Source organism: Anopheles moucheti, chromosome 2 (assembly GCF_943734755.1).
Source record: "Anopheles moucheti chromosome 2, idAnoMoucSN_F20_07, whole genome shotgun sequence".
NCBI lineage: Eukaryota > Metazoa > Arthropoda > Insecta > Diptera > Culicidae > Anopheles > Anopheles moucheti.
The window spans coordinates 14,770,743-14,889,889 of record NC_069140.1 but is presented as its reverse complement, the minus strand read 5'-3'; the positions used below and the strand labels follow the sequence as shown (position 1 = coordinate 14,889,889).

The window sequence follows — 119,147 nt, the reverse complement described above, 5'->3', positions numbered from 1 at the left end:
GATACACTTTGGACAGCAACTGTTATTAAGGTGCACAGGTATTATTTCGCTCACAGGCTTTGCTTAAAGACACCAAGTTTTACACACTCCACGAAATACCCGACGCGAATACCGAGCCAGTACCGAGTACTGGAACGCACAAAGATAATCTGCACAACAACACACTGCTCGCGTACATAGCACTTGCCGTATGGTCACTGCCGAGCTATTCGATCACCGAAATCAAAGGCAACAAAACAACACTTGCTGGCGCACGCACGAGAACGCGCAATGCTGCACAACGCCAAACCCCACACGCACCGAATATCACCCCCCGCAGAAAAAGAAAAATACAGCAAAGTGTGTATGGATGGTACGATGACGGTGACGATGATAATGCAGCTATCAGCACTCGAAACTGTCGAAGATCACTACTTGATCGCACACGCTACGGGGACTCCCGGGATCACGCGACTCACGCGGCTTCGCTGTGGACACCTATTGCGAGCACGGACGTTGGCAGCATTCTGAGTAGCGATGTTCGCTCCGAGCTGCAACCAGGGTTCCGACTCCGAGACAGAAGGGTAGCGCACATCTCGCTTTACAGGCCGAACTTATGCTTCGTTTATGCTTTGGTTGTGCAGTGGAAACGGTATGCTGCGACTGTCACGCCCCATCGCTGCCGGTTTCGTCCTCGAGGGAGTGGCTATAGGGAGAAAATGGGTTGCTGTCTCTTACCCTCACGGGTGCCGTCTTTGTTGCGCTCGTGCTTTGAATTTTGTACTCGTTTGTTTGGAAGTTTACACGAAATTTGTACATTTTTAACGATTCTCTAAAATCGTTGGAACAACTTCAAAAGGAGACGAGTTTTGCCATATTTTGTAGGAATCATTAAACTATTTTTAAGGTAAATAATACAAGGTAAAAGTATGGTAACTTGTGTGAATTTCTTCAACTCACAACAATTCAACTTACCTAAATTAGTAAGGTTTACTAAATGTTCATATTGATATTGATAGAGTTGATATGAACTTACAAAACATTGCATTTTCGATTAATTTCGATTAACATTTCAAATATTGATAAACGTGTAACGTGTAAATGCGCACTAAGCATAAAGTTGAAGAGCGAGAGCCATTTTGCTCTTTCTCTCTCACGTTACAGTTTGCTTCTCTCGTTCGTTGCTGCAGCACACGAACGAACGAGAACGAACGGACCTTTTAATATTGATTCGACCAAAAATTGTTATTGTTAAAATATTTGTCAAATTTGTCAACCTTAGTCAAATACGCACGGTCGGGGGGAATTGCACGACCGAAGGACCACAGACCCGAAGGAGTCCACACCCCGCATTACCGATTGCTTCTTCCACACCGAGCGGTTGCGTTGACAGTCGTTCCCGAACGCATCCCTAAATTTCCCCCGGGGCCGAACGATTTCGTGTCATTTTTCTCGTTTGGTGCGCGTAAATTTGATAATTGAGTGGTAACATTTTTCGGACCAACACCACCAAACCGTCACCACCGGTCGCCGAGGTGATCATCCCGGATCACGCAGATTGTTGATCCGTTCGGGATCCGTCACGAAAAGCAAATGGCGACAATCATCGCTTTTTTCCCCCCGGGACGATTTAAACGAACCGTACCGAGCGAGCAAAACGGTATCAAGTTTCAGCGCATTTAATTGGTATTGCACTTTTACGACTCTTGCGGCACACACAACCGGGGCGAAACTACTCTCCGTGGAGCAATTAAAAACAGGCCACTTAATGATCCCAAATAAGGGACCCGTGCCGCACCCGCTGCAATCGTTGGGCCATCGATCCCCCCAGCGAGAGACGTTCTTTCCTTTTGCGATTTGTGCACCATAAACGATACCGATCCTGCGCACCTGATTCACCGGGCCCGTCCCGAGTGGAGGCAACGGATCAAACGGACTCGCGCGCTTTTCACTGCTCTCGCTAACCATTTTTTTATCATTTATGGACGGTGATCGCAAAAGGAATCATTCAACGTACCGGATCGGGCCGTAGTGACTGCAGCACAGCGTTCCGCAACCACGAACGGTCGGAAAACGATCAACAATCATTACAGATGTTAATTAAAAATATGATAAATGTCGCTTCCGAGATGGTCGATAAGCAACCGGGACCTCGGGCTGGTCCAAACGCCAAGATTGGCCAAGGTGATGACTTTCTACCACACAAACCCCGTTGTTGATATGCTTTTTTTCAAACCGAGAGAATGTGAGAGAAGAAAAAAAGAATGACAGCAGACGAGCAGTTCCGCTAATTTATAGCAGCGATTTGTATCTGACTGATGGATGCCATTTGTTTTGTTTATGAACAGGAAGTCGTTCCACCGCTGCCTAGTGTAGGGTTTCTTTTTTTTTGTCTAGAAAATGATGGAATTTGCAAATTTATTCTAAGATCCACTTCTGAATGGCCAGAAGATTAGATCGGGATCTCAGCAGGACAAGAACGCAGAGGATATTAAAAATTCTGTAAGCATTTCAACTAGCAGAGCTGAATGATTGTCAAGAATTCGTCTCATCCTTGCAGCACGTGCTAAACGGACAAGGGTAGAACATTAGTAAAACTAGTTTTGATATCTTATGTTGACTAAATACAAATGTTGGAGAATTAATAGGCAATCAGGCTTTTTATGCCTTATTAATATGTGATCTCTAGAAAAAGTCTTCGGAACTCCGACGCTGAGGATAATTTATGTAGACGAAGCGTGTTGACAAAATTTCGAATTCTGGTTCACCGGTGATCGTCAAAATGTTAAGCCCTCTATCAAACACAAGTTGACGTTTCGTCAATTTGGCTACAAACAAGCTCGTTCTTCATCCACTGCCTCTGACAGCAGGCCCAAAAAAACAGCTTAACAACAACACTCGTATTCGGCTACTATTTTCTGCTGTTCCCACCTACGGCCAACCATTGCTACCAAGTCCACCCACAGGCATGTTTACCCTTATGTGAAACCCTCTAACAACCCCCACGATGAGTTCGTACACGGAGGAGCAGCTCCTCTTTTTAACATGCCCTTAACGCACCACACGCTCCACACCGTTGTACAACACATAAATTAACATATAATTCAATTTACATATTTTTACATCGGTTTCGCGGTTTGTGTGCGCACAAGCACACGGAAATAAGCTTCCTTGCGACGGTGTGGAGCAGTCGAGAGTTCCCCCGGGGTCTTAAACCATCGCAACCTCTTTTGGGCCCCATTCTGGAACCACAACGATGTGTACTGGAAGTGAGCTACAGCAGTGATTGTTGTTAATATTTTCGGTACATTTACTCTTGTTCTTTCTCGTACTCGTTAACAACCATACGATCATCCGCCAACGTTTGGTTGATGAATTGGTGGAATTTTTATACTTTCCTTCGTCTTTTTTGGGAGATTTGTTTTCGGTGCCTTCCCAGGTTGTGAGGTTGTCTGCAACACAGAACGAAAATTGGTGTAACCCCTAAAAAAAAAGTACATTAAAATTATGATCGCTGTTTTGGGCGAGAGTTTTTTTTATCTCTCTTTGTCTTACTCCCCTCGCAAGTTCTCAATCCTCAACAAACCATCTTTAGAAGCCTGTGGTGCAATTTTTCGCTGTTTGTGTTTTGTTTTAATTTTACGATTCGTTTTCCAAACCCACCCACCCAAACTCTCTCGCATATCGAGCAAAAAAACAAGCAAGGCCGAGTCGTTACCGCACCAGGTCCAATGCCGGACTGTGTCTGATTAATTGGAGCGATTTCGATGCGCACTGCCGAATTTATAATGTCCATTAACGGGTCAAATGGAAATCATTTGTTTCATTGAGCGAATTCCATTTGGGAGCACAAAATGCCGAACAATACAGCGCGGCGTCTTGGGTGCAGCAGCTAGGAGCCGGGTAAACAATGAGGCCGGGAAATTAGTTTTCCTTCGAAGGTTTTATCGTTTTACTTTTGCTTGCAGTTCGCGGATTTCGCGGAGGTTTCTCACCACGGTATGCAGCGATAAATTGATGCACCGTCGAGTGGTCAGAACAGAAGCTCAACATATCATTACGCTGCATCGGAAGGTGGTCTTATTGGTTCGGGGGAACGCATTGCCACAGTGGTCGCACTGCCTGAGGCAATTCGGTCGCTTATTGTTGGTATAATTTGTATCAACGTCTATTTGGCCGGATTTTTTATGCGTTTGAGTGCGGTGTGGTTGTGAATTGAGCAGTCAACGTACTGGAACTCGCTATTAAGGACGGATTTGAATATTCAGTTTAAAGGTCCAGTAGTTTTGTTGAAATGGTCTCGACTTGGTGATCTAATCAGATCCTATCAGATCTCAGGCATCAATCTTCAGTCTAATACTTCGAAGGTCATTCTAGAATGTCATTTGGACCCTCTTCCCATCGCAACACTAATGACTATGGCTGTAATAGTAGACCATCACTACTATGTGACTGACACGGCATGGGTAGATCATTAATCCTAAAGAAAAGGATCGTCTAATTGATTACAGCTGTAATCCATGCTTCTAACAACTCCACCGAAAGCTGGAGCTTGTTGAAGTTTCTTTCAACAAGTCAGCGTTCAAAAATAATTACCGACGTACAAAAACAAAGACAGTTCACCCATAACACTTGGACCATGCTGTTTGTGCTTCAAACCCCTTTCTTACAAGTCATCGATCGCGATGGGGGTCACATTTCTGTCAGCGAATGGGATTGATCCCGATAATTGAAAATCAAACCTTTAACCTGTCGGTTAGACAGTTCTGTCACATCTGCTTGTATTGTTCTTGTAAACCCATGCAATGTTACCAAACAAACGAACAATCCCAGCCCAAGTGCGGTAAGAATACATGTCCCAATGTAATGTGTGTTTCTGGATGAGAAGAATTCTTGCGTGTAAAGCGCAAGGCACAGTGAGCAAAGCGCGATGGAACGAAGATAACAAAACACACTAAAGCATAACGCGAGCTGTGGAACTGGTTTTATTTTCGCCGTGTCCCGCTTTCGCGCTCATCTGGCCACATTCTGTATTCTTCCCACAGCCCAGCGCAGCGAATAAACGGGGATGCTGATGATGCGCACGCGTCGTCTGGGGTTTCTTGCTTGCTTGTTTACGCAGCAGGTTTCGCTGGGAAATTAATGTTGTTGTTCCTCTACGCCCGCATTTTCCGTGTCCCCCTTTCCGCAACGCCTCAAACTCACCCGAACCCACCGTGCGAGTCATCGTGTTGTCCTGTTCGCTCATCTCGTGAACCTGTTTTTTCAGAAAAGCACGACCGATCTCTCCTCCCTCTCGCTAGCCAGGGGTGGAAAGTGTTATTCCAACACCAAGCAGGCACCCCACGCGGAGTGGAGTGGAAACACGATGCAACGCGCCAACCAACCAACACCCGCGGGACCGAAACACGCGCACGCACGCGAAGAAACACGCGCAAACAGTGGGCGCGGTTTTTTTACCCTACGCACTACACTCTTGAGTGTTTGGGATTTTCTTCCCGAGGTCCTAACCTTACTGCTCTGCCGGACCAACAGCGCCAACAGCGTGACATCCCGTCGGTGTCGTCCTGTCGTCCTGCGCGACGAGTTCCCATGCGGTGTTGGCGTGAAATGAAGGCGGGTGCGTATCGATGTAATTATCACTCTGGTGGTATCCGCACCACGAAAAACGCCCATGAAGATGAGGTTTTTTAGGGGTTTAGGTGGATTGTGAGAATTTTCTGAAGGAGGTCTTATCTTCAGCTTAAATTGATTTTTAATGAGATGATCATATAAAAAGTTTCAAATCCCGTTGTGGATCATTTAAATCGGAGTGATGCGTGAAATGTAAATTTTACTTGCAATAGGTTTTGTTAGCTACTGCAGAAGTGATTTCCCTAAACATTTTGGCAAGTGTTTATCAATCCACTTGTTTGAAATTAGACCAACACCAAAATGGATAACCAAATGGTATTTCTGGAGAGTGAGAACAATGTACTAAGAATGGGTGTCCGTAGCTGTGATGGTGGAGAGTCCAAAGATTCCTTGAGAAAATGTTTTGTTTGTAATAAGAATTTTAATACCAAATACAAAGGAGTTCAAGTAAGAATGTATTACGCAAATAAAAAAAATAATTCAAGCTGCTCGAAAAGATTTCGATTTCTTATCGAACAGCTTCAACTATTTTTTTTATTTGCGTAATACATTCTTTCTTGAACCCCTAAGTATTTCGTATTAAAATTCTAAATACAGTTCCTCAAGGAATCTTTGGACTCTCCAGCATCATTAGCTGAAAAAAACGCACAGCTACAGACACCCACTTTTAGTACATTGTTCTCACTCTCCAGGAATACCATTTGGGTATCCATTTTGGTGTTGCTGCGCTAACTGAATCAATTAGCATTTCCTGCTTCGTACTCTCAATTCCCACATCCGATCATAATTAGACACAAAACACAAAACTCCACGGTGAACCACGTGGAAAACGGAAAACAAACCCTTCCCACATCCCTAAGTCTCTCACCATTTGCGAAGAAAAGTAGTAAATTTTCACCAAAAACACCTTGTTTTGTTCATAACTTCCCCCCAAAAGAATAGATGCGTATAGTTGGTCCGTTTGACCTTTTTTTCTGAGCTCGATGATTAATTAGCTTGTTTCTTGGAGTACAGTTTTATGGCCTTATAGTATAGGGGAGTTGTTTGCAAGTGCTGATGCGGAAATTGTAAAGGAACAAACGTTCATCACAACAACTGCGGACAGAGCGCGCTTGAGGTTTTTCCAGGTTTTCCGTGACCATCAAATGGTAAGTGGATCATTATTTTGAGTGTGCTATTTTTCTTCCGCTTATCAAACGAGCTTTGGACTCTAGGGTCGGCAAACCGCGGAAACAAAAGGGCATAAGGGTCGTAGATGTTGATTAATTTGGGTTTATGATGTACAACCGGGGAGTGAACTGGACGGAGGTGGTCGATTCGCCCGCAACAACAATGGCCGTTTGCTTTATTGTGCTGCAAATGGCCGTTTAACTGCCTGCCGGACTTCGCCGTGCTGTCAAAACAACAAAACACAATGGATGCCGTTTCCCGCGAAAGTGAGAAATGCTCCGTTTGGATTATGATAATTTTATGAAACAATTACTATTGATTGACGGCTCGTTAGCTCGAATTGTTTTAGACTGCTTGGGGATCTTCACACGACAGAATCATTACCAATTCCGATTTGGATCACCTCTTTAAAGATGATAAACTAAGCTCGACGGATTATCCATAAGTCAATGTAAGTGAGGAATAACAATCTAATCACCTCCTGAAGCTGTTATGCGAAAAATAAGTCCAAATCATTAACCTAGTTCCATGCATTTCTCCACAAGTACATTATTAGCTCATTACGTCCCAAAAAGCAATTGCAAATAACAAGTCCGCAGAGATTATTTTAAGTGTCAACAGCACAGAAACCCAATGAGCGAAAAGACTTGCTCATTTAAAAGCACTTTTACCACCACTCTATATTTGTGAACCAAATGTTCCCCTTGGTAGTTCGATCGATAAGACATCACTCCATTACCGACAACGCAGACACTTTCTACGAACCTCGCATTGCCCTGTGTATCCTTCGATCCCCCTCGAAACGTTCGCCTCAAAGAGAAAGAGCAACTCGCAAGAAGCTGAAACAAGCACTTTTGCAGTAGCATTTTCACATTCACCCACCCCCACTGATCGATTAGCCTCGTAGCCATTCGCACGTACACGGCACTGGGAGGCCGCTCGGTTCGGTATAACGTCGAGCCCGCAGCAGGACAGCGACAGAAAAACGTGCAAAAAACATAGTTCCAGCAGAGTTTTGATCCAAACCATTGCGTCGCACAGTAGTTGAAGCCGATCTAGGGCTGATCGATCGCGCTCACTGCACCCTCCCTTTTGGCATCCACCCACCACCAATCTTCCAACCCGCGCGTATGGAAAAGGGTCAAAGGATGGAATGAAATTGATGGCAAAAGAAAATGGAGTCAATGTTCGCCCAGTGGCCCAGTGTCGGGACGTCCCGGGGGCGTCCTGCTACCGGTCTGCACGACTCACTATCCATAAGCGGAGCGTCATATTTACGATTTTGGTTCACTTGTTCGGTATGGTGCGGATGCATATGTGTGTACCGGTATCGATACACATCCCAGGGCCCCGTATCTGGTTGCTTTGCAGGACAACGCCACAGCGCAACCACGTCATAACACAACGCGCTCGCGACTATACCCATGTTCCCAGGGCTTCCCATCGGCTGTCTAATCAATTTTGCCCCTTTTTTGCGCCCGCCCAGGGGTCCTGGAACTCCTGGAACTGCTCCCGGAGCCGGTGGACCCGGCGGAGGTCAACCGCTAGGGCATCCGGGCACGAAGGGAAGGGCACTATGGGAACGAAATCAATTATCTTTCGAGCGCATTCGCATTCAGTGCCCTTCCCATATCGGTATGAGCGTCTTTTTGTGCGAGCTTTGGGCCCATGCGCCACGGTATGGTGCATTCCCGTTTCCCGAGTACACCCGTTGCTCGGAAGCTAATGATCATCCCCAGTCGTCCGAGCACCCCGAATCGAACGGTGGTCGGTGGCAAAAGGTAAGCATTTTTTCGATAACGATGTGGGCTCGTCCGTGATTGCTCCTTTTGGGAGAGCCTCCGTTCGCCCTCTGCATTTCCCAAGGAGCTCCACATCGAGCAGCAGGAACAGCCTCGGAAAGAATGACCCAAACAGAACCCACACACAATATTCCGCAAGGTAGCAACTCAGCATTACCAGTCCCGCCTTCTTAGGCGGCAAGGAGTGAAGGTGGCATTCGATGGGGAAACAATTTTTGTGGCGCATGTTTTGATAAATTGTTTGTTGAATCAGTGAAACGCTGAAGCGTTTGCTTCGAATTCGTTTGTCTCGGTGAGCTTCTCGCTCTTCTACTGAAATGCTTCCGAAGCTTCCTGCTGATCCACCACCATATGCTAACCTTTTCCTTCCTTTCGTCCTCAAACGAAAAAAAGAAACGGGAAAACAAATAAACAAAATGATATAAATGATTTTACATTAAAACGATAATTAATTACCATTTCTGACTCGAGGTTCATAACTTTATGCCATCAGCTTCCATGACTCCCACGGACCCACCAGTACCGGCATTGTGTGTGTGCGGCGTTCGATTGCCTATCGCTTTCCCTTAGAGAAAACCCGCTCGCACAAATCCTTCCATGTTGAATGCGGTTAGTTATTTATTTTGCCAAAGGTTCATGATCAAAATCAATAATTTTAACCGATTTCAACTTTGTAGCTTGAAAGCAACTTTTCCTTTAGTTTGTTTTTATTCCCCGAAATGACCAGACCGCGCACCAAAACAGGCTCCCGAAACAAATGCACGATCATCTGCGTGCATCTGCCCAAGAACGTGTTGGTAATTTTGCGAATTTTTTGCATTTTTATTTCTTCCAAAATGACGGCTTTTGCCTTATTATCAATGATTTTTTTGCGATTGTTTACTGAAATTCATTTTGCAAATAAAATAAAGCGGATTTCATTTAAATTCCTTCACGCATCCTTTCCGCATGCGGAACGTTTGCATCTTGCTTGGTGATCTATACACAACGACAATACTTAAATCGCCTTATAGTTAGCTTCGTTTACCAATTAAAAATCAGCAATTGATTGCGATCAGATTATCGAAGTCGGTGGTAAATTTGACTGCCTCTAAAACTTTGTTTTACTAGCCAATCATACCCGGAGAGCTTTCACCCACCCAGAAACAAACCACCGTCAGGCGTACTGATCGCCTTTGCTTTAATCATGCGCAACCGCTCTCGTCAAGCGAAGCGCTGCCCGTTCAGCGAAAGGATTAATTTATCAAACGGTTGCATTACGACATTTCACTATTATTCACCTTCAAAGCCAGCACCTCACACGCAGTTTTTGTTCCGCATCCTTCCGCGCCAGACAAGCGGACCCCCTCCCAGGCCCTTGGTGCCCCAGAAGGCGTAGGGCAATCAATTTCCTTCATTGATCGGGCTGGGCACAAGGATCGATGTTCGGCCAGAACTACTCGAACTATTTTCGGTGGAATTTGAATGTGGTCCCTCACCGATCACCGAGTCCAGCGATCGCGTCATTTCGAGATGTGATCGATACCAATTTATCATAGATCAGGAATCCTCGATCGATAGCATCGGAATCGATGGGCGATGGATTGGTGTGATGGATGGGAAACTAATTTTGCTACCAAGCGTTAGCCCTTTTACGTGAGCAAAGTAACAGAAGCATAGCCTCGGGGGAAAAAACGATCGGTGACGAGCATTACCATTTACAATACGATACCACATTCGCTTTTGCCCGGCGAACGACAGACACGAAACGTAACGCGCACTGGGGCTAAATGATGAGAAATTGCTTTCCACGCTGATTGCTATTAATCTCCAACAGATGATGCTCAAGAAGATCGCACACCAAGGGGTAGGGATCCCTCGCCATCTAATTTCCCATTCCCAGTCGTTGCTCCTCGGGCACGCTGGACGTGGAAGCAGCAGTACGGTACGGTACCGGGGCTGCCGGTTGGGTGCTGTTTCGGTCGCTGGCTGCTGGTATTTGCCTGCTACCACCATCATCATCATCATCAGTGCTCGCTGGCTAAACCCTGTTCCGCGAACCACCACCGCGAGCTGCCGATTTTTGATCGCCTTTTCACCCCTTCCAAGCCACTGATGAACTGGAGATGGAGATCGCGATCAGTAATCGTGAGATGACTCTCGAAGCCAATCAAACAGAATGCCTTCGAGAATGGCCCCGGTGGCAAAGCAGTACGTACGATCAACTCCACGCGAAAGGGAGCCTGCGATGAGTTCGATACCATCAATCACCGACTCGCGATCAATTCCTCTGGACGACCGGCATAAAGATACTGGTCGATCGATTGATAGCTCGGTAGTAGGGAGTAGTTTGTCTTACCATTGCCTCCGTTTGTCTTTGCTTTTCAGCTAACGGTAAAGCAGCTCTACACGTGGACTCGACCGCGAGCTTCTGGGGTTTGATCATAGCTGATAAACTATCCGATATTCTGCATTATCTCCAATGTAGATTTTAGTTGATGCATAAATCTCAATACCAACTTATTTAATCAATTCTCTCTGCCGTGCCTTCTTCAGAGCACCTAGCAATAAAGATTCTCCATGAGTATGTGTAGGATAAACAAGATTAACGTGTACTTGATATCAAAAGCCTACTAGAGCTCACATGGCTCATACTCAATATGGTTTAATAAACAGCCGCAGCCATCTCACAATATTTAAACGGAATTTCGCACGGCATTATTGTTATCACAGCCCAAGACAAAGACACACCCAATTTCAATTTCCCAAAGACTTGAGCTCCATTTTGTGCATCGTAAAAATTGCACCAGCTACAGCGCATCCCATTGCTGGAGTAGAGAAAAAAGAGCATCCCGTCGTTTTTATGGTCGTAACTCATCAATAATAAAGTTTTGCCCCTCACTAGGCGGCCGCTCGTTCGGACCATTTCTCCTGCCCGAAGAAAGTCTGAAGTACATTCAGTGTGCCGAGATGTTACGGTCATTTAGTGGTTTTTGGCTCTTTCCACCCTGATATCGTTTATCGTCCGTAACAGCCTAGCCGTCCATCTCTCCCGTCCTCGCGCTACCCCGATGTCACCGGCGTCCGGTGTGTCTTAGTGTCCCGTGTGACTAAGCCATTAAATCCCCTCTGGTGCATCCCGAGAGTTTTCCCCGCATGACCTGCCCAGGCCCGTTCGATGGAAAGATTCTATCGAGATACAGTGAAAGGTAATTAAAACTATCAAACGCTTCGGCTGCTGGTGTAGGATTCGAACAGCAAGCAAACCTTCGGTGTGCCCTTTTGTCCGCTCAATTGTCTCTCGATCGATGCAGGACGGGAAAGGGGGAGCAGGGCGCAACGTCCATAAACATGTCTCGTTTGATGTGGTCAACTGAACCCGCCGCGGCTTCCCCGGGGATTATTTTATTAACTTTCTCCAACATCCGTCCGGAAGGTGGTAGGGAGGACGAGGAGCACTTTGGTGCCTGTGGCCAAAAGGGCAGCTGAGGGCGCCATCGGATGACCGTAACGAGGTGGAATCAGTTTTTTTTTTCACGACGCGAGCAGGGAAAATTGTGTTTTCCTTCCGGTCATACATTCAGCAACATAACGATTGTTCCGTTCCCATCAAAACGCCTGATTGGTGTGCTAGGGTGAGAAATACTCATGTGGCTGATTACATCTTACAAAGCGTATGTTAAATAGCATCGCATTTTATCGCAATTTATTGTTCATATCTACTCTTCTAAAGCTTCTTACATAATATAGAAAAATATACCAGCCTCGTACGAAACTTGTTCTTATACACTCATTATTTCGATATGCTTTTCAACGCTTTTCTTAGTCAATCTCAGCTCAAGGTGAAAATTAACAAGACACAATGGGCGTTTTGCAGGATAAGCATCTTCATCCATCCTTATTTCCATTTTGCTTTCTGGCCTCTTCCATCGAGCCATCTTTCGTTCGTTCGCCCATTCCGGAACCCATCATAAATCTATTAAGTGAGAGCTTTATGGCACGTTTTTCCTCTCAAAAGTCAATATTTTCAACTCCCATTGGTTTGGCCGGATCGGTCGATCGAAGCTTTCCTCCATTTCGATCTTTCGAAGGTTGGGACGTTTTATCAGTAAAGTTAATCCCGAAGTCAATCAGTTTATGGATGATCGTACGAAGCTGGTCGGCAGGATCATCAATTAGGACGGGTACCGAATACCCTCGGACTTCTCTATGAAGGAACCATACAGAATAGTACGAGGATCTTTTACAATTTTAAACCATTTTATTGTTTTATAGCACATCGCAAGGTACTGCCAGTGCGATTCTGTGCGTATATTCAGGCACTTAGTCCGAATGATTTCCTTCTAGCTAATTTGAAAGTCAACGAAAGTGTACACATACATTGCGATAGCGAACAAGCTACAACCAGCACAGGATTCACAGATTTTACGGCAAATATTTTTCATGCGTCGGCTTTCCATTTACCTTCGTTCATTCCATCGTTTTACTACCTCTTTTGGAAGGTGAGTTGAAAAAGGCAGCAAATGTGCCGTTGAATGACATTGAGCTTATGTAAATATTTATTACTCGTTTCTCTGTTGTTTGCTGTCAACATCGAGAGATTTTCTTTCAATCTGCATCCTGCATTACTATAAAACATACTATTTGTTCTCGAAAATTTCTAGTCTAAATATACTCTAGTGATTTTCTTTTAATATCTCTGCCCTAATTTTCACAAATGACAAACAAGTTTAAGTTCATTAAATGTTAACCACATTATAGTCTCTAAAAACATCAGAAATGTGATATTTCTCCTAAAAGGATGCACATAAATAATCAAAAATGCTCCCATAAAGCATCATCCATTTGACAGTGTATCGATTTCGGCGATTTGTGCGTATTCTCCCAGCAACCCGCGTTTGAAGTTCGAAGCTTTGAACGCATTTCTTGGCATTCATATTTCTGTTTATGATATTCTATCTCCTTGCGATCGCCGCTCCGTGGAGATAGGTTTCAATTTACGAGCCAAAGCAACCGCTAGCACATCAGTAACTCGCCTTCGTCAACAGCCAATAGCCAAACAAACGGGTCTTTAGTGGCAGCCACAGCCGTGAGCTCACCTGCAGGAAACGAAACTAGCATGATAGTCCGGTGCGTTTTGGTAGCGTACGGACCAGTATTGCTGGCTGCCGGTGCCAATTTCAATGAAAAATCGAGCGTGTTGCCGCCAATGACGCCACCGACCCGGCTAACAAGCGGCTAGTGTTCGCGTAATTTATTGCTCTCGAACCATAATCAACTGATAACAATCTTGTCCATCTTTAATCCATTTAATTTCTAATCATCTCGGTTTTGTTTCGTTTGCTTTTCGAACCCCCTCTGCTCGGAATCGAAGGAAAGATTTTATTCTATTATTCTTTTACTGTTCCATTCGGATCGATTTAAAATTGTCAGCTTTTCTTCAGCCGCAGCTCAATCGCCTGCACAGTCCCTCACTACCCACCCCAAAAGGGGAACGGTAAATCATAGCCTACTTAAGCATTCTTTTCCGACTTTAGCGCCGGCTTTTCTTCCCTTTGGGGCACGACGCAAGCTTGGCACACACGGCCGGTTTAAGAAACAATCGAAATCGTCTTATCGAGAGATGCGTTAAGTATGGTGGAGACGGGCACGAGAAAGAGATAAACCAACACCAGAGACAGAGAAAGAAACGATGAAATGATGATTGTTGTATTCCTTGCTTTTGTGTCGTGTTTACACAGAAATTATGGAACGCGCATCCATTAAACCGCATGGAGCATCGGTTATATGTATTTTTTACGACTTTCTCACTCATTCCTTCTGGTAAGGTCTTTAAACATGGGGAAGGGAAGGAGGGGGGGCTCCAAAGTCACCACCAAAACGTCTCCACCCAGCCGATTGTCGAAAGGAACTGCTGCCGCTTAATCATTTCGTAATATGCCCCAGCGACGAGGTGCGCAAGTGAGAAATTCATCCGCACGAGCGTTTGCAAGCAAATTCGAGCTCGAGGAGTTCGGGATTGGATTAAAACCCTTCCAACGTGTATCGGGGATCGGACCGTCGCTGGTTAGCGAGCAAAAGCATTCGTTCGGCCGACAGCGAGAAAATCGGATGACGGTGAGCTGGCCCACCATCTTACCACATTCCGGTGGCCATTAATATATATTTTTAATTATATTTTGATTCGCTCGCAACCGAATCGAATGAATAAATGGTATTTTTATACGCACATTTTCATCGCACCACGGTCGCGTCACGATGGGCACACAAGTGGCCGCACTAGGGTCAAATTGTAATAAACTTATTTATATTCAACCGCTCACTTCAGAAGGGTGCCGCGAGAAGGAGAAAAACTATGAATCCTTGAGAAGTAACCGCGAAGCTCTAGGCAAAGAAAAGGATATGACTATTAGAAGCGAAACCCAACCGAACGTCTCATTGCAATGGTCATAATTACAAAGCATGCCAATTATTATCATTATTTCTTGTCGCGCCATCGGCGCATTACATTGCAACGTAAGTTGGTTGGCTTGCCGCTACAAACTCGCTACCCCCCAATCGACAAGAAATTCATCTATTGCTACATTTCAGTCCCGGTGCTTAGAGCCCAGAGACACGTAAAGACACTTGCCTTGGCTGTTCGACGTCCATTAGTTGCTGGCCCGGTTACGGAAACAGGAGGGCCTGGTCGTTGTGCACGAAAGTAGCAGCAATAAACATATTTGATAAAATGTTAAAACCATTCCAAAATGCTCATAAAATTATGAAATATATGCACTACGAAGGCAATGCGCTGCGTGTAGCAAACGGCACCTTGGGCTGGCAACGTATCCGGAGAAGGGGATACGTGTGTCTCTAGAGCAGAGGTAGGAACCGAACGAATGGGTGTCAGGTGTAGTGAAATAATCGTAAGTGAAAAATTACTAATAAATTAAACAGAGAAACAGAGAAACACAACACACCAACAGACCGCCATTTTGTTTCGTATAAATTATAATGATGTATCGCGAACCAAGGTATGGTTAATCTAGAATTAATGTTGTTTCTTCTTTCTATGTTTCCTAATGATTGTTAATTTTCCCTCTACAAAATGGTGGACATTGATGGGAATTAACCCGTACGTACTGGAATACATTTCCCATCGCAGCAACCCAGATCCACTGGATACGTTTTCTTCAACCCCTAAAATCAAACACTTTACCCCGAGGCCGCAAAGTCAACAACGTCAACCGTACCGTGATAAGCTGTGCCATAAACCAGTTCGCAAAGGAAGCCCTTAATTATGCTGCCCGGAAGATCTGACTGTAGCTTTTCGCGAATACCGAAGTGTACAAACAGTCCCAAAGAGAAGGTGTGAATAGCTGTGGACTAAAGTCCCATTACCCCTGGTGGAAGAAGAACCTGTGCAGAATCTCAAACCTAACCAGTTCAATGAAGTCATTAGGAAGTCGACGGGATGAAGGTACCGGTCCAAGTGAGACTCCCACGAGAAGAAAGATGGCATACGAACACCACGAACCCGCGTACTGTTTCGGTGATCGTACCGGCCCGAAAGATACTACCCCACAACACTATTGAGGGACGAAGGTAGTAATGGCAGCAATTTAAAAGTCAAATACTTCTGAGGTTATTCGCACAGGCAGGGCACCCCAATATATATGTGGACACGTTTGTTGACCACCTTCAGGAGGCGTCTCCAGTGGGCGTACTCCTCAGGACTCCATAGGTGGAAGACGAGGTCCTGAATTCACCATTCCACCCCCCGTACCTTCAGCATACAAACCTGACCGGTGAAAGGGTTAAGGGCGGTCAATCAAGGGTAGACCCTGAGGTAAGCACAACAATAGACGAAAGGATTAACGGTTAATCTGTTTATGGGCGCACCTACACAATACGGTGACGAGGTACAAACAAACGGACCTTTCTGTACCAACGACGCACCGAGCGAAAGGAAAACATATCCTCCGCGACAACAATGGCAACGACCCGGGCAGCGATGACGGTAGTTTACAAATATTGGCATGGTCGTATTTGTTGTTTTAACCCTTTTTCCACACAGGACGTTCGCACAAATCCTGTTACGAACGTAGCATGGGGTCGCAGCCCTGGGGAGTACGGGTTCCGTACCGGCTCATCTTATCCTTCGGTTGATCTATTTCCATGAAGTTGCTATCTCCTTCTGGCCCACACAAGGGGTTTCCCTGGGAGAACACTTCCAAAGTAACACTGGATATTGAATCTGACAGCAGTCCTCCTCACAAAGTTAAGCCAGTGTGACGAATATGAAGCGGAACGATAGCGTTCGAGAGTGAATTTCTCCATCATCAAACGCCAATATGCGGTCCTTTAAACGAAAGGATACAACCAAGAACAACTTCGTCCGTTGTTGCTTTTGCTGTAATCCTTTTATAGAACCTTCTACCGAGACTTCTTGATTTATTAGCTTCGTTTGTAAAATGCAAACGTTAGGAACGGATTACAGGCTTTGTGCAATACTTTCGTAGGGGATTTCCAAGGAAAATCAAATCTAATACGGGTACTTTATACTCATTTGTACCAGGTTATCCCCCATTCTTTATCGAAAGAGTTGCAATATTGTATTGTTTCAAGTGTTAGATTACTGGATTGGAAACTAAACTACTCCAATTGTGTTTCACTAATATATTCCTAATCAAATACTGGCCAAACCAAACGACGGTTAACTTTTATGGCCACTTTATTTCACATCAATTAAATTACCACTCAATGCGTCAATAACAACAAACACCATTCCTTTCGCCGGTCACCCCCGGCACCCCTAAGGAATGTGCTCAATTTGTGGCTGTCGGACAAATTTGTCAACAAATTAGCACGCTCTGTTAATTCAAAGCGCTTTCCGTATGGTTCGGAACATGAAATCAGGGTTTGGGGAGGGATGCCTCATCTCAACGCATCTACAGCGCCGGGCATTTTACGATCCTTCTTTGTGCGCGCGGGGAAGCACATCTCGTTTGACCCGGGATCGCGTAACACAGGGAATAAAGCACAGTGAGGGTGGCGGCGCACGTTGGACGGTGCCGCCCCCGAGGGTCGTACAATTTCGATGGCACTTTAAATGGCTATAAAAATGAGCGGTTTTATGGCGTTTTCGCTGTGCAGCTGTGGACAGTTCGGTATCGGAAGTCCATAAATTGGGATCAAACTGGACCAACGCACGGGGCACTCCTTGCATGAAAAGAATGGACGTCGTGCCGCTTCCACTTTTACGCTGACAATTTAAGCAGCTCAATCTCGACTGGCGGCTGCAGCTTCATTGCTTACTCTTCGCACTGGGTTCATCCATGGACGCGTGAAAGAATGGAGACCTTTCGCGGATCATCATCAACGCTCCACAATAATCGATTCGTTACAGCGACCACAATCGAAGGCGACATTTTAGCAAGTGAAGCGAGAGCGTCCAAGGTGAGTCAGACTGAGTGTACCTAAAATAACAAAAAAAAACCCCTTGAACTGCTTCAACAGCAGGGGCAACATGAGAATGGGAATCGAAACGAGGCTCAAACAAACCGTCTACCATAAGCAACAGATCGTTATGATTTCCAGGGGGTGATCGTTTAACATTCTTCACAACAATTCAACAAACCAACAAACAACTCCACAGCACCGGGGATAAACCGACCAGAGGAGAAGCATCTCGCACGGGGGGAGATCATAAATTTGATGCAAATGGACGAGATCAAACGCAAAACGCTAACCTCGTGCACCTCCCTTTCGGTGCTGAATCGTTCGATATTTTCGATCTTTCGGAAATTATTAAACTCAAAACGATCTTTGCGAGAGTTGTCTCTTTTTTTTTGCTTTCTTCGAACCATGGAACGGTCAAACGTTTGCCTAATCAGAATCCACCACAGATTCGGGATCGGTCCAGTCGCATCGGATGACGATAAACGGTTAAATGGCCCGTCGTAACGTACCGTCGAACATACACATACACACATCAATATGTGTACGTTCTTTAAGACCGATACCACAGATGATCGAAACAGTCCCAAACCGAACACGATCAGCATAATTTTTATGATAATTTTATTCATATTTCATCTTTATATTATCCTGCGATAGTTATCCCGTGTGTGCGTACTTCCCGAACCGACGACTCTGGGTTGGATTTATTTAATTTTTATTTTTATTTCAGGTTATTTTTTTCCCCCCAGTTATTGTTTTGATGAGTTTTGCTTTCTTCGCGTCTCACATTCTTTGGAGCGATGTTTTAACAACCGCTTGTAAAATTGTCTTTAAGAAAGAACCCGAACTGAGTGGCTTTCGTTCAATGCTTCCCAGCATTTCGGTGCTGCCTTTCGTTAGGATGTTTCCCTCCTCCTGGTGTGATCGTGTGATCGATGAAAGAATCATTCTTTTTCTTTTAATTTTTGCTCTATTCATGCGACCTTCAACACCCATTTATGTCGGATTCGTTACCTCGTCAACGAGCAAAAATTAAAACAAAAAAAAAACAGACATTCAGTGACTTTTTGACATCGGATGTATATTAGCTTCAAATCACCCCCGACCGGCAGGTAAACGGGTCTTTAAAACAAAAAGGCGAAGTACCTACCGGCCTGTGCCGCATTACGAACACGCATGCGAAACGGTTACCACCCCAACCTTTTCACCCTTTTTGACCGTGTCCACAGAAGATGTCGTGGGACCAACCTTGCCGCCGTGCGGTGGGCTATGAAAATGTTTGTTTTAGCGCGTCCAAAAAAAAAATATTTGCCGTTTGCCGGGTTTTATTGGTTAAACTCACTTACCCTTTTTCCGGTCCTTCTCCTGTTCTTCTCCTGGTTCCCGAATCCCGAACGCAGCCTTGCTTGCGTTGGCGCGGAGGTTCGAGCATCTCACCACCGGATGGCTTTTGCGTTTTATTTCGCAGGTATTTTCCATTACCTCACTCGTGCAGGAATCTGCCCGGCGGGGTTTGATGGTTTGTTTTTTTTTTTGTTTAGCCCATCGTTGTCTGCAGTCGACTAATGCTCCCTCCGACGCAATAGACGACGCTTCACGCTCGCACTCGCAAACCCTCCGAAAACAAACGGATCCTGAAACAAAACAACTACAACACGCAATCATGTAATAAAACAATATAATTTTATTTCAGCTAAGGTTTTTTTCCTCTCACGTATTTACGCGCTCTGCTATTCTTTCTGCGTGAAGCTGAGTAAGGTTGCCTCAAACCCTAAAAAAAAACTAGTTACCATTTTTATTGTAGCCTCCAACTCCAAGCGTTCGAGGTCCTTTAACGGTTTGGTCAAAGCGTATCGTACGCGTTTCTCTGCCTACGCTTTGGTACGATTGATATTTTTTTATTCTCCATGTTTACAACTCACTTTATACGATTATTGGTACAAGACACGTTAGATTCTGAACGAATTTATTGGAACTGAGCTCCTTTCCTCTCTCTCTCTCCTCCTCAGCGTACACACACAACTTTCTTCAGCCGAACGTTAGCTTTGGCAATTTTAACTTTACCTTAAGCGGTATTAGCATTTGAAGGCATGAGAAGGCGCGATTGGTGCGATGGGTACGCTCTGATGAACGCGCGTTCGTACACAAATTGATCTTTGAGCTCGTAAATTTGTTAGAAGTCAGCAATTCAGATTGTAAACCATTTTATGGACGAATATCAACGGGCGGAGGATCGTTTGTTTTTCTTCCACCGAAAGATCATCCCACCATGTACCATAGCTGGCTGGGTTATTGATGGGATCGACGCACTATTAAAGTGACAACTCCCCGTGAGAGATGTCTTCATAACAAAAAAAAAATACACAAGCTTCGCTGTCCCACGAAATGGGATACAATCATAAACGGAACCTAAAAACAGCGAAACGGGTTCAGGCCGGCTCAGCGTTCCCACACCAGCTGGGCGTGTGCGTGTAAAAGACGAGTGTGATGTCACCTAACGGTTCTAACTCCTTCCAATCCAAACATCTGCAACCATCATCGCTAGGCCTGCTAGATCGATCGACTCCGTACCGAAAGGATGCCAAGGACACATGGGCCCACATGGATACTTTACGATCCCTGGAATCGATTCACGATCAAAGGTCTCGTGGCGTTGGAATGCTTTCTTTTCTTCCCGTTGGAGACCACAATGCCGGCGTACGCGATGACTACTCAAAACAAAAGATGCTCGTACCGGTACCGGCTAAAAGCTTGAGGACAAACAAAAGGCCTGACAGAATTATTAATGTTACCAATCAACTATCGAGCGCCCAAAAACACTTTAACGACACTGTCGGGGGTTGGCACGGACGACGTGTCCTGGCTGACGCACCCGGTAGGCTCATGGGCAGAAAGGATAACGATAAAAAAGTATTGCCGGGGTGTGAGCCATTCTTTGATGCCGGGTATTTTTTTTTTTGTTTCGTTTCGCTTTATGGACAAACAACAAAAATCCCCCAAAACGAACTATGTCGGACGGTACATGAAGGCGGATTTTTAGACGGCAGGGCCCTCTAATCGAGACAAATGACCATTTTGTTCAAGCTTGGCCGTGTGCCCGCAGCATCGCCAAGGACACACACAACAAATGATAACAAATGAAGGATACGTTGCGCGTCTGGACCAGCTGCACGGAAAGGATTCAACCCGGAGAAAGGGTAGGCCGGTGCATATCCTTCGCTATCCTTCTTCATTGTGGTGTCATGCCGAATTGTTCGTGAGGTAAACCGTGACATGATATGAAAATTTCTGAAAAATGGAATCAAATGTTATCGGTGCATGGAAAATTGGACCTGCAGTGGTAGGGTATTTCTGGAATTCCATCCCGACGGCGAGGTTCAATTGGTTTATGGATTTGATAAGAATGTGAGAATGTGAGATCCAGTTTTAATTTGAACGTATTCTCTAATTCTTTCCTTTTATTCTTCAGAATAAAAGGTTTGTCTATTTAATAAACATATGCACTATTCAGAAATATAGTGTTTTACCTTATTTATTTGCTGTTTTTACAGCACACGATCTTTTAAAGGTTCATTTCGAAATATCGTATCGCTTCAGCTGTAATGCATAGAAATGCACGGTCCATGGCCCAACACAGCAGATACTTTCTACAATCCGGATGCAATCTGCAATCCCTATCAATCCGTCAGACAGATATTGTTATTAATTACCGTCATTACGCGGCCCCAAGCGACCTTCGCAGGCCAAGATCGCTGCGCACAGATATCGTGCCTATGATTAATACCTGTTTACACAACGCTCATTGGACCGACGCTGAGTGTTGGTGCGTTCCCCGCCCGACGGTTTAACGATCGCATTCATGCACTGGTTATCCAGCCCGACAATTGATGTAAGTGCTGTACAGCGGGCTCAATGACTACTCGCCAAGGTAAGCAGCGGCACTACGATGAACGATGATACCGACGGCAACCTGCTCCAAAGACGGAATACGTTTTACATTCCGTTTTTTTTTTCCTTGGCCCAGGCCGGTAGCCTAGCTGGCGCCATCGGTGCGACCGTTCGAAACCTGTACGCTGTGTGCGCTGCGCGTAATCTGATATTTCGGATTCCAAATTAATTACCATCGCTCGGTAAAGGAGCCATAAAACTCGCCCCCTTCACTCACCCCGAATGTGCTCATCGATTGTGGGGCCCCCGCAAGATGTTATCGGAGAATTAAGAAAAAAAAAAACTGGCGCCTTCTTTCTTCGCGCACGTTCGCGGAACATTGGCGGATCATCAGATTTCATCGAATTTCATCGATTTATCTCAACTGTCATCCAGTGCCAAACGAGCTGTGCTACGCCACCATACCGTCAACGCCGTGTGCCGATTCGAATTGGCCGATCCGCCGTACCGACAATGCGTACTTGCTTGAAGGAATTATCGACCATTACTAATTGCCCCAAAGGATGACCTGGACCGTTCGGAATTACTGGTGATACAACAAAACGTAGTAGTTCGCCAGTGACGGTAGACCCTACAGACCTACATTGGGAGCATGATTAATTGCATTTTTATTAAGCACACGTGGAATGCGCGCAACCTTCCAAGTCGTCGAAGCGTACCCCGAAAGAAAACGTTCGCTCGATTTCGATTTCTCTCCTCTAATCCTTCGAGAGCTCGCACACGGCTTCGGTCCCGGAATCCCGGCTCTTCCTGGAAAGCATTCCTCAAAGCTGCCCAATTAATTATCCTTGCTAAGGTCAGATGCTTACCAAAATCAGTCTAATCGGCTCGTACAGAGCGAGAACGGAGCGAACGAAAGGAATGTGTAACCGAATGAAATGCATCCACAGCCAAACAAAGGTAACACCCAACGCTCCGTAGTGGCTCCGACACAAACCGCTGGAAGAATGTTTTAACGCGTCCTACTGCTTAGTGTTTTAATTAAGGATTATCACGAACCCAAACCAACCAAGCCACAAACAAGCGGGCTGGGCAACTTGCCACCAATGTGCTGCTTGGCTTGCAAGCAAAGTTCCCAATCAAACAGGTACTCGAGCTCCGAACCGCAATCGATGGCCCAAAACTAATAAATCATCATCGGTCCCTCGGGTGTTTTGGAAGTTACGTGAACGTTCTGGAACCGTTTACCGCGATTTTGCTACAGCTCGGAACGCAACGGTCCAGACAGGGGCAGAGAGCAACGGACACCAATCACCAAGGTGGGCCCTCCGATCGTAACCGGGCGAGCAAAACGATCATGCAACCTGTACCAGCAGCACTTTAAGCCCTCCGGACCAGCACCAACGCGCCAGTGCTGGTGTATTGCGTGGCCATTTGCACGGTGTTTGTTTTTCCTCTAATTAAATGATTAATGAACAGCAATGAAGCCTGCTGCAGAAGCAGAACCTCTAGCAGGCGAAAAATTGGAAAGATGAGTTCTGGCAGCAGTATCCTCCCCTTTTCAACATTGCTTAGTTACCTTAGCTTTAGAGTCCCAGCAAGCCCTGGTTCGTATCGTGCTCTTCTGTTTATTTCTGTTTTTCTTGCCCCACCATCACTCGCTTCTAAACGTCCGGCAAGATTGTTGTTGTGTAACGGTCATCAACACCTGCAGACGGCAATTTTGGAGAAATTACGGCCGCACGTTGCATCTCCCGAAGCTATAGCAACATCACACCCATCGCTGACCCGCGTCACTGATGGTCGTCTAATGGTTTTTGCCGGACACACAGGCACACACATGTCGTTCATAGAATGAATACCCGATCAGCAGCTGAAGATTTTGTGCAAACTAATTTTTCGCCTTTTTTTTTGGCTCGTGATGCATATGGTGCGCAGGGTGATTTGATTGCTCTTAAACCCTCTGCCGCCCACAACGGAACAAAGCGGAGCTGTAGGGTCTTTTATTCCCTGCCAACCCTCCCGGCAGGACATCTGACGAGTTTTTTTTTTTTTTGATTTGGCAAGCCTGACACACTTCAATTGTGCCCATTTCACACCTTGTGCAAGCTCTTTTTAATGAAAACAATGGCAACGCACCGTACCGAACCGGTAAAGAGCACCGATGACAATCTTTGGCCGGACACTAAATAATGGTAAATGAATCGAGAAACAATCGAGAGGTCAAACATAAATGTGGCGGCATGGTTGGTTTGTCCGGTGTCTGTACGACGCGACAGGAGATCAGTTTTTGGGACGGGACGACAATAGGCGGCAGGCGGAATAGGAGCGAACGATAGCAAACAAACAGACTGGAGCAGCATGAGATCGAGGCAACGATCATGCGGGTGTTTGGAAAAAAAAGATGTGCAACAATTGATTCATTCACATCCAATTTCGAAGAAATGGTTAATTCCCCATCTGTCTTGAGTCATTTATTCAATAATTTGTAATTATTTCCTGCAGTTAATTAGTAATCAGAACGGGAATTAGGCATTCAGACATGTCGTTCCGTCATTCCGTCATCATCGATGACCGGTGTAACTACTTCACCAATAAGTTTAACAAATCTCGCACAACAAAGCCACGTGGTGTAAAGTAGACAATTGCGGAAGGTGAGAAGTGTACAAATCACCACCACCACCGGTCCCAGCACCGACCCAACGAGATGAGCAGGAGATGAGTGAGATGAGCGTGTGACATGATGAGTGTGTGTTCTCGACATGTACGACGAGCTCATGCGCGATGTTGTACAATGTAACAACACTGTCCGGATGCGTCGACAGTGTACGGAGTGAGGGAAACAACCAGACACCGGGCACCCACCAAGAAGGATCAGCCGAACGAAGCAGATGCCAACGACGCTGCTGGTGATCTCCCGCTAGGAGGCGCGTGCAATATTGGCCGGATATACGTAACAATAAATAAAACACCATCCGTAGTAACCATACCATCCGTCGCCGGCTGCATACAAAGTGCACAACAGAAATAAACGAAATAATTTACTTTACTACTTTGCTCCGTCCCGTAAACGTCGTCACCGGTAACGTTCCTTTTGCCGCTTGCCGCAGGGAAGTGGAATGACATCGTCAAGACATGCCCAGGCAAAATGCCAGCGGAGGTCAGCAGACAGTCTTGGCAAATTTCCCAATACATCATCGCACGCCAGCTCATCTTCCTTTGTCTTCGCCGTAGGTAGAATGAGCTTCCAAGATTCAAGTCCATGACCTAAACCATCCGGACATCGATCGGTTGTTCTAGGTCTGCTTCGAACTGTTCCTCAAAAACTCACCCAACCCCATTCTAACAATATAATGCAACGCAGCATCCAGCATATGACACATGCATTGCTTCCCAGCCCCATATTAAGCGGAGTGATTACCATAAATATTGAGAATGAATTCATTTTATTCGGCATAAACAACTCCGTGCCGTGTCTGTGTTTCAAATGTGTCGCTTCCTCAGTGCAGCAGACGGTTGCTGGTTCGGGTTGCCCCGAGTCACTGAGTTATGGTCGTCCGGGTTCTTTCTTTATTTTTGACCACCAGCATATGCGCATTGACCGTGCACACACACAAAAAAAAAAGGTGTAATATATTTATACCTAATGTGCAAATAAACCTGCGCTAAATCATATCATCCACTATCGCGAGGCTGGGCCTGTTAGCTTCTCGCGCAAGGCTACTCTACCGCTCCCGCGGGTTTACAGGCCAGGCCAGTGCTTCTACACCTTCCGATGTGATCGCGATGGCAAATGGTTGCCGCCTGTCCTCGCACGCTGCGCGTTTTCGCGTCCAAGCTTTTCTGTGCAGATACAAGGTGCACCCGGGCTGGCTGGCTGGCTGTCCACTGCGTGCAGCAACGGAAATTATTATAATATCGAACGTAATTCAACAACACCACTCCCACCGGCTACAATTAAGTTGATTTATTCTCCCAAATGATTTATTCATCTTTGTGGTCCACTCCGGAAACTGGTACAGCGAGTTGGGGACACAAGTTTTTTCGCTTGAACATTAATGTTGCTTGCGAATGGAATGAAGTTTTTTTGGAGAATTTTTGTTCACACGGTTAGGCCTTTTACGCTAGTTTTTTTAAACGATTCCGGTTTTATTCCACCAATTAGCTAGTTTTTCATCGCTATAATGAAATTGGTCTAATTATACCACAAATAAAACACAGTTTAGAGTATTTGCTACTCAAAACCTGATGGTTAATTGAAGGATATCATGTGCTATTCTTGGAAAGCTTATGTTATCCGATGAAGCAAGTGGTTGTATGTAAGCTATTCTCGGTCATACAACCATTATCGTGTCGTGTTTTTTTTCCCTCCCTAAATTACACTCTGTATCGTTTTGAGTGTTTCTAATCCTTCGATCTACTTATCAAACCTTCCAACCCGACACATCATTTGTCATTTTCCTCTTCCCGGTGCGTCATCAATCTCCCATTTTGTGCAGTTCGATTTTCGGTTCTAGTCCAAGCGTTTGTGCGTGTGCGTGGCAAACCAAGCAAACCGTATGATAATAGAGAGATAACGCTGACCATCAATAGGCAATTCTGCCTTAGCTATGCTTCGCCAATACCACATGAGAGCACCTTTCGAGGGTTCACCTTCCAGAGGGAAACAGAACCGACACGTTGCCAAGCCCTAGACCCAGCCAAAAAAAAACCAAAACAGCTGCGTCATCAGGACGCTTGGGCTGTCCTTCCGAAGGTAACGCGGTAAGTGATAAATGATGGCCGATTCGAATGACGAATCCTAGTGCTTGTGAAAGCGCTCACCATTGGGCGATGGATCGAAATATTTCAGGGTTGTCTAGCGAACAAACGATCTACTTTTGCTTGCTCAACACACCGAATGCGGGATGATTCTTCGGAGGTCCTTTGCCCATACAAACTCACACGTCGATCCTTTCTCCGCAAGGCGGCGCGCGCGGTTGCAATGTTTGTACACAGCATTTCGAAATTCATCGTCTTTTCATCGCTCGAATCCGAGTATTGTGATAATTGTGATGCTCCATTTCACGCTCACGACCCCCGGGAAAGCACTAGAAAATGAAAATATTCCTTAATATGTCCTCAACAATAACGAAGCAACCCGTACCGAATCCAGCACTGAAATGAGTTGTGCATTTCATTTATTTCCATGCCACCGCTGGCAGGGACGGTTTCAGCTTCGGTACTAATTGTTATTAATACGTTCGTGGGTGGTTTTCTGATTAAAAACTTCCACCGTGGACCGAAAAACGCGAGTCTCGACGCGCTAAATAAAAGACATTCCCCGGGCGGGAAAGAAAACAGCCTTCCTTACGTTCAAAGCCTTTCCAAAGGTGAGAAGCACCAGAAGGAACACGTTAAACAACACCGTATGGGGTACGTGTAAGTTGTTTTTTAATTAAAATATTGTTAATTCTTACCGCGCCGGGCTTCGTCCCGCTGGAAAGGGAAATAAAAGTGTAGCTTCTGCTTGACTTTGGCTCGCGGTGGTGCAACGACAAAAGAATTCTTTTTTCCTCATTTTCAACCCTGTGCGCTTGAGATGGGTTGCGTACCAGAGGCCAAAGGTGCTGCAACAAATAATAATTAAAATTTAATAATGGAACGGTTGCGCAACAGTAAATCAACTGCAAAGTTTCAAGCGAGTTACACTTCTCCGAAATGCGACTCAACAGCACCTATGTCACGGGAAAGCGTGGTTAACTTGGTTCACTAACGCTAGAAGTGATTAATGTGATTCGAAATTCGAAATGTGATTGTTCCAACTTCCAATATGATTTTTTGTTTAACATATTTGCGTTATTCTTGTTTATCGGAACAACAACCTCAAGAGGTCTAGGCCTGCCATTGCTGGCTTTCTTTGACTTTATTTACCCGTAGCCAAATTGTCAGTCCTGAGTAATACACCGATCCTTTCGTGCGAAGATTTGCTCCGCTACCAGGCCAAACCTTAAAAATATTTGCGTAGTTTTATAATTAGTTTCCCAACATTTTGCGTCTCCATCATTAAGAGTCTTGCAATTTTTTTCAATCAAATTCGGGTCAAATCTCTACAACACTAATAGTCTCAGTTGTGCCTGCACACGCTTAAAACGCCTACTCCTAGATCGGCCACAGCAGTAGCCGCGACCGCAATTTAATCAATTAAAGCTTTCGTGTACTTCGCATACCTCCCTGTTCCTCTCGTTCCGCTAAACAACCACAGACACGAAGCAAGTTCCGGTGATTGGCAACATTCACCCCCTCGTTTGAGCCGAGCTGGCAAAACGAGCTCGAAGGCTGGAGAGTCAGGCAGCCACTTGGGTAAGTGCTAACTCATTATGTTCACTTAACGCAAACGCAAACAGAACCGTGATTCACGGCAGCGACTTCGGTGGAGCTACTTTATCAAAACCCTCTCCACACCGGAAAACGACGATGAAAGGTATTTGTACATGATATATTCTCACACTTTCACAAATACTTTCTTTTTCAAGCAGTTACCTATCATTAAGATAAGCAATAGGTACAGTTTGTTTTAATTCACGAATTGAAGAAACATGATCAACATTTACACGACATGTAAAAGAGCATCATTTGAGATGATAGTTTTGCAATAATGACATGGATGGATGACAAGATGGAAGATTCAAGGTCCTATCTGGAAGTATATTATTGCATGCTAATGCTTTCCCTATTCCCTTCTCCCAAACGAACCTCTGTCTCTCTGTGTAATATGGATAAGCAATACAACTGCATAATGGGTTGTAAATTATCCACATCGAGTAGAGGAAGGTTGACTCCGGAGAAGACATCACAAATCTACCAAGAACCTTCCATAAACTATTCTTCTACCATCCTCTGACCTCGAAACAACTATCATGCACGAAAACAAATAATGCTGATGTACAAACGGGCCTTGTTTTTATGCAAACCTTCGCTTCTCAACACAACCTAACGTACCAGAAAACCCACACATCCCGGAGACACTAACCCTCAGAGCCCAAAACAAACTTGTTACTTGACTTTTGACACATTCCTTCACTGCCGTGAACGACCCTTATCTCAGGGGATCGCAGGAGTGTTGTAAAACAATATCACTCACCCTAAAACCCACACACGCACAGATTGCTTCGGTCCTAACCTAGGCCACGAATAACCACTGCCAGGCCAATTCATTATCAGGAAGCAAGACAGGATACTCTGCCCGCAAAAACCGACACCCCCGTACGGATCCGTCCGTCCGGTGGGCAGGCACTGTGTGGATTTCCAAAAACCAAGTCCCCGAGATGTTCGGTTTAATGGTTTTATTGGCCCCCTGTTAGACTCGACCCAAAAAGTCGCAAAAGTCAATTCACAGAAGGCTCTCAAGGTCTTGGTTTCTCTCGGGTTTTGGGTTCTTTGGGCTCATCTCGAACCTGCCTTCCGTGCGAGGTTGTTGCACTGAAGGTTATTACCGATTTCTCCTCTGTACAACGATTTCTGAACTTAGGTCCGTGCCATTCGAAGATGCGTCGCCGGAAGCGCACTTTCAATGTCGCCGCATGGTGTCATCGCCGACCGTTTCGTGGCCTGCAAATTAGACATAGATTTCTCAATTTTCCACCTCGAAGCGTGAACTGTAAATAGCCAGGGCGGTAAGTAACGCAACACTGTGGCACTTGCTGAAAAAAGGCTTCGTTTCATGTTTTCATGGGCCTCATTTTCGGCGTAATTTGTATCGTACTGCGTAACTTATAGCTTCTCCATCATTCCGGTTCTTCTAACGTCAGAAGCCCTCGCGCATCATTTAGCGTCTTCAATCGGTCTCCACGGCCAACGGTGACCACCATTGTTCTGGTCGGTGGGTTGCTCCTCGTTTATTTTATATTTATTCTTTTTCTACTCCATTTTCCTCTCCAGACCTCCTACAATGGCCTCCTCCGTTCTTAACGTCTGCTCATGCCCGATTCAGCCACTACGGTGTCGTCCGAATGGTGCCATCCTGTCGACTCATTCATCCTTTGACTGTACCGACCATGATTCTTTTCCGTACCTCGCCCGCTACGTTCCATTCATTTCAATTACATCTCAAGTACCTACCACCCCCGGCGAAGATTTTCTTTGCTTGTGATGTAATTTTTCGGTACATCGTCGTTCGCTTTCATTGGCCTTTTTTGGCGGAACAAATCTTATTTCTAGGAAGAGGTGCGCCTTCACCGAAATGCGGTCGAACAACGCAACCAATATACATTTCCAACACTAGCTTTGATGGCAAAGAACCTAAAGAAAAACTCTAAATTTCAAGTGCTTCCAGGGCTTCCATTCAGTGAGCTATTAGTGAGGAATGTCCAATTTACAGATGTGCTCAAATCTCGCACCTGCGTTTCAAACAATTTTTGTACATTGAATATTCACCAATTCGCTAGCATTCCTCGCCAGGCAACCGAAGGAAGAAAGAAAATCGCACCATGCTTCATTGTAGAACGGCATCCCACTATTGTGCAGGGAAACATTTGCTTTCAAAGAATTTTTCTTCAATACGATCACAATTATTGGTAAATTTTGTGCACGGGAAAATTTGATTTTCTATATACTGCGCCACACACCGTTTGATGTTTCTCGTTGGCATTCGCTGTCGGACGTGTCTTTCGTGGTACTGCTAATAAAGTTATGTACGCTTCATTTATACGTTTGCATGTCTTTGATCTAATCCAGTCCCAGAATATTACCCTGGCTTTGCCTGGTCACAACATAGCTTTGTCAGCTGGAGTGAAGTCCGGACAGAAATGGGGGTTGTTTTTCGTCAACCCGATAGAAATTACTGAGTACTGACGGCACACGGGGTTCATCAGGAGATTCGACGACTTTTGGTATTTTTAATTAAATATTGGGACTCTTGCGATTGATTTAGAGCGCGGAACGGGGTGGAATGGAGGTTTTCAGATGTACGTGAAATATTGAGTACTACCGTTTGTTAGACAGTGCGCTCTCCACGACCTAGTATTGTCCTTTTGGACGCTATGAAGTATCATCAACAAACTGACATACAGACCGCCTGGCGATATATAACTCATTTCTAACCCAGGTTTGACCTATGAACCGACAAACTAGACCAGAAATCGAATCCAAAAGTACAAACCATTTCTAACCATTCCCGGACGCATAAAATGCACCGTTTAACCTCGGTGTGACCTACGGACGAATTGATCTGGCACGTCACGCCAAATGCGCGATGGCGGTAAAATTCTACAACCGACCATCTGTCCGCCAGCATTCCGCGCGACCATTGCCAGCAGGCTACCGGACTGCAAACAATTAACGATTGTTATTCGCGCGCACTGTCAAAGCGCTTCCCCGGTGCTTCCTAGCGGTCTTCGGATTTATGTTTTCTCCCCGATTTTGGCACAATCGTAATCGCACTGGCGCGCAGGGCCTGATTATGATGATGATTATGATTATATCATCATGTAACGTATTTATTTTATTATCACTAGGTGGTCCACGAACCATCTGGAAGGATGGAAAACTGGCGGGATGGATTAAGCGACCTACCGCCAGCCAAAATCGACTTCTAACAATGGTTTATCGCACCATTGACATCACTCCAGTCCGGTCGGGCAGGGTACACACGGGGCCGAATCCACACGTCGACTTATGCCGCAAGTCAAACTTCTGCGCCAGAACGCAAACCCATCCACTCTCGGATTGTCTCGGTGCGGTGCGGTGCTGCGCTCCAGTGTGTGTACTACACCCCGCCGCGAGGTTACACACCCCCCGGAAGCATTCGACCAGGGAGGTCTAACCGAAAAATTACGCAAAGTATAATGATCTTGCAAAGACTCACTCACCCTTCTTGCGTCCATGCGCCTAGGGGCCAAAGCTGGCCTGACGAGCTGCTGCAACACGACCGTCCTGACATGCTGCTTTCTGGAGCAAAATCTCGCTCGGTGAAGGAATCTGCCAACTGAAATGGAATGCACGGCACAGTCGATGAAACACTAGCACGTGATAAAATAGACGCGGAAATAGACTTGACACTCGGATGCAGAATAGAATGGAAATTAATCACGCTTGTAAACAGATCAATTTGACAGACGCACTTTGACAGCTTCAACCGTTGATTTGTTTACGTGAATCTCCTCTTGCAAGCGATGGGGAATTTTGGGGGAAGTGGAACACAAATCGCAATAAAACAGAGAACCTCTTAAATCCTCAATTTTGTGAAACAAAAAAAATCGCCCGAACACGGCCGCACAGCGGGAACGAAGCGGTAGCAAAACGGTTTACAAACCTCGAGTTGCAGAAACAACGGTGGCAGCTGGGCATCGGGCACTGAGCCTGTTTGGAGTGCAGAGCTTAGCGAAACAAAAGCGCCCCTCAGTTGGGGGTTTCATTCCAGCCCGCAGGATTCCTCGCAGATGGCCGAACAAGGCTTCGCTGGTAAGTGACTGCTTCAACTGGAAAACGTCTGTCCTTTCAGTTCGGTATAATCGAAGCACGAGTTCGCTCCATATTTTCCCGAAGAAAAGTGGGTAATACGGCACGATCCCCTCACAGCACGTGCCGCATGTGTGGCGCGCCTTTTACACTCAGCCCGTAGTGATGGAATGCGTCGGTAACCGATTTACCGCAACCCGTCAGCCGTACCACAATAAGATTCCAGAAATGTCTCAAACTACAGCCTGTCGGTTTTACGCGTTTTGGAACGTGCTGCAAACATGAAACGGTTAGAGCGATCTAAACGAATCGATGCCAGCATCAAAACAAAGGTAATGATATCTACCATCGAAGGGATGCCACACGGTTGCTCGGGCAAAGTAAACGACAGACACACAAATCATATTTTCATGGTTTGAGGTATTTTATCAGCGCGAGAACATCTTTCAGCACCATCGGATCAGCGTTCTTAGGAATGCTTGGAAGCGGAAGAGAATGCTACTCGATCTCTTCGGATTCGGATTGTTTTTATTATAAGTCACCAGAGGATTGGTGTACCATCGTACGGCCGGAAATGATACCAATTTCCAACCGTGATGATGATCCAAACAAACGAACGAGCGGAAAGCACGAGGAAGATACCTTCGCCATGACATCTCAATCGTCAGAAGAACCCAGCCCCGTGTGTTTCATGACTGTTGCCGATGCCCAGATGGCAGATAACCGTTGTGACAACGAATCATACTTAATCGCTACAATCGTCCTCATCATGCTCATCGTCCATTCTACCCCGACGACGTTCGACGCCTGCAACAGGCGCGTACTCTCGCTGACTGCGAATGGGCACACAGGGCAAGGAAGCGAAGTTTAGGCCGCGACAACATACGCCAAACATTCACGATGACGACGACAGTGATTGCCATCGTATGAATAAAAAATTAAACAAAAATAACTTGATTATATCAATCAATTTATCACATTCCCCGAGCGTCTCCGGGACGGGAACAAAGCAAAACATCGCAAAACGGAGGTTGCTGTTGAAACGATCTGCCCGTATCGGCCCACGTACCACGAAGGAAGGAAGTTTGGCGCTGCAATAACGACGACGCTCTGGCGTCCGTTGAGCAATAGCAAATCGTTGTTTGCTTATCGGATGGAACGGTCTCATTAGTGGCTATATTGTTGCCATAATGAGCCTCACATTATGACAAATGTGAGAGATGAATTTCGCTGCTAGCTTCAGCTAGATCGTCTTCCTGTACCTTGGACGTCGCCATGGCGCTGAATGTTGGGTAGGATTGCGTGTCCGCAGCTCAAAACTGCACCGCTCAAAACACGAAAGCGCTCCTGGCATGGGTTAGTAGCGAATGGGTGCGCATTTTCCCAGACTTCGATGCAACCGGACATTAGACACATTGGCAAGATGGTTCGCATTGGAAGTGAGAAGCACCCCATCGATCGTGGCGTGATCGACCCATCGATCATGCCTAGTTTTCGTTCCGGTTAACCCGAAAATCCTCACCACTCGCTGCACGCTTGGAAAAACGGAACGGAAAATAATTTCCGGACCTGCCCCATCTCCGGGGGAGATCTCCGGTGAGAGAATCAGCATGCATCCTAGCTACCATATTAATTACAGCTGGATTCGGGGAGTACCTGTCTTCAATATAAAAAAAGGAGAATCAACCAAACACTGCTTCTTCTAAGACCATTACGTATTAACACACCTGAACGGTGTAGGTACCCCCGAGACGCGATCACCGCGGGCGAAACCACCTTTAATAAGCTGCCAATAAGATGCTGACGATTCGCCGAACATCACAAGAAATGCCGGCCGAACGGAAAGTGCCAGCTCGCTCGTCGGTGGCAAGTGAGCCATTGTAGAGCGAAGACTAGATCTTTTCCACTAATTTGCTCCCGGAGCTCCCCCACCGGGTGGTGAACCCGACACCGGCCGAATCCCGCGATCGAAAGGCTTGGTGCGCGTTGTTTCTCCCGTCCGTCCGACCGTCCGCGTGTTTGTGGTTGTATTTTTTTTCCTGTGTTGCCCCTTTTTTCGGGTGTTAGATAATCGAATCTTTTAAAACCACGAATCAAACAGCGCGGATCGATCGACCGGACAGGACTCACTCGACTCTCCCCGGGGAAGAGGCAAAACGGTTACGGCAACCGTGCAATAGTAACAACAGAAGCAGAAGCAATAGCTCGACACCACGGGGTAAAAGGGTAATTTTCCCGAAGGCAACTTTTCAGCTCCACCGCGGGAGCCCTTTTTCAAACTGGCAAGCTCTACCACCCACCGATCCGGGAAGTTGCGCACCTTTCAAGCCGTTAGTAAGTACATTATCTTCGTCTTACACCGAGCAAGCGGATAGAAAACCTCGGCCCGCAGTGGAGTAGATGAATAGAGGCAACGAAAAAAAAAGCATTAAAAACCATCCCAACTTTGCCGCAATTCTTCCAACGCATAAGCTGAATAAAAGATCCCGAGGATTCGTTTCGTTTTCCGGGACCACGAAAGCTGATGAAGCTTGGCCGCATCTGGCGGCCGGCGGGCAAAAGGGTTTTTCTCGCTTCGATTCCATCCCGGGGCCGCGCCACAGATTCGGCGTAACTGTAATGGCAATAATGATAATAATTATAGAGATGATGAAAGACGCGTTTTTGAATATCATTATTGTTGTGTTATTGTAGTTGCTCCGTTCCACGCGCTCTAGGTGCAAACAATGATAATCTCTAATGGTGGGCCAATCGAGCTGATGATTTGTTGTTCCATCATCTTTACCCGTTCCTTCTGCTGCTGCGCCGATGCTGCCGTTCTGCTGGTGGTTTCTCAATTTTTATCGCTTTTTTTCAGTCTTCTGGCCCGCAACCCTGGCAGAAAATCATTCATTCGCGGCCAGCTGAAGTGTTGCCGAAGCGTGTGTAGTCTGTGTGTGCACGTACCCACAAAACCCCGGACAACTGTTGGGAGACGGGGCCGACGATTTCGGCATCTGATGAAAGGTTCAAACTCAAACGCACCGCAGGTGATCGGTATCATTTGATACCGTCCGTGTCGATTCGTTTCGATGATCTTCGACCCGATCGGTCCGGCGTAAAGAAGGGGGTATATGATCTACCGCCACGAATAGGACGCAGGGGCAACCTGCACAGAAACCCGGTCTTGGAGACAAAGTGCGGCAGCAGTTTGTGACTAACCCACCGGACACCTTCCTCCGCGGGATGAAATGATCTATTAACGTCAACAAAGTTGCATTCAAAACCTCGCCCCGTCAAAGTCATGATAGATCGCGAATGGCACTGATCGTCAATCAATGGAAGGGAGGCACACATCCTTCAATTTAGTAATTATGACAATATTGAGCCGCCGCCGTATTGCTTCACTTCACCGTCGCTACAATGAAAGCCGCCCGCTAATGAATGTTACTGTAACAATGAGCTCATATTTACAATTAACATTCTGCAGATTATTGCCATTGCGGTCAGAAACCGCACTGAGCAAATCTGAGTTGTGGCGGGAAGGGTATGACAAATATAAGCTTGAAATGCTTCATTCGTTTCAATCAGACCGATAGATTTGCCAAGATATTTATTGATGTAATCAAGTACATTTAGGATATTTTTAACGTTTCCTTTCCATTACTGTTTAAATGTAATGGGTTCATTTATTTATGCACAATCACTAATGTTAATTGAAAACATTCATTGTAGGGCCCTTCAATTTGGACAACTGGAAAAACGCATTTCTTTCGTTGCAAGCAGCTAATGTGGTGATGAAATCTACACTGACGATCCGTGCCGAATATCCTTGTCCCTCCGGCATCAGCTTGACGCTCACTCGCTTTGCTGATGCACAACACGATACACTAACGATGTCTTCATTGTTGTGACAGCGGTAAATGGCGCCTCGTATCAGTAATCTCAACCACAGCAGCGGTAATGATCTAATCAACGGAGCGTTTTTTTTTTGCAACCCCTAAGTAAGTCGATCTTGATGCGCATAATGGATATGTTCTTATCGTTTCCAGTTGATCGTGTGGTTTCCGGGAACATCCGTTCTTGTTGCCAGATCCAGTCAGAGTGACAACACGTGTTGACGGTGCGCTGCAATTAACGTTCTTTTCACGCTTGACTTCACGATCAGGTGGTAAGTGTTTTGCCATAACATCCACGTTGTCTTGAAGCGCTCTTGAAAGATGCAACTTTTGCTTGTTTAACCGCTCGTGCTACTGCTCGTAGCTGCTTCAGTCCACTTACAATAATGCTCGATGCAGTTCAAGCGCTCTTGGTGATGTATGGTACTGCTTAAAACGCACGAAAGACATTCAACAACTATTCAGAATCGTATTTTCTAACTGACTTTCCCAGGCTCAAAATGCTCATTGCTGCCCCTCACAATAGACGAACTCGAGAGGAAAGGTATTTCAGCTATTTATTCCAAATATTTCCTTGCCGTTTCGTCAACCGTTTCGTCAAGGCACCGTATGACGCGTTACGATAATTGTTGGGTTTGCGACACACAATGCGTGCGGGAGCGCGCATAACGTACAATTTGGCGTGCAAATGAAAGCAAAGCGGCCAACCCCAACTGATGCTGGTGGCGTTTGTGCCTTGCACGACGCATAACAACCCTTCAAGAAACGACTCGAGACGAAAGTCAAAAAGTCCTGGGCTGGGGCATTTTCCCGGCGGGTTCAACTTCAAGGTGCGAACAAAGAGCTATACGCGGCTCGCTTCCGGAAGGTGCAATTGAAATCTCGAAACAGCATGAAACCTTCATCTCCGTGGCGCGTCTTGCAAATGTCCTTTTTTTCTCCCTCCCCGTAACGAAATTCGACACCGGATGTTGAAACAATGCACCGACATCCCTGTGCGCTTGTACGGCCTGCGCCAGTGTGGTCGTTTCGAGCCTTTCGGCATGGCGCAATGAGTTTGTAATTGTTGATACTTGACGATTGCTATGACAAGGATGGAGTAGTGGAAGGCAGGGTGGAGGACTTGAAGAAATAGCATCACATTCATGGTGCATTCCGAAACGATGATCCAGAGTAGAATGCAGAAACAACCCTAGAATGCGGTGGCATATTAATTTATTTGCATCCCCGAAAGAAGCCATTGGACAATAGGGTGGATCGGGAAATAGATTGACCAGATTGATTGGAAATTGTGGTTTCCACCGATGATGCTGATTACGTTCGAATAAACGGATGCATCGATGGGAAATGCATCTGATATGATGTAATGATGCATCACTCGCACGGTAACGGATCCTTCAAAAGTAAATTACGATCCCCCACAGCGAGCATTGATTAGTGAATTGATGAATTTATTACCAATCATGGATTAGAGGACAGCGCGATGTGAGGAAACGTGAGTATAAAACCATTTTTTACTAAATCAAACATATTCTTTCTTGGTTCTGCAGTTACCTTTGTAATTGTTGATGAAATAATATAAAGTAGTTGCATTAAACTAATTCCCCCCATGTGTATCCTTTTAATCGCATTTTGCGCCTTTCATTTAAAGCCCATCATAATTCTATTGATGCCCAGGAAAATATAGGGAAATGCCAAACCGTACACAGTGCAGAAGCACGATTGCTGTTCCTTTTGTTACCGGGGCCAACTCACGCCGAGAAGGCTCAGCGGTAGCCACTAATTATGTGTCCCTTTTTTGCCGCTGTTGTAGGAAAAATCCATCCAAAATCCCAACGCTAAACCAAACCAAGAAGGAAAAGCATTTTTTTTGTTGCTGTGTTCTATACCTTGGTAATTTCTTTCGCGCGCTAAAAAAAGGAACTGCAACGCGTTTTATGCTAATATGTGCGCATTTCGCGTCCACACTTTGGAGGGGTTGTGGGGGCATTGCTGTTCGCTTTTTCGGGTCAACATGTACCGATCCATGTGTGTGCACTGTTCGATAAGAAAAAAAGGGGTTTGAAACGCCAGCACAGTAGTGTGCAAACTTTGCAATACGGACACGCAACGCGGGTACGCAAAACGAAGCTAACGTCAACATTGCGCGTTATTGAGAAAACCCGGGGTTTTACGGGCCGGGGTTTTTTTTTCACCCAGAATCTTCTCAGCCTCAGCTGATGATGACGGTGAACAATAAACGGGGCGTCAACGAGCACTGCCTCCGTACTTTGCCCATTCGCCGGGGGGCTCGAAGTCGTTTCGCCCGCTTTGTCCCCTTCCAGTGCAGGTCGGTCAATTAATGTGTGTGCTTGCACAAATCTGTCAAACGTAAAAGCGCATACGGTTTGTCGCTCTTTGCCCATTTTTATGCACAGCAAGGGAAGGTGAACAATGATAAATATCACGCACGGAAACCCAAACGGGAGGGAGAAAAAAGCGCATTGCCTTACAGCTTGGAACGGGCAACGGCAGTTCCCACGCTACTGGAAGGCTAACATTCACGCTGCCGTTTGCTCTGGATTTTTCTTTCCACTGCTGGCGTTAAGGCGAAGGACCCTCCATGTAACGCCTCCGCCACTTGAACGTCGTGCTTCCGTTGTTTTTTTTTATTCCGCGAAGAAATTACGCATAGAACACACACTCCGGTGTAAGCTAAAGGAGCTGTTGTTGAGGTATTTTGACAACGTGAATGGTCCTTACGGTGAAGGGCCCGCTTTTCTTCTACTGCGGAGGGTCTTTAGAGCATTGTTCGAACGCGAGTACTCGCGTCGGTAAAGCATTTATTGGAACTCAATTCAATTACATTCTTGAACACGTTTCTTAAACCAACTTTAAAGTTAAGGAAACTCAAGAAATATAATGCATATATTAACAATTAGAAAAAACGATTGATTGGCAACTCCTTAATTTGTTTGCATTCTTATCAACAAACTGCAAGGCTTATGAATTGACAAAAAAAAAGCTTAAAAAGAACAAAAAATCACGAAAGTTTATTTTTATCATTCCATCCCACACATCATGCTCCAACGCATAAAGAACAGAGGCACAAACGTATAATAAATTCTCCTACCAAAAATATCGAAGGACGTGGTTCCATAAGTGGTTCAAGAGCAGGAAGCGAAGGATAAGCGAAAATAAGTCTTCAATACACAGCATCGGTTGAAGTGCAACACGGCACAACTCCGGTGTTCCGAGACAATCTTCCTAGCGCCTTTATATCACCCTGCCCTCCCCCGCTCTCCCCCAGATACACATACACGGCGCACGGGGTGGGTTACAGTTTGATGACGACAACATGATGTATCATCATAGTTCAAACTGCAGGGATGCCTGATCAATTTCGCACGCAGCATGAATTTGCTTTTATTTAATGCAAGATTCTGATAATATTATTTATAACAATCTATATGAAATATACGTTTGGCGCACCCGGTACTCCCCGTCCGTTTCTCTCCATTTTCGTCTCGGTTTTCCGGTCTTGGTATCCACGGCAAACGACTTCTTTTCTCGGCTCGGGCAACGTGTCCTCGCACGGCTTGCCACTGTTGTTGTCAAATTTACCCGAGCATCTTGTTCGCATGCCACCCATCGTATCCTGGTACCGAGTGTGAGTGTGTGTGGTGCAGAAAAAAAATCCCCCAAAGGGTGAACTGAAAAGTCACAGCACACTGTGCTAAAGTTGGGTCCAAAGAACGAGATAAAGTATGAGAGCCTGTACTGTTTGTTCAGACTTTAACCAAGAACGAACTGATTCGCTTTTGTTCCAACAAAACTAATGATGTAAAGGTGATGCCTCGAACATTAGCATTAGAATTCTAATCGTTGAACTTCAATTGTAGTAATCGAGTACGAAAGAATGTTTACCTCAAATAAAACAATTTTGATCAATTATTACATTAATATTTTTACCTTTATACTTTCTTCGACACAGATCCTTTTCGTGCTAGCCACTCGCCCGGCATGGGTGCTGATTCAAAAGCACCTCTGGAAGGTCCCTACAAAACACTGCAAGCTGCTCCGTTTCGCTTCGACCAAATGGAACGCAACAGCAACCGAAACAGTGGTAGCTAAAAGCATTTTTTTGCCAACCCTCCTCCACCAGGCCAGTCTCGAAGTGTTTGCCTTTTCCCCGTAGGCACTTAGGCAACCCCGAACACTGCTCCCCATTTCGTTTTCTCCCCTCGGTGAGGAGGGGTATATCCTTAATGTTACGGAATGGGGCACATAACGCGAAGAAGAAAGCACAACCGAGGGCGCCATGAATTATGAGCAAAACGATATACTTGACGTACATGCGACCGAAAAACATAATTCCAACCCTGGCAGGGCAACGGCGATGGGTTGCAACCGTCTCGGACCGTTTCCTTTATCGTCTTATCGTCCTATTTCGGTAACTACGGAACGATGTGGGGCTCTAGGATGCTTTCTTATGTGTTTCCCCATGCTCGTAGTTCGCTTGTAGCTGGGAAGGAAAAGGATTTTATTTTACTGTTCTTCGTTTTCTTGTGTGTTTGTGAGCCCGTGCCTCCCGATAGGGACGCTTGCCGCAAACCAGACAAGTGCCAATAAACGCTGCCAAGTGTGGTAAGTGAGTGTACGAACCATGACACATGGACGTTGGTCGTAGCGAGCGAGCCAACATAAACAAGCTTACACAAGCTTCCCTTTGCTTCCGCTCTATTTGCTTTCTACGGCCTCGATCCCATTCCGACACATTTCACCGTAACACGCCATCCAATGTAGGGCGTGATTGAATTTGCTCACCCCGTCCCCACCCCAAAGCCGCTGGGAATTTATTTCCAATTTTCCTTCAAAAAAACACCGATGACCCACCCTTACATCGCGGGAAATATTGTGGAAACCACTCAATAAAATCATCTCGCTTTCTAGTGCTGTAAATCAACGGTCGGCAAAACTGCAGAAGGTTGCCGAAAATTGGATTTTTCACTTTGGCGGCGCAACACCAATGTCCACCACCCGCTTGGGTGGAAGGCGAACTGCACTGCAGGAGCAAATGCGATTTACCTTCACCACTCAATAGAGAGCTCACAGTGTGATAATTACAGGAGATTAGATTATTGGCCAGCAGTTTTCGGTGCTGATGGGGAGCTGCACGAGGTGGCCGCTACCCAAAATGGGTTATTTTTGGAGCGTGTCGCTACCCTGGTGGTAGTGTCGGTAAGGAACAGGTCAATTTCTATTGAACTCCACCGGCCACGAGGAGAGATGCCTTTGATCATTGCCGACTTGGATGTGTTTTTTTTTTTCGTAAGTATCAAAACCGCTACTTTAACCGTTGGTTAATCTGCCGAAAAGAAGCCAATTTTGGTCCGTCCGGTTGGTCTATTAGTAGCTCCCTGCTAGCCTAATAGCTCTATCGATTGGACTGAGCCACTGGAGCGAGTTCCGAAAAATAAACCAATCGGTCCGAAGTGGAACACATCACCACTCTTTTACCGAACGTTTTTACCATCGTGAAAGGACAGTTCGCTAATAATTGCTGCAAAACAATAAACCCTTCCACTGCAGCAGCACTAAATAATAGTCCGTTGGTAACTTCATTTCCCGTGACAACTTCATTGGCCGAGTAAACGTAGCGGTATGAATCGCGACCCATAAAACTGGCCTCCCATAGATCATAGGCCATTTCTCAACTCGTCAAACGCAGTGCGAACGGAAACGCACGGCGGCAACCGTACACACCCACGTGCCATGGGACATACTTCCCCCCCGGAGGCGGCATATCCGAATGGTCTGCCCGAACCGGGGCGGACGTTTGTGGTTTTCCGAATTTGCATCAAACATCCCACACTTCACAAGCCGGGGAATGGAACTCCTGCCGGGTGGGAAGGAAGACAGACTCTGCCTCTCTCCCTCCCCGCCCCCATCCTTCCTCCTCGATCACTACCCACTGCTGCACCGCGGGAAATAGATCCGTCCCTGGAAGCTTCGCGCAGAAACCCGGGGGAGCAATTTTATTACACCGTGTGCTAAACCACTCACGACGAAATTGGACCACGACCATGTGCGGACGGTGCGGCTAGCGAAATAAAGGAAAAAGAAAAAAACAACCCAACCGTCATCCCGAACCCGAAAGAACATCAGCACGCGTATTGGCCGCACAGCTTCGTTCCCGGCATGGGATTGATCGGAGTGCAAATGTTCGGATAAAAACGGCGTTACAGGGATATCATCTTTTCACACCTTCACACAGTGAAGCAGTGCCGAGTCGCGATACGAACGCGGCATGAAGGATTCGTGCTGCTGATGGGAATGCAACTGCAACTCCGGTTTCCATGGCGACCGTTGATCTCCAATGTTGTGCCGTTGTTTTTAATAAGTTTCACTAATTGGTTCTTGAAGGATGTAAGGATTTTCTTACTACTAAACTCTTTGCACACATGTTGTCTGCGGTATCTTTGTCAAGCGTCCACATTCCTGCAGGGAACTGTGTAGCGTTGATGGAATTGATTTTTTTTACATCCTTCCTCGCTGTGATGTATTTTATTCATATGTAAATCTTGCAACCGCTCTCTCGATCTCTCACTCTCTGGTCGAAATTCTCAGCCTCACAAAGCCGTATTTCGTTGTAAAATGGTTTGTTTTATGGGCGACATCGTTTCCGTCGCCTGCGTTCTCTTCGGTTACCATCGGGTGATAATTACGATTATGGTTTTTTGATTGGCCACTCATCGCCATCAACGTCACACCGGCTATGGAAATATTATTGCATCTTGCCTTTAACGGAATGGAAAAGCTCTTTTGCTAACTTCCACGACTCGAACCATAAAGGCACACTCAAACACACACGGTGACACAATGCCACTTCAACACAAAACCCTTATTCTTCCTTTCTACGCCATTTAACTTCTTCAATATTCGATGCTTAACGAAACCCACAGACTATCGAACAGAAATCATTCTACCACGTCATTTTCATCGTTCAAGCGTTTAATGCTTGTGTCTGGTTGCCTAACATCGGCATCTCCGGCTGAAGCATAGTAAAAAAAACCCCGCAGGGCTTTTGCTGTTTATGGTGGTTCAAGTGATTGTTGAGAATGTCCCTTCTGAACAATAGGTTTGTGTTCCGGTTGGCTTTCGTGCAAGTTCGCCGAACAGATAAAACGGATAAGCCGGACTTTCCAAGTGGAAACGACCGGTACACGCTGCAACAATTGCAATCGAGTCGATAGTTTCGCAAACAATCTCCATTGTAGTAACGTCTTCACGTTCCTTAACTCTTTGACGCAATGGACGAGCACTTTCCATTTCGCCCGTTCTGGTGAATGGGATCCCGTTCTCAAGATTCGCCACAGGACGCACGCCGTGACATTTTGCAGCTGCGCATTGCCCAAATGCACGCAACGGAACCTTGCTAATGCCTACAAATCGGCATGCCGTACCGATTTAGGACACGGATGAAGGCGGAGCATTCGCGATTCGGATACAACCGAACCAATCAGCGGGCTCCATCCGAATCAAACAACATTAGTAACAATGTCTGGTTAGTTACAATGTAACGGATTGTAGCGTTTAATGGTTGTACCTTTCAATGTTTGTGCTGTTTTACGAATGTTTAACTATTTCACTTAAAATTTAAGTAAATTGTTAAATCATACGCTGTATTACGAATACGGAAAGTTCCGTTACTTATATTTCTTCATGAATCTTAACTTAATCAATCTGTGGAGATGTCTAAAAATATTTGTTAACAAATGTTTGTGTTCTTTGAATTTTGCTTTCAACTGCGAAAATAATTGATTGAACTATTCAGAACTATCAGTCCAAACTACGGTACCATGTTTTGTGAACCGTACTTAGCTAATAAACTTCAAACAATTAGAAATTCAAGATATAAAAATAAAAAAACCATTGATTGATAGATTAAAATATGAATGACTGCTTACTGTAAATTTTAAATGTTAACAATAATTGTTAATACGCTTGGATATCCTAAACGTATGGTACTATTTGAGTTGAATTACACCGACACAGTTAACCGTCATTTTAAACGTTGTATATACCAGTGAATTATCCCACAGTTGATTTCTGTTCATCTGTGGTACTCAACGGCTGGTCAAAACCTCGTATTATTTGTGGGGTGTACGTGTGTAGCAAAGTCACTCATTTCCAAACAAAACGATTTCTCGTGAGTTACAGCCAGGGAAAAGAAACTCAATCCCATCGGCCAGCTCAGGGATCGGCAAAGTGCGTCTCGCGGGCCAAATCCTGAATGCCAATAGACTTTATCCAGTCTTATAACAACACAAAAAAACAACAGAAACAACATAAGATCCCTTTACCACGTCACTAACAATCTGTGAGTCATTATAGACATAAATGTGAGATATTTGTCTACATAATTCAACAAAACTTCTTTGGTCGTCATTTCCTAACCAATTAATTCTTGAGCGATAGGAAAGCTTATTATGATTTATAAGTCCAGAAGGCATGTGGTAGTGCAGGCAGTTATGTTTATGAGTTGTACCACGCACAAATAGCAAACTAATGTCCCTAATAAAAATGCAATGCCGACAGTTATGTTTATGAATGGTTCCACGCACAAATAGCAAACTAATGTCCCTAATAAAAATGCAATGCCGACAGATTGAAATCACGATCACGTATTTGCAAACCCGATACGGCTTGCATGTTTTATAAGAAAATATTAACAATGGTTTTATGGTATCATCTATTTCTTAGTTTCAATTTTTTATCTACATTCTGGCCCTATTTGTGAAGAGTGTGCCGACCCCTGGTTTAGCTGGTTGTCAAAGTACATGTAGAGTAATGTCAACAAAAGGAGTCTGCTGTACAAGAACGAATTGGAGAAGACAAATGAAATAGTTTGTGTAAAATTTGCAAATTGTGGTGGACCCTGTGCCGGTTTTCTGTTTTCGCAAGACTACCCCGTCCGTGTTTGTCATTTGTTTGTTAGACAGTATTTTATCGTGAGTGTACTGTGCTGTAGATGTACACCGGATTCCTATCTGCAAGGGAGTCATGTAAATCGTGGAACTGTTGTGTTTACAGATAAGTGTATTATGTACAATGTTGGTTCCTAAAAGCAGTAGGCTGATGGATAATATGAGACACAACCTCTGTTCCTCGGTGTTGTGCATTCTATACAAGTGAAACATTCCCATCCTGCCACATTGCTGCGGATACAATTTCAAAACGGTAGTCTCGAAATGTATTCAAAAGTGCTGAACTATCCCACGGCTAGCAGCAATACGAACGCACATTCACGCTTCGTGGCCAGTTCCTCGGAGGCAGTTTCCACAAGTACAAGCACGAGATCGTCTTCATTCAACTACGACAACCTCAGCTACGACGACATACTGTGCGCGGTTTGTCGATCAGTTCTTAACGAGCCGGTATTCCTGCCGTGCCAGCATCTGTTTTGCCGCAACTGCATCCGTGGTACGATCGAAAAAAACAACCTGTACTGTCCGTGCTGCAGGAAACGGTTTGGCACATGGTATCGTAATGCTTCCCGTGCCAACGGGCTGGTGCACGAACAGCTTTGGCGTGCAATCCAAAGCCAATTCCGTGAGCACCTGGATGAAGACAACCCGTCGGGCCCGTCAAAAGGTTCCATGGCACAACAAATCCGTAAGACACTTGCACCGGCGACGCAATGATCAGAAATCCAAAAATTTACTGAAACATATTTTCTTCTGATTTCAGCGCCAACATCCACCATACAACTGGCCAATCAAGGAGAAATTGGAAAGGAGTACAAAGACGAATTGAAACGTTTCCAAAAGGAACTTTTCGAAGAAAAGGCTAAAGAACTGTCCGCTTCCGAGCAGTACATCATCAATCTATACAAGCAGGAAGGTATTATTGACCTTGCTGACAACAGCAGCCATGTTTCTGTGTCCTCGGCGACCACTCCCGATCTGGTAGATAGTGCTGGAGGCGAAAAATGTGCATTCGAAGCTAATGCGCCAACCAGCTCCAGTTCAGTGGCAGGACCATCGACGGTTCGTAAGCAAACTTTGCCAAACCCAATGGGCACGCTTAACGGAACAAAGGTGTCCGGATCGTTCAATGCTATTTCGCCATCGAGTGGAAGGTAAGAAGTTAGGCAATAAATACACAATTCCATTTGGTCGTATTTCAATTCGTTCCATCCTCTACTACCAGCGTCATCTCCATTTCCTCGACGTCATCTGCGGCGTCCGGTGTGACCGCTTCGTCGTGCGCTACGTCGTCCGCCTCAGGACGCTACAGTTTAATTAAATCCGTTGCCCAAAAGGTCGGCCGGTCTGCAGAGATCGTAAAACAAAAAGTGCAAGACACAATCTTGCATCGATTAACCGCGGGAAAATTGCAACAACATCAACGAACTTTGAACGCCATCGATCTCAACAAGAGCGAACTGTGCGTCAAGCCTACCGCAGTGCATAAGCTAGAACGGCGTGGTGTCGAGGGCGACGGAACCGAATGCGACGATTCGGACAGTTTGAAATCGGAACAGAATCACTTTATTCCGATCGTTCAATCGATGCCGAAAAGCAGGTTAGTGATAGGGCGAACAGTTACTGTCGAATGTATAGTTGATCACAGTCTTTTTGCAGCTTCTCGTGCAATACGTTTCGGCGTGTGCCAACCGTCCGGCCAGTTCCATCACCGCTTAAGTACGAATCGTCTCCGAAGAGCAGTTTGTTTCAGCCGTTAAAACACAAAAGATCGTTGTCCGCATTTAAGGTTGTGAGATTATCAGTTCTAACTCCACTGATAAACCCGTGGCCGGAAAGCTGCGAGCAATCGGCTGAGTCCCTTGGGCCTTCCACCCTGAAAAAGAAAGTCCCCACCCCGAGCAGGACACCGCGTCCACGTCCACGAGGACGGCCTCGTCGTACAAAGCTCAAGTTTTCACCCACCAAAATACAAAAACCTTCGGCAAAGCAAGCAAATACCGTGAGTTTTTCCGCCAACAGTCGAACACGCCGCACCGCAGTGGAAGGGCCTAGCACTATAAAGCAAATTATAGTTAGCGATCAGCAACGTCGGGAGCAACAGATTGAAATGGAACGGCGGGATTTTGAGTTTGCCCAAAAGCTGCAACAAAAGCTGAATCGATCGTCCGGTGTAATGCAGGAGATACTAAGGCAACAGCCTCCGATTTATCGTAGCACCGGCTATTCGCTCCGCCGCAAAGTCCCTGCCGATGTCAGCGCCAGTAGCGATCAAAATAATAGCACCGTGTTCAACAGCTCGGCCAATAGTATGCCTAGTCCAAGCAGCACAAACAAAACACCCACTCAAACGACGCGCAAACGTAAGGCTACCAGCAGCAGTGTGGAAAACGACGTTCCTTCCAGTTCCTCGCCGGCAAAGCGAGTTACAACACAAATGAAAACAAGACGTCAAACGAGACAGTTTCGAATGAAAAATGGAACCGGTTCTAGTCTAGACGAACCGCCAGATCATCTGGAAGTACAGCAAAAGCATTCGTGTCAAGCACCACAGCGTAAGTCTACTAGAAATAAGACCCGTTAAGGTGATTGGTACGTTCTCTTACACAACAGCAAACACGTGGCTATCGATAGGGCGCATCAAATCAAAAGTAGACATTGTCCTTGTTGTTCTTCATGCAACGTATTCATCGAAAAAATGGCAAATTAGAACGATTTTTCATACGAGTGAAACTGCACTTGATATTTGGACCCAATTCAGTTTACTTTAATTTAATTATAATTCTTATTCTTCTATATCGTCACAACATCCTCAAAAGGCATGCAAAGTCTAGGGCTGCCACCATTTCTGGCATTTTTCGACTTTATTTACCCACAGCTGGATTGTCTAGTCCTGCGTACGGCGGATTGATAAGGATGTGGTTTTTGAACCGATACGGTTGGGTGATGCCTATGGTTACCTCCTAGCCGTATCACCCAAAAATGGATGATGTACAAAAAGCCAAGTAAGCATTGACAGCGTCTCCACGGTAATTATTGCGATTTTTGACATTGCGTTGAACGTGTCATTTTTTTTATCGTCGTTTAAAATTTGTCCATTTTTTCAATGCTTACGTTAATGCATTTCCATTAATTTACAGCTTGGTGAGAAATGGTGAATGATTTTCTGATTTGTCTGAATGAACTGATGTATCTGTGTAAAACAGGATGAGCGAAATGATAATCCAACTAGGAAACTAGTGCTGGGACATGACATCGAACATTTCGAGTCATTTTCGGTGTAGAAACATATAACTTGGCAGCAAAGTAATACTCCATTCGAAAACGTTTATTTTTCTATGTACGTACACGTGATCTTTGCATCTAGTTTAAGAGATTAACCCGTATGTTAAAAAAAAACACGTATGATTCTGTTTATGTAAAGTTCACATGCCTGCCCTCACTATACGCTCCAAACACTCCGAAGCGGTGACAGAATTGCAGTGCATCGTAGATTTTTTTTTTTGATTATCGCGTCAAAATCAGCAATGCCACTGGTTTGGCAAAAGAGATTAGGTAACGAACAGTATCAAACGGTAGAGATGTATGTGAAGGCGCAGAAGCAACAATTCTGTCGATCGGATTCCAATACGTAGTTTTGTATATTTTTTTCGACTTCGATACCTATGTACATGAATGTCATGCCGTGCACAAAGGATTCGGATGTTGTGCCGCGGTCCAGGATCTTCTAACTCGCATTCTACAATATTGCATTTACGATAAAGAAACGTAGGCCATATTCCGAAAACCGGTGGTTTGTGTGCATGGTGTGCGGTTTTTTTTGCTTTTTATTTGCGTAAGAAGTCGATTTTTGCTTTCTTTTACAGATCAAACAAACGGTGTTGCAATCGTAAAAGTCGCGGAGACTAGATTTTAGACGCATGTGTCCGAAGTGCGGACCTTTCTACATTACTAATGCAGTTGCGGAAGCAAGCAAAACTCAAACTAAAAAATAAGCCACCATAAACGATACACTCGGCAACAGAGCGAGCAAAATAAAGTTATCATCATTATAGAACCGTCGTTTACTTCTTCGCCGGCTTGCCGCCGGTTGCCTTGCTTCCGGGGAAGTCAATCAGAATGACCGACAGTCCGGCACTCATGCGATTGTCGAACGATTTCGCTATATCATCGGAAGAATCCGTATTGCGCGACGATGTAGTGGTGCAAACCGAGAGACGAGACGCTGCAAACAAAACAAAACAATCGTTTTAATGAGCTGCTGGCTACAAATCCGGGAAGCTAACTTACCTTGCTTGGAAGAAATCGTATCAACGCGACCGCTGTACTCCGTGCCGTGCGAATTTTCACTGCGCCACGATATTTGACTCTTGGTTCGCTTGATTAACGGCAAACGTAGGCCCCGTTCGTAGCAATGCTTGCTGACCGACGCAGCTAGCTCATTGTTTTGCTCCACCAGATCGGCCAAATGCTGCAGTGCGTTACTGTTGCGCTCTTCCAATTCCTTCAAGTTGAGATCCTTCTGGAATATCAGCATCAGGTCATCATCGTTCGTTTTTGCCTTCGCCGCCTTAACTGCTAGCTTCAGTTCTCTCTCAGCGCGTTGAATCTTCGTACGCTGATCCAGCAACTCCTTCTGGATGCGCAGCAGCACGTCGTTACAGTCCAGCCGTACTTTTTGCGCTTGCTCCAGCGCTTTATCGTTTTGCTCCCGACATTCGTTCAGATCGTGCAAGTTTTCCGTGTTCATAGCCAAATCCGACCGAACGCTCTTCAACGCACCCACGGCTTTGCAGTAGTCTTCCTGAATATTTTCCATTGCAATCATGTCCGGATTTTCATCTTCTACCTTCTGAAAGCCACGCTTATATTTGTCATTCGCGTAGTTCATTACCTTGAGCGAATTCTCGAGCGCCTTCAGATCTTCTTCGGCTTTAAGAATCCTAACGTTCAACTCGCTACCCTCCCGCAACAGCATGTACTTTTCCTGAGCGGTTTGAATTTTTATCTGCGTCGCTGTCACAATCGAACCGTCCTCGTTCTTTCCCAACAGATCCAACGACAGCTCGTACCGATTCTTCAGCTGGTCAATCTTGAGCGAACGTTCCGTAATGTCCGCACGTAGTTGCGCCCGCTCTTCGGCAAGATATTTCCGTTTCAGCACTAGCATGTCCTTCTGTGCGTTAATGTCCACCATACGCTTCCCGATAGCGGCCTCCAGCTCCATCCGGTGCCGTTCAAGCGTGTACATTTTGTCGCTCTGACTGTCCAGCTGTCGCTCCATTTGTTTGATGCGCATCTTAAGCAAACTCTTCTCCACCAGTCGCTCCTGATTGTCGGCCTTACACTGGCGAACCTTCTTCTCGCCACCCTCGACCAGCAGTGTCTTCTCCTTGCACTTGCCCGTCATGCGCTCGATTTCAGCAGCGTCCTGTTGGAAAACCAGACTCGACTGCCGGTAGTCCTGCTGCATTTTAACCGTTTGCGCTAGAAACATGCCCAATTCTTGGTTCTTCTCCAGAAGTATGTTTTGCGCATCAGTGAGCTTAGCATGGGCTCGATTTGCTTCTTCCTGCGTATTACCGGCGCCCTGCATATTGACGATCCTTTCCTGCACCTTCTCCATGTTGTAATCAACGTTGTACGAAATGTCAAGCTGTCGTCTAATTTCCTTCCGCATGTTTTCAATTGCAGCACGAATCTTCGTCTTCCCGGACTCGGTTGAGTGTACCTCCACCTTCAGCAGCTTTTCCTCCTCCTTCATCGCAAACAGTTGCTGCTGGGCACGGTACATGGCCGCCGAAAGTCGTTCCGTTTCCGTCTCCATTGCGCGGATTTGCTTTTCCTCCGATTCCACGATATCGTTCAACTGCCGCAGCCGGTCCTGTGCACACAGGCTCTTGCTCCGGAAGTTGTCTAGCTTGTCGCGGAGTAGCTCGAGCTCGCTCAGGTTGGAATGGATCTGCCGCTCCTTCTCTTCCTCTTCCGTCAGCGCGTGCCGATTGCGGTTCCGCATCGTGGACAGTTTGTTCGACAAATTTTGTACCGCTTTGCGCGTAATTTGGTACTCGTTCGTTTTCAGCTGCACGCTATCATTGAGCGCCGTAAGCCTGTTGCGAAGTTTCGACACCTCGACATTAAGATCGGCAATGCGGAGCTCTATTTCGTGATTGTTTCGTTGCTGTTGCTCGAGAAACTCGACCTGTGCCTGCAAGTCACCCTGCAGCATCTCCGTTATCTCGCGCGCGCTATCAATCGCCTGCTCCACCGACTTTATTCCGGCTTCCCGTTGATTCATGTGCTTTACCGCTTCCTTCCACGTTTGCACCATGTGGCGCCGTTCGTAGTGTGCTTGGCGGAAAAGCTGCGACGTACGTTCCAGCACCTGCTCCAACGACTTGTACTCCTCGTACAGGGTGACGAGCACCGCCCGGCGTGAGGCCATTCTGTTTTCCAACTGCTTCCGTTTCGCTTCCAGCGCTTCGGCCTTGCTGGTGTCCTGTTTGCTGTACTTCTGGATGAGCTTGATCCGTTTGTCCCCGTCACCCATCACCTGTTTCCATTCGGCCAGAGTCCCTTTCGCCCATTTGATGCGCTCGGTATACTTCTCCACGTTTCCTGTCAATTTTTTCATATCCCCTGAAATCGAACCACCAATCGAATTACTGCAAGCTATCCCAGTCGCCCCGGAACCCGGACGTGGAACCCTACAAAAGCGGAATCAGTACGCTTACCTTGAGCGCGCTCATCATGCTTCCCCAACTCCGAGTGTTCCTTTTTTGCATCCGAAAGTTGCTGGCGGTAGAAGGACCGATCGTTTTGGGACACCTTCAGCAAACCGTGCTCGGTGTTGATTTGGCTTTTGTCCACACCGATCACCTTGGAGTTTTGCTCAAACTCCAGCTGCGCGTTCTTGAGATGAACTTTCAGATTGCCCAGCCTTTGGTCGCTAATCGTCACCTTGCCCGACGACACCGTCTTGCTTCGGGACAGTCGGTTAATCAGCTCCATCAGTTGCTTGTTCTCCTCATTTGCGATCGGTATGAAGCCACCATCGGCCAAACCCATCTCCTCCATCGCACGGATAACGTACGGCTGTGCATCAACCATTTTGAACCACGGCAGAGATTGAATCAGTTACGATAACTTCCCGGAAAAACGATGACCCGTCGTCTAAGGGTGAAAATTTCGTACTCGAACGCACACTTGGTAGTTGAAAAGCTGTTTTTCTTCTGACAACAACCTGCCAACTATCGCGACGCCGCGTTGCTATAGACACGTCGAAGGGACAGGGCGAATTCACACTTGCTTTGATTATGCTCGCTCGTGTACAGACGGCGTATCTATGCATCGACGACGCGATGCAGTTTGCGCATGCGGTTGCGACAACTGTTGCATTTCATCGCAATACCCTCCAGTACCGGGCACCCATTCCAATGGATGTTGACTGCTGGAGCAAAAAGTTTCATAGCCAAAACTATCGCTCGAGTAAATTTCACGGAAGCTGGAGTCCAACAAACGTATGGGATATAAAAGTAATGCAAGGGAGTCCGGGTTCTATTCGCTGTGCTTTCGTCCTAGGCGGAGATGAGATGAACGAGCGGTGTACGTTGGGAAATGGATGTCAGATTGGACACGCATGCGGAGTATTTACAATTCCTCGCTATTTTCGGATGTTCCGCGATTCAAGCGATGCCTTCCCTTTGGCACTTTGGTCGCTGCTACGAACGCCTGCGCAATCTTGTCTCATACGATCCGTCAAAATGTGCGCACCACCGAATTCCTGTGGCGCAGATATCATTTTCTCGATTCGATGGTGAAGGACGGAAAGTTAACTTTCGGAAAGAAAACCCTAAAATTCCAACCCTTACTCCAGCACAATCCCACAACTGTTTTATCACGGTGAGGAAGGCGTTAGCGATGTGCACGAAAAGCTTATCGTGTATACTGTGCGGGCAGCCAAATTTCCCCAGCATCGATGCATTGCGCGTTAGTTTGCTGAAAGTGACGGCCCGTCCCTTAAAATGTCCGATCTGTGGTGACGAGCTGCTCGGTTTAGACAAACTGACGATCCACCTGTTCGGCCATTCATTGCTTGAGGATCAACAAAGTGAGCCGTTGCCGCCAGTGAAAGATGAAAGCACCAAACCGAATACAACCTTTGCATCGAGCTCGTTCAAAACGCTACGCAAAGTGCGAAAAAAGGCAACCCACGAAATGGAAGGGAAGCAACAGAACCCGTGCCGCGACGATAGTCGGGCGGGTAAAGTGTCGCCAGCAGTTGAAAATAGCCAGTATTCCACCGACGCAAACCACTGTTCCGAGTGTGACGTAGCGTTTCGTAACGCGGCACTGCTGAAGATGCACCGGGAGGTTTTCCACGACAGTAGCAACATTGCCGTTACAGCGCGGGACGGTGGATTCGATAAGCGATTCCACTGTCACATTTGCCCGAAGGAATTCAAAATGAAGGGATCGCTAAAGATCCACATGCGAGTAGTGCACGATGCGGGATCGAAGAAAATTTGCTTGGACAGCAACGCGACGGCATCACGTGCAGTGCAAACTGCTACTGACACTACCATGGCAACGGATGCGACTGATCTCAGCAGTCGCTGTGGCGTTGCTGTGGATACCCGCCCACCGATGGTATCGATGTCGATGATCAATGCCCATCCAAATTTAACACTCTTCCAGTCCCCGGCCGAGGAAATCAATTCCACGCAAGTGCCTACGGAAGCTCACATCATTCAGATTATTGATCCTCGCCAGCTCGCCCAAGTAGTTTATCTTCCACCGAACAGCGCTCCACAGACCCAGGTTAGCCTTGCTGCGCACCCAATTTCCCAGGATGCTGGAGGAGTGTCACCGCAGCAAGGAAGGGACAGCTTTTCCCTTCCCTCCTCTCCCCAACAGCAGCAACAACAGCAGCAAGGACACGAAAGCACCAAACAATGGGAGTGTGAGGTTTGCCGAAAATCGTTCACAACTAAGTACTTCCTCAAGAAGCACAACCGTCTCCATACGGGTCAGTGCAGTCGAATGCAATGAGTGAGTAGCTGCAGTGGTACGCTTTACTAATCAGAACTCCATGCTTGCAGGTGAGATGCCGTATACCTGTGGGATTTGTCACAAATCGTTTACGTTTCAACAATCCTACCACAAGCATCTGCTTTATCACAGTGACGAAAAACCGCACGTTTGCACTGTATGTAATCGCGCCTTCAAGGAACTTTCTACGCTGCACAACCATCAACGCATACATTCCGGTGAAAAACCCTTTGCTTGTGAAACTTGTGGTGAGTAGTGTAGTGTGTGTTTCTGGAGAAGAACCCTTCATATGAATTGTTAGTGAGAAGTAAATTATATCAGGAGTCGACTCTGAAAAGATTCACAAAACGGGTTCCTAAAACTTTTGTTTTGTAATTTGATTTTGCTCGTAGGAAAGTGTTTCCGGCAGCGTGTGTCGTACCTGGTTCACCGACGGATTCACACCGGACTGATGCCGTACAGATGCTCCGGATGTGACAAAAGTTTTCGCTACAAGGTGTCCCAGCGCACCCACAAATGTCCGGCAAGTCCACCCGGGACGGTCCAGCGTAGAACTGGTGATCTTTTGCAGAAACTGTTGCAATCGTCTTCGATACTTCCGGAAGGTTCCTCCACGATGCAACGGCAGGAGAAGGAAACAATGTTCATGGGTGATCCACTTTGCAATGTCGAGCCCACGGAGGAAGATGATAAGCAGACGGCCGATTATGTGAACCGCACGCTGGACGAACTGGTAAAGGGAACGTACGATAAGCTAGACATAAGTATCGCTTCCTCATCTTCCTTGCTGTACGATCATCAATTGCAGACCCAACAACTGTATGGTGACACTGGGATGGCTAATCAGCTGCAACCATTATCATCAGAGCAACCACAACCGCAGTCGTCGGCAAACAGTGAACCAAATTTTCCCCGAATAGAAAGTTTGTGCCTTCTCTCGCCCAGTGCCTTCGACAGTGGTCAACTGGAGGATTTGGAAGGGCTCAAGCTAGATAACGGATGGTGATGGCGAGATACCGATCTATTAACTGATTAACTCTATAGTATTCGAATAGCGAATGGCGACTTGTTCGACCTTATATCTTAAGAAATGTGAGCAAGCTACCAGCAGCTTTAAGGGTTTCTTCCGAGATTCATTAAATTACCCGATATGGATGTAATACACACCAACGTAATATAATAACAAAGGGACTTATGCGCAGAGAATAAAAGAAATTATATCATAAAAGCATATTTCAACATTTCTGGTCCAGTACGCGAGCATATTTATGTGTCTCTGAACCACCTCGCTCGAAAGCGCTCGGAAGCATCTCAACATATAACCTCGAAACGCTCAAAATGGTAGGTAAACAAAGGCATCAATAAATACAAACGGTGTCGCAACAATCAGCAACTTACAAAACAGCTGATATTCCTTGAGATTTATGTTCTGTTCGATATCACTCACACTAAATCAACATACGGATATGGTACACACACTCATCCGGTGCAGCGAACGGTGGGCGCAGCAAGGTTGCGTAGGTTTGAGCTTGTGGCCATACACTCAGCAATAATTTGACAGTTCTAGGCATTGCTTATCAAGCGAAGCTTCTCTTTCGTACCACCTAATAGACAGCAATTAGAGCATTACTTCATTTACTGCAAATGTTTAGTCCAATAGCTTATTTTATTATGCACTTTTGGAACAATAATGAGATTGAAATGAGTGCATGCATACATAAATCGTTGGTTGGTTGGCTGTCAAGTTTCAAACCATTTTTTCTACAGCGCTGCTAATGACATGCACGTGCTGCCACCTCCTAGATCAATGCGTACTGTACGTACACGCCTGTGCAGTGCAAATGTGTGCGTGGGAACGAAAAACTGAAAACAAATCTAGCTGTGACCTGCTCATTGCATTGTCAACGGATGGCAGAGTGAAACTGTTGCGAGGAAAAATCAGTCCTAATCGAACGGAAAGAACTCTAGAGCCAGTGATTTCAAGGTGAAATAGACATTTGGGCTGAGATCTGGCCGTTTGAACGCAGCAGTGACGCTTGGCAATCAGATGTGTTGTGTGGAAAAAATAACAAGTGAACAGTTTATCTGAGCAAGAGTATTTGCTATCTGGTGATTATTGATTTTCTGCGCTAGCACGAATAAAGAAGATCTGTAGCGTGTGTGCGTGTGTGTGTATGTGAATGTGTGTCGTGTTTCGCATCCAAAAATGGACCCCTCGTTGGTTAATCCGGAAATGACAATACGCAAAAGTCTAGGCTACGAATGCTGTAGCTACGATGTAAGTAAAGTGTAGTGATTGGAAACAAGGGATTAATTTGCTAAATTATAGTTCTACATTGAGTGTTGGTTCGCTATCGTGGGATGGTGTGAGATGTCATGCGTAGTTCTCTAGGGAGAGGCAGGAGTTATGCGCATCTTTTGGTACCAGAATTAAAAATAATATTTGTACCAATATGTTTCTCCTCGAATGCTCGCCAACAATTCATCTTTCTGTTCTGTCGATGTACATACATATTTTACAGTGAATCTGGCGATGATGATTAATTAACTCCATCATTCAAGGTAATCAACAGAAGGCCAACGCCAATGCGTTCCCAAGTAGCATTTTTCTTTTGGATCACGAATTTAGCTTTTGAGTTCCGACTTCGTGCATCTTTCACATGATGAAAGTTACTTCATTATCAAATCAATCGCAATGTTATTTCATTGAAATTGTCAATTTCATCATCCCAATTATATAATTAATCGCCAGGTAGTGTATTTTATTAAAACATTTGTAGGGAAATTGTGTCATCGCTCATGTTGTGTTACTGAATTATTCAGAAACTTTTTTTACTGTTTAAACAGGCAAGCATTTCTTCATTGTATAACTTTGTTCGTGCTTGCCCGGGTGTTCGAGATCTTGTTTTTATTCTTGGTGTAACGACGTACTTAGGTCATGCCTGCCATTTTTGGTATATTAGACTTGTTTACCCTGTAGCCTTGATACAGGCGTTCACGGTCCGGTTGGAAATTTGTACCAGTCCCGTCGCGTTTGACTGGCCTCGCTACGAAGTACACCACCGGTGGCGCCCTATAGATATTGAAAGTAAAGACATAGAGGAATGGTGCAATAGAGATTATAAACCCAGACTGGTTGTATTGTAAAACTGATCATATCTTATCAGCCCATTTTGGGCAACCTCAGCGTTTTCAACCGTACCGCCCGGACCGCGGCCTGGAAAAATATAATGTCATGTTTTCTTGCTTTGGCAGATTTAATTGTTGGATGCAATGCATTCATATGCAGAGTACTCGGTGAAAACGTTTCCACTATCGAAGCTATCGTGGCCCAAAGAAAATAATTGTCAAGAAAATGAGCTACTTGGGAATCGCAAACTGCCAGACGGTTTGACAATTGCCCACTGCTTGCACAAACATTCACACACGCGTCGGCTGGCGTAGTGTGCGTGTGTTTTGAAATCGAACGTTAAACGTCAGTAGCACGAAAGAGAAGGCAAAGGCAGAGCATTTCTTCCAGGGGATCGAATCGTTGCGACACTTCCTTTGTTCATCGTTAGAAAAATTACCAGAAATAGTTGTTCTTGCGGTGAATTTGTGGTTTAAAGTCACGACGGGATGATGGTGAGTACGTTGTCACCGTTATGCGATCAAAGCTGTTCGCAAAACGGGCCATAATTACATAATAAAGTGCGGGAGCGCATGAAATGTGCCAATCCTCTAAAAATGGCTGGCAACCAAGTCGTCGTGTCGTGCATTAAGAACAGATTGAACAAATATAGTACCGTCGACGTACGTTGCCGTCGAGCCTAGCTATTGATAATTCCATCGCACAGCTCAGTTGCGTCCGGATGGAGGAGTTTTCGAATTTTTGTGCTTGCTTCGTGATCCGCGATCTGAGTCAAACTCGTACGAATGGCTAGATAGGCAGCAGGCCATTTTGTTGAAAATTTCTATATCAGCTCTGTCAGCAGCGCTGGTGGTGTACCTCCTGTCAGCCAATCCGGAAAGCTGCTGCTGCAAACACTTGCGCTAGCATTTTTCCTTGAACACATCACACATTCTGCTACGGAAAAAGGAAGCAACGTGAAACGATTCGGAAACGAGAGAAGGGTTGAAAAAATCTTACCAATTTGTATTGCAATCCAAATTTGTTTCTGCTATGTCCACTGCTGCATGCCTTGCGTTGCTGCCATTCGTTAGCTCTTCTCGGTCGCAGTTGGGTGTCGGGAATTAAAAGTGATGCGGCTCTGTTGCTTTTTTAAATATAAATATTAGAACCATATCGTCATGGCCGTACACTGCCGTACAGGCAATCGTTTCTTTTCAGCTCAGTAGTGCGTTTCTATGGCGTATTTGCACAGAGACGTAGTGTTCAATTAAAGCTCTCTGGTTGGTTTCCTGGTGGCTATTTTCACACACGATTAGAAAAATCGAACTTGGCGGTGCTGCTCGATGTTTTCCTTCGGGTTCAAGTTTACGATTCGCTCAAATGTGAGTATTGTGAAAAGTCGGGGTTTCTTTCTGTTCTGTAAAGTTTTTATATGATTCATTGTTTCCTCCAGTGCTCTCTCGATGCGTTCAGAACTGTGGTGACGCAGATGGAATTGTTGATCCCTAGCATTCTAGTTGAATAATATTGCGTTCGTTTAGATTAAATTTGCAAGTGTGAGGACATTTTGTATTGTCCATTTTCTGATTAATATTACATACTTTGCGTTTCAAATGTAATTTGCAGGACTTGTTCACATAGAGCCCCATCGAGGGTGGAATGAGTTCAATAAGAGAATCAATTGTACGTCCGGCGCTCATGCGACCCAAGCGGATGTTTCGAAACGTTAGTTAATAAAAATGCGCTTGTGTACATCTCACGGAATTGAAGTACAGCAGCAGCGCCTATATGATTGTAATGCTGCTATTAGACAGAATGGTGAGCTACGGCGCACTTTATTGAACGCAACGGAGTGGCGTGCAATCGGAGTGTGATTTTACATTAGCGAGAACCCTTCGTCTTTGGTTTTGGCATTTTATTGCGGTACAATGTATATGCGCATGAGGGATAAACACGCCTGACACGAGACACAGTTCTTGCGAGGGCATCATTACGGAGCGACGGATATGCTGGCTTGCTGTCGACCGTTTTACGCCGTATGGCTAGCATAGAAAGGTCAGTAACCTTTTTTTTTTGGCTGAAAGTAACCAAGAACGACGGTGCAGCATATGTGCATAATTTTTGTTGTTGTTGTCTGGCTTTCCCTTTTCGATCAAGCCACCATTGAATGCGGGTTTGAAGCTTGAACACCACAGCAAATGTACACGTTTGCCTAGAACCTAGATTTGGACAGACCACGTTATCGTAGTTCACGTTGGCATTCGCTGGCTTGTGACAAAATCGTACGGCAGAAATGTGTGTATGATGTGGAAAGGTTTTGTAATCTTATCGTCATGTGTGTTGCCATGGTGATTATTATTTTCGTTACTGTTCGATGAGGGAAAATAAGGCAGCACGAGTAATGGCCATTTGCATTTGAATACGACATACATATATTCCAGTTTCGAGAGCAGTTCAGGACAGAACGCTGTGCGGTCATATAAAAGAAGCACCAAGGGGAAAGTGTTCTTTAATAAGGTGGCATACACACACACACACACCAAGTGTGCAGGAAAAAAAGGTTGAAATGAATGGCGAATGAAGGTTTGAAGAGACAGACGAAATCGCATCCTGAAAAAAAAACAAGCAAATGATAGCTAATGAAAAATACGGTGCATGATGCGCTTGCAGGCTGCTTAAGGATGAGGAGAGAAATTAATCGATGGTACCCAGTCCCTCGACATATCCCGAAATTGCCGAAGTTGACCTGATGCTTCCTGGCAGGTTTCAGTTCTCCGTTCAGGTGTTCATGGTTGGTTTGTTTGAAAAAATCAGCGCTTGAGCCAACCTTTAATATACCATGGATGAGAAAAGATGAAAATAAGCGGCTTATGTTTTTGGAAACATAACTTTTCCAGCACTAAAATTGAACGGTTCTAGGATTTTCCCGTGGACGATTCGATCAGGTTGGTGATACACAGTTATATCCCGGCTGGTCGCTCTAGATTGGTGTATTAATATTGTGATATTTTGGAGAGTTGGTGTAAATTACTACTATCGTAGTAACAACTAGGTCCATGCTGTAACTCACTAACAAACTACCCTTTTGCATGTTGAATACCCCATGGAGAGTTGATACAGAGTAAAGCATATGCCTGTGGCCCTATCGTACACGGGTCAACAAACATAAATACAACTTCTTTGCTGCCTGTTCTGCTAGCCGAGACGGATACCTATATAGGCTGTGATTCCGGTTTTCCATGCGGCGTGTTTTCAGTCGGGCGCAGGAGATGATGATTAAGGTTTCGTTTTCGTGATTTTCCTTTCTTTGGTCTTTTGTCTGCGAGCTCTCCTTTATGCCTCATGCGTCGTTTGGCTGCGAACAAGAACAGTCTTGCAAAAGAGAGAGGGTACATGCTGCAGCAAGCAACAACCGACTCGAACCGAACTCGAACTGAACTCTCGACCGATGAATTAATACGTTTCTTTCCGACGGGTTGTTGCTGTTCTTGTGCCGTCGATGGTCGTACTGTTGACTCGCACAAATTCATTCTAAGTGAAGGTGCTTTTTATGCTGGGCGAACCACCCTCCTACCCGGTAGCTGTATCCGCCTGCTAGAATGGTTTGAGATCCGTTTCTCGAAGTGGTCTGGTTTGTGGATGATGATGAGTCTGTTGCTGTTGGATGTGTATATCGGTGAGTTGTTTTGACCATGTGCGGGAGGCTATGCTGCAGGCGACAACGACAACCGCAACACATCTTTTGGTGTGGTTGCTTTTTTATTTCTTCTGTTCCATTCCTGTTGCTTTTGATGTGTTATTGAAATGGACAATAACCTTTATTTACATTCGAATATATCTATACCCATTCGTCAGCAGAGGGTTGCCTGAGTGGAATGAGCATCACGGTCCCGGGGTCCCATTCTCAGTCAGCGCGTTGAATATTCGAGTTCGTTCGCGTTTGGCTATGCGTTCTCTCATTTCGGCGGGGTGTATTTCCTCTTTTTTATGTTCTGCTTCCTTTCACGCTCCTTTACGGTATGGGTAGTGTACGGTATTGGCGTGCGTGAGCGAGCGACCGAGCGGACTGGGATGAACACAGACAGCAACACTCGCAAGTTAACATAGAGTCGCGACAGGAAAACAGCCAGACACACAGCGTGAAGTGTGTAGTAGGCTTTGTATGTGGCTGACGACATAAGCAATCATCGTTCAGGCGAGTAACGCAACGGGTTTTTCATTGCACTCTCACTAACGATGTCTAGCCCCCGCAACTTCCAAAGGCATTAAGAATTTGGGCAGATATTTTTGCTTAATCCATTGCTAAATACTTTGCACCTGGTTCTAGGTATTGAAAAGGTTTAACTGTCTACGGTTAGAGGAAAGGCTGGTTAAGCACGGCCAAGATCGTCAAATAGTGTTGTAAAATGGACACGTTCAGGGCCTTCAAATAGTACCACTAGTGATTAATAACAGCACTGCTAGTCTTATTTTAATCAACCATGTTTCCCCTTACTATTTCAGATGTAATATCCCTGGAAAAATTGCCTGGTAACAGAAGTTGTGTTGTTACTGGGTTGGAGTACGATTCCCGTTTACGCTAAGATTGGAAGAAAGGAACCCGCGCACTAAGGCCGAACCAATCGAAAAGAGGACTCGCGGGCGGAGTGCTGGATTTATGCTGTATTTGCATTAAACATAGCACAACATAAAACAGCTGTCATTGTTGGTCGCGTTTGGATTAGTTGACAGAGTGCTCGGATACTTTCGTCGGTCAGTGGATTTGAAAGATTGCCCCGCAGCTAGCGCGCTTACACAAACCGCACCACGCAGCCGGGTATGTTTAATGGACACAGGGAGCCTTGTAAGCGTCGTCTATGGCCGAATCCGTTGGTAAGCAAGTGCTCTCTGCAGTGACGGAGGGGCATCATCATCTACAGCAGCAACCAACAAAGCAACAACCGAAGGATCAGCAACGAAAGGACGTTGCCGCCGGTAGCGGTAGCCATAATAGTGAAAACCGTCGTTCCAGAACAGGTAAATCGTCCAAATCGGAAGTGGTCAGAAGTAGCTTATCGTCAACGCGGGAATTGCCTGGGGCTGTCCCACAGGCACAATCTGCTGCAAGGCCAGAGCGTTCCGATTCGGCCGATAAATCAAGTCAGCCTCGTAGTAGCGTAAAACGAAAGCACAGCTTACCGCTGAGCAGTGTTGCTGATCTGTCACACGGTAGCTTGTCGGCAGAACATCCCTCCGTGAAACGGCAGTCATTGAACTGTAAAACAACCGCCGATCAGCAGTCAGGAGTTGCTGCTGTTCCGGTAGCCTACCGTACACGGTCTCGCACCACTTCCAAAGAGCTTGTGTTTACCAGTGCTAGCAGTAGCATTGCGGTAGGTTCCAGTAGCACAGTTGAGTACGGATTTGATCTCAAAAACCAGAAACACCAGCAGCAGCATCAAGAATCCGCAACACCTTCTAAGATAGTAGACGTTCGAAATAATCGTAACAAATCATCTACCAAAGTAGGCGGTTCATCTTCAAAAGCAGGAGGTACCGGTTCCGGTCCTCATGATAGTACAAAGGTTGCAAGTAATAACACAATATCAGAGCGAAATACAACATCTGATCACAGCAGTTCACCATCGTCAGTCCCTTCGTCTTCGTGGACGGTCGAAAACAACACAGCACCAGTAATCTGTGTGCCGTCAGAAACTTCACAACCAAAGGTGAAGCGAGGATCCCATACTGCTGGTAATCGGATAAACGGTGAAGACAAAGGTGTTTGCACTACCTTACCGCTTATCGCTTCGTCTCGTGCAATAAGCAAAAACAAGGGAAGAAAATCCGGCAGTTCGTCGTCGACATCTTCAACGAAGCTTTTACGTAAGATTGCCGATCGGAAAAATTTACTGACAGAAGAGACTAAAACCGCGTCAAAGGCAGCTATCAAATCGGGCCTGCGGCGTTCTAAAGGCGATCGTAAGTGGCACCAAGAAACAACATCTGTTGCTACACGGCCCTCTTCGTCTAACGCTCCGACGGTAGAGTCATCAGCGGTCGAAGGACTAACAATTCGAAATTTGCGTTCTCATCAGCATAATCAGCAGCAGCAGCATATAACGCTAACTGCGACCGTAAACGAACTAGGCATCGTCACCGGTGCGCAGGTATCTTCAAGCGCAGTATCGACTGCATCATCTCCGTCGTATTCAGCTTCTACTTGTTCGTCAAGCGGTGCGCAAGTGCCCAAAAAGCGCCAGAAAGTGGGGGGGGATCATAATAATCAGCATAACTACCACCAGCAGCAATACCAGCAGCAGCACCCGAATCTGGGGGCAAGACTAGCGGCACGTAGTAGCGGAAGTAGAGAGCAACATCACAATCATCATTTATCGAACACAGTCAGCCTACAGCATTACCAGCAACAGCATCAGCAGCATCAGCATTTGGTAGTGCATCATCATCAGAGTCAGCAGCCGTTGCCACAACACTACGCACTACATTCCCAGCAGATACCCCATTTTTCCGCACAGCAACAGCAGCACTTTCAACACTACCAACCGCAGCACCTGCCGGCGCATCCTCAGCAGCTGCTTCATCATCATCATCAGCAGCAGCAGCAGCAGCAGTTTGCTGTGGGCGAAACGAGTGGGTTGCATCTGCCGCACCAGCAGTACGAAGCAGTTGCACCGAGTGGTACAACAGCACAGCAAGGTCGTAGCAGTGGAAGTGTTGGAGGTTTACTAAGACGCAGTTCTCGGGGCAAGAGTTCCCATTCATCCGCAACCACGGGGTCTTGCGTTAGCTCAAATCCAACCAACAATCCCTACCACCAACCACAATCGCAATCCGCGTCATCATCATCACGGTCCGGTAGCCATCATCATCATCATCACCGAGGTGGTGGTGGTGGCGGGGTAGCAACCGGTGCCGTACATTTGAGCAACGCGGCCACGGTGATCGCAGGCACTTCCTCGTCGAAGGGCAGCTCATCGAAGGGGGCGATCCTTTTGGCGACCAGTTTCGACGGAACAGGCGCAGTAGGGGGAGTCGGTGGTGGTAGTGGAAGTGGTCCCTCTACCTCGAATGCGATGGCCAACGATGGTTCTCGTCATAACAACAATAACAACAACAACAGTGGCAACGATGGAGCAAACTCGCAACAGCAGCAGCAGCAGCAGTCACATCCGTTCATAAAGCTAACAAAGGCCGCACTGGGTGGAGGAGGGTCATCGTCGGCCTCCTCTTCTGGAGGAGTGCCACCGCATCAGTCCACATCTTCGTCGACCGTACCGGACGTGAACATGTTGCATTCAACCGGTACAACGGGAGCCGGCACTACCGCTTCGACGTCGTCCGGGTCGGGTGCTGCAGGTGGTTCAAGTGTTCCACCCCATCCAGATTCGGAAAGTGATGATAGCGAAGTGGGTCGTCTGCAAGCCCTGTTGGAAGCACGTGGTCTACCGCCGCATCTGTTTGGAGCGCTTGGGCCACGGATGCATCATCTGCTGCATCGGACAATGGGAACAAACAGTAGTTCGTCGAAGGCGCAGCAGTTGCTCCAAGGATTGCAGTGTCCCGACGAGAGCCAGCAACTGCAAGCCGCCATCGAGATGTGCCAAATGTTGGTCATGGGCAATGAGGACACACTGGCCGGATTTCCCATTAAACAGGTTGTGCCGGCACTTATAACGCTGCTGCGTATGGAACACAACTTCGACATAATGAACAACGCGTGCCGCGCTCTTGCATATATGTTGGAAGCTTTACCACGCTCATCGGGAACGGTGGTCGATGCCATTCCAGCCTTTCTCGAAAAACTGCAAGTTATTCAGTGCATGGATGTGGCGGAACAAAGTCTTACCGCACTGGAGATTCTTTCCCGGCGGCACAACAAGAGTATATTGCAGGCGAACGGCGTCTCGTCGTGTCTCACCTTTCTGGACTTTTTCTCCATCAATGCGCAACGCGCTGCTCTGGCCATCACGGCTAACTGCTGTTTAAATTTACACACGGAAGAGTTTCACTTCGTAAAAGATTCGCTGGCACTACTTGCCCGGCTGCTCGCACAACAAGACAAGAAGAGTGTCGAAAGCATTTGTACGGCGTTTTATCGACTGGTGGACAGTTTCCAGCACGATCAAGCCGTACTGCAGGAGATAGCCAGCATGGAATTGCTAAAGAATTGTCAGCAACTGCTGGTAGTAACTCCATCCGTGCTGAACAGTGGCACTTTTACAAATGTGGTACGAATGCTAAGCGTAATGTGTGCCAACTGTCCAGATTTGGCCATTACACTCTTGAAGAACGATATCGCTTCGACGCTACTGTACTTGCTGACAGGATCGGCGGAATCTGTTACATGCGACGTGGAATTAGTTCCTCGTAGTCCGTCAGAATTGTATGAAATCACCTGTTTGATCGGGGAACTGATGCCCCGTTTACCAACGGATGGAATTTTCGCGGTGGATGCACTGCTCGAGCGGCCCCAACCGACTGTGCAGGATGCGGTCCAGTGGCAATGGCGTGATGATCGTGGCGTATGGCGACCCTATTCGTCCATCGATTCACGTATGATTGAAGCAGCGCACCTGAATTCGGACGATGAAATCAGTCTTAGCACGCTAGGACGCACGTACACAATCGATTTCCACTCTATGCAGCAAATTAACGAGGATACTGGAACGACACGGTCCGTGCAACGGAAGATAAATCATCAGCTGCTGGCGCAGCAAGGCGCGGCAGCTGCTGCCGCCGCAGAAGCTGCAGCGGCGGTAACTGCCGCAGTCATTGTGAGTCCACCAACGGCAAGCGGAAGCATCGTCAAGGCAGTATCGGCAGAATGTAGCGCTATGGCAGGAAATGTGGAGCATGCTGCTTCATCCACGGCCGTCGCTGTTATTGGGACAGGATCGTTAAATCTCGCCACAAGGCCTCCGAATGCACAGCGTGATGCAAGAATTGCTTGCTTGAAGGAAGAGCGTGGTTTAGCAGCGGAGTTTATTCGCAACCTGTTCTCAGTACTGTACGAAGTGTACAGTTCTTCTGCCGGTCCCTCGGTACGTTACAAATGTCTCCGTGCACTGTTGCGTATGGTATACTTTGCTAACGGAGATTTGTTGCGGGACGTTCTGAAAAATCAGCTTGTTTCGTCACACATCGCCGGCATGATGGCATCGAACGATATGCGCATTGTCGTCGGTGCGATGCAGATGGCGGACATTCTGATGCACAAACTACCGGAAGTGTTCGGGATGCACTTCCGCCGAGAAGGCGTGATGCATCAGTTCAAACAATTGACTGACCCGTCGATACCGATCTGCGCCGCACCGTCTCCAAAATCCACCGGAGGGACGCAGAGTGCGCCTGCATCTGCCACAATTCATCCGACGGGCGGTAGTGGACCGACCTTTGATTTTGACAGCAGTGCCATTGCGTCCAGCTCGAAGGCTGGAGGCGGTCAGGTTGCAATAGCAATCGGTGGAAATGCGGGTGGATCGCACGTGAAGAATCTTTCCTCGGCGATGATGATGGCCAGCACGAAGATGAGTTCTCATCACCATCACCAACATGTGCCGCATCATCATCATCAACAACAACAGCAGTCTTCGTCGTCAGCAGCAGGAACGATGGCAATGACCAGCAGCAGCAACAACTACACTACAGCATCTGCTTCTGCAGCTGCCATAAACCTAAACAAACCTTCGTCGATGCGACAACAAGCAGCGGTACACCACCATCACCATCATCACTTGATGAACCTGATGCCGCACTCCGTCAGTGGACATGTTGCTGCCCCTGGTCAGCATATGCCGGTTGCGAATTTGCATCACCATCTAGATGCGGGCACGAGTGGAGCTACGGTGCAACCCATAGTGCAACCAGTCCCCGGGACCTCGATCGTAACTGCTACCGTCACAACGACGGGCAATGGGAACATTCTGCTGAATGCTATCTATAACTCAGCTGCTGCCGCTGCTATGAACCCGATGAATCACCATCAGTCCCATCCTCAAGGTCATTCTCTGCCACACGCCATCCCTCATCATCAGAGCCATCATCCGACCGGCGCATCGGTGACGCATATGTATCAATCAACACAACACTTCTCCGACGCTTTCGCTGGTTACAATGTTGCCGTGTCGGATCAGAGTAACGTTGCTCTTCTGGCGGGAACCACCGTTGTAGGAGCTCCCAGTGCAGGAACAGCCGTAGTCAGCAACAGCGGTCCGGGGATGCACGGAGTAGGCGTGGCGCAGGGAATGGTGATTTCCCCGAACAGTAGCTCCGCAGTAACAAACGCGGGACATCACGCTTCACATGAGGGCAGCAGCAGTAGTAGCAACAGTAACAATCCGGGTCAGTTAAAAATGTCCGACATTCTCAAGCGAAAGGTTCCACCAAAACGAAAATCACAGGGCAGTTCGAAATCTAAATCACGTCACGATGATGCCCACGCATCAGGTGGAGCAAGTTCTTCCTCTGCCGGTCATGGTGCCACCTCCATGTCGAGTGCAAGCGGTGTAGCTAGCAACAGTGGATCATCCGGCGGTGTGTCATCTGTGATGCAGGAATTCATCAACAAGGCAACCACAATGGGAGCAAGCTCCTCATCCTCTGGACGCCACACACCTGCGTCCGGTTCGGGATCTTCGCGCTCTCGCTTTACAGGTGCGTCATCGAAAACGACTTCGTTCCTTGCATCACTGAATCCAGCCCGCTGGGGTCGGCAATCGTCATCCTCTTCGACGGCGTCTACGTCCCATAATGCTTCTTCGTCGGGATCGGGCTACGGCAAGGATGGAAGCAGTGGAAGCTCGCTAAACAAGAGCCATTCAAATTCCAACCTTATTGCGGCCGGAAATCGTGAAAAGGCTCGTCAGTGGATTCGCGATCAGGCAGTATTGTTTGTAAATCGCTATTCCGCGGATACGACAAGCGGTACATCGGATGGCGCCGGTGGAATGGGTGGTGGTGGTGCCCTCGAGCAACATCCGGCCTGCACGATCTTGATCCGGCTTACCGATGCCATACGCAAACTGGACGGTCGTAAGGACGAATGTTTGAATGCGCTGCAGGAACTGCGTGACATTTTGATGGAAAGCGACATATCACCGTTCGAGGTGAACCATTCTGGTTTGATTCGTGCGATGTTGAACTACATGGCAAACGATGAAAATCCGCTAGTTGAACGAGCGACACGTTTACGAATGTTTTTGCACGTGTTTGCCGGATTGCCGTTGGATGCAAGCTATTCCCACATGGGTGCAGGTACGCCAGCTGGTATGGACGGAGCAGCTTTCAGTGCGCTAGTGGCAAAGTTGAACGGATGCGTCACACAGCTCGAACAGTTTCCGGTGAAGGTGCACGATTTTCCTGCTGGCGTCGGCGGACGATCTAACACAAGTGCTCTTAAATTCTTCAACACACATCAACTGAAGGTAAGATATATGAAGTTAAAGGGAACATTGGTAGTGGCGTTTGTTCGTTTGGGATGATTTATACTTATTTTCCACTCTATCTTGCAGTGCAATCTTCAACGCCATCCAGAATGTACAAATTTGCGCCAATGGAAGGGTGGTACAGTAAAAATCGATCCACTGGCGTTGGTGCAGGCCATCGAAAGATATTTAGTAGTGCGAGGATACGGTGGTATCCGCGTGGACAGTGAAGAGGACTCGGAAGAGGACATTGATAATATTGATGCTGCGGCCATGATATCAATGGGTGGATTGAAACACAAGCTACAGTTTTTGATTGGCGAACATGTGCTCCCGTACAATATGACCGTGTACCAGGCCATTCGTCAGTATTCGCCACTGGTAAACGATCAGTCTGAAACGGATACTGATACCGAAACACCGATAGGTAAGTAACGTTGAATCCCTAGTATAGAATCGATAGGCGTATAATTGTGGATGCTATTCTTGTTCGCACCGATCCCATTGCAGGAAGTGCCAGTATTTGGGTGCAGCAGCATACTATCTACTACCGTCCCGTAGAAGAAGAAACGAGTGGTTCGACCAAGGGTGCATCGGGATCATCACGAAAGAATAGCAAAAATTCATCGCAATCGAAGCTTATGCGCCGAAAACCAGAATTCTGGATCGATGGGCAAGTGCCGGCTGTAGTGTCTCCGCTTGGTTCGTTCCTTGCTTCGAAGCTGCCGGATGTAGTAACGGTACAGGACGCTTCCCTCGACGCGCTTTGCATGTTGCGTATAATAAACGCACTCAATCGACACTGGGCGACGCTTTACTTTTCGGTGCCGCACATACCGATTGTTCCGCAAGCTGATTTCATTCATTCGAAGGTAAGTAAGAAGGGCGCAACCAAAGGAAGTAGGCACATACAACTGCCTCAACTCACTAAAATGGTTTATTGTTTTAGATTGCAGCCAAAGCGAGTCGTCAGCTGCAGGATCCGCTAGTTATAATGACTGGCAATTTACCTCAATGGTTGCAACAGATTGCGGTGGCATGTCCGTTCCTTTTCCCCTTCGAAACGCGTCACCTGCTTTTCTACGCTGTTTCATTCGATCGTGACAGGGCGCTGCAGCGTCTGCTCGATACGACTCCTGATCTCAACTCGGCCGACACGAGCGAACGCGTAACTCCGCGTCTCGACCGTCGAAAACGGGCCATTTCCCGGGAAGACATACTGAAGCAAGCAGAATCGATCATTCAGGTAGGTTTATGCAAGAAAGCTCCATTGGGCGGAATTGTTCTCACACTTGTTGCTCTCTTCATCGCCATTTCATAGGACTTTGGTCACTCGAAGGCTCTGCTGGAAATTCAGTATGAGAACGAGGTCGGTACCGGACTGGGGCCAACGCTCGAGTTCTACGCGCTGGTCTCGACGGAACTGCAACGCTGTGATTTAGGCTTATGGAATGATAGTGATAGCTATAAAAACAATAACCAACAATCGACCTCGATTGCGGACAACATTGTCAAGTCATCGCTTGGTGGTGGGGCTCTTGAGGACGCCAGCTTGGATACGACCACAACAGCAACAACGATGACACTCGTCAGCATGACGACTACTCGTTCGTCGCTTGGATCAAATCGTGGCAGCGACGAGGCCGCCAACAACAGTGTCAGTGGTGTAAGCGACGACAACAGCAGCTTCATCATCAGCAACGACAATTCCTTAAACATGCTCATTGAGCAATCGGATCATCTACTGCAGCTGAATCCACAGCAGGCTGAATTGGAGAACAATTCGACACCACCGCCAGCTCTGCCACCTTCGTCGTTTGCAGATGTGGAAGGTTTGATGATAACACCATTGTCGGGCGGAGGTTTGGGAGGTGCCACGGACGGTAATGGTAGTCTGGCTGCTATGGGTGGTGGTGCCATTTCGTACGTAAATGCTCCGAGAGGACTGTTCCCGATTCCGCTCAGCAAGACAGCGAAAACATCGCAGATTTCGCGCTTGAAGCATAAGTTCAAGTTTTTGGGCAAATTTATGGCCAAGGCGGTCATGGACAGTCGAATGGTAAGAAGTTTTGTTTGATTGTGAAACTTATCGATTACTGTGAAACTCGCGTGTCTAACTCTGCCTTTATTTTACCTTGTCTTTTCATTCTAGCTTGATTTGCCGTTTTCTATTCCGTTTTACCGTTGGATGCTGAGTGAGGAAAGTTCTATCGGTTTGTATGATTTGGGTCAGATTGCACCGGAAGTGCAGAGCACGTTACTCCGTCTGAACGAAATCGTGAAGCAGCGAGACCAGATCCAGACAGATCCGAATTGTAATGCCATGGAAAAGACTGAAAAGGTAGGTCTGAAAAAACATCTTCATAACAATCATTCTAATCGATGATATTTCTTACACCAACATCAACCTTTGCCTTTTTCGTAGATTGAAGCACTTGATTTGGACGGATGTCCAATTTCGGATTTGGGTCTAGACTTTGTCCTGCCAGGTCATCCAAACATTGAACTGCGACGTGGTGGGCGTGATATGGCGGTGACGATCAACAATCTACATCAGTACATCTCCCTCGTGACGCACTGGTTCTTGGCCGAAGGAGTATCACGTCAGTTTGAAGCACTTCGCGAAGGTAAGTCAATTTTTTATCACACCCGGTTGTTTGGTTTAGTAGATATTTAATCATATTGTTATTCATTCATCCTTTCTTGTAGGATTTGATACGGTTTTCCCGATGAATCGTCTGCAAATGTTCTACCCGGAGGAGCTAGAAAACGTTTTCTGTGGTTCTGGCATCGGTGGAACAAATCAGCAGCGTTGGGATGTTCGAATGCTTTCTGAAAGCTGTCGGACGGATCATGGTTTTAGCCAAGACTCACCGGCAATTCAATTTTTCTACGAAATTCTCGCAACGTACAATCGGGACGAACAACGTCTGTTTTTGCAGTTTGTCACAGGTAGTCCGCGACTGCCAACGGGTGGTTTCAAGTCTCTCACTCCGCCGCTGACCATTGTGCGCAAAAAAATGGACGGCAATCAAAATCCGGACGAGTATCTGCCATCGGTGATGACGTGCGTCAACTATCTAAAGCTGCCGGACTACTCGAATCGTGAGGTGATGCGTCAAAAGCTGAAAATAGCCGCCAGCGAGGGAAGCATGAGCTTCCATCTGTCGTAAATTCGGTGAAGAGGGTTTCTCCACAAGCCAGCGTGCTCGTGAGTCTTCGAATGTACGCGGGAATCATCAATAGTCCCTTGTGGTGCAATATACAACCATGGGACATGTTTTCTTCATCGTGCGTGATTATCAAACATTTCGCAGCAAATCGCGGCGCGTTGCCATGGATACGATATCAAAATTTCTATTCCTCTGTGTGGTAGCTAAATGATTGTTGTACGAATGCGTTGCCCTAGAGTCCTCATGCCAAAGGGGTATAGTCTGGGTGGCAAAAACTATCGCTGTAAATAATCCTTTTTACTATAGAGTCTTGGTATATATACATATAAAGCTCACTACAAGTCTTAAATAATAATGGGATAATCCTTAGAGATAGAATTGAAATTGAATAAAGGGGCGATAATGCATACAGTATAGACCACAGGTGACATGAATAGCCGTATCAATCGAGAAATCGGAGTGGGAAGATTCACATTGTGGAATCAGAAATGTATATTTTGTGGTCGAAAAAAATATCTCACAACTAGGATTCGCGGCACTAGGCAAGCGAGCTTTCTGTGTGCATACTCGAGTGTTAGGTAAAGGGTGCGAAAAACAGTATTCCAGGCACTGGAATGACGTACATCTTTGCACACAGCTTGGCATTTGAATGAGAATTTAGTGAGAGGATTTCCTTTTGCAGCCAAATCTACACATAAACAAACTGGCATAACAAATACATAATAGTTACACAGAGTAAGACACACATGAAATAAGAAATGATCTTGGGCAACACAAGAGGTTGTCGAATCAACTAACAATATTATCAATAACGATTGCTAAATTAGGTTACGGTAGTCACTAAATGTTTTGCTGGATATGAGCACAGAAGTATCACGAATATAAACCACTTCGCGAAAGGTATTCAAATTGGTTAGACAACACCAGAGAGCCTTTAGTTGCATTAAACCAATCGATATTGTTTGGGCGAGGGTGGTACGCAGTTTTATGAAATCCCACCGCATAAAAACAAACGAACAATGTTTATGTTGGAGGAAGACCATTGGTTTCTACTGCGCGAGTAATTAAGGTTGAGATTTTTTCTCTTCTGTTGTGTGATCCTGTGCAGCGAGAAAGTAAGATGCGAATTGAACCAAAATTGCAACAACAAGGCAAACACGTAATTGTGACAAAATGTTCGCTTCACGTTCGAAAAATGTCTTTGTAAAGATCGATGCTGTAGTGAAGAAATGTAGGCAAAAAGGGAATATATTTTTTTTCTTAATCATTCTCTATGCATGAGTTTTTTTCTTACGTTAGCGATATTTCAAACATTTCAGTGTCTACATTTTATATTTTAAAGAAACTTTCATGTTCACCATTAAGGAAAAAAGGTTATTTGATAGTCATTGTTTGCTGCGAAGAACAGATCCTAGCCGTACTACAGCGGTGCTGTTGAGCACGTTTATGAATCCTTATTCATGATTGATAGAAAGGAACTGCGATTACGGCGCTACGTGCAAAAGCGCTGCATGGATAAATCAAATGTATAAATAAAATGTGCTTCTTCGGCACAGATACAAATTCTACCCAAAAGATAAGTGATCGTATTCGATAAATAAATATCGTTGGTAGTGTTTCAGCATATTCACCGAAGTATCGGCATACGTATATATATCTAGAGCTAATAAAAATCGATGGTCATGTGGACAAAATCAATACGCTGTCGCCAAACGACTTTTATTTATTTGACCGATACGTAAAGATTTATTGGTTCTGTTGGCAGTGTAGTAGCAACACTTTACTGATACGGGAATGGATCCGAAGCTTCTAGCAAGATAACATAGGCTCTCCATTCCTTACTCCCACCCAATACGTCCCCGGCGTACAGAGCGGTAACATGTTTCTGCAAATATCTGAGCTTGGGTATACGGGGAAACCCAACCCCTTGGGAGGATGGGTGATATTGCTAAATTGGGGGGAGGGAGAGGTGCTAGCGTCTGTTCTCAATGTCAGGGGCGGCTGACTCCCTCTTCTGTCCTGGCTTCGTACGGGATTGCGAAGCGTAGGCCCTCCGACGAGACAGGAGGTTGGGGGAGAGCCCTTGCAAGCCACCCCCAATACCACCGCAACGAAACGATAGTCCTACGAAATAGGACTAACGATTGGAAACTTGGAACATGGGCAGCAGCTATCTCAGTCGGGGGAAAGACGCCAGTTTTACAGGATGTTGAATGTGGCACGAAGCTGTTTTACTCCCATGATCGCTATGTGCCGCAACGTGGAGGGAGATATCCTGTCGGACGAGCGAGCAGTGATCGACAGGTGGAAGTGCTACTTCGACGGACACCTGAACGGAGCAGATACAGCAAACACAGGACGAGGCACATGAAGCAGAATTGGACAGCAGAATGGCAGCCAACATGACGAAGACAATTTCAATTTGACAAATAAAATGAAATGAAAGACGAAGTGCCCCCGCCATCCTTGGACGAGGTCATCAGCGCCGTCAAACAGTTGGAATGTAATAAGTCAGCTGGCAGCGATGGGCTGGTGGCAGAACTGTTTAAGATGGGACCGGAGAGGCTTGCCGTTATCATGCATAGGCTGATCCTAAGGATTTGGGACCAGGAAGAACTACCAGGACCAGGAAGTTGGACTGTGCTAACTTCCAAGCCATCACAGTCCTCAATGCCACCTATAAGATCCTCTCCCACATACTCTTCTGCAGACTTGCGCCCCTTGCTACAGATTTCGTCGGAAACTACCAGGCTGGGTTTGTTGGAAGCTAATCGACCACCGACCAAATCTTTACTCTTCGGCAGATCCTCCTGAAGTGCCGAGAGCCCAGATCCCCACGCACAACCTACGTTCATAGATTTCAAGGCGGCCTACGACACCATAGATCGGACAGAGCTATGGAACACCATGCAGCAGTACGGATTCCCTGGGAAGCTGGTACGGATGTTGAGGGCCACTATGGATGGGGTGCAGTGTAAGGTGAGGGTTTCGAACATGCTGTCAGAATCGTTCGAATCTCACCGGGGTCTGAGGCAAGGAGATGGACTCTCCTGTTTGCTGTTCAACATCGCTCTGGAAGGTGTCATGCGAAGCGCGGGCTTCGACATCAGGGACACGATTTTTACCCGATCTCACCAATTCCTAGGTATCGCGGATGATATCGACATCATCGGACGGACATCTGCGGCGGTGTGCGAGGCGTACACCCGACTGAAACGCGAGGCTGCTAGGATTGGATTGAGGATCAATGCGACGAACATAAAGTACATGCTTGCCGGGGGCTCTGATCGTGATAGAACCCGACTCGGAAGCAGAGTATCAGTTGACGGCGACGATCTCGAGGAGAGGGAGAGGAGTTCTGCTACCTTGGCACGATCGTAACTTTGGACAACAACGTAAGCAGCGAAATCCGAAGGCGCATTGTTCAGGGAAACCGCGAGCTAGCTGAGCTGTTTGGCGGAGCAGACATCCTAACGGTGGCTAAGGCCGGAAGGATACGATGGCTGGGGTACGTGATGAGGATGCCGGACTCATGCCCCACCAGGAAGGTGCTCGCCAGTGACCCGTTCGGCACGAGGCGCAGAGGAGCGCAGCGAGTTCGTTGGCTGGATCAAGTGGAGCAAGACCTGTCGAAGATCGGGTGCAGCCAGGGTTGGAGGAATGCAGCCTTGGAGCGAGTTTCCTGGAAACGGATTGGTGACCTGGCCATGTCAGCCCGACGTGCTCAACTGTGAGCGGTCCAAGAAGAAGAAGAAGAAGACATAAAGATTTACACGTGTATGTTGATTCGTCGAACAGCGAATCATACTCAGCAGGCTGCGGTGGGTTGGACAGACCCTGCGACCCGTAGTCTTTTTAGGACAACATACGTATGTGGTACGCCCAAATTGAAATGGAGTGATGACGTTGATGCGCCTTAGAGAACTTCTGCAGCAGTTCAATACCGCAAAGTGTAAGTAACAACGCAGTTTCAGTTATTCTTTCAAATTGTACTACTAATGTACGTAATTTTCCAACAAATGACTAACAATTTATTGTACACAATGCTAATAAACCAATGTATAGTTGCACATACAATTATTATCTCACATTCTGCTGCCAGCGCCGGTGAGATTTGAAGAAGATGAGATAACGCGCGCGGAAAGTTACTGAAGAAAAAAAAAAACAAAGGATCGCTTAGTACTTGTTTATTTGGAGGCCGCGATGCGCTGGGGAAGTAACGAGGGTCGCGGATGGCACACTACTAACCACGGTACTGGTACCGATGTCACTAGCAGCAGATGCTTTGTCATTCTTCTCTTGGTATCGCTGAACGTTGTAGCGATAGAAAAAGTTTTTCCCATACTCAAACGATGCGATCATGATGGCACAGGCGGGTGCTACCTTTACCAGCCGTGGTGTTAACCCTGCAAACAGTCCACGGATACCGTTCATTTGGAATATTCGCCCCATCGTCTCGAACGTGCCAATGGCTTTGAACGGTTTCTTAGCCGCCTTGTCACCGTTCTGAGCGTAAAAGAATTGCTCTCCGAATGCGATCTGCTGATGTGTTTTGACCACATCGAAGGGCACGGTGAAAAAAGCGGCCACCCCACCGGAAACAGCACCACCAGCAAAGCTAAACGCAAACGTCGGTTGGCTAACGTTGAAGTGTTTCTTAATGGACTCATATGTTGTCCAGTAGATGCCACTGAATGGGACATCTCGCAGTATCGTGGGAAAGAAACCTTTCCACAGCCCAAACACGCCCTGTACTCGCAGCATGCTGCGGAAAGCATGTCCAACCTCTCGATAGCTTAGCTTCTCAGACTGCATTTTGGTGCGGATCAGCTCGAGAGGGTTCACGATTGTGACGGCAAGCACGCGTGCTGAGCTTCCCGCCAGTAGTGGCAGCCAGATGGGAAGTTCAGCATCCCGGCCTTTCTTTCTTTGGTACAATTCCTTCAAGCGAATGCGAAACTGTTCGTACGCCACAAAGTAAATGACCGTGGTTGGAAGGGCCAGTATCAGGGTTGGCCCTAAACCCGACCAGAGCGATGGAACACCCTCGTAACGACTGATTTTAGTAAAAGCATCCTAAAACGATCATGAGATAAGCAGATATCAGAGCTGGAAGTGCATTACACGTTGAAAACATCCCTGTGCCACTTACTATTGTTCCACTGAAGTGTAGAGCACGTTTGCTGATCGCCGATGGATTTAACGGGCCGTTTGGACCACATGGGCAAATATGGTCCATTAAACCATTGCAGTAAAGGTAGCATTTGTTTGATATCAGTACTTTCTGTTGTGCTTGTAGTCGCGTCTTCACTACATCCAGCGGAGTCACTGGAAGCAAAGAAAGGAGTTCGAAGTGGATGAATTGCAATTATTAATGCAACACATGTTGCATCATCCACCACACCAGCTGGTGTACTTACTGAACAGCGACGTTACTAGAGCGCCACTGCAGGATGATAGTATTTGTTGATATGGTCGGATTCGAAATCGGCTATCGTCCATATCTTCTCCTGCTGCAACCGATGCACTACTGTCCAGGCTGCGTGCCATCGTATTGTGCGTGTTGGTTTTGCTTCACAGTAACGGTAGCAGAAGGAACATCACTCGTGGCAAGCTTTTTAAAGGTAAACTAGAACCATTTTTTCGATGCGTTCAAAGAAAATGCACTACAAAGCACGAGTTGTTGACAGCAGCAAACAGATGAGATAAACAATCAAAGGCAGTGGTCTCCTGCTCAAAATAAAATAATGTTTTTAGCACCAGAAACGAAATAAATACAGGAAATATTTGACATTTAGTTAATTTTATAATAACACAGCCAGGTTGTGAATGGCAGTGCTGGGAAAGTATGATAAAAAGTTATTTTCCTTTGAGCAAATGCAGACGCACGAATTGATTTTCGCTCCTTTTGCTCAGAACTGTCAAACTGAATTGTCAAACGGTTTGCTTAGAAAATGAGCTAAGGATGACCTGCCGTACACAGGCGCTTCGCAAACCAGAAGATTTGATGCGACGGTAATTTTGCACGAGTGGATGTTGGTGCTGCAATCCAACCGTAAATCTGTGACTAAACATGACGGAAGCGTCCGATAAGCGAAAACTCAGTGAATTACGTGTGGTGGACCTAAAGCAGGAGCTGGAAAAACGTGGCAAGGACGGCAATGGGGTGAAAAATGTGCTTCTGGAACGGCTCACACAGGTATAGTTCGGCAGCAGACGCCATATTGGTTGTTCATGAAAAATGGATGCGTTTTCCTCCTATGCTGCGTTCGCTGCTGCCATGAATTGATCACAAATTTTCTTCGCTATTCGATATGATCGGCAGACGCTGCGTGAGGAAGGTCATGATCCGGAATCGATGGAGTTTGAGATTGTCGTTGGCAAAACTTCCGTAAAAAAGGGTAAAGCTAACGCGGGCGGTAAGACCGATGAAGAATCGAGTAACACGGATGCGGCGGTCACCAACGAATCGATTGCTGAAATAACGGAGACCAACGCAGCTTCCGAGGAAGGCAAATCATCCGAGGAAGAGGTTGCAAATGAAAGTGAAAAGACAAATGACGATGAGGATGAACAGGGCACGAAAGCCGAATCTGTGATGCAGGAAGTCGGCGAAGAGAAGGAATCAAACGCTGCTGAAGAAGCTGCACAAGAGAAAACAAACTCAAAGCAGGAGAAGGACGATTTTGTGAAGGTATTTATCGGGCTGGGGACAAATGTAAAACAACCAAGTAATGCGATGGTTTCGTGTCCTGTTTGCAGCCAACAGAAACTGTTTCGCAGGGAAAATCCGTCCCAAAGCAACAAGAGCAAAATAAACCCGTGGATATGAAGGAAGACTCGAAGGAAGCGGACAACGAAGATTCGTTAAACCTTACGATTGGCGAGGAAGATGAAAAGTTGCTACACGACAGCAACATGGACGCTGATCAGAAAGAGGGTAAGCATTGACCATGCACATCTCGTCGATCGCTGTAACACCTTCCCCGTTCTCCACAGTCGACACTCAGAAGAAGGAGCAACCGGCCGCAAAGGTTAAGGATAGTGCTTCGGAAGAATCGAAGAAAAATGACGAAAAACGCGAGGGCAAGATGTAGGTAGCAACAATGGAAGCGCCAAGTTTGGCAAGTTTCGCTAATTCGTTTCACTTGTCGTTTTTAGCGAGAAAAGCGTGGTCGCATCTAGCACCGAAAAAGGTAATGTTGAACGTCGTTTAGGTTGCCTATCGTCGCCGCGTTTGTTAGTAGTAGTGCTGCCGATTACCGCTTAACTTTTTATCGTTTTGAACGTGTGAGCAATAGTAAATAAGATGTCAATTTAACCACCTCAGTAGATTATTTACCGGTTGCTCAGCTAGCCGTACCGTACATTAAGGGCGCGTTTTCATAAGCTTTCCTGTTTCGTTTGATTGGTTCGTGTTCGTTTGAATTGTGTATTGTTCAGCAACCAGTACATACACGCACATAAACGCAAAGCAAACGATGAAGAGGGCAAGCGGGCCAGGGAATAATCATCGGGTGAAAGTGGTGTTGCACATGTCATAACTCCTGCCGTAATCGAAGAGACAGCCGGTGGTGTAGTCTGTATATCTGCAAAACGTTCGTTGTCTGGCAGAGCTGCAAGAAGATCCTGAGCAGTCCCTTTTAGAGTGTCTGTGTGAGAGAGAGATGAGCAGATAAACCGAGGGCCATCGAGTGTCACCGTGATGAAAGCGAGATGATTAGGTGTACCATGTTGAATAATCGTTCTATATGTTGTTGTTTTATATTTTTGCTCGGATACGCGAAATATATTACAGACGGCGCGGCAGCAAAAACAACAGCATCAACGGCGGCTTCAGCGCGAACCGGAGGCGAAAAGGCGACGACAGCTTCGCCCGCAAACACCACATCCACTGCGGCAACCACTGGTGGCGCCGCTGGAGGTGATGAGAAAACCAAGGGCAGCTCCGACGGTGGAAGCGGCACGGCTGCTAATGTAGGTCGCAATCTGTGGGTATCGCGGCTATCCTCGCTCACCCGGGCCACCGATCTAAAACAGATCTTTTCAAAGTACGGCAAAGTGATTGGCGCCAAGGTGGTCACTAACTCGCGCACTCCCGGTACGCGCTGCTATGGGTACGTCACGATGGCATCGGCTAAGGATGCGACGGAGTGTATCAACCATCTACATCGCACTGAACTGCACGGTAGGCTAATTTCGGTGGAGCGCGCGAAATCTGAGCTGGGACCGGCACGCTCATCCTCTGCAGGAACGGATTCTTCATCAGCGAAAGTGACCACCTCCAATGGCAATGCTGCGGCGAAGAGTTCATCCGGGGGTAAAAGCGACGCGAAGCCAAAATCTTCCACATCTAACGATAAGAAGAAAAATGGCGAAGTTTCAAAGTCGACCGTTACTACCACCGACAAGGACAAGAAACCAGCACCGAAAGATCGTGCAAAACCAACTCGGCCTACTAAGCCTGCGACGGACGGTAAACGTCCGTTAACTGCAGCTACATCACGGGCTGCGACTGGGGGCGAAAAAAGTTCCACAGTTGGGCGAAAAAGCACCGACACAGCAACAGCAACAGCAAACACTGGAAGGCGCAGCCGCGATCGGAGCCGAACGTCCCGTGATCGACGTTCGAACACGCACGGATCATCACAGGTACGCGATCGTGACCAACAACAGCAGCAGCAACGTTCTCGTGCCGGTAGCCGAGGGACAACCGGAGCAACAGGAGCAACAACCGCCAAAGAACCTTCCCGAGATTCTCGTGAAGTTCTGTCTTTGCAGAAGATCCGCGAGGAACGGGAACGCCATCGGTTGCGCGAACGGGAGCGGCAATTGCGCGAGGAGGAACGACGTCGGCGGGAAATACGAGTTCGACAGCGCGAAGAGGAAGACCGACTACAGCGGGAACGCGAAAAGCTGGCTGCCGAACGCGAGCGAATCGAAAAGGAGAAAGCGGAATTGCTGCGGATCGTACGCGAGCGGCAGAAGCTCGAGCGAGAGAAGATAGAACTCGAGCATCTGGAGCTGAAACAGCAGCAAAGGAAGTACGGTTGCAAATTCATTCATATTTTCTCCAACAAACACATTTCCCTTTCATTCTAGATTTCTCGCTAAGGTTCTTATGTTTTTGTTTTGCTTGTTTCCGTTGAAACAACTATCGTTTTACGCCCAAATACTCTCGAAGGATCTTTCTTTAAGCACACTGCTCTGCGTCATGTCGATCCGGGTTCCCGACTAAGTGAACGATGAAGAAAAACGCTCAAGTGTCTCAGACTGTCTCCGGTTGTTATGAGTTGTGCAGGGTTTCCTATAGTTGAACACACCCAGCCCAAAACCTGCCGAACAAAACACTAAATCGCATGTGTACAGCAGCTCGCAACAAAAGACATTACGATATCTGCATATAGGTGTTGCTGTACGATGATTCCTGTGGAATGCCGTATCCCTTCTCTTCTTCCATAAAGTGCTGTGTAAACAATCCAAAAGGACTTCGACTGTTCGAACCAGAGCGCCAAGGTTCCGCTTCGAGTGGATATGCAGACGAGGACAACAAACGGAGCTATACTAGCCTACTGGACGCTGGGATTCGTTTAGATATCGCTGAGCAGACAAATAATCAACGAGTTCGTAGAATTTCAAGGAACACACATCATTATCTAATCGAATTGTTCGTGACGTGTCTATGCACCAAAAGATTGTGTTACAAGATCTGACGAACTCCCCGATTCCTCGCAGTAGCTTGTGCATCTTTTGATTTTTTTTGCAGTGCGTGATTTAAGAAGTGAAACGTTTTACCGTGCATCAGACCATCTCAAAAGATACCATCAACAGTGTGCAACCTTGCGGACTAGATGTCCAGAAAATCAGTATTAAATGCCATGAGAATGACCAGCTGTTGTAGGACATGGATGGGCCCATTCCCACAGTGTCCAAAGATGAGCTGGTCTTCTGAGCAAGTCCCTTCCCTCGTGAATGAAATGCCCTTTATTGCGTCGAATTTTTCCTTCCCACTTAAAACACTTCCGCATTGAGATATACAAATCGATTTAACATTATAAAATTTTCGCAACCACACCCGTTTCAGGATCGAAGAGGCAAAGAGGTCGCTGAAGCGTCCTTCTACCGATCGGTATGATGATGACCGCAAACGTCCTGCACCAGATCGTCGTGTTGAAGCTCCACCGCCGCCAAGATTCGATTCGACCATCTCGTCCGGTTCGGGGTATGTATCCACACGGCATAGAATGCGGCTTAACTCACAACCAGAGTTTGGACAACGAAATATAATGTAAATTGCAAACTGTTGTGTCTCCTTTCCTGTGCAGTAGACGCAGCAACTACGATCGCATTTCGTCGTCGGACAAAAAGCCCCGCCTGGATGATTATCCGTCGTCATCGTCCTCCGCCAAGCGCGATGACTTCAGACGAGATAGCTTCAAACGTGGAGGTGGTGATGATTATAGGCGCGGCGGGGATGATTACAAGCGTGGGGACGACTTTAAGCGAGGCGGTGGGGACGACTTTAAGCGTAGCGGTGGGGACGACTTTAAGCGTGGCGGTGGGGACGACTTTAAGCGCGACTCCCGGGACGACTACAAATCCAGCGGTCGTTCGGGCGATGATTATGGCAAACGGGACAGTGGGTACAGCAAGCGCGACCTAGATCGTCCCATTTCTAGCTCGTACGATGGTCGGGGTGGTGGTGGCGGTGGCGGTGGTGGTAGTGGACTATTGTCGCAATCTATAGGCAAAGAAGGACGATACAGCGAACGTTCGAACGACTACCGTGGTGGAGGTGGCGCCAGTGGTGGCAGTGGAGGTGGTGGTCTGAATGGTGGTAGCGGTGGCGGCCGAGGTGGTGGTGAAGATCGCGATCGCAACAATTCCTCCAGCGGTCGATATGGGAACGATCGTGCTAGCGGCGGTAATGGCACTGCTTCCGGTGGCAATTGGCACAACAGTGCGGGCATGTCCCAGATCAGTGGCATATCGTCGCTGGGAAACTGGGGAGACAAAACGAACGATGGTGGCGGTAGCGGTGGAGGTGGCTGGCGCAATATGGACAATGGGCAGGACCGGTACGATCGGACGTACAATGAACGTAAACCGATGCAGATATCTTCCGGTGGCGGTGGGTTTATCGATCCGCCACGCACGAATCAGTTTATGGGTGGAAGTGGTGGCGGAAGGCCTCAGGATCGTTATGGGCAATCGATGTCCAATCGTTTCGACAATGCTCGGTACTAAACCTCCAATTCAGCTTTCAGTGGTAGGTTATGGTGGTGAAGTTGAAGTATTTAAGTTAACATTTGAATTCCTCCTTTTTCGAAGATCAATTGGCGGTATTGGGTTTTCCGTCTTTCCGCAATGGGAGGAGCTTTCCTACGTGTAGGGTACGAGTGTTCTTGATTCACAACTAAATCGTGTTATTATGCGGTGTTATTTGTGCATCTTCTAAGATACCGCGGAATAGGTATTCAGTAAAAAATGAGCAAGAGAAGTCAGGTGAACGGACAGTAGCGTGCTAAGCGGTACTGGACAAACGATTGGTGCGATTGGAGGGACTTTCCTGCTACGCATGGTAAAGCGTAACTCTAGTAAGGCAATATAAGACATTCAACCTCAATTAGACCGTTTCGCACCATAAGAATTCTAGTTTTTAATGTTAGCTGTACACTGGATACACATAGTACGTGTAGGTTTTTAAAATATTGAATTCGAACAATAGGGGGTAATCCATCACAAACACTACATTTTGCACAGTTCAATATCTGTTCCTACCAGTTTAATGTTCGAATAAGAACTCAAACCTGAATGTTTATCGCTAGAACCCGAAGTGTAGTGCAGGCAGTAAAGCAAGCTATCTAATCTACTTTCTCTATCTGTCTATTACCCAATAACGTACCGCCACAAGCCAGCCAATGTCCCACTTGCAATTGTAATTACCGACAAAGATTAATTGAAAGTGACGCGCGTTCACTGCAATGCGCGTGAAATTAATGAACTACGGCTAAAGTTTTGTATGTTTTACAGACAGGATTTTTTATTATTTTGGAATGCAAAATATAGCAGTAGTACCCAAGTTGAACAACGCGACACTATTCGAGTTTCCTAACAATTTTTGATTGCTGCCGCGATTGGACTATGTTGCTGTTGGTAAATATATTGAGGAAACCCGCGAAAAGAGCACGTTTGCACACGCAAACACTTCGAAGATTCCATCGTCGAAATTCATACCGATTACTGAGAGAACAGGTAGAATGGTGTACATATTCACCCGGTTCGCCTATAAAATGTTCCATTCGTATGAAGGGGTTTCTAATTAGTAAAGTAATATAAAATAAAACTACATTAAAAAGAAAAGGTAAAAAACGTGCTCTTCGGTGCTTTGATGACCACGAAACCCGGTTTGATTCTGTTGCCGGTGGATGAGCATGTTGGGGGGGGAACCGTCTCCGTGCGCTTCGCTTGAATCCTCTACCACATCTCTACATGATGATCTGCGGTTCGGGAACGCTTAGCGCGATGCTTTTGTGAGGTAACACTTGGCCGCCGTTGATGTAGATTTCGTCCTTCACGATCACGTCCTCGCCGAGTACGGTCGTACCTTCGAGCCGCACCCATCGACCGACAACACAACGCCAACCGATAATGCAACTGTCCAGCCACGAGTGGGACTTGATGATGGCGTCCTTCAGGATGGTGCAGCGCTTAATGCACACACCGTCCTCGATCACCACATTTGGACCGATCGTTACGTTCGGCCCGATCCTGCACCCGGCTCCGATCGTGGCAGTCGAGTCCACCAGCACGTTTCCTACGAATCCAGCTGGACCACTGTACAACAATTCCGGCTGTCGTTGCCGAAGAGAAGTGAGATAGAGACACATGCCGGTGAGAAAGTCCCGCGGTTGGCCAATGTCCATCCAGAAACCGTTCAGCTCAAACGCGTACAGTTCCTTTTCGTGTGACATTACGGGGAAGATTTCCTTCTCTATAGATGTGGGCTTCAGCTCGATGCGGGACAGAACGGATGGATTCAGCACGTACATTCCGGCGTTGATTTTGTTGCTCACAAACTCCTGCGGTTTTTCGATGAAGCTCTTAATGCATCCGTCTTCCGCGTACAGCACGACACCGTACTTGGACGGTTCTTCGACACGCGTTACGACGATCGTACCTTCCCGCCCATGTCGCCGATGGAACTGTTCCAGCTCTTTGAACGGGAAGTCGCATATAATGTCCGAGTTGAGCACGAAAAAGGGCTCCGTGCTTTCGGAGAGGATGGATTTGGCCAGTGCGAGTGGTCCAGCCGTTCCGAGCGGTTCTGTTTCGTGGGAAAAGATTAACTTGACGCCAAGCCGTTCAACCTGGGCAGACAGTTCCGCCTCCATCTGTTCGGCACGGTACGAAACGGCCAGTATGACTTGTGTCACACCCGCCTCGACGAGGGCTTCGATCTGATGCAAAAGGATGGGTTTGTTGGCAAACTCTACCAATGGTTTCGGGGTGCTGAGAGTCAGTGGCCGCAGACGTGTGCCGTATCCACCAACCAGAATCAGAGCCCGCATTCCGTTATCTTTACCGACGATGCCCATGTCCAACAGCGCACTCTTCTTCAGCACTATTCACTACAACTTCAAGTAGGCAGTGTGACACGTAACTAAACTGTGCTACACAAAGCTGTTACTGCAATAGCAGATCTTTCTTATAAGGAACGCAGCAACGCTGTTATCAGCAAATGTTTTCTGCTTAGCTAGCTATTTTTGAAATACCACCGGTTTCTATTTCGCAAAGATATTCACTAGGGAAATTTCACCAAAGATTAGTCTCAAGCGAGTTTGTTTCGAAAAACGGATTACGCTTCTTTATGAGAAACTTTTAACTAGCCACCGGGAAAATGGATGTTCGCTGTGCAGAGTGAATCATTTGGTCAGATGTTTACTTTGATTGCTTTTTTTAATTGTAATACTGGGCGGTGGAAAAATGTAATCAAACGGCCAGCGTTTGTTTGTTGACGTTTCAACAATATTCGTGTCACTTTGTTGTCAAGACTGTCAGTTTGTTACCGTGTTATCAGACGGTGATAATTGTCTCGGAGACTTTTTCTCCGAGACTTTTCAAAGTAGCTCAATCCTGCAAAAAAACTACGATTCTCCGAGATATTTCTGCGTTCATTTTAGCTTTCAAATCATTTGTATGTTTACGATCCGGTTTGTGTTTCTTTTTTATTATTTAAAACAGAGTGAGTACATTGTCACAATTGTACCGTCTGATTGCACGGTTATAGGCTGCGTACGTTTTCATCCTTTGATATCAAACAGCGCGGGAAAATTCGACTGTTTTTGAATAGATGCGACAGAATTGCGCAAGTAAAACCATGTACTTTTAATTCATGTATGAATTAGCTAAATAGTCGATTGGGTTATGCTTTTATGCAAAAAATTGAAATATCTGTGCAACTACAAACCGAGACCAACCCTGGCTGTGGCTGAGCGCATAAATGAATTTGACATTTCTTTGTTTTCCTAAGGTCATTCGTGAAAAAAGAAGGAAGAAATTAGTATTATTGCATCGAAAGTCTCACACAAAATTAACGCCTGCAAGAAAACGCACAAACAAAACTTTATCATTTACTAGTCTACATTTGTAAACCATCGCTTCGACAATGGTAATTTGAGTGTGCAATTGTTTGTGAGTGATACATCCAGCTAATCCTTATCGTTTCCTCCACAGGCCTTCACTTCGAATGATGTGAGAATATCTGATGGCTCGAAAGAATTGTACTACGACAAGCATGTAGATTATATTGCAAACCACGGCAACGACAAGAATGATTATGTGAGTATTGATTTATTTATTTATCTTCACCGGAGTGCCATTACTTCTGATTCTCCGTAGGAGTATTGCATGACAGAGTTCCTCCGGATGTCCGGCATATACTGGGGTGTTACTGGGTTGGATCTGATGAACGAGCTGGGCCGATTGGACAAGCAATCGATTATAGAGTTCATCCAAAAGTGTCAATGCCCGGTAACGGGTGGCATTGCTGCTTGTGAAGGTCACGATCCACACATTCTCTACACGCTAAGTGCTGTACAGATTTTAACCATTTACGGCTGTCTGGACGCCATCGATGTGGATGCGGTGGCAAAGTATGTAAACTCACTGCAACAGCTCGACGGAAGCTTCTTCGGTGACAAGTGGGGAGAAGTAGACACCAGATTTTCCTTCTGTGCCGTGGCCATTTTGAGCTTGATCGTATGTATCGCTTGTTGCTGTTGATCTTCGATCAGTTCAATTGATAGATTTGTTCTCTCTTTGCTAGGGTCAAATGGACAAGATGGATGTGGAAAAAGCAGTCAATTTTGTCATGTCCTGCTGCAACTCGGACGGTGGCTTTGGATCGAAACCGAATGCCGAAAGCCATGCCGGGTTAATCTATTGCTGCGTGGGCTTTCTCTCAATTACGGACCAACTGCATCGACTAGATTGTGAGCGATTGGCCTGGTGGTTGTGCGAGCGACAACTCCCAAGCGGCGGTCTCAACGGACGGCCCGAAAAGCTGCCCGATGTCTGCTATTCGTGGTGGGTGTTGGCTTCCCTCACGATCATCGGTCGGCTACATTGGATCAGTTCGGAAAAGTTGGAAAATTTCATCCTCTCGTGTCAGGATGCGGAGACGGGTGGGTTTGCAGATCGTACCGGAAACTTACCGGACATTTTCCACACCTTGTTCGGGCTGGGCGCCCTATCGTTGCTGGGCGATAAGCGACTGAAACCGGTCAATCCCACGTTCTGTATGCCACAGTATGTCATCGAGCGATGTAATCTGAAGCCAAAAGTAATTGTGCTGTAGACGTCCCGATACGATAGTTGCACATTATGTGCAACGCTTTTATTATTTAACATCAAATGCAACCACAAAAAGTAGATGATGGAACAATGGAAATCCCCCTTTCTTTTCCAATGAGTACGCTTAGATAATAAATGACAGCCATCCAAAGATCAACAGCAATCCACCCATTGGAGTGAGCCGAACCACGCTGCGATCGTTTGTGAAGGCGACGTAGTAGCACGTTCCACAAAACAATGTCATGCCACACATCATGAGAGTGGTCGTCTGTGGGATGTAAAGGACATTGTTTAGCACATGCACAAAGGATTATTGTTGAAGAATATGCGATCGATCCTCCTTACCAGATATGGACGCCGGGAAAATGGAGCAGCCATAAGGGCCAACGAGTGGATGAAATGATAACGGTTGGTCATTTCGAAGATCTGTTTCGGATCGCGATCCTGCATGTCTTCATCCTTCGGTAAAAAATGGTAATGAGCTCCAATAGCTCCGAGAACGACAGCTGCTGCACCGCTCAGTCCTGCCAGACGTATGATATGGCGATTGTGACCCAGAAGCTTCCACAATGGAGGCAGTGCCTGCTGGGCTACGGTCGCAGTATGGGTTGCTGCATTTTGCGCAATGGCTTTCGGTTTCAAGCCCTAGAAAGAAGAAGCCGATATGTTGTATCTATTTCGTTGGTACGAAAACAAGGTGTGGCTTTGAAATATGGCAGCGATAGAAGACCAACGTTGTTTTTCAACCACCTAAAGAACCACCATCAAGATCAGGTCCAAACGAACCGAATTTAGCAACAGTTGACAGACAGTAGACAGAGCTGTTTTCGTAATTAATAACTCCCGATGAAAGGCGTCGTCCTGTTCGCCGCATCAAAGTTTTTTTTAGAAACAATACGTACCACAGCTTTCGCGCCATGGGACGCCATCGACCACATAGTGGAGGATACAGGATTATTGAAGAGGACGTAATTCATGGCCTCATTTAAACCCATTTTACAGTGAAACTGTGTGTTTTATTCCGACAACTATTTACGCACAGGATGTTTTCAGTATAATTGTTTATTGGCTTGAAATGTCATACTGGAGAAGATGGTGGTCATACAGGTTTACACGTGCATTGGTTGATTTCTTGCTCATCATCATTCGAATGAAAATTTGCGGTCGTTGCTGGTTTGAATCTGAGCTTGAAACGGGAAACGAGTTGGGGAAATAGGAAACGAAGGACATTACTGGCTAAAAGTCTTCTGAACGTTTCTCGGTTGAGTATGTAATATAGTTCACTGTTGCTTGTATCTGATCGGATATTTTTTCCTATTGCGAAGGCAGTACATCCCACAGGTCCTTTACGGTGTAGCCATCCTTGAGTGATTCCATCGCGAAGCCTAGCTCCTTGCAATAGAAAGGCTTCCTTTGGGACTGGCCCGAACCATCGCCTGCAGCCGAATCTGCCAGGTAGGCTGTAAACTTGGAATTGATTTCACTGCCAGCAGAAACATCCAGTTCCTCTATATCGTCCATCGATTCGGTCGGCGCACGTTCAACGTCGGCCGGTGCTTCATAGAACACACCAAACACGGGAGTTTCCGTGTAGACACTGTGAAGTGAGAGCAACTCTTTGAACACGTCGCCGAGCCGATCGGCAGGATCGATCCGAAAGCCCAGTACATACGAACCGGCCGTTTCGAGCGTTTGAATGACCAATGCCGGACCGTATTTTGACTCGCGAATGCGCAAACTTGCTATCTGCATGTACGGCAGCGATATGTTGAAGCTGTTGTTCATCTCAGCGTACCAAACGAGCCGCACATTGCTCACGATCAGGATGCCAAGGTTTCCTTGGTCACTCGACAGGTTCCACACACCGTTGATGGTGTTGAAGATCTGTTCCTGGGGCTGCACCTGCAACTGCCCGGACACTACTACCGAGGAGCGAAGCTTCAGCTCTCGGTAGATGGTTGATCCCTGGTAGAGACGGAACACATCAAAGATGGATGCAAAGTGTTTCGTATTAGTTGCCGTCAGATTGGTGAATATGAACTCAAACCGTGAGTTGGAGCCAACGCTGAGAATATACAGCGCTTGAGTAGTTCCGCGAACTTTTGAAACGACCGTTTTGGTGTTCATGGTCAGTATGCAGGAGTATCCGACGGATAGACTAAACCGGTGGGACGTGATTGAATACCAGACGAGGCGTAGGTTGGTCACCAATATCCGACCACAGTCGCCACTGTTGCCTTTGGTGTCCTCCACAGAATCGAGCACATCTAGGATCACTTCCCCGCTTCGGATAGTTTTGTAGCTGGAAATGGAATGCCATACAGACAGGTTGAAAACGGACCTTTTGTGGGTAGTTGTGGCTTACACTGAAGGGATGTCAAATTTCACTTCTCTATCCTCCCAAACTGGTTTTTGGTTCATTTTCCTCGGATTCCACGTTAGAACCACGGTCACTGCTGTCTGTCGCTTTGTTATGTTTCACCTCGATCGATTCCGTTTCCATGGCGACTACATTGCAATGCTGAATAACACAAAATGTAGCCGGTTTTTTCTCCAATGGTCTTAATAGAATGTTTATTATAGAAATGGTTAGATTAGAAAAGTAAGAATTGTTCGCACTTTCGAAAAGAATCTTATTCGGATTCACTTCCCGAGCGACTGGCCGATCCACTGCGCGAACCTCCACCGTCGGGAGTGCGGGAGCGACTACGAGAGCCAGAATCGGAACGTGATCCGGAGCGTGAGCGAGATCTGGATCGCGAGCGAGACACGGACCTTGAACGCGAACGCGATGCTGATCCACGTCGCGATCCTGATCGAGAACGGGAGCGAGACACGCTGCGGCTATTGCTGCGAGTAGGAGAGCGACTTCTAGATCCGCTACGGCTACGACTGCCAGAACCGCTGCGACTACGACTTCTCGACTTTGACCGGCTGCGACTTCTCGAAACCGATCTTGATTGAGATCTTGTGCCCGATCTGAAATGCAGAGAATCCATAAGCTTAGCGGTCTTCGTTTAATGCAAAAGCTTTCCATAACATACCTCGATCTGGACCGGGACAATCCAGAGCGGTTCGATCCCTGTGATCTGGAACGTGAACGGCTTCGATCGCGATCGTTTCGTTTTGCTTTATCGTCGTCCTGATCGGCTTCCCCTTTGCCCTCACCGGCCTGTGCCTGACTTCCTTGCGCTTCCTCTTCATCCTCCTCTTCCTCTTCTTCCTCCTCGATGTCCTCATCATCTTCTTCGCCCGGTGGTTCGAGCTGCCGCTCGCGATAGCGTTGCATGCGATGCTCGGAAGCATTCAACGGACGATGCTTTACGACCAGCTTCGTGTTGCTCTGTTGTTGAGCATTTTTCTGCCGACGTTTGCTCAGCCGGACTCGCGTTTCCAGTTCGTTATAGTAGATACCATCCTGTCGCAGCACGAGATAATAGTTTTCTTCGTAGCCCTTCGAGGCCTTGCTCTTTACATTCCAGTTGTACTCGCGTGCCATCTTGTACTCGTACTCTTCCTCATCCTCGTACAGCGTTTCGTTGACCAGATCGCGACGCCGCTTCTCGAGCGTGTCCTCCGTCGGGAGGAAGTAGGCCACGAACTGCTCGCCACTTTCGTCCATCACACCACGGATCATGGCCTGCGACATTTCTTCGATCTGAGCCGGAACGTTCTTGCCGCTCGGTGCGGGATCCGAATCGAAAATGACCTGCGCACACGGATACTTCCAGTTGGCAAAGTCCGGAAAGACGGGCATGACCTCGACCGGCGTAACACCCGGTTTGCTGTAGTGCGTCGTGATGGGTTTCGTGTTGTCGTCGAACGTTTTCTCGATGGCCTTGACCTGCGCCTCGCGGTCCATGTAGAGCGTTTCCTCGCGCAAGCTTTTCTTCACATTGAAACCGACCTTCGCTTCCACCTTTTCCATCGTTTGCGGATTGAAGCGCGTCTGCTCGGTGGAGATGTACTCCGACTTTCGCAACCAAGACACACTCTTCGCATGCCGGCTGCTGCGCATTGAGTCCTGCGGCGTGTGAATGTCTTCCTCGAGCAGCTTCTCATCGGCCGGATCCAGTTGGGCCGTATGGTCGATTTGGTACAGATCCCGGTTAATCAGATCGATTGTGACACCAAGATCGTGTTCTGTGAGCACTTCGTAGCGATAGTTACGCTCCAGCGAGGTCGGGTTGTACTGGATGAAGCGGTCATTTTCAAACGGATAGGTAATAAACTTCAGATCAAAAGGAATATCCGGCAGTGTGTTGCAGTATTTCACACGTGAAATGAGCTCCGACCTGTAATGGAAAGGAGCAACATTAGGATGATGCCGGAACTCGGGCGGTTGTTTACTATTCTGTGGCGCCCGGCCAGTAGATTTACCTGCGCTCTTGCTGACGAACGGGACGCTTATCCGCCCCATTCGCACCGTTTTGCACGGTCGGAGCCATCGTTTGGCTACTACTTTAAGATTATTTTATCGAATTTGTAGGAAAACACGACACTCTACCGCTGTTGTGATTCTGTGTCAAAATTTTCACCGAAGAACCAAACTCGCATAGCTCGTGGTATAAACTCAAACCCAAAGTTGACGAAGCTTTCCGAAACTGACCGAAGCTGGTCGAATCTTGAGTGTGAATTTGAATTAAGAGTAACGGTTTCCGGCCACAAGCTTTGAACTATTGAATTTTTAGCCACTTTGTACAATACCTGAATATTCCGTAGAAGGGGAAGAAGAAGAAGAACTCCATTTGAATTAAAAATGCGCATTTTCAAGATCTAGCACCACTTTAGTACGAAAATGTAGGACGAAAAGATGCACGCAGCAGTGGCGCGGATGACAACTTGTTTGGGCGGTAATTTATGAAACCGTCATTTGAATTAAACAACGTGCCATGTGCTCTGATGTAATGTACAGACTGGAATCGTAAACTGGAACCAGGATGACCGGATTGTAAGTGAAGATGCTTTAATGATCCTTCTATGGCGACTTTCCTACTCTCCGGTAAATCGAGTTTTCTCGAGCTGATTATTACATTACAATGCTTCAAACAGAGGATTACGCCTCACGATGAATACCGCCGCTTTACTTACATCAAATGTCCCGTAGTATCGTTTATTGTAGCCGATTTGTTCAGCAATAACGAGTTTGAAAAGAGCTTCTAATGAGCGTAGGGTTTCGAATGTTTGAAAAACTGTATGCTGCTTTGAAGGGTGGAGTTATTTTTTTTCTATCCCCCCATGTCCACATCGTCTCACCTACCATTTTGCTAAACGAGGCCAAAACTTTATCTTGCAAGTCTCGGCGAACGATGCTCGAGTGCCCGAATGAACCGATACATTTATTGCGATGGCAATGGCAGAACAGAATACACACGCACGCACACACACTCCGACGGATTCGGTCGGTCGATCCGGTGCCCAGAGTTGAAATTGAACGAAAAGTTATAATTTACTAAGTAAATTGTATCCTACTCATCCAATGTATCTGCTTGCAGCACGTCTTCACTCACTCGGGTGCCTTAATTCGGATGTTCGGCAGGCCAGCAGCAGCAGCAGCAGCAGCCGCATCGGAAGGGCCCCCGTTTCCGAGCCAGTGCTGCGCCGTTTACGAAAGGAAGTGTTTCAATTTGCAAATTGAGGAAACCACCATCGTCACCGTCCCCGTGGCAATGGCGGGCAACTGCTTGTATTTCGATGTACTGAAGAGCAGACCGTGGTTGTTCGGTTGCTCTTGCTGACGTTTATTGCTCGTACGTACCGTGCGCTCGCCATACGGGGAGTCGCGCGACGGGGCTCGGAGTTGTCCCAGCGCCCAGACACTACGCGGCCGGCATGTCTTGGGTGCGGTACGGGTAAAAAGTTTTGTGCCAAGGCAAAAGTTTCTACCACGAGCATGGGTGTAAACCGTCAGCTTGTCGTACAAGCCCCGATCGGGTGTGTGTGTGTGGGGGGGTCCCCACTTGGGCGAAGTAGTACGGTACGGTAGGACCGGATCCGCTGAGTACGATTTCCCGATCCCCTCCACCATCAACCACAGCTGCCGGAAACGTGCATGGATACATATATCAATCGTCTCTACTACATCCCCCGCCCTCTGCTCCTACTCTCATTCATCCCCATCCCCCACACACCCCTCATTTGCATCGTACGCACACCTTAGAAACACACACACACACGGGGACCCTTGGAAGCACTCGAGAACAACACATAAACTTTTGCCTCCGCTGCTTGTAAAATCGTCCACGAGTCTCTTGCTCCAGTTGTTGATGAGCAATAGCGCCCTCCTTGAACGCCACTTGTCGAACTGTTTTTGCACCGTTGAGGGGGAAAACAACAAATAAAAGTAATCTTCAATGTTTTCGATCCGACAGCGCCTGGTGTCTCCAGTTACTGTAGTTACCGCTGCCATGGATGGACCAAGACGACGTTGAGAATGCATGATCGCGCGAGTTTACACAAGAATCGCTAGACTCACTGGACGAGTGTGAATGTATCAGCTGTCCGTTGCTGGGAACCGTCTGCTAACCACGTGGTAATTGCATTTTTGGTTAACGTGCTTCACGATTCGACCCAGCACCACTCGACAGGACCAAATGCACATTGTCCGCCTCGAGTGCATCGAGTGGTAGCCTTTCGTGGGTCGGTCTGTAGCTATTTTTAACACTGCAGCGAGTATTCGATGACGCTGCGAAAAATGTGTCCGGAGAACGGGGAACTCGCGCCACTGGAGGCTGGAGGTTTTTCCGGTTTCTAGATAGATATTTGCATATTTCTCCATTCGCATAAGAAGTACGTGCACGTCAGCGGTTGCTTCGTTGCTGCGATGCACCCACACTGTGTGCTGTGAGGTGAGTAGTTTTAGGCACTTGCCGATCTGTCGATCGGTGATGGGAGCATTACATGTAAAGTGTACATCAAACATGACGAAAATGTTGCCCCAAGTTCCGGGCGTCTGCGCGCGGTTTCCGCAACACCTTACAATTGGTTACGAAATTGCGTTTGATTAAAGCCATTTTGTTTGCACGGAACAATGAAAACACTCTGGATCGCGAGCGAGACACGGACCTTGAACGCGAACGCGATGCTGATCCACGTCGCGATCCTGATCGAGAACGGGAGCGAGACACGCTGCGGCTATTGCTGCGAGTAGGAGAGCGACTTCTAGATCCGCTACGGCTACGACTGCCAGAACCGCTGCGACTACGACTTCTCGACTTTGACCGGCTGCGACTTCTCGAAACCGATCTTGATTGAGATCTTGTGCCCGATCTGAAATGCAGAGAATCCATAAGCTTAGCGGTCTTCGTTTAATGCAAAAGCTTTCCATAACATACCTCGATCTGGACCGGGACAATCCAGAGCGGTTCGATCCCTGTGATCTGGAACGTGAACGGCTTCGATCGCGATCGTTTCGTTTTGCTTTATCGTCGTCCTGATCGGCTTCCCCTTTGCCCTCACCGGCCTGTGCCTGACTTCCTTGCGCTTCCTCTTCATCCTCCTCTTCCTCTTCTTCCTCCTCGATGTCCTCATCATCTTCTTCGCCCGGTGGTTCGAGCTGCCGCTCGCGATAGCGTTGCATGCGATGCTCGGAAGCATTCAACGGACGATGCTTTACGACCAGCTTCGTGTTGCTCTGTTGTTGAGCATTTTTCTGCCGACGTTTGCTCAGCCGGACTCGCGTTTCCAGTTCGTTATAGTAGATACCATCCTGTCGCAGCACGAGATAATAGTTTTCTTCGTAGCCCTTCGAGGCCTTGCTCTTTACATTCCAGTTGTACTCGCGTGCCATCTTGTACTCGTACTCTTCCTCATCCTCGTACAGCGTTTCGTTGACCAGATCGCGACGCCGCTTCTCGAGCGTGTCCTCCGTCGGGAGGAAGTAGGCCACGAACTGCTCGCCACTTTCGTCCATCACACCACGGATCATGGCCTGCGACATTTCTTCGATCTGAGCCGGAACGTTCTTGCCGCTCGGTGCGGGATCCGAATCGAAAATGACCTGCGCACACGGATACTTCCAGTTGGCAAAGTCCGGAAAGACGGGCATGACCTCGACCGGCGTAACACCCGGTTTGCTGTAGTGCGTCGTGATGGGTTTCGTGTTGTCGTCGAACGTTTTCTCGATGGCCTTGACCTGCGCCTCGCGGTCCATGTAGAGCGTTTCCTCGCGCAAGCTTTTCTTCACATTGAAACCGACCTTCGCTTCCACCTTTTCCATCGTTTGCGGATTGAAGCGCGTCTGCTCGGTGGAGATGTACTCCGACTTTCGCAACCAAGACACACTCTTCGCATGCCGGCTGCTGCGCATTGAGTCCTGCGGCGTGTGAATGTCTTCCTCGAGCAGCTTCTCATCGGCCGGATCCAGTTGGGCCGTATGGTCGATTTGGTACAGATCCCGGTTAATCAGATCGATTGTGACACCAAGATCGTGTTCTGTGAGCACTTCGTAGCGATAGTTACGCTCCAGCGAGGTCGGGTTGTACTGGATGAAGCGGTCATTTTCAAACGGATAGGTAATAAACTTCAGATCAAAAGGAATATCCGGCAGTGTGTTGCAGTATTTCACACGTGAAATGAGCTCCGACCTGTAATGGAAAGGAGCAACATTAGGATGATGCCGGAACTCGGGCGGTTGTTTACTATTCTGTGGCGCCCGGCCAGTAGATTTACCTGCGCTCTTGCTGACGAACGGGACGCTTATCCGCCCCATTCGCACCGTTTTGCACGGTCGGAGCCATCGTTTGGCTACTACTTTAAGATTATTTTATCGAATTTGTAGGAAAACACGACACTCTACCGCTGTTGTGATTCTGTGTCAAAATTTTCACCGAAGAACCAAACTCGCATAGCTCGTGGTATAAACTCAAACCCAAAGTTGACGAAGCTTTCCGAAACTGACCGAAGCTGGTCGAATCTTGAGTGTGAATTTGAATTAAGAGTAACGGTTTCCGGCCACAAGCTTTGAACTATTGAATTTTTAGCCACTTTGTACAATACCTGAATATTCCGTAGAAGGGGAAGAAGAAGAAGAACTCCATTTGAATTAAAAATGCGCATTTTCAAGATCTAGCACCACTTTAGTACGAAAATGTAGGACGAAAAGATGCACGCAGCAGTGGCGCGGATGACAACTTGTTTGGGCGGTAATTTATGAAACCGTCATTTGAATTAAACAACGTGCCATGTGCTCTGATGTAATGTACAGACTGGAATCGTAAACTGGAACCAGGATGACCGGATTGTAAGTGAAGATGCTTTAATGATCCTTCTATGGCGACTTTCCTACTCTCCGGTAAATCGAGTTTTCTCGAGCTGATTATTACATTACAATGCTTCAAACAGAGGATTACGCCTCACGATGAATACCGCCGCTTTACTTACATCAAATGTCCCGTAGTATCGTTTATTGTAGCCGATTTGTTCAGCAATAACGAGTTTGAAAAGAGCTTCTAATGAGCGTAGGGTTTCGAATGTTTGAAAAACTGTATGCTGCTTTGAAGGGTGGAGTTATTTTTTTTCTATCCCCCCATGTCCACATCGTCTCACCTACCATTTTGCTAAACGAGGCCAAAACTTTATCTTGCAAGTCTCGGCGAACGATGCTCGAGTGCCCGAATGAACCGATACATTTATTGCGATGGCAATGGCAGAACAGAATACACACGCACGCACACACACTCCGACGGATTCGGTCGGTCGATCCGGTGCCCAGAGTTGAAATTGAACGAAAAGTTATAATTTACTAAGTAAATTGTATCCTACTCATCCAATGTATCTGCTTGCAGCACGTCTTCACTCACTCGGGTGCCTTAATTCGGATGTTCGGCAGGCCAGCAGCAGCAGCAGCAGCAGCCGCATCGGAAGGGCCCCCGTTTCCGAGCCAGTGCTGCGCCGTTTACGAAAGGAAGTGTTTCAATTTGCAAATTGAGGAAACCACCATCGTCACCGTCCCCGTGGCAATGGCGGGCAACTGCTTGTATTTCGATGTACTGAAGAGCAGACCGTGGTTGTTCGGTTGCTCTTGCTGACGTTTATTGCTCGTACGTACCGTGCGCTCGCCATACGGGGAGTCGCGCGACGGGGCTCGGAGTTGTCCCAGCGCCCAGACACTACGCGGCCGGCATGTCTTGGGTGCGGTACGGGTAAAAAGTTTTGTGCCAAGGCAAAAGTTTCTACCACGAGCATGGGTGTAAACCGTCAGCTTGTCGTACAAGCCCCGATCGGGTGTGTGTGTGTGGGGGGGTCCCCACTTGGGCGAAGTAGTACGGTACGGTAGGACCGGATCCGCTGAGTACGATTTCCCGATCCCCTCCACCATCAACCACAGCTGCCGGAAACGTGCATGGATACATATATCAATCGTCTCTACTACATCCCCCGCCCTCTGCTCCTACTCTCATTCATCCCCATCCCCCACACACCCCTCATTTGCATCGTACGCACACCTTAGAAACACACACACACACGGGGACCCTTGGAAGCACTCGAGAACAACACATAAACTTTTGCCTCCGCTGCTTGTAAAATCGTCCACGAGTCTCTTGCTCCAGTTGTTGATGAGCAATAGCGCCCTCCTTGAACGCCACTTGTCGAACTGTTTTTGCACCGTTGAGGGGGAAAACAACAAATAAAAGTAATCTTCAATGTTTTCGATCCGACAGCGCCTGGTGTCTCCAGTTACTGTAGTTACCGCTGCCATGGATGGACCAAGACGACGTTGAGAATGCATGATCGCGCGAGTTTACACAAGAATCGCTAGACTCACTGGACGAGTGTGAATGTATCAGCTGTCCGTTGCTGGGAACCGTCTGCTAACCACGTGGTAATTGCATTTTTGGTTAACGTGCTTCACGATTCGACCCAGCACCACTCGACAGGACCAAATGCACATTGTCCGCCTCGAGTGCATCGAGTGGTAGCCTTTCGTGGGTCGGTCTGTAGCTATTTTTAACACTGCAGCGAGTATTCGATGACGCTGCGAAAAATGTGTCCGGAGAACGGGGAACTCGCGCCACTGGAGGCTGGAGGTTTTTCCGGTTTCTAGATAGATATTTGCATATTTCTCCATTCGCATAAGAAGTACGTGCACGTCAGCGGTTGCTTCGTTGCTGCGATGCACCCACACTGTGTGCTGTGAGGTGAGTAGTTTTAGGCACTTGCCGATCTGTCGATCGGTGATGGGAGCATTACATGTAAAGTGTACATCAAACATGACGAAAATGTTGCCCCAAGTTCCGGGCGTCTGCGCGCGGTTTCCGCAACACCTTACAATTGGTTACGAAATTGCGTTTGATTAAAGCCATTTTGTTTGCACGGAACAATGAAAACCGGGGTTTGAATTAATGTTAAATCCTAACAAAACAGAATGTTTTTCGTTTCTTTCGTTTTTTTTCCGTGTAGTGGTGGCTGGTGTTTCGTCCGGTTTTCTTTTACGCGAACCTTCTCATCGGTTGCTTGGATGCATCGTCGTTTTTTTTTGTTGTCAACCGTCTCCAAACACGGTCCGATAACGACCGTATGGGAATGAGTGGCTGAAAATGTGGTAAATTTTGGTGCCGGTGAAACAATACTATCTCCACCGCACGGTGTCCCATCCACAGGGGGGTCCTACGTTCTGCCGTCTTTTCAAATGCCTAATTTCGTTCTGTCTTATCCGCTTGAACGGGTTTTTTGCAACGGTGGAAAAGTTTTTTTTCTCCTCGACCGCACCGAAAGGATTCGTGAGGTGTTTGGGAGCAAAGAATGTCATAGATAAAAAGGAAAGGACCAAAGGAGAAAAAGAAGGCAACCCCCCCGCTAAAACACATTTCGAGGTGTGAATTTAATCGTGTTTAATTATGTCCTTTCAGCGCGTAAACAAAGACACAGCCAACAGGGGTGAGATGTCTTTTCCAACCGTTTCCTGTACGCAATTCCGTCCTGCGGCAGTTGGGAGTGCAAGAGTTAAGGACAAAAGCAGTTAAGTGGCAGTTTGCTGTGCGCGGTTTTTTTTTTGCTTTTGCCGTGTGCTACAATGTCACAATGGCCAGTGTTTTATAGGATCACCAAGGGGGAATTCACGTTTGCCTTGTTTCTTTCTTTGGTTCTCATTTTTATTACAAGCAAAGCGCTTGGTTTTGCATGCGCAACGCAACGACGGTTGCAGTGGAAAACCTTACGAGGAGGCTGTAAGCGTACGGAGTGAATGTTTCTGTGAGAGAATTTAATAAAGCACACGCTTCCGGAGTTTGGAAAGTGCTTCTGGCGCCACTTTATAACTTCTGCCCGTTCGCAAACTCTGCCGCCATCATTCCGGCCACAGGGACACATACGCGCGCGGCACGTGGTTGTGTGTTTTTTGCGTAGTTTTTGCGCAACGTCACGATGCATTGCGTGGGGGGATAGAAGAAAATTAGTTTTTATTTTACATATTTGAAGGTTCTGGTGTGCAGCGAGGACAAGATACGCTCCAACACTGTGCCTAAATTGTGTTGATGTTTTAAGTATTCTTCGTGCTAAGTGTCATTACATTAGACGCTACTTGAAGGAGAAACTGTTAAAACCATGGGAGTTTACTAGCGCCAAATTAATGCCCAACAGTTGATGAACTCCATCGAGTGCTAATTGAGCAAAACAGAGTGTTTTTGTAAACATCCCCCCATGTTCGAGGGTATCAAGAATTCTCGACCAAAAACAGGTAGCTCTGCCCATATTCCTTTTCGACAAGGTAGTACAGATAGGTCATGCATCTCCTAAATAGGCATTTGTTTGAATGGGTTGTGTGTAATAGATTGTGGAGTATATGAACTCCACCGGCAGCGGGAAATGGATAGGGTGGAAAATCTAATTCTCTCTCATCGTGATGCCGCACAGAGATTGCACGGTTTCGTGGCGAAAGGCTGGTGTTCTGGTGGTAGCGTTAGGTTGGTGGATTTTCCGAACGATGGTATTGTTAGAGCCCAAACACACACACACACACAGGGCGCGGTGGAAAAATGAGGCCATGAGCCGCTTCACCATTTTCCGCAGGCTGATTGCGTATGAAGTGTCCGGCCGAATGGGCCACCGACACTCCAGCCCAATGGAACAATGATTGTCCAATTATTCTCTACCGGAATGGACCTACGGAGAAGCGCTTCGATGCGGGCATTCCGGAACATTCCCGAATATCCTCAGCTTCCACGGGTCAAGCGGTGCATGAGGGTGTGTGTGGGTGTGTATGTGTTTTTATTGCTCGATGTAATTGATTTTGGGCAAAATGATCACCAGCCTGTGTTCTTGCTACGGTGCTCCCAGCTCACTCCGGGGAAAGCCCGCGAACGCAACTAACAAGCAAGTGTGTATGTGTGTTGGCACCGACGTTTTCCTGCCACTCCCCCCTCCCCCCCCCCGGGAAGGGAACTCCGAAAATAAAGGGTTGGGTTGGCCGGTGCATGTTCTGAATGTATCATAAACATGGAAATTTTATTATTAAATTACGTCCGGTTTCAATTCGGCGGCTTTCGCAATTTGCTGTCCGGGCATTCCCGGTACCCGGCGGGATTTTCGGGACGATTATGGAATGCTCGGTGGTGCTAAACCGTGTGGAGCGAACTGAGGTAGGTCAATGATCAAACGCAGACCATTCACACAATCACAATTCTGGCTCATTCGCTTCCCCATTCTGCCAGCATCCCTTGACCACCCCCCTCCTCTCCCCCACCCCCCCCCCCCCCACCCCCCGGGTAAAACCGTGCACATTTGGAGGGTTGTGGAGAAGTCACCCCGCTCCACGCAGGATTCCGGGATGCGATCGAATTTGAGCCAAATTGAGTACGGCCCATTTAACTGTTTCCCTGCTATTGCTAATCAGCAAAAATACGAACAAATGGTGTGCCGTCGCCTCGCGGCCACCATTTCCACCGCCGATACGGGGCGATGGTCCGGGAGCGCGCTCGATAAAATAATGTGGTCTGGGTGATTAGGTTAAAGCATAATATTGTACGACACCGCAGGATGCTCGCGTCCCGTATGGCGCTCCTTGTCCGTCCCTTGCGCCAATTCGAATTGTGTGCGCGAGAGTGTGCGGCCGGACATTGTTTGCTGGTGGGGCGGGTAGAAAATAAAAGCTCTTACAATTAATTTAACAACATTGCACACTCGAGGCACACCGCGGCAGTCGGGGAAGAGTAGGCACCGAGCTCGGCTGTTTCACTGTGTGCATGGTAACGCGTCATAACTCTTTGCTACATCCTAGCAACCATTATGATTAAGAGATCAAATGCGAACACCTACATAAAAGAAGGACGCAGAAAGGGTGGTCCGGTTGCTATGCTACACGTGCCTGGTAGGGATGTGAAAAGGCTCTTTGTGTGCGGTGTTACGATAATTGAAGTATTTGTTTACACCAGTTGTGGTTTAAAGGCAGTGGTGTTGCATAACTCCGACTTACCGCCATATAATAACACACTGCAACAGTTACTATTTTACTATCCGTTACGTGAAAGCACCGCTCCCCAAAATGGGCCTTTCCTCTCTATCAAACAATGCGCACGGGTGAATGAGGTTCACTTTGCCATAGTAATTGCCACTGTGCAACCGAATGTGTGACCGAAGTAACTGAAACCGCTAAAGTTTGCCCTTCGGATGCACTGATTCACTTTACAGCGTATATCGATGACAGTCTATCAGCTTTATACTGCGATGGATGTGGAAGTAATGGACAGGTTTGGTTGTGGATCAAAGTAGTCAGCAAATGGAAATATCCATTACCAATGTGTGAGTATTGCATTGAAGATTTTTTAATTAAAATTCAGAACAATGTGTATTTTGCTCCACAATTAAATTCCCAAATCAATCACAATCAATTTAAATTAAAGAAAAAACATCCTTACCGTCCAAATATCGATCCTCATCTCTATAATTATGTGCAGCAGTAGAATATGAAATTTTTCGAATTATTACTGAAGTACTGAACAATGAATCGATGCCTTGTGATTTTGACACTACCAACAAGATGGGAGATAGGTTAGAGTGCAGCAACTACAGGTGTTTTATCCCCCTACAATGTATTCTTCCTTATTGTTGTGTCGTCACTCGTTAAAAATATATGCTGAGACAATTACACATTAAAACTCGTTTATTATAAAATTAAGACACGCACGGTAACATGACAAACGACCGTCTCCAGTGGACGCACAAACGAGAAGAGAGACTGCACCAACGAGACAAGGGCCACACAAACGAGAAGGGCCCCAAGGATCGCGAGAGCGATCGGTACGCGCGAACAGTCTACGGCACATCGGTTGCTGTCGGTTCCCAGATAGCAACGAGTAATAGACTGGCTGCGTACGTGACCAAGGTGCACACAACACTTATACTACAAGATCGTCTTGCCCCAGTCGTAACAGTGATAGTTGGAAACTATCAGAGATGATTCTAAAATAGAAAATCAACCACTGATCAGATCTTCACCAAGTGACAGATCTTGAAGAAAATGTCGAAGCAATATCTTCTTCATCTCCGAATCTCCGATCTCAAGAATTCAGGCTACGGTAACGAGACTTCTACGGAAAACAAAAACCAACGTCATATTCCAGGTGATGGTGGGTGAAATCTCCTCAGGGCCTTTTGCTACCTCCCAACGTTCTGCGTCAAGGAGATGGACTAGCCTGTCTGCTATTCAAACTTATGCAAGAGAGAACGTTCCGCAACTCGAAGGAGGAAATTTCAATTCTTCATTAGTCAAGCTAGCTTCTATAATAGGTTATATAGTGGAAGCTTACCAGTGGAAAACTTTGAGTTGGAGATTAACGAGTTAAAGATCAATTCCGTATTTACCCTGTCCAGCACATGTCGTGATGATCGAAGCGGGGGGTGTCTAGATCCTATATAGTTCCGGTACTCACATACATGTCTGAGACATGTACATGAACTGGGATGGAGTGATGGCGTTGATGTTTCCGCCAGAGAGGTCGGGATTGTTGTTTGACTGACTGTTGTAAATGCGTTTGTTTTGATAACGCCTACGCCCTACAACAGCCGTCTGCTGTTGTAGAGCTTCGAGAGCAGAAACGACGGTGGGACAGTGCCCACCATTATTATAGCGGCGGTTGCGATGGCGCCCTGGGAAAAAAGGGATAAATAGAGCCGAAGGACGCGCCCTCGGTCTCTTTTAACCGCGACTGTTTGCCGAAATAAAGCACTAATTTTGTGATTCTTCTGTAAACTAAGATATCGTACAGAATTAATTTTGGACTTTCGCGGCATTCTCAACACTGACCTTTTTTTTTTTTTTTTGTTAACGGGGAGGGAACCTTCAAAAGGTACCCACCTAGAGGGGCATATCGCGGCTAGACACCGCCCCTCGAGATGGGTTATGTGGGATTCATCATGAAGCTTGACCCGTGAAGCGAGTCAAGCAACCGATGCGACCGCACTAAACCACTCCTCGACCTGATCCGAACCCTGCCGATGCGCCTCTCTCTCAACACTGACCTTGAGTGATTTAGAGAACTCCTGTAGCAGGTCCACTCCACGAAGCGGTCAGTAAGCTTTTTTTTTCTAAATTCTACTCTAATACAGTGTGACAATGCCTTCATTAGATTCGATCGCATGGATGTCCTCCTATAATAAATCTTTCTATAGTTAACCTTCTATAATAAACCTTCTCATCCTCCTCCCAGTCTTGGTTAACCCTGAGAGTGTCATTGCAATCGCTAAACAAAGTGCAACCATGCACGTGTTTGGCGAGGGCGTAGAGTTTTTTTTTTGCTTTCTCGGAAGTGAAGAATGCACTTGAATGGTGCAGCAGTAGCAGTAGCATCGAAATTCTCCGTACAAACGCATCACCATTAAACTTGCAAAGTGCACCGACAACGACAAAGAAGTTTTTTTTCCCCCGACTGCTTTCGTGACATAACCACCGGAGACCTTCAATGCTGCAGTTGGTGATGAAGGATGGTCGGGAATGTTGTGATCGGGTAACCGAAAACCGCCAGTACGCCAGGGGTGCTAATTTTTGTGCAGCGGCAACAGCATCATAACAATTTTCCAGCAACAATGTCAGCTGGATATCATCACCGTCCTCACTGAAAGCAAAATGAGGAAAAATAATATTTATACATCCAGGGTGCAGGGTGGATTGCGGGAAGCGACAGACAGGCTGGCTGGTGGTGAAAATTGTGGATATAATTTGAAGTTGGAACAGTCGGACGTCTGCGACAGTGCAAACTAAATTTCGTAAGTATAGGAATACGTTAAGCTTTGTATTTTTTTTGTTTTTGTTTTGGCTGGTTTGGCATATTAAAAGAAGTTGTTTTTTTGTTAAACATTCCACTAATAAGATCAATGGGGAGGAAGATCACTTCAGTCATCCTCCTCATTTTATGTGTTTTTTTTTTGCCTCTGGCTGCCTCTCTCGCCAGCGAACAAAATTAGCGCATATAGGGAGCATAATGTTGCCACCGTTTGCTGCTGTTGGCTGCAACTTTCAGGGGACGGATGGAAGTCGTCAACACGAACCTCAACTTCGCCCACAGTCTGCACATTGTCTGGGGTTTTCGCTGATACGCGAACAACAATCTCCCCCGGTTATGCTTTTCGTCATACTGTTGTCAAGCAAAAAGAGGGCGAACAGCCCTTCGGTTCGTTCGTTGTTGGGACCGGCATCCACACGCGCGCGCGCTTGTGCTTAACAATGGCACATTGTAAGCGCCCTATTCCCGCACCATTTTCCGAGAACAGAGGCAAAAAAAAAGGGATCGCGCGGTCGCGAAGGGGGGAACCGTTAGAACCGGTTCAAAAGGTTTTGAACTAGCGAATGGAGCAAATGTCCCTGGCGGTGACAAGACAACTGCAGTGTCGATAGAAAGGGAGGTGGGAGAAACTATCAGAAAACCCGGGGACAGATGTTATCAGCATAAAATTTTGTGACTTTCTCTCTGACAGTCACAATGAGCTTTTTACAGTTCTGGTTTTCATAGTTTTGCAGTGTTGTGTTGTTGGGGGTGTGCGCCTCCATTGTTGTTGTCGTCCTGTCATTGCCGTGCGAGAGCGAGAGAGAGAGAGCGAGAAAAAGAGAGACCAGGGAGGATGGGAACATTTGTTCCCAGGGAAATCAAAGCCACCACAGATTACCAAGCGGATTATTCCCGTAGTACGCACGAAAGGGAAAAATCTCGCTTCATCACCAGCCACGAAAGACGAAGCCTTATCGCTGCCGATGATGATAATGGCGGTGTTATAGAATGTTCATCATGCTTGCCATTCTGGGCCCGGCAGTGCTCACGTGCTTCAAAAAATGGGGTTTTGCCTAATGCACGGTAGCTCACATCCAGCAGATCGTTTCGGTGCGCACACGTTCAACCTAGGAATGGGTAGTTTTTCGTTTCAGCAAAAAGTAGAACCTCTTAAATAAACTCATTATGATGTTAATTTGAGCGAGAAAACATAACAAATGAGGGCTTTTGGCTTTGGAGGAAGCCACCGTTTCAGGGAAGCACACCTGAGCGTGTCGAAGAGAATTTACCCGAAAGGTAAATAAATGACAACCCGAACGGACGTGCAGTAATGTGCAGATGAGAACGAAACCCGCTGAAAGACGAAAGGAGAAAAGGATGCTTTGTTTGTTCTATTCACACTATTCACCGCTTCCCGGACAGACAGGGTGCGAAAAAATAGCGCAAACAAAAACCAAAACCACAACCATTGTTGAAAAGCAAACTTTTGTTTTGCTTTCTTTAAGGAACCACCCTGCATATGCAGTAAAAGCACCGGGTGTTTCCAAAGCAAAGCAATAAGTCGGTCAAACGAAAACACATTTCCCGGGCGTACTTTGGGAAGGATTTGGCCTTCGCTTTTTTTTGTTTTTTTATTTTCTTATGACACCAGCGTAACATTAGACAACTGTCCACCGAAAAGAACCCAGGGGAAAACAAAAACAAAAAAAAAACACGTTGACTTGAAAGTGTTTACCTCCAACGGGGGAGTTCCCAAGGGAGTCGAAAAACATTCTCACTATCAACCCGCACAACCGTTGAAGTTAACAGTCGTGAGGGAATGAATTTGCATACTACTTCTTGGGTGAAATTGGTCTCCATTTTCGCTCCCCGCTTCGTGTGCGGTGGGTGTCCAATGGGTGGTAAAAGCAAAAGCTCGTCGGGGTCACTTAACCATTTTTGTGCCGGGTTGTTGTTGGTGTAGATCTGGACGGGACCGGAGAGTCGGATAGAATGCAACTCGGTACAGCGCCATCTGTCGCTGACAGTGGCGCTTGTCATGTTGTTGGGGTGGGGGCGTTTTTTGTGCGGGGGTTTTATTTTACACAGGGACACCATCACCTCCACCACTCCACTGCCACACACACACACACACACACCTGGCCTGTCCTTGTTGCAAGCGCGTCCTATGCAGATGTATGCAAATGTGTGTAACTCCTGGTGCTGCTCCGGAACGCAACCCCCCCCCCCCCCCCACCGTTGGCCAGGGGTGTGTGATTTAGTGATAGACGAAAGCGACGTTTTGTTCTGCGGACACATCATGAACAGCACATTTTGGGACACGCTGTGAATGCGGATCATATCAACAACGATCAAGCGCGATCGGATTGGAGAATTATTATTCTTCGTGTTTGTGGCGTAAAGTGTGGAACCTTAACCGTACCGCAACGGTCCCCCCTTTTCAGGGCCGTGAAGAAATCAGCTTCTTGTTGCATGACGTTGGCACACGAATCGGGTAACTTGTTGGCAGCTGCACTGGGCCACTTTCCCCCCTTTCCCCCATCTTATCCTGCCAGAAGGGCTCGATGGTCCGTGTCCGAGCGCTCAACTGGAAAACTGTTTCCGTTCTTGTCGGCAACCGGTTCCGATAGCAAGTGGAAGAATGCCTTTGAGCCAAAGCGCGTTTGAGTGGCGCTGGTTTTATGTTGTTCGAAGCGATTTGTGTCATGCCACGCGTAGGTAGGGCGGTGAAATAGTTCGAACTCGACAGCCATAGTTAGCTGCTCGTGGTGCATGTCGTCGTTCGACGGTTCAGCTCATTTCGCAGAACCTTATTGGGGAAAATGGGGACCCCACAGGGAGAGAGAGAGAGAAAAAAAAGGTAAATGAAAGTATTTGAAGGCAACCCCTTGTAGCTTGTAGTGTGCCACCGTCGTGTGCGCCAGCAAGGAATCGAATCGTTGCAGGAATGTTTTGCGTCAAGCAATGCGCTCTCTCTCTCTCTTTCTGAACCCGCTCCACTGAAAACAACGCACATGAAAAGAAACGCAACACGAAGGAATGTATTTTTCTTCATCAAGCAGATATCTTTCGACTGGACCTGTGGGTAAAGGGAAGCTTACACGCCACGGAAACCCGGAATTCCCCGGGAGGAATGTCACAAGCACGTCACAAAAGCTGCGGAACAAATCAAAATTTGATTAAAATTCTTTGCCAGCATTGATATTTTTGGTTTTGGTGATGATGGGGGCCACCGGGAAAAACGGGGCGAAGTGGGGTGACTAGTGGAGGGGGAAGGGAGGAAAGTTTTCATCCACTCTAAGACGAGTTGCACGACCCGCACGGAATGTGTGCGCGAAATGGAAGGTACGGGTGCGGCGGGCACATTCCTTCGTTCCGGTCCGCTTTTCTTACGCAGTGGTGGAACACACTTTTATGAACCGTGCGAAATGTTTGCCTTGTGATTTGATTCGAATAGAAAAAAGGAGAGCAACAACAACAAAAAAACCGAGGAAAAGTTACACCATTTTCCCATGACATGTTCGGTTTTGAGCGGCGGACACGACAAATGATGGCTTCGCGTGTAAACGAGGGAGGATAACTAAAAATTTTGTTTATGCATTCCCTTCCTCTCATCCGTTTCTGACACCGTATCGCCATCTTTTTTTTCCGGTGGGTGGCAAAAGTTTTGTAATAATTTTTATTTCAATTGTAGTCCCCAGCTACCAACAGTGAGCGAGTGAGGCGTTCGAGTGGTGTGAGTTTTTTGTGTGTCCCTTCCAACAACAAAAAAAAACGAAGCAGGACAACAACAAAATGGCCACACGGAATCAACAACCATCGGCCAACCCGAGCAACAGCCTGGTGCGAGCGACAGAATGGATCATAAAAATTTGCCGGAAAATTGGCGCAACCAAAGGCGAAAAGTTCTAGTTCTTCTAGCTGCCACTAGCGGCAATCGCTTTTTGCTTCGTTAAGTTCGGTATATGTGTACGTGTTGATGGTGCTTTTACCACGTTGCGTTGCGTTGTGTGTGTGCGGTGGAAAAACATTTTTTTCCCCATCTACCGGCATTGATTCAGTGTGGAAGGATTTCCGGATTTCCACTGGTTCCGTTCGGTATGGGCCAAAGTTTAGAGCTCACTTTCTACGGGTAAAAATTTAGACGCTGCTTTTGCCGTATTTTTTTTTTCTCCACCGCCCAGCAAAAGTTAATGGATGGAACGAACTCGCAACACGGGGGTGTTTTTTTGTTGTAGCAACGAGGCCAAAGTTGCGAGACTTTGTAAAACCATTTTCGGGTGAAACAATTTTCCCCAGATTAGTAAATCAGTTTACCGAGTGGTGCGCTTTGGTGCGGGATCCCTATCCGTCACACTGTTTTGTGATCAGCGTCGATATGAATGTGACACAGTCAACCATTCCCGTGGAGATTATTCCCGCGGGATAAATTATTTAAACCCTGCATTGTATTATCGTTACAATGGTGGCATGATAAAGCTCGCGCACCGCGGTACGATAAACTCGGCACTGGCCTTTTGAATCCATCCCACTAGCGACCTTCGTGTGCCGTTGTCAGTGCAAATGGAAAGCCTAATGTGTTGGGTGATGTGTGATAAGCAGAAAAGTGGTTTTTGATTTCAACGCACCAACGGCCCACCAATGTCTAAACCGTCACCGTCAGGCGTCGACCGTGACAGGAGCGGCAACACACCGACATTAGACCAGAACTGACACGTTGACTGATCTCTCGCACGGGCTCTGGGCGGTAGCAGTTGATGAAAGCGGCGTAGCGCAGATATCATTACTCCCGCTTGTCGTTTATCACGCGCGCGACCTCAAGAATGACACATTAATATCGAATTAGAGCTGAACTACCTAGCGATCGGATAGCGAAAGGGATTCGAGTGTCGTGTGTCACCACGAGCTAAAACCGGCCGAGAGCACGGAGTATTGGGATGGGTTTGGTGGAAGATGCCGCCACGATAATAGTCCTCCTATCACTGATGTCAAATGGATGTTGGTACATCCATCAGTTTGCGCCCACAAAGAGGCGAAAAAAAAAAACTCCCCGCGTATGTAATCAACACTGGTAGATGTCAAGTTCCATAGACTGGAAAGGAGTTAACACGAGCCAGATGGTAGGCCGTATTGCTGACAGCAAAAACCCCGTCGCTGTGGATAGCCTCGTTACAAGTGTTATTAACGATAGTATCAAGAACGTAACAAGCCAGCGTTGTTATTCACATTGCATAACTTTAGGCGATTTGTTATGCAAATTTTGGGGCATGGTTTGTTAGTTTCATTCACCGCCAAAAAGGCTTCTTTCGCCACTATGCACCGTGACTATCCGCCGGGTGTAATCTTTCAATCGAATCCCAAACGAAATAGAATACAATGTCAACTGTGCTTGTTCTTGCCGGCATAACACCGGTAGTCGTTAGTACACCTTGCTGCCGGTTCGGTCGAATGTCGAACAATTTTTCAAACCACCGGCCAGGAACCAATCATGAATGCGACATGTGTGAAAGCTATTAATCATTCATTGTTGGCGCGCGCGCGGCACTGCGTACACGTACACAGCAGGCTATGAAAAACGAAGAGGCAAACAAATTGAAAGCCTTCTTCATAACCGTCATTTCAAAATGACGTATGGGTTTGATGAGGGGTGGGGGCTTTTAAAACAATACGAAAGGGAAAACGGGGAGACAGTTGCTTGTTGAGCATGATTGGCCGTTATCGAACGTGCGATATCGTGTCTGTCCCGTCCGTCGGGAGTAAACCGTACGATACCTCCGGAGGCATCTTCCTTTTTGCTGTGACGCATCGTAAGCACGCAGCGGTAACAATGGCAAACCATTTACGCAACGATTAACGATCTTAATACAGTGCGCTGCTACTGCTGCTGCTGCTGCTGGGTCAATTTATCATGGCATCGCAATTTTGGTCACCATACAATGGACACAAAGTTTTCGACCCACGGGGCGCTGGGGGTTTTGGATGGTTCGAGTGAGGCCTACGAATGAGGCCGTTGTTTCATCACATACGGGCCGATGGGCCGATCTGGTGCTATCAAACGCGGCCATAATTTATACCCTGGTTTATGGTAACCTTCCCCTTCCCCGGTTTCGAAGGCGAGAGCAGAAAGAAAGCGATGAGTAAACACTGTGTACAGTGCACGACACAAAAGGCCGGCGATGATTTGTGTGTAAGCCGGGACCGGGTCCAAACAAAACACGACATGACTTACGGGTAAGTACGGGCCGGTGAGGGATGTTTGTTGCCCTGGGAGGTGAAACATTAAAGGAGCCCGCTTACTGTGAGAGCCGTTGAAGAAAAGCTCAGCCGAGTGACGGTTGTGGGGCTCGGTGACGTTGGAGATGGCGCACCACTCCCCAACGGCGTTACAGAGCTGCGGGAATAATACTTGATGTTGTTGATATCACATAAATAATGGCAACATTCTTGATGGGACCTGCTTCTATGCGGGTTCCAGCCGTACCTTCATCAAACACACGGTATTCCGCTATTCTTCCAGTGTGTGAGCTGTGTGGGCTGAAGTTGACAGTAGCAACAGCTTTCTTCCACTACGACACTAACCGGCCCGATGAACTAGAGGATGTGGTGGACGCTAGTGGATTTGCAACTGAAGCCTGGGTCTGGCAGGAAGTGAAGCAATTTGATCGACATATATCATAGAATTGATGAGCCGTAAAATTGGTGCCCACTATTTAGTTGGTTTGCCGCTCTAAACGTAGTAGGCACGCGTCACCTAGTGAGCGCGCGGTTTACAAGCACGCGTTGGATTCTTGAGTAGATGAAGTAATATATTTATTGCAATCTCGTGTATACATAAACATATACCACACGTAGGCGGGCAGGTACGCGAACTTTACTGGGTGCGCGTTATGTTTCCACCCGAATGCTAATTTTGTAAGCACAGTTCACGAGCAAAACCACACAAAACGCACGCAATACCACAGCGGCGTACGTGACTGATAATGAATGATTTTGTACGGTTCTAATGCCAGTGCCGGATACACAAGTTGACGCCCAGTGTCTCCGGGGGATGTGTCCTGTCCCTTGCCTTCCCTTTTTTGTACCAGGAACCGTTGGTCTAGTGGTACGCAGCGATTTGATTTCATGAGTTATGGTGCCAGCAAACAAAAAAAAAACAACAACGATAGAACACTTTGGAAGAACCGCGCGTCACTCGCGTGGGACGTGCGGCAAAGAAAAATCGCCAGCTTCCGCTCGATTTCCGATTCCGGACTCGTTTCCAGCGGGCGCTCCGAGCGCACGTTTTCGCTCATGGTTGGTTGGCAAGCTCATCAGCGTAAGGTTGAGCAAATACTTGCCACCGCACAGGTGGACGAACACCGAGCAGACGACAAAGGCGAAATTCAAATTATACATTCGAAATATGTGCGTAAACTGTAGCATTTTTCGTCGATTGCCATTACAATATTTGGTTCCTTCTTTTTGCGGCGGCTTTTTTTTTTGGCGGGGGAGGCTGCTTCCGTAAAACCGTGCTTTGGGTGGTGGTGAAAATTGAATTTTCCCTGTGGCTTTCCACCCCAAACGTTTGCGTATTTGCGTAGCGCTGCCGTGGCTAGAGGTTGGTTTACTTTTGCCTTCAAATCCAAAGTTATTGGCTCCGAGTGTGTGTGTGTGTTTGCGTGCGTTTTTGTTGACGATTTGTGCCCAATTGCCGGCGGTTTCGAATGGAGATAGTACGCTTGAGGGCAAATCAAGTCCATTTGCCAGTGTCGGCAAACAAATGCAGGGCAAAAGGAAGCGTTTGCGATTGGAATTTTGATGGCAATTAATGGCATTGGTTGTTGTTCCGGTTCAGCGAAGATTTAGAATGTTGTCGGTTTGATTTGTGGATGGAAAGCAACAAAAATAGAAAGGAAATTCATCACATGTTCTGTGCGCCACGCGCACGGTGGAAGTTCATTATAATTGAGCATCTTTCCCGGCACCACACTAATTGGTACACTAAAGCAAACTTGTCACGCGTTACACCACATTCGCTACCTCACGCTGAGGTTTGGTTGTGTTGTAACGGAATGAAATGGTTCCACAATTCTTGTGAGCAACGAACAGCGAACCTTGTGGCCCGCCTTAGGTGTTACATTAAGCGATGGCAAAAAGGATTCTTATTGGGTTAAGGCATCCATTTGCATAGCTTTGCAGCTAGCTCGCTATCTCGTTTCGGAATTTGTTTGGAGGGAAACAAATCGAAAAGGCGGCAAAAAATAATAAGACACAAGCTGACGACATCCACTGCGACTCCTCCAACGACAACGGCGATGATGATGATGATGATGATTGCAATGCTGATGAGGTTGAAAACGTCAACAGCATATCACGAAGCGTTTGGAGCGTGAGAGCCACGGTCCCAACGGTTTCGCATTGCTGCTGGAAATGAAATATTCGGTACAGCCTTTTCATAAATTTCGTTCCAAACGAGATATTCGGGTGCGGTGCTGCTTGGGCCAAGAAAGCCACCCAAAGTGAACTGAAAATAATAACATCGAGAAGAAGACAAAACTAATAACGTTTCCAGTTGGAGGCTTGGGGAGTTGCTGGGGGGAACTTTCGGTGGTTCCTGCGAGTTGTTTATTGGGCCATGGATTGAATACGAATTCCTCCTTGAGCGATAGTAGTTTTACCGTGTCCTGGAATAAACCTTCACGTTTATACGTGCCGTAGTATTTATGATCGTACTCGATGTTGTTTGCGTTTGCTGGCATCTGGGCATGATATTGTCGCTTCTGAGACTACGGCACTGTATTATAAACAATAGATATTAAATCTGCCCACTGCAATGGCGGTTTGTTCCAAGAAAGTGATATTCCCGAATACTGCAGATGGACGAAAGCGAGAAGATTAGAAGATCTGATGTTGCATATTGGGGATCAATTGACTGAGCTTTACACCTTGAAGTGAAGAAGTTGTGTGAAAATTAATTGAATGTTGTTAGCGGGGCCCTCCCCAAACTGTCGGTAATGCAGAAAGCACCCTGTGTAATTTGCGGTATGCACACATGGGCTTTAACTCCCTTTTGAACCGTACCGGTGACCTACAAAGGACGCGTCTCCTTGCCGGACAGGAAGAAATAATGGGTCCTATTGTTTCGCGTTATCGCATCGCAAAGTCCGGTCCGGCGTCGTATCGGCCGTTCGGTTCGTTCGGCAAGTGGCATCAAAGCGACCATCATAACTTCATCTCGGGACCCGGGATCTTCCTATCTGGCTTCCGGTGAACCTTCCCCCGGGGCAAGCCAATCGTGTACGAGATGCACCACGAGGGATGCATAAATTTATTAGAAAACAATGGGCCGCCCGAGATAACCGCGAGTATCGATGAAAGCGGTCCAAAATCGGGTGCCATTATAGGGGTGTTGGGCATCGGCGCACGGGCTGTATCGGTTGCTGCCGAATGGAAGAAGAATTTGAAACGAAACGGGCAAACCATCAAACAAACCATCGCACCATCGACGCGAGGAAAGGAATGTAATCGGGTGAAATGGGACTGGGGGCACATTTCAAATGTGGGAACATTGTATCAATCAAGTGGCGTAAAGCTAAGGACAGTGTTGGTCGCACATTGTTGAGGGAAATTGCAAACGCAACGGTAACAACATACGACGAATCTATTGGCCTTTATCCTTTATTGTCCGAGCCATCGAAACCACAGCCGAAAATTCATTTCCGGATGCGAAGGGTTTTGCTGGCACAACACACAATAGGCCACCATGATTCGACCGCGTTTCGAGCGCGTTTTGAGGTGCGGTGCTTGCTGTGCTTGCCGGAGTTTGGGGCAACCCAGTGTCACCACGTAAGCTGGACATGCTGGGTCACATGAATATTAATTAGCCCGGACTAGTTCCGGATCGTTTCCCCCGTGACAAGTGTACGCGCCCGGGCGAGCCATGTCCCACTGGTGAGTGGTGGGATCGGTGAAACAAATGGGACCCAAATGGAATTCATATTTTCACCGTAATGGAACAAGCGCCGGCACAAATCAATCTGCATGATGCGTACGCCGAAACCGAACGGCGGCAATGGCAATGGTTCAGTGTGCCCGATTGTTTGCGCGATCACATCATTGAATTACGCGAGAAGTCCGATAAAGTTTTGGGGAAGGGATGGCGTGTGGCAGGTGGTTTTGCCAGAATCCATCAATTGATTTGATCGATCAGTTGCATAAAGCGAAGTTAATTTGACCCCTATTCCTGGGAAGTCGTAGGAGTCACCGAATGGGGCGGGCGATATTATGATTAATTGTTTTACCTGTTGTTCTGGGAAGCCGTGTGGCAAGTGATTGGATATCTGTCACTTCCTGGTATTTGTTCCAGGCGCTATCAACAATGCGATGTTTCGATTGTCAAGATGAGTTTATTGGATGTTTTTTTTTTAAATAAAATTTTATGCTTTTATAACTTTGAAATAAAGTACACCTCAAAAAGTTCGAATCAATGAGATCGTAAACCATTCAACCAAAAACCATTCACTCCACAGTGCACCATTGGAGCGGTCACTCACACACGCACAACCGTGCAATTTCATCGAATCCGGAAAATGGTCCTTTTCCCCGCGTGGTGTTTCAATGGCTCAACAAAAGGCCGCACGTGCAGAGTTGCGTGGGCGTACGACTTTCCGGCGCTAATTCGATGGCATTTGGCAAGTGGGCCCAGTCCGGACTGGGCGTACACCGAGCACGCGATGCCACGCCGGGGATGGCTTTCGGTTGACCGAATCGCTAGATTTCCCAACGAATTAATGCCCCGACAGCGGACATTTGGCGTGGCTTCGCGCTGAGATTCGGCCATCGAAAATCGAACCACCAAACCCACCCACCTGCTCCGGTGTTTCCCATTCACCGTTGACTGTGATCGTGCAACCGTGCAAGGCACACACGTGTGCCCGATGCCCGCATGTGTCGCCATCACAGTGGAGGATTTTAATGTTTGCACTCCAGCAAACCAGCGGCGATGATTGGAGTGATTGTACATGTTGCATTACTTTAGTATTTGTAGAGTTATGCGATGTAGTTTTAAGACTTTTACTACGTTTTTTTGTAGATAAATGTTAAATTGTTGAGGAAAATACACATCACGCAATGTTGATGGGAAATTCAATCCTTCGATTCGAGTGGAAATGAGAGTGACGTCTCGCTGCTGCAAGCAATTTTTGACTACCATAACGAGTGAAAATCGTGTTTGGAAGAAGCACTGAACACACCCTGACGGTATCGATTTGAAATTGGCCATCATACTCGCAACTCCTGCGTATGTTTTTGTGTGCAGCAGATTCGTTACTAGTTCCGCTCCGTTCGCTGACGATCGATGTGCGAATGAATGAACAACGCTTATCGCCTCCAGCTTACGACCATTTCCCAAATAATCACATCAACCTCGGCACCACGGTGCGGTTGGTACGACCGGAACGTTTGGTTCCGAAAATCAATCCCATCCACGGTTTGGCAAAGGGACCCGCGGAAAGTTGTGCGTCTAGTCCAGTGGTAGGCAAAGCGTGGTTCTCGAGCACTTTCATTGGGTTTGTCACAAATTGTCGCTGCATTTAAACTGGTTTGCTGAATTCTAGACGATATAGGATTTTTTCTTGAGAACTTGGACTCTTTCTATATCCGTTGCGTTCAGTTGTCTCGCCTACTTGAAGCCATACTGCAGTGCGTCCCAAAAACCAACATGTGGCAATCGAACTATTAATGATTTAACAAATCATTTGTTCATTGAATGAATAGTTTTCGTTAAATAAATGAAAACCTCACTAAGGTTTGTAATAGAATGATGGTTAAAAAAGGCAAAAATCGCTAGAAAAAGGAAGATTTTGTTATCAGTATGTCCTCCTTGTCGAATGACTGTTGTTAAATAGTGGATTAGAGACATTTTTTTTCATAGCAGTCAATGTGTTAACAAATAATAATTGCATATTTGGAGTATTATGCCGCAATATTGAAATGATTCCATCATGATAGGCGAAACGTTTAGTAACTATGGCAATTTTAAGGTAGCCATCGACTGGTTAAAGATTTCTTTTGGGACTTTGCTCCAGAAAGGGTTGCCGACCACTGATCTAGCAGAAAGAATAATTCACATTCCAATCTGGAATGTGTCAACATTGGGAGTGAGAATGCCGGCCGCGTATTTTGGGATTGTGAAAATCACTCCAACATACACACACACCTTCACGCTGCATTGTGTAGTTCGAGGGGGGGAGCGTTTGTCGAATCTCATATCCACGGTACGGCTTTTCAATGATCCTGAGCTGACGTCTTCCGTATGGGGAAGGTTTCCCGGCCGTATTTGCATGCGAATCCATTCCGATGCATCCCTTGAAACGTACGTTGATTGCATGCACGCCTTGTGCCAATAATGTCGAAATAATATTTTCGGCCCCGGGATTACGAGCATTACTCCCTCATTCTCTCCCTCTCTCGTGCGCACTCCCTTTAGCTAATGATGTGATACATTAACGCTCGTGTCGGAACTGTCGGTACAGATCCGGGTGGCCATTCTACCGGGTGGTTTCGTGGTGCTTACCGCAACTGCACCATGATTTGGACAATCTTTCACTGTTCGGTGCTTGCACGGATGATAAGAACTCATCGATCGGTTTGAACTCTCCCGTGCGTGCAACTTGTTGGAGAAGGATCCGTTTCGCTGATAAAAACTAACAGCTCACAGGGGGGTGAGATGTTTGTGCAATCGTGATGGGATTTACTGGCTCGCATCAAAATAAACCTCATAAACCGAAGAAGCACCGAACCAGAGCCAGAGAGTTGCTGCAGAAATTTATCAACGAAAGTAAAAAAAACAAAACAAAATAATTTCCCCCCAATTCCGCCCGGTCCGGTTGCAACTTCGCCTGTGCAGCACGGCACAAACGCACACCATAAACAATGCGAACCGTTGTTGCACTGGTGGAGCCGTGGGTGATTATTTATTTTGTGCGCTTCTTGCCTCGTGAGAAAAAGCAAGTTTTGAGCGAGATAAAGTTCTGGTCGCTTCCAGTCCCGGTTGAGGCGGAGGCCCGTTCCGTCGTTGTTGTTGCTGTTGGGCTCTTACTCATCGCCACATTTATTCGGCTGCTGCTACCAACGACCAACCCCGGGGGGGCCGTGGTGGTTGGAGGCGTAAAGTATTCACAATTCGAACTCCGCTTGTACGGAGGAAGCACCTGGAGATTATGGGAGAAGTTTTTCAATTTATTTTTACAATTTATTAAGCACCGGGCACACACCGGCCAGTGGGCAGACGGAGTGGGTTGTGGGGCGTTACTGGGCGGCGTACAAATAACAAGGACACTCGTTATGTGTACGCACCGCTGTTGCGTGCTGCGTAAGCTGGTACTAAATCCTGTGGGAAGCGGTTCCCGGTTCGGTTTGAAAAATGTTCCACTCTGTTTGTATGTTGTGTCTTTGGTCAGACACAACCGGTTGTACCACCTCGTTTGTGCCATCCCCAACAACCGGCACCACTTCCACCACCAGAACGATGTTAAGTAGAGCAAATAACGATACAAAACGCTCCGTTTGCAGCGGGTTTTCTGACCAGAAACAAAGAAAGAGAGAGAGAGAGAGAGAGAGAGAGAGAGAGAGAGAGAGAAGGAGAGAAGAAAGTTCATTTTTCAACAAGATCTCAATCGAATGTCATGTTGAAAGCCGAAATGGTGGACAGTGCCAGTCCTACCTTCCCTTGGGTGCGGTGAATTGGATCTATCGCCGGGGTGCAAGACTCTGGATGCTGGAAAATGCAATTAATAGTATACACGGTTGTCCTCGATTCACTCGACCGAAAGGAAGGAGCAACAATAAAAAAAAGGAAAAAGGGGACAACCGAACGGCGGTATGCCAAGGATTAGGGACACGCAGTCCGGTACGGACTTAAAGCTGGCGCACGACACGGCGGAGTGAAAAATGGTGCACAGAATATTTCCATCACTCAAACGTCAGCCGGACCGGGTTCCACCGGGCGGACAGATTCTCGATTAAACATCTTGGCATCACCGTGGGATTCATCACGCACACGTACACCACCGAGGGGGTTTGGCCTGTCCAAAGAACCGGAGAAGAAAAATAGCCATCTTGGAAGTTGGTAGAAGCGAGCGAACATTTTTCACGCGGCACGAGGATCATCGGAGTT

At 46.9% G+C, this 119,147-nt stretch overlaps 12 protein-coding genes across 15 annotated transcripts; 5 read left to right on the top strand and 7 right to left on the bottom strand.

Annotated features, from left to right (window-relative positions):
* The first annotated feature begins 45,079 nt into the window (after positions 1-45,079).
* LOC128309525 (uncharacterized) lies at positions 45,080-49,295 on the top strand. Its single transcript, XM_053045936.1, has 4 exons — positions 45,080-45,868; positions 45,944-46,334; positions 46,406-46,780; positions 46,840-49,295. Exons 1-4 carry the CDS (start codon positions 45,445-45,447, stop codon positions 47,762-47,764), a joined length of 2,115 nt encoding a protein of 704 aa, XP_052901896.1. The 5' UTR covers positions 45,080-45,444; the 3' UTR covers positions 47,765-49,295.
* On the bottom strand, positions 49,180-52,290 carry LOC128309524 (coiled-coil domain-containing protein 39). Its single transcript, XM_053045934.1, has 3 exons — positions 51,915-52,290; positions 49,471-51,819; positions 49,180-49,405 (listed from the first exon to the last, which is right to left on the bottom strand). The coding sequence occupies exons 1-3, from the start codon at positions 52,288-52,290 to the stop codon at positions 49,245-49,247; spliced, it is 2,886 nt and encodes a 961-aa protein (XP_052901894.1). The 3' UTR covers positions 49,180-49,244.
* An 810-nt stretch (positions 52,291-53,100) lies between these two features.
* Positions 53,101-55,427, top strand: LOC128298033 (zinc finger protein ZFP2). Its single transcript, XM_053033763.1, has 3 exons — positions 53,101-54,208; positions 54,282-54,479; positions 54,624-55,427. The coding sequence occupies exons 1-3, from the start codon at positions 53,101-53,103 to the stop codon at positions 55,235-55,237; spliced, it is 1,920 nt and encodes a 639-aa protein (XP_052889723.1). The 3' UTR covers positions 55,238-55,427.
* A 6,746-nt stretch (positions 55,428-62,173) lies between these two features.
* Positions 62,174-73,213, top strand: LOC128298946 (E3 ubiquitin-protein ligase TRIP12). The gene is made up of 8 exons (XM_053034761.1): positions 62,174-68,766; positions 68,854-69,193; positions 69,277-69,638; positions 69,716-70,012; positions 70,088-70,825; positions 70,919-71,107; positions 71,192-71,393; positions 71,476-73,213. Exons 1-8 carry the CDS (start codon positions 62,200-62,202, stop codon positions 71,937-71,939), a joined length of 9,159 nt encoding a protein of 3,052 aa, XP_052890721.1. The 5' UTR covers positions 62,174-62,199; the 3' UTR covers positions 71,940-73,213.
* Positions 73,214-75,947: 2,734 nt separating this feature from the next.
* On the bottom strand, positions 75,948-77,621 carry LOC128310698 (probable mitochondrial glutathione transporter SLC25A40). Of its 2 annotated transcripts, XM_053047401.1 has the most exons (4): positions 77,360-77,621; positions 77,092-77,267; positions 76,188-77,015; positions 75,948-76,087 (listed from the first exon to the last, which is right to left on the bottom strand). In XM_053047401.1, exons 1-4 carry the CDS (start codon positions 77,487-77,489, stop codon positions 76,085-76,087), a joined length of 1,137 nt encoding a protein of 378 aa, XP_052903361.1. In that variant the 5' UTR covers positions 77,490-77,621; the 3' UTR covers positions 75,948-76,084. The 2 variants fall into 2 exon arrangements, with proteins under 2 accessions (XP_052903361.1, XP_052903360.1); XM_053047400.1 differs by lacking the exon at positions 75,948-76,087 and having other exon boundaries at positions 76,101-77,015.
* Positions 77,622-77,943: 322 nt separating this feature from the next.
* Positions 77,944-84,035, top strand: LOC128301496 (SAFB-like transcription modulator). 2 transcript variants are annotated; one of them, XM_053038028.1, is made up of 8 exons: positions 77,944-78,138; positions 78,265-78,633; positions 78,702-78,879; positions 78,939-79,032; positions 79,101-79,135; positions 79,738-80,983; positions 82,024-82,161; positions 82,268-84,035. In XM_053038028.1, the coding sequence occupies exons 1-8, from the start codon at positions 78,013-78,015 to the stop codon at positions 83,184-83,186; spliced, it is 3,105 nt and encodes a 1,034-aa protein (XP_052893988.1). In that variant the 5' UTR covers positions 77,944-78,012; the 3' UTR covers positions 83,187-84,035. The 2 variants fall into 2 exon arrangements, with proteins under 2 accessions (XP_052893988.1, XP_052893978.1); XM_053038018.1 differs by having other exon boundaries at positions 82,265-84,035.
* Positions 84,036-84,186: 151 nt separating this feature from the next.
* Positions 84,187-85,537, bottom strand: LOC128301510 (mannose-1-phosphate guanyltransferase beta). The gene has a single exon (XM_053038040.1). The coding sequence runs from the start codon at positions 85,535-85,537 to the stop codon at positions 84,428-84,430; it is 1,110 nt and encodes a 369-aa protein (XP_052894000.1). The 3' UTR covers positions 84,187-84,427.
* Positions 85,538-86,486: 949 nt separating this feature from the next.
* Positions 86,487-88,046, top strand: LOC128309995 (geranylgeranyl transferase type-2 subunit beta). The gene is made up of 4 exons (XM_053046522.1): positions 86,487-86,610; positions 86,676-86,780; positions 86,841-87,200; positions 87,268-88,046. Exons 1-4 carry the CDS (start codon positions 86,608-86,610, stop codon positions 87,796-87,798), a joined length of 999 nt encoding a protein of 332 aa, XP_052902482.1. The 5' UTR covers positions 86,487-86,607; the 3' UTR covers positions 87,799-88,046.
* LOC128309996 (transmembrane protein 256 homolog) lies at positions 87,802-88,844 on the bottom strand. Its single transcript, XM_053046523.1, has 3 exons — positions 88,697-88,844; positions 88,140-88,439; positions 87,802-88,062 (listed from the first exon to the last, which is right to left on the bottom strand). Exons 1-3 carry the CDS (start codon positions 88,787-88,789, stop codon positions 87,919-87,921), a joined length of 537 nt encoding a protein of 178 aa, XP_052902483.1. The 5' UTR covers positions 88,790-88,844; the 3' UTR covers positions 87,802-87,918.
* Positions 88,845-89,108: 264 nt separating this feature from the next.
* Positions 89,109-90,236, bottom strand: LOC128298339 (Bardet-Biedl syndrome 5 protein homolog). Its single transcript, XM_053034088.1, has 2 exons — positions 90,160-90,236; positions 89,109-90,096 (listed from the first exon to the last, which is right to left on the bottom strand). Exons 1-2 carry the CDS (start codon positions 90,213-90,215, stop codon positions 89,109-89,111), a joined length of 1,044 nt encoding a protein of 347 aa, XP_052890048.1. The 5' UTR covers positions 90,216-90,236.
* Positions 90,237-90,359: 123 nt separating this feature from the next.
* Positions 90,360-92,302, bottom strand: LOC128296718 (RNA polymerase II-associated factor 1 homolog). 2 transcript variants are annotated; one of them, XM_053032194.1, is made up of 3 exons: positions 92,175-92,302; positions 90,839-92,089; positions 90,360-90,773 (listed from the first exon to the last, which is right to left on the bottom strand). In XM_053032194.1, exons 1-3 carry the CDS (start codon positions 92,240-92,242, stop codon positions 90,428-90,430), a joined length of 1,665 nt encoding a protein of 554 aa, XP_052888154.1. In that variant the 5' UTR covers positions 92,243-92,302; the 3' UTR covers positions 90,360-90,427. The 2 variants fall into 2 exon arrangements, with proteins under 2 accessions (XP_052888154.1, XP_052888155.1); XM_053032195.1 differs by having other exon boundaries at positions 90,851-92,089.
* A 2,350-nt stretch (positions 92,303-94,652) lies between these two features.
* On the bottom strand, positions 94,653-96,592 carry LOC128299154 (RNA polymerase II-associated factor 1 homolog). The gene is made up of 4 exons (XM_053035025.1): positions 96,465-96,592; positions 95,129-96,379; positions 94,833-95,063; positions 94,653-94,668 (listed from the first exon to the last, which is right to left on the bottom strand). The coding sequence occupies exons 1-4, from the start codon at positions 96,530-96,532 to the stop codon at positions 94,653-94,655; spliced, it is 1,566 nt and encodes a 521-aa protein (XP_052890985.1). The 5' UTR covers positions 96,533-96,592.
* Between the last annotated feature and the right edge of the window lie 22,555 nt (positions 96,593-119,147).

What these genes read in the sequence shown, in the direction of transcription:
- LOC128309525 (XM_053045936.1), top strand. Translation starts at nt 45,445, where the DNA reads ATGTATTCAAAAGTGCTGAACTATCCCACGGCTAGCAGCAATACGAAC. An exon ending in TTCCATGGCACAACAAATCC is followed by an intron (nt 45,869 to 45,943) that starts GTAAGACACTTG and finishes TTCTGATTTCAG; the next exon opens with CGCCAACATCCACCATACAA. An exon ending in CAATCGATGCCGAAAAGCAG is followed by an intron (nt 46,781 to 46,839) that starts GTTAGTGATAGG and finishes GTCTTTTTGCAG; the next exon opens with CTTCTCGTGCAATACGTTTC.
- LOC128309524 (XM_053045934.1), bottom strand. Translation starts at nt 52,290, where the DNA reads ATGGTTGATGCACAGCCGTACGTTATCCGTGCGATGGAGGAGATGGGT. An exon ending in GCATGATGAGCGCGCTCAAG is followed by an intron (nt 51,820 to 51,914) that starts GTAAGCGTACTG and finishes GTTCGATTTCAG; the next exon opens with GGGATATGAAAAAATTGACA. An exon ending in TACGATTTCTTCCAAGCAAG is followed by an intron (nt 49,406 to 49,470) that starts GTAAGTTAGCTT and finishes TTTTGTTTGCAG; the next exon opens with CGTCTCGTCTCTCGGTTTGC.
- LOC128298033 (XM_053033763.1), top strand. Translation starts at nt 53,101, where the DNA reads ATGTGCACGAAAAGCTTATCGTGTATACTGTGCGGGCAGCCAAATTTC. An exon ending in GCACAACCGTCTCCATACGG is followed by an intron (nt 54,209 to 54,281) that starts GTCAGTGCAGTC and finishes CCATGCTTGCAG; the next exon opens with GTGAGATGCCGTATACCTGT. An exon ending in CTTTGCTTGTGAAACTTGTG is followed by an intron (nt 54,480 to 54,623) that starts GTGAGTAGTGTA and finishes TTTTGCTCGTAG; the next exon opens with GAAAGTGTTTCCGGCAGCGT.
- LOC128298946 (XM_053034761.1), top strand. Translation starts at nt 62,200, where the DNA reads ATGGCCGAATCCGTTGGTAAGCAAGTGCTCTCTGCAGTGACGGAGGGG. An exon ending in CTGATTTCATTCATTCGAAG is followed by an intron (nt 69,639 to 69,715) that starts GTAAGTAAGAAG and finishes TTATTGTTTTAG; the next exon opens with ATTGCAGCCAAAGCGAGTCG. An exon ending in GTTTGAAGCACTTCGCGAAG is followed by an intron (nt 71,394 to 71,475) that starts GTAAGTCAATTT and finishes CCTTTCTTGTAG; the next exon opens with GATTTGATACGGTTTTCCCG.
- LOC128310698 (XM_053047400.1), bottom strand. Translation starts at nt 77,489, where the DNA reads ATGGCACGCAGCCTGGACAGTAGTGCATCGGTTGCAGCAGGAGAAGAT. An exon ending in TCTAGTAACGTCGCTGTTCA is followed by an intron (nt 77,268 to 77,359) that starts GTAAGTACACCA and finishes CTTTGCTTCCAG; the next exon opens with TGACTCCGCTGGATGTAGTG. An exon ending in TACACTTCAGTGGAACAATA is followed by an intron (nt 77,016 to 77,091) that starts GTAAGTGGCACA and finishes TGATCGTTTTAG; the next exon opens with GATGCTTTTACTAAAATCAG.
- LOC128301496 (XM_053038018.1), top strand. Translation starts at nt 78,013, where the DNA reads ATGACGGAAGCGTCCGATAAGCGAAAACTCAGTGAATTACGTGTGGTG. An exon ending in GGACGCTGATCAGAAAGAGG is followed by an intron (nt 78,880 to 78,938) that starts GTAAGCATTGAC and finishes CGTTCTCCACAG; the next exon opens with TCGACACTCAGAAGAAGGAG. An exon ending in GAAAAACGCGAGGGCAAGAT is followed by an intron (nt 79,033 to 79,100) that starts GTAGGTAGCAAC and finishes TGTCGTTTTTAG; the next exon opens with CGAGAAAAGCGTGGTCGCAT.
- LOC128301510 (XM_053038040.1), bottom strand. Translation starts at nt 85,537, where the DNA reads ATGGGCATCGTCGGTAAAGATAACGGAATGCGGGCTCTGATTCTGGTT.
- LOC128309995 (XM_053046522.1), top strand. An exon ending in GCAACGACAAGAATGATTAT is followed by an intron (nt 86,781 to 86,840) that starts GTGAGTATTGAT and finishes GATTCTCCGTAG; the next exon opens with GAGTATTGCATGACAGAGTT. An exon ending in TGGCCATTTTGAGCTTGATC is followed by an intron (nt 87,201 to 87,267) that starts GTATGTATCGCT and finishes TCTCTTTGCTAG; the next exon opens with GGTCAAATGGACAAGATGGA.
- LOC128309996 (XM_053046523.1), bottom strand. Translation starts at nt 88,789, where the DNA reads ATGGGTTTAAATGAGGCCATGAATTACGTCCTCTTCAATAATCCTGTA. An exon ending in CCCATGGCGCGAAAGCTGTG is followed by an intron (nt 88,440 to 88,696) that starts GTACGTATTGTT and finishes TCTTCTTTCTAG; the next exon opens with GGCTTGAAACCGAAAGCCAT. An exon ending in TTTCCCGGCGTCCATATCTG is followed by an intron (nt 88,063 to 88,139) that starts GTAAGGAGGATC and finishes TACATCCCACAG; the next exon opens with ACGACCACTCTCATGATGTG.
- LOC128298339 (XM_053034088.1), bottom strand. Translation starts at nt 90,215, where the DNA reads ATGAACCAAAAACCAGTTTGGGAGGATAGAGAAGTGAAATTTGACATC. An exon ending in AAATTTGACATCCCTTCAGT is followed by an intron (nt 90,097 to 90,159) that starts GTAAGCCACAAC and finishes TTCCATTTCCAG; the next exon opens with CTACAAAACTATCCGAAGCG.
- LOC128296718 (XM_053032194.1), bottom strand. Translation starts at nt 92,242, where the DNA reads ATGGCTCCGACCGTGCAAAACGGTGCGAATGGGGCGGATAAGCGTCCC. An exon ending in GTTCGTCAGCAAGAGCGCAG is followed by an intron (nt 92,090 to 92,174) that starts GTAAATCTACTG and finishes TTTCCATTACAG; the next exon opens with GTCGGAGCTCATTTCACGTG. An exon ending in TTGTCCCGGTCCAGATCGAG is followed by an intron (nt 90,774 to 90,838) that starts GTATGTTATGGA and finishes TCTGCATTTCAG; the next exon opens with ATCGGGCACAAGATCTCAAT.
- LOC128299154 (XM_053035025.1), bottom strand. Translation starts at nt 96,532, where the DNA reads ATGGCTCCGACCGTGCAAAACGGTGCGAATGGGGCGGATAAGCGTCCC. An exon ending in GTTCGTCAGCAAGAGCGCAG is followed by an intron (nt 96,380 to 96,464) that starts GTAAATCTACTG and finishes TTTCCATTACAG; the next exon opens with GTCGGAGCTCATTTCACGTG. An exon ending in TTGTCCCGGTCCAGATCGAG is followed by an intron (nt 95,064 to 95,128) that starts GTATGTTATGGA and finishes TCTGCATTTCAG; the next exon opens with ATCGGGCACAAGATCTCAAT.